This window comes from Myotis yumanensis, unplaced genomic scaffold (assembly GCF_028538775.1).
Source record: "Myotis yumanensis isolate MYYU_CA2020_CCGP unplaced genomic scaffold, mMyoYum1.0.hap1 SCAF_16, whole genome shotgun sequence".
In the NCBI taxonomy this organism is placed as follows: Eukaryota; Metazoa; Chordata; class Mammalia; order Chiroptera; family Vespertilionidae; genus Myotis; species Myotis yumanensis.
The window spans coordinates 2,245,153-2,384,997 of NW_027223767.1; the positions used below are offsets into that span (position 1 = coordinate 2,245,153).

Here is a 139,845-nt window from a genome sequence, read left to right on the forward strand (position 1 = left end):
CAGAACCCAGTGGGGTGGAGGCCCCAGGAGTGCAGGGCGAGGCAGGTGCCATGCAAGTCGCCCATTTGCCTACGGCTCCGCAAAGCCATCGCCCGCAGGGGAGCCAGGCCTTGGGAACCGGTTGATCGATCGATCGCAGTGAGCCCAGGCCCTGCGAACAGGGGGGGCACTGCTGTTTACTTGGGTGCAGATCTCTGAGGCCTTCCTGATGCTGTGCTCAGCAGAGGCCAAGCTACCTGCCATGTGCCAAGGTGCCCAGGCCCGTGCCCTCGAGCCCTGGGCGCTGGCAGCATCTCCCCAGTGACCAGGGCGCATTGGGTCCTGCTCCCAGTCTGGGATGGATGTGGTCTTCATTTCCGGCTTCGGGCCTGACTCTGAGGACTGGGAGGGAGGATGGTGTGTGCGCTCTGGCATCCTAGGCAGTTGCCTGGCTTTCTGGGCCTCGGAGTCCTGATCTGTAAGATGGACACACCACCTACCTTGTCCTCAGTCCCAAGTCCTTGAAGTGGGGGGAGGTCTACCTAAGACCTTAGGAGCTGGACCCTGCTGCTGCTGCTTCCATAGCTGCAGTGGTGCTGGCAGCTGCAGTGGTGGTGGTGCTGGTAGTGGGGGTGCTGGTAGTTATGGTGGTAGTAGTGGTATTATTGATGGTGGTGGTGGTGGTGGTGGTGCTGGTACTAGTGGTGCTGGCAGCTGCAGTGGTGATGGTGCTGGTAGTGGGGGTTCTGGTAGTTATGGTGGTAGTAGTGGTGCTGGTAGCTGTAGTGATAGTGGTGGTGGTGGTAGTGGTGGTGGTAGCTGCAGTGATAGTGGTGGTGGTGGTAGTGGTGGTGGTAGTAGTGGTGTTGGCAGCTGCAGTAGTAGTGGTGGTGCTGGTAGTTATGGTGGTAGTAGTGGTGGTGGTTATGGTGGTAGTAGTGGTATTATTGGTGGTGGTGGTGGTGGTGAAGTAGTAGTGGTGCTGGTAGTTATGGTTGTAGTAGTGCTGGTACTAGTGGTGCTGGTATCTGTAGTGGTAGTGGTGGTGGTAGTAGTGGTGCTCAAGACTGCAGTGGCAGTGGTGGTGGTGGTAGCTGCAGTGGTAGTGGTAGTGGTGGTAGTGGAAGAGTAGCTGCAGTGGCAGTGGTGGTAGTGGTGCTGGCAGCTGCAGTGATAGTGGTGGTGGTGGTAGTGGTGATGGTAACTTCAGTGGTAGTGATGGTGGTAGTGGTGGTACTAGTGATGCTGGTAGCTTCAGTGGTAGTGGTAGTAGTGGTGCTGGAGGCTGCAGTGGCAGTGGTGGTGCTGGTAGTGGTGGTGGTGGTAGTCGTGGTGGTAGTAGTGGTGCTGGCAGCTGCAGTGGTAATGGTGCTGGTGGTAGTGGTGGTGTATTAGTGATGGTCATAGTTGTAGTGGTAGCTGTGGGGTATTGGCGGTGTTGTTGGACAGTGTGGTTAGATATTAGTGGTGATAGTTGTTGTGGTAGCTGTGGTGGTATTGGCGGTGTTGGACAGTGTGGTTAGATATTAGTGGTGATAGTTGTGGAGGTAGCTGTGGTGGTATTGGCGGTGCTGTTGGACAGTGTGGTTAGATATTAGTGGTGATAGTTGTGGAGGTAGCTGTGGTGGTATTGGCGGTGCTGTTGGACAGTGTGGTTAGATATTAGTGGTGATAGTTGTGGAGGTAGCTGTGGTGGTATTGGCGGTGTTGTTGGACAGTGTGGTTAGAATATTAGTGGTGATAGTTGTGGTGGTAGTAATAGCAACAACAGAAGCAGCAGTTGAAGTTGATCCTTTTGTGATTAAATTGTGACTCATGTTGGAAGCTGGGCTTAGCCCTGACTTTCTCTCTGTACTTGGAGCTCTTTACTGAGCCTCTCTGGCTCAGTTTCCTCAAACACACAATGTGAATGTCAGTGCCGTCCAGGCCCCTGGGCTGTTTCAAGGAGCACAGGGATGTGAGTTTCTGGTGCCAACCATCGTGGCCATGTTCCGGGGAGAGCTGGGAACTCGGAGGCGGGGCCTGTGCACGCACCGAGGGGCCAGCAGAGTCTTTCTGCGTGGGACAGTGGAGCGAGGCTGAGAGGCCAGCAGACCTCAGCACGGACAGGACAGGAGGGACGCTTTCCCGCCAGCACCAGCGGGGCTTTAGCGGGGAGCGCATCCCTAAGGAAGGCGTTCGGGGCCTCTGAGGCCAGGCACTGTGCCACGCAGGCCGCCTGTCCCAGCGCAGCCTGGCGGGGGCCCGGGCAGTGTGGGGGTGGGAGTTATGGCCTGCCCCTCCCAGAGGCCATGCCAGCCCCGCTGGGTGCCGCTGGCAGAGAGCTGTGAGCATGTGCAGACACAGCAGGCCTGGGAGAGGAGGGTGCTGAGCCAGGTCCCACAGGGCTGTAGGTGCTCATGGCCCAGAGGCAGGCGGACCAGCGGGGCAGGTACAGCTCTGCAAAGATGCTCTGGTGGTGAGGCAGGTGAGGAGAGCCAGGGGAGGGCCTTCAAGGACGGTTCCTGGAGGAGAGGGCTCTGAGTTAACCCTTTGCATCCATTAGGCCATCTGTTAACAAGTGACAGAAAACCCATTTCAAATGAGCTAAAACACTGAAGGAAATGTAAGGCATCCATCCTGAAAAGTGCAGCAATAGGGAGGCTTCAGGGACAGTGTGATCTGGGAGATGCCCAGCCTAGGGTCCAGCCTGGGTGTAAATTCCGAGTTCACTTGGAACCAGCTCTGCCACAGAGGGGCTCTCGGTGGGTGCACACGAGGTGTCCATGGTGCCAGCAGCCCCAGAGCCCAGCTTCCTCCTCCACCTCTCGGTCCAGGAGCAACCCAGCTGCACTCTGACTACCGCCTCTTAAGCCAGGACTGCCCCTGACCAGTGTGACAGGCACAGGGCCCGGCGCTGGGGATGGGGTGGGACACTCAAGCCAATTGCTGGGAAAAGGGGCCCCTTTGGGAATGGAAAGGAGAATAAGGAGGCAATTGGCAGGGCGCTGTGTCCTTGAAAGATGAGAAGACGTTAGGAAAAGGCAGGGGCTACGGCCAGAGCTGCTCAAGCTGTGGGTGCGCAGGCCACGCTGCTGGACGGAGCCTTCAGACTGCGCTGCTCTCAGTTCCACTGGTCACAGGCAGAGGAAGGAGGAGACACGAGAGGGCTTGGGGCCGGAGAAAAGCAGGAAGGAGCCACATCAAAAGCGCTGGCGAGCAGGCCAGAAAGGTTGGCTTAGTCATGTTGAGTGTGGGCTGGGGGACAATGAAAAGCCAGGAAGACAGAAGCCTACACAGTGACTGGTAGTTTCTGATCCAGCCTTGTAATGTGTATCTAAATACACCTCCTGGGTCCCTTTTTTCAGATTTCTCCTGTTTTCAATTTTATATCTTTTCAATTTCTCTCATCCAGATAGCACCAATGGGGCGTGAAAAAGCCACCGAATCACTGACCCTTATTCAACACTTACCAGGCCCCAGGCGCCAGTGCCAGAGCTACACACATTCACTCATTAACCTCCTCAGAACCCCACGGGGAAGAGCTCCTCTTAGGGCCACAGTTCAGAAGAGGACACGAGGCACGTGGTTACACGAAGTTGCTTGCCCAGGCACTCTGATTTCCGATTTTAAATTCCAAACACATAGAGCCAAAATCTATTCTCCCCTCAAATAAAAGGCAGGCAGGACACTCAAGTGATCATTTGTTGAAATGTATTAGAAATATAAATATTAGAATTAAGGAATCAAGACCAAAGGGCTTTCAGCTTCCAGAGCAGAAATAAGAAAGCCCAGCTTAGCTGCGCACTGAGGCACGATCTGAGGAAGGTCAAAGCTTGACCTTCAGGGCCACAGCAACTCTCCTGAGCGGTTTGACTGGTCAGGGATAAGAAGCCAGGGGGAGCTGGCTCAGTCAGCGCTGGTCAGCTCTGCTCGTGGTCACAGCTCCCGTTATGTCTGTATCCATCCCTACCTGAGGCCCAGAGCTCCCCCTGCCCCCGGGGTGGGGGTGGCGGCTCCAAGGGGTTGGGCAGTGGCCTGGAGTAGGCTGGACAGAACTGAAGCCCGGGGAAGCCGACTGCTGAGCCCAGGGCAGGGGGAGCGGGCTGTGGATGGGGAGCTGGCTGCCTCTGTTCTTTTTTCTTTTAATGGGTAATATTCACGTAACATAAAACTCACCATTTTAACCATTTTTTAGTGTTATAAATTTTTTGTGTTTTTTCTATTAGTATTCAAAATCAAGTAGCAAAATGATTAATAGTTGTATCCATCTCATGGAGCTACAGTCATGGATGGGGACGCGTGTAGGACGTGGGGTTAGGAGCGCAGTGGGAACCTCTCGTGCTGCTTGCTCACCGGCCTCTCACGCCATTGAGCCCATCGTCCTGCCCATCCTGGGAGGGGCCTGCAGGGCACAGTTAAAGCCACATGCAGCCGTTAGTGTCTTCCCAGACCAAGACCCAGCAACACTTTGTTTTTCTTTCTTTTATTTATTCATTTTTTTATTGTTGACAGTATTACAGATTCCCCCCCTTTTCCTCCCTTTGCCCCCTCCCCCCAACCCCTGCCTCACACAGGCCTTCACCGCAGTATTATGTGTCCATGGGCTATGCATATATGCATATATGTTCTTTAAGCTAATCTCCCTCCTCCCCTGTTACTCTCTGAGATCTGTCAGTCTGTTCCATACTTCCATGTCTCTGGACCTATTTTGTTCATTAGATTCCACATGTGAGTGAGATCATGTGATATTTGTCTTTCTCTGACTGGCTTGTTTCACTTACCATGATACTCTCCAGGTCCCTCCATGCTGCTGCAAAGGGTAAAAGATTCTGCTTTTTTCAGCTGCATAGTATCCCATGGTGTAAATGTACCACAGCTTTTATCCACTCATCTACTGATGGGCACTTGGGCTGTTTCCAGATCTTAGCTATTGTAAATTGTGCTGCTATGAACATCGGGGTGCATATAGTCTTTCTAATTGAGTTTTGGGACTCTTAGGATATATTCCCAAAAGGGGGATTGCTGGGTCAAACTGTGGTTGAACTTTTAATTTTGGGGGCAACTCCATACTGTTTTCCACAGTGGCTGCACCAGTCTGCATTCCCACCAGCAGTGCACTAGCGTTACCTTTTCTCCACATCCTCGCCAGCACTTGTTGTTTGTTGATTTGTTGATGGTAGCCATTCTGGTAGGTGTGAGGTGATACCTCATTGCATTTTAATTTGCATCTCTGGGATGATTAGTGACTTTAGAGTATTTTTTCATATGTCTCTTGGCCTCTGTATGTCCTCTTCAGAGAAGTGTCTATTCGGGTCCTTTGCCCATTTTTAATCAGATGATTTGTCTTCCTGGTGTTGATTTGTATGAGTTCTTTGATTATTTTGGAAATTAACCCTTTATCAGATGTATAATAGGTGAACATGTTCTCCCACACAGTGGGTTCCCTTATCATTTTGATGCTGATTTCTTTTGCTGTGAGGAAGATTTTTAGTTTGATGTAGTCCCATTTGTTTATTTTTCCTTTGTTTCTGTTGCCCTAGGAGATGTATTGGTGAAAATTCTGCTACATGAGATATCTGCGATTTTACTCTCTGTTTTCTTCTAGGATATTTATGTTTTTGTGACTTATATTTATGTCTTTTATCCATTTTGAGTTTATTCTTGTGTATGGTGTAAGTTGTAGCCTAGTTTAATTTCTTTTTCACATACCTGTTAATTCTAAGCACCGTTTATTGAAGAGACTGTCTTTGACCATAATGGTGTGGGTCAATTTCTGGGGTCTCTGTTCTGTTCCATTGATCTATATGCCTGTTCTTGTGCCAGGACCAGGTTGTTTTGACAACAATGGCTTTGTAGTATAGATTGATATCTGGTATTGTGATCCGTCCAACTTTGATCTTCTTTATCAAGATTGCTGCAGCTATTCAGAGTCTTTTTTGGTTCCTTATAAATTTTTGGAATATTTGCTCTACATATGTGAAATATGCCAATTATATTTTAACTGGGATTGTATTGAATCTAAAGATTTCTTTGGGTGATATGGACATTTTAATGATGTTAATTCTACCAAACCATGAGCACGGTATATGATTCCACTTGTTTGTATTGTCTTCTATCTCTTTTTTCAATGTCCTGTAGTTTTTCGAGTACATGTCTTTTACCTCCTTGATTAAGTTTATTCCTAGATATCTTAATTTTTTTGGTTGCAATGGTAAATGGGATTTTTTTTTTTAGTTTCTCTTTTTGATAATTCATTATTGGTGTATAGAAATTCCATTGATTTCTGGATGTTAATTTTGTATCCTGATACTTTAACAAATTTATTTATTAAACCTAGTAATATTTTAATGGAGTCTTTAGGGTTTTCTATGTATAATATCATGCCATTTGTGAATAATGAGAGTTTTACTTCCTCTTTTCCAATTTGGGTGCTTTTTTTTTTTTTAAATTAAAACTTTATTGTTCTGATTACATTTGTTCCTCTCTTTTTCCCATAACTCCCCTTCTCCCAGTTCCCGCCCCACCCTCCGCCGTCACTCCCCACCCACTGTCCTCATCCATAGGTGCACGATTTTTGTCCATTCTCTTCCCGCATCTCCCATTCCCCTTCCCCTCCCCCCCCAAGAATAGTCAGTCCATTCCCCTTCTATGTCCCTGATTCATTGTAATCACCAGTTCATTCTGTACATCAGATTATTTATTCACTTGATTCTTAGATTCACTTGTTGATAGATGCATGTTTGTTGTTCACAATTTGTATCTTTACCTTTTTCTTCTTCCTCTTCTTAAAGGATACCTTTCAGCATTTCGTATAATACTGGTTTAGTGGTGATGAACTCCTTTAGCTTTTCCTTATCTGTGAAGCTCTTTATCTGACTTTCAATTCTGAATGATAGCTTTGCTGGATAAAGTAATCTTGGTTGTAGGTTCTTGGTATTCAGTACTTTGAATATTTCTTGCCATTCCCTTCTGGCCTGCAAAGTTTCTGTTGAGAAATCAGCTGACAGTCGTATGGGTATTCCCTTGTAGGTAATTGAGTCTCTTTCTCTTGCTGCTTTTAAGATTCTCTCTTTGTCTTTTGCTCTTGGCATTTTAATGATGATGTGTCTTGGTGTGGTCCTCTTTGGATTCCTTTTGTTTGGGGTTCTCTTCGCTTCTTGGACCTGTAAGTCCATTTCTTTCACCAGGTGGGGGAAGTTTTCTGCCATTATTTCTTCAAATAGGTTTTCAATATCTTGCTGTCTCTCATTTTCTGGCACCCCTATTATTCTGATATTAGTGCGCTTGAAGCTGTCCCAGAGGCTCCTTACACTATCTTCACACTTTCGGATTCTTTTTTCATTTTGCTTTTCCAGTTGGGTGTTTTTTGTCGAATCTTTGGTTTGATTCTTGTGCTCCTCTGGTCTGCTATTTGGTATAATATTCTTTATTTCAGTCTGTGTATGCTTACTTTCTAATTTCTTTATCGTAGCATCGAGGGTCTCATTAGTTTTCGTGAGGCTCTGCTCAAGTTTATAGCAAGCCCTCAAAATTGCGATTCTTAGCTCCATATCCTCCATTTCTGTCATGTTTTTTTGTCTCCGCATCTTTTATGCTTTCTTGGTGCACCCCCTTGTGGTCTTTGTGCGCAGTCTTGTTCTAGCCAAGCCTTAATTGTTGTAGTTAACACTAGAGGGATTTGACCACCAGGCCGACTGGCTGTAGGAATCAGCTGTATGGAAAACGTCTGCCTTCTAGGGAGGCGCTAATCCAGCCTTTGTCTGAGGCGATCGGCAAATGGCTGTGCGCAGGGTTTGGGTGGGGCGGGCTCAACAGGGCGGGCGGAGGGAGCAGTTATGGCCGCTCTCAGTCCCGTTCCCAGAGGCTCTGCTTCTCAGAACCCCGGCAGCCGCTGCAAACCTTGGAGAGAAAGCTGCCCTCAGGTTCCAACTGATGCCGGATAATCCCGCTTCTCCCGTTTGAGTCTGGGTCCCTAGAGACTCGCCCGGATCTGGAGCCCAGAGTCTGAGACTCACTCCCGACAGAAAACGACAACCACGCCCTCAGCCACCAGCCCGCTTTCGCGCGCACCTCGGTACCTTTGTATTTTCCACACTGCGCCTCCTCTGAGCCTCGGTTTGCTGTTCTCTTTTCTTCTAGTTGTAGAGTCTCTCTTCAGCCAGCCTTCCTGTGGTTCTGGGTGATGTCCGTTCCGTCTTTTAGTTGTATTTTTGAAATGGTTGTTTGCGGCAGCGGTCTCCGGTGTTTACCTACACCGCCATCTTGGTCTCCTCAATTTGGGTGCTTTTTACTTGTTCATCCTTTCTGATTACTGGGGTTAGGACTTCCAGTACTATGTTGAATAAGAGTGGTGAAAGTGGACATCCCTGTCTTGTTCCTATTCTTAATGGGAATGCTTTTAGTTTTTGGTCATTGAGTATGATATTGGCTGTGGGTTTGTCATACATGGCTTTTATCATGTTGATCCCTCTATTCCCACTTTGCTGAGAGTTTTTATGAAAAGTGGGTGCTGGATTTTGTCAAATGCTTTTTCTGCATCTATTGATATGATCATGTGATTTTTAAAAAATATGTTTTTACTGATTTCAGAGAAGAAGGGAGAGGGGGAGAGAGATAGAAACATCAATGATGAGAGAGAATCATTGATCAGCTGCCTCCTGCATGCCCTCTGCTGGGGATCGAGCCCACAAACAGGGCATATGCCCTTGACCAGAATTGAACCGAGAACCCTTCGATCCTCAGGCCAACGCTCTATCCACTGAGCAAACCAGCTAGGGCAGTGGTTGGCAAACTCATTAGTCAACAGAGCCAAATATCAACAGTACAACGATTGAAATTTCTTTTGAGAACCAAATTTTTTAAACTTAAACTATATAGGTAGGTACATTGTTATTAACTTAATTAGGGTACTCCTAAGCTGGCCTTTGCTAAAAACGTCCTCAATCTGATTGAGGTACGTTTGCTGAGGTCGACCCCTTCCAACTCTCCCATCCACACTCGTCTTGTATACTTGTTTCAGATAGATGAGTGTGGATGGGAGAGTTGGAAGGGGTCGACCTCAGCGAACGTACCTCAAAACAATGTACCTCCCCCGCACTGCGTATTCTGTCGCCCGACCGACCGACACCCCCACTTCTTCTAATGCCACTTCTTCAAAATAGACTTGCCCAGGCCGAAAAACGACTTCTGCGCATGGGCCACGAAGTTTCAATTGCACTGTACGTGCGGGCCCGCACATGGTATTTTGTGGAAGAGCCACACTCAAGGGGCCAAAGAGCCGCATGTGACTCTCGAGCCGCAGTTTGCCAACCACTGAGCTAGGGTGATTTTTATCCTTCATTTTGTGATTGTGATGCATCACATTTATTGATTTGAGAATATTGTACAAGCGTTGTATCCCCAGAATAAATCCCCTGGTCATGGTCTATGATCTCTTATTTTTTTATTTTTATTTTATTATTTTATTTTTTTTTAAATAATTTTTATTTCTTAAATTATTACAAAGAGTATTACATATGTCTCCTTTTTTCCCCCCCTTGACATTCCCCCGGCCCCTACCCCCCGCCTCCCCCCCCGCCCCGTGTCTTGTGTCCATTGGTTAATCTTATATGCATGCATATAAGTCCTTCGGTTGATCTCTTAATCCCCCCCAACCCCGCCCAAGACTTCCCACTGTAGTTTGACAGTCTGTTCAATGTTGCTCTGCCTCTGTATCTACTCCTGTTCATCAGTCTATACTGGTCCCCTTTGTCTGTCCCAACCTCACTGGAGTAGTCTCAACCTCACCAGGGCCATCTGAGCCTCACCAGGGCCGTTACAGCCTCACCAGGGTCGTCCTGACCTCACCAGGGCTGTTTCAACCTCACTGGGGCCGTCCCGACCTCACAGGGGCCGTCCTGACCTCACAGGGGCCGTTTCAACCTCACCGGGGTCATCCCTACCTCACGGGGGTCGTTGCAACCTCACCGGGGCTGTCCCTACCTCGCGGGGGCCGTTTCAACCTCACCGGGGCCGTCCCGAGCTCACCGGGGCTGTTTCAACCTCACAGGGGCCGTCCCGACCTCACCGGGGCCGTTTCAACCTCACCAGGGCCGTCCCTACCACACCGGGGCAGTGATCTCTTATTTTTTTTTTTTTTTAAATTAAATTGATTGGGGTGACATTGGTCACCATGAACATAGGTGTCAGCTGTGGGTTTCTATGTTACAAGATCTGTATATTGCACTGCGTGCCCACCACCCACAGTCAGGTCTTCTCCTGTCACCTTGTATTAGGATCTCCTTCTCCCCCACCCCTTCCCTCTGGCACCCACCACACTGCTGTTTGTGTTAACGAGTTTCGTTTTTACATCCCACACATGAGTGAGATCATATGGTTCTCAGCTTGTTCTGACTGACTGGTTTCACTCGGCATCATGTTCTCAAGGTCCGTCCATGTGGTTGTAAACGGCGCTGTTCCATCCTTTCTCGTGGCTGAGTATACTCCACTGTGTGCATGGACCATAGCTTCTTTACCCAGTCCTCTATGGGCGGGCACTTTGGTTGTTTCCATGTCTTGGCCACTGTGAATAATGATGCAATAGGGGTGCATGTATCTTTGTGAATACAAGATTTCGAGATCTTGGAGTATATACTCAGGAGAGGGATTTCTGGGTCAAATGGTAGCTCTATTCTTTTTTAAAAAAATTATATTTGTATTGATTTCAGAGAGGAAGGGAGAGGGAAAGAGAGAGAAACATCAATGATGAGAGAATCATTGATCGGCTGCCTCCTGCACACCCCCTACTGGGGATCGAGTCCACAGCCCAGGCATGTGCCCTTGACCAGAATTGAACTTGGGACCCTTCAGTCTGCAGGCTGACGCTCTATCCACTGAGCCAAACCAACTAGGGCAGTAGCTCTATTCTTTACTTTTTGAGGAATCGCCAGACTGCTTTCCATAGTGGTTGTACCATCTTCATTCTCATCAGCAGTGAATGAGGGTTCCCTTTCTTCCACAGCCTCTCCAACACTTGTTATTGCTTGTCTTGTTGAGAATGGGCACTCTAACAGGTGTGAGGTGGTATCTCACTGTAGTTGTGATTTGCATTTCCTAATTGCCAGTGAGGTTGGACATCTTTTCATACATCTGTTGGCTGTTTGTATCTTTATTAAAAAGGCAAAGCAAGTACATTTATACGTTTGACCCATGAGGCACAGACGCTGCCCTACCCCCAGCCTGTTTAAAATGCAGGCTGCTTGGGGCTTTTGTTTGCATTTTGTTTTTAAAATTTCGCTGGTGAAAAATTCTGGTTTTACTTAAGAAATATTTTATTACTTGTTTTGCCCTTTCTTAGAGGCCAAAACCTTCATAACATATAAAATATATGTATATAAGGAGAATATAGTTATTAATTATTATTTGATAAAGCTTTCCATGTGATTTCAAGTATACTAGATCAGTTTAATTTAAAATTATTTCATTTAAGAAGAGAGAACAAACTTTTGAAAACCTTTTAGGGCCCGTGAAATGTCCCAAAGGTGAAATTTCACTTGGAAAGACCATCATATATATATATAATCTAAAGATTTTATATTTTTTATAATTATTTTAAAAGATATCAATTAAATTTAAATTGGTTTTTATATTAAAAATTTAGTTGAGATCACAAAATTAATCCTCTTTTTCAATTAGACCAGTGTTAAAATTTTACTACAATCATATGATTTCTCCCAATTTAATTTGAACCTTAAACTCTTAGAAGTCTTAACTTTTTTTGCTGGTAAAAGTTAAACATTTAGCATTTCTCAGATTAGTAATACCTTTACATTTTTAAGAATACAAGATATAATTAATTCAGTTCTGACCTCTAGATTTTTCATGAGGCAAATTCAGATTAATATTTCAGTATTTTGTAATTTCAAAATACCTAGACATTTAATTTTATTATTTAATTCAGCAAACTTCCAAAGTTTTAAGCAGCCAGAGTTCCACAGCAAGCCGGTAGCCATTCAAATGTAAATTGCTACCTTCTTCCTAAAGAGATTACCATGGGAAGCCAGCCTTCTAAATTAACAAAGGGTGTAGCTAGTCTTTACCTGGGCTACTAGAACCTTTATAATTAATACTAGAGGCCCGGTGTACAAAAATTTGTGCACTTGTCGGGGGGGGGGGGGGCCCTCAGCCCGGCCTATGCCCTCTTGCAGTCTGGGACACCTCAGAGGATGTCCACCTGCTGGCTTAAGCCCGCTCCCTGGGAGATTGGGCCCAAGCTGGCAGTCAGACATCCCTCTGGCAGCCCAGCAGCCCTCAGGGGATGTCCACTTGCCAGCAGGGAGCAGGCCTAAGTTGCAGTTGGACATCCTTAGCACTGCTGAGGAGGCGGGAGAGGCTCCCACCACCACCACTATACTGGCAGCTGTCAGCCTGGCTTGTGGCTGAGCAGAGCTCCCCCTATGGGAGCGAACTGACCACCAAGGGTGGCTCCTGCATTGAGCGTCTGCCCTCTGGTGGTCAGTGTGTGTCATAGTGACCAGTGATTCCAAGTCACTCTGCTGTTAGGGTCAATTTGCATATTGCCCTTTTATTATATAGGATAGAGGCCTGGTGCATGGGTGGGGGCCAGCTGGTTTGCCCTGAAGGGTGTCCCAGATCAGGGTGGGGGTCTTGCTGGAGTGCCTGGCCAGCCTGGATGAGGGGCTGAGGGCCCTTTTCAGACTGGCCACACCCTCTTCAGGGTGGGGGTCCCCGCTGGGGTGCCTGGCCAGCTTGGGTGAGGGGCTGATGACTGTTTGCAGCTGGTCACACCCCCTTCAGGGTGGGGGTCCCCACTGGGGTGCCTGGCCAGCTTGGGTGAGGGGCTGATGGCTGTTTGCAGGCTGGTCAAGTCCCCCCACAGTGGGGACCCTCATCCCATGGAGGTTTGGCCAGCCTGGGTGAGGGGCTGATGGCTGTTTTCAGTCTGGCCACACCCCCTTTACGGTGGGGGTCCCCACTGGGGTGCCTGGCCAGTCTGGGTGAGGGGCTGAGGGCTGTTTTAAGGCTGGCCAAGCCCCCCTGGCAATGGAAGCTCCCAGACTCTCCTTTCTTTCTTTCTTTCTTTCTTTCTTTCTTTTTTTTATTCTGGGATTTATTTACCTTCTATAATTGAAACTTTGTAGCCTTGAGAGGAGCTCAGAGCTGGTCAGGGCGGGTGGGAGGGAAGCCTCCTGCTCGCTCCAGCTCCGTGGCCACGGCTGGCTGAAAGCAGGTATCTGGGGTTTATTTACCTTCTATAATTGAAACTTTGTTGCTTTGAGTGGAGCTCAGAGCCCGCCGCAGCAAGCGGGAAGCTTGGCTTCCTCCATCATTGGGGCAACCAAGTCTCCTGCTTTCTCCAGCTCCATCTTGGTTGGGTTAATTTGCATATAGTCGCTCTGATTGGCTGGTGGGCATGGCTTAAGGCATGGCGAAGGTATGGTCAATTTGCATGTTTGTGTTTTATTAGTGTAGATATTATTTAGCTATGTTTTAACAATTTTGAGATTCTAGAGCCAACTACAATTATCTAAGGCATTTACTTTGGCAAATTCTGTAACAGATAATTTACTAACTTTTTAATTTTTTAACTTTGGAATGCGGTCCCTTATTATTTAAAAACTACCCTTTTATATGGAAATCTTTGGGTCATCTCTGCCATCTTTCTTTTGAGAAAAAACAGTCTTTGGGTTTTAGTCTGTAGCATTGTAAAGAGATTAAGTTTAGCTCAAAACTATCTAACATCCGAAATCGAACCGTGTGCACACATTTTTTAAGCTAACTTCTCTCTTTACACATGCACAGAAACCTCAGACACATTTCTAAATTCTGCAAAACTTTTCATGGCGAGAAGGAGACTTTTCCTAGCACACTCGTGAGGGGGCGTACATGTTACAGGATCACCACGTGTCTCCCTTCCCCCACCTCCTGCTTGCTTTGGGGGAAAATTCAGTAATGGTCTGGTCGTCTACTGTTTGTTTGTTTGTTTGTTTGTTTTTGTTTTTAAATTGACACCGAAACCGGTTTGGCTCAGTGGATAGAGCGTCGGCCTGTGGACTCAAGGGTCCCAGGTTCGATTCCGGTCAAGGGCATGTACCTGGGTTGTGGGCACATCCCCAGTAGGAGATGTGCAGGAGGCAGCTGATCGATGTTTCTCTCTCATCGATGTTTCTAACTCTCTATCTCTCTCCCTTCCTCTCTGTAAAAAATCAATAAAATATATTTAAAAAAAAATAAAATAAATTGAAGGCATGCTTGGAATTAGCTGGCCTTTGTTTAAACTTCCTTGGTTGCAATTTTTACAGATTTTACACTTTTCAAATTAATCTTAAAATCTTAAAATTTTAACACAGCACAATAAAATCATAAATCAGAGAAAAGCAGATAAAATTTACAATACAGACGCATAGGAAGAATTTCACTAGCCTGGTCTGGGAGGGAAAGAAAAAAAAATTTTAAGATAAAGAATTATTGGCAGTTGCCGAGAAATTCCTTTAATCCTTTCTACTTGGTTCAGCCCAGTAGAAGTAGTTTGAGCCACCAGCAAAATGAAATATGAAGTCGCTTTCACTTTCGGCCGAGTGCCTGCATCCAGCTGTAAAGGCTGGGCAACTGTGAGTAAAACCTTTCTTATTGTAAGGTTCGAAGCACAGGAGACAAGGTCAGAGAGCCAGGCAAGTCGAAAAGAAGGAACTTTAATCTGCACTCCCGGGCGAGGTTCACGGGTCCAAGGGTGGGGCCAGTGAAGTCTCGCCAAAAGGGAATGGAGGCACTTTTTTTATACAACTGTTCACTGAGGGCAGGGGAGCATGAACTGTGGGAGTTTTGGCCGCGGGCAAGTCTGTCACGGGTTCCAGGAAGGAACCAGTATCTGCGTCACCATCTACCTGGTGCACTGGACTGTTACGGGTTCCAGGAAGGATCCAGTATCTGCATCACCATCTGCCTTGCGATTGCATGCATCGGCTCCTGGACTTCCCTCCGACCTAACATCCCGGCCTTTTGGTGATAGGGGCACCAAAATCGTCTTGGCTACTTCCTGCTGACCAAGGGAGAAGAGGGAGGGGGGTTTTAAAGGCCAGGGTCAGGCAGAGGCAGGTTGGAGGGCAGCCGAGCAAAGGGGTGGAGCAGGAGCTGATTTACAATCACCCGTGACATCTCCACAATCCAGGAGCGGATGAACTTGAGGAGGCAGGGGGCTAGGAGAAAAAAGACACAGATGAGAATTAGGGGCCCTATCATGGGTAGGACCCAGGTAGCTAAGGGGCTTTGGAACCAGCCAAAAAGAGAGTTGTCCCAAGAGTGTCTTGCACGTAGTTCTTCACTCAGCTTAGTCAGGGTCTGCACGTTCTGCTCCACTACTCCGGACTCATTGATGTAGTAGCAGCATTCTTCCTAAAGGAATATGCAGGTTCCTCCTTTCTCTGCAGTAAGGGGTCTAGGGCCCGTTGGTTCTGCAGGGTTACTTGGGCTACCAATGTTACTTGCCGCTGTAGGGAGGCTAAGGAGGCGGTAGTAGACTCCAGGGCTATCTGGAGCTTGTCAATGAAATCCTGGGCAGAGACTAGGCTGTTCCCGAGGGCCTCCACCGGCGAGGCCTACTGAGGCAGCGACACTCACCCCTAACATGACAGGGAGGAAGGCGGCCCGGCGGGCCCGGGGGTGGGAAGAAGGGAGCAGCCAGGATAGCTCCGACTCTCCATACAAGGTTAGTTGGGGAACTACTGTGACCACGAAGCAAGGCCCAGGGTGAGAGGAATTTATGCAGTTGCTTAAGGTGCCGTTGCACCAAAAGAAGGTACCGGGGCTGGCCTTGGGGGACTGGCTGCGGTGTGGTTTTGGGTACAGTTCCAAGTGACTCGTCCCCCAGTTACCGGATTACTGGTCTGGTAGCATATCCGTAGGGGCAGGGTGGGCTTTGGAGTTTCGGATTCCCAAAGGGGAATGCCAGCCAAGGGAGGCTGACATTCACCTTGCCCCTGGGCTCCTGGAGGAGTTATGAGTGGGACGGCAGCCAGCAAAGGTCTTTGGAGAGAGGCGCATAGAAAGCAGTGTGAGACACTGGGCAGGGTGCGGGTCTCGTTGAGGAATAGTAGAGTGTGTTGAATAAGTTGGAGCCAAGAAGATAGGACTTCTACCCGGGGGGAGTCGGGCAGCTTCCCTCTAAGGGACTGTTCAGCCTGTAGGATGCTGTTGGAGACCTGGATTTTGGCCTCCTGGGCCAAGACATATTCCCAGGAGGTGTAAATGGTCCCTGAAGGGGTCGAGCTCCAACCACTCCCGTATAGTTTTCCCATAACGCCCGTAACCCATTGCTGGTCCCAGGGATCCTGGACCCTGATGTTGAAGGTCCCATCCTTCCAGAAAAAGGGGCCAGTTCTGACCTCATTATAGGCATCATGGGTGACACAGCCTGACCAGCGGCAACCCCCATAGGTGTTGACATCTTGATTACACCTGTCTGGGTTCCGCTGGTCATAAGCAAAACAGGCATAGGGTCGGCCACCGTTGGACACTGACCGGAGGTCGACAGCCATCAGGATCTCCGCCTGGCATCCGACCAGAGGGCAGTCCTGAGATCTTACCTGCCGGGTGACTTGTGTGCTGTCCTGGTAGTAGGTTTCACGGACCTTGGACCTCCACACATAAGCAGGTTGGGGGTGAGTGTAGGTTGCTCAGGGCCGGGAGGAGAAGGAGGAGCAGGAGGGTGACTAAGGCGAACCTTAGTGGAGCCCAACACCTCACATTTATAGAAGTCATGCTGCTCCGGGGTCCTCTTGAGCCTGGAAAGGTGGTGCCACGATGGATCGCCAAGTAGTTTGGCCACGGTGGGGGTTGTAAGGATTACAGTGTGAGGTCCCGTCCACCTAGGCTCCAAGGCTTTCGGATGTAGATTCTTAAGGAGGACAGAGTCACCCGGGTGAAGGGCTGGTCCTCGGGAGCCCTGGTCGGTCGGTTCTGGCTTGGGCAGAAACCTGTCCGCGTGTTCTCGGAGCAGCTGCCTGAGTAAGGACAGATATGGAAGATAAGTTCCCAGGGGAGGAGGATCAGTAGGGATATGGTGGTTGAGCAAGAAGGGTCTCCCATATAGGAGTTCAAAAGGACTTAAGAAGGTGGGGCTCCTTGTAGCCTGGATTCTGGTCAGGGCCATGGGCAGGAGGTCCGGCCAGGAGCTGCATATTTCTAGAGAGAGTTTAGTTAGATGGTCTTTAAGAGGCCATTAATCCTCTCGATCTTACCCAATGATCAGTAGGGTATGTGTAGCTTCCAGGAGATGCCAAGAGAGGTGCTAGCCTGCTGGACGACCCTTGCTATAAAAGCTAGACCGTCGTCTGATTGGATGGAGGTGGGGAGGCCAAACCTTGGGATCATGTGTGTTATTAGGGTCTCAGCCACCACTTCAGCAGTTTCCTTGCGGGTGGAAAGGCTTCCACCCACCCTGTCAGGGTGTCTGCCATGGTCAGCAGGTACCTGGTCTTCTTGTGGGGAGGCATGTGGGTGAAGTCTACCTGCCAGTCCTGCCCTGGGAGGTGTCCCCTCATTTGATGGGTGGAAAGTTGAGGCTCATCCCTCCCTGGGGTGAGACAGCCGCACGCGTGGGGCAGGAGAAGCAGGCACTCTTGACCGCCTCTCGCAGTGCGGGCGAGGTGAAGAGGGGCTCGAGGAACCTCCAAAATGCCAGAGGTCCACTGTGCAAGGACCTGTGGATCTGTTGGGCCATGGCCCCTGCCTGGGCCCGAGGGAGGGCGATTTTGTTATTTATAAAGATCCATCCCTCAGGACCAGGAGAGCCTCCCCGCTGCAGGAGTTTATTTTTCTCTTCTTCTGTATATTTGAGGAGTAATGGAGGGAAGGGAAAGGAACAGGACCGGAGCTGGGGGCCCTTCACCCTGAGGTAAGCCTTTGGCCACCACGTCTGCTCGGGGGTTTCCCCGAGTAACCAGCGAGGAGTCCGTCTGATGGCCTCGGCAGTGCATGATGGCTACCTGGGAGGGAAGCTGTAAGGCATCAAGTAAGCGGGTTATGAGTCTAGCGTTGATAATAGGTGAGCCTTTAGTGGAGAGAAAGCCCCTCTCCCTCCAAATAACCGCGTGCCAATGGGCTATCACCGTGGTCGGCAAACTGCGGCTTGTGAGCCACATGTGGCTCTTTGGCCCCTTGAGTGTGGCTCTTTCTAAGCCTTAGGAGTACCCTAATTAAGTTAATAACAATGTACCTACCTACATAGTTTAAGGGTTTTTTAAAAAAATATTTTATTGACTTTTTACAGAGAAGAAGGGAGAGGGATAGAGAGTTAGAAACATCAATGAGAGAGAAACATCGATCAGCTGCCTCCTGCACACCCCCTACTGGGGATGTACCTGCAACTAAAGTACATGCCCTTGACCGGAATCGAACCTGGGACCCTTCGGTCCGCAGGCCGACACTCTATCCACTGAGCTAAACCGGTTAGGGCTATATAGTTTAAGTTTAAAAAATTTGGCTCTCAAAAGAGATTTCAATCGTTGTACTGTTGATATTTGGCTCTGTTGACTAATGAGTTTGCCGACCTCTGAGCCATCAGAAGGGAATATTTGGAGTCTGTATATATGTTTACCCTCCTCCCTTGGGCCAGGTGTAGGGCGCGGGTCAGCGCGATGAGCTTGGCCTTTTTAGAGGTGGTACCCTCTGGGAGTCGGGCATCCTCCAGAGTCCACTCGGGTGTTACTACCGCACAGGAGGCTTTCCGACGTCCCTGGGGGTCCAGGCACGAGCTTCCATCCACAAACAGAGTTAAGTCAGGATTAGAGACAGGAAAATCGGAGAGTCCTGCCCGAGGTTGAGTGAGGGCCTCGATGACCTCGGGGCAGGAGTGCATTGCCGCAGGTTGGCTGGAGGCAGCGGGAAGGAGAGTGGCCTGGTTCAGGGCTGGGTACTGGGTCAGGGAGATGTCAGGATTCTCGAGGAACAGGAGATGGAGTTCCTGCATGGGAGAGGGGGCAAGGAGAGATTAGGATCGGTGGAACAGGAGATCTTGTAGTCTGTGGGTTGTTGGAGGCAGATTTTTTGGGCCTCCTTGGTGAGGGTGGCAGCTGCAGCCAGAGCCCGGAGGCAGGGCTGCCATCCCCGGACCGTGGGGTCAAGCTGTCTGGACAGGTGCTACGGGAGTGAAGGCCGGCCTTAGGGGCTGAGTGAGGATCCCAATAGCCATTCCCTGTCTTTCATCAGTAAATAGTTGGAAAGGCTTAGAGATGTCGGGGAGAGGGGAGGGGGGGAGATGCCAGAAGGGTATCCCGGAGCTTAGAGAAAGCCTGGTTAATGAGGGAGGGTGAGGGGAGGGGGCCTACTGGCGTTTCTTTAACAGCCTGGTATAGGGGCTTAGCTAGGAGAGCAAAGTTTGGGACCCAATGGCGGAAGAATCCTACCAGTCCCAAAAAGGACAAGATCTGGTCTGCAGAAGTGGGGGGCTGTAGGTCTCCTATTGCCTGTGCTCGGTCAACTGTCAGTCCTCGGGAATTGGGCATCAGACAGATCCCCAAGTAAGCTGACAGTTGCACCTTGGCAGGGGACACACGGTATCCCTTGTCCCCTAGAAAGTTGAGGAGATCAGCTGTATGCTTCTGAGACATGTCCAGGGAGGGGCTGCAGAGAAGGAGGTCATCTACATACTGGAGAAGAGTGCTGGGTTCTAACGAGCATTGTTGGAGGTCTCTGGCTAGGGCCTGGCCAAACAGGTGAGGACTGTCCCTGAACCCCTGGGGCAGGCCCGTCCAGGTGAGTTGGCGGGATACCTGCTCGTCTGGGTCCTCCCAAGGAAATGCAAACAGATGGAAAGAGTCTGGGTCCAGAGGGATGGTAAAGAAGGCGTCCTTGAGGTCGAGGACGGAAAAGTGGGTGGTACAGGACGGGATTCGTGAAAGGAGAGTGTAAGGATTAGGGACCACCCGGGTGGATGGGGACCACCGCTTCATTGATCAGCCGGAGGTCCTGAACCAGCGGTAGGTCCCGTCTGCCTTCCTAACTGGGAGGATGGGGGTGTTGCAGGAAGAATCGATAGGTATGAGGAGACCCTGCCCCAGAAGCCGAGTAATGAGGGGTTTGAGCCCTCGGTGATGAGTTAGGGAGATAGGAAACTGGGGGTGGGAGGGAAATGAGGTGGGGTCCTTAAGTCTAATCTTGACCGGGGCATGGTGTCTAGTAACCACCGGGGTAGAGGTATCCCACACTTTGGGGTCGACAAGGGGATGCAGGTAGTGGGGGATCGGTGTCCCCGTGAAGGGAGGAGGCCAGGAGCAGAAGAAGCAGGGAGATTGAAGGGCTCCGAGTGAGCTGCAGAGTGGCCCCTAGTTTGGTGAGGATATCCCATCCTAAAAGGGGCACGGGGCATGAAGGCATGACTAGGAACGAGTGGGTTATAGGGCTATCATCGAGGAGACAGGGAAGGGGTCCGGTGGCCAGCAGGCAGGTGGATTTGCCGTCAATACCCATGACCGAGATTGTGGAAGGGAAAGGGGCCCTGAAAAGGAGGGCAGGACAGAGAAGGTAGCCCCCGTATCGACCAGGAAGGAGACTGGCTTACCCACTACCTTGAGTGTACCCTGGGCTTGGCGAGAGTGATGGGGGGTCGTTGAGTCCGGGCACCTTCAGTCTTCGGCCAGTCCCAGCATGGCCAGGAGCGGGTCATGACCTGGAAGGGTGGCCCCTCCACGCTGAGACTCAGAAGGCCTGTCACTTTTCCAGGGGCAGTCACTTTTCCAGTGGCCGCTTTGACCACATGCTGGGCAGGGCTTGGTTGAAGCTCGGGGCTGGGGGCACTGCTTTGCCCAGTGGACGTCATTCCCGCACTTGAAACATTCTCCAGGTGGCGTTCGTCCTCTCGTTGCACCCCCACCGTGCACAGCCCCCTTGGGACCATGCGTGGCTGCTGTCGGCCACAGGGCTGCAACCAGGGCTTGGGTTTGCAGGTCTACCTTCTGTCGAAGGCGGGCCTCCTGATCCGACTCTGCCTGCTCCTCACGGCATTAAAAACCTTAAAGGCCATGTTCACTGGATCTCGGACTGGGGTCTGAGGGCCATCCTCAGCCTTTTTTAAACTTTTTCCGAATATCTGGGGCCGACTGCGAGATGAAGTGGGTGGCTAAAACTGTTGCTCCGGCCGGGGACCCAGGGTCCAGATGAGTATACAAAGTCAGAGCCTCAGTCAGCCTGTTAAGGAAGACTGCGGGGTTCTCATCTGGTCCCTGAGTAATTTCTCTCAGTTTGTTATAATTAACTACCTTGTGGGAGACGGCCTGTAGGCCGGCCATCAGGCATTGGAGCATCTGGTCTCGGTGTCAGTGCCCGTTTTGCCCTCCGGGGGTATCTAGTTGGTACTCCCAGCCTGGCTCTTGGCGAGGAACGGCCTGGGCCCCCACCAGCATATTGGCATCTGTAAGGTGGACCTGATCTGTGTGGTCCATTGCTGCCCCCAAGACTCTCTCCCTTTCATCTGACGTTAGGGTGGAAGAAAGAATGACATGGATGTCATGCCAGGTGAGGTCACAGGCCTGAGAGAGGTATCGGAACTCCTTGATGAACACTGTAGGGTTGGCGGAAAAGGACCCCAGCCGCTTCTCAGTCTGGGAGAGATCCAACAGAGAGAAGGGAACATGGACCTGGACAACTCCCTCAGACGCGGACGAGACAGAGGGGAGGAAAGATTTCCGGGGGGTTCAGATAAGGTGGAAAGTGGAGGGGTATCGGTAGGCAGAGTAGGTTTCTCACGAGCCAGGAGAACCTGGGCTGTGGAACAGGAGGGGCAGAGGAGGGGCGGGAGTGCAGATTTAAAAAAGGCCTGGACATATGGGACCTTGAGCCACTTCCCAGTTCACCAGCAGAAATTACTGAGGTCAATAAGGATGTTAAAATCAAAGGTCCCATTTTCGTGCCATTTTGACCCGTTGTCCAATTCATACTGAGGCTATGCCACGTTACAGAAATAAATGAGGTGCTTAGGACGCAGACCTGGGACAGGCCTAGTTTAGCCAGGTTGGTGAGCAGGCACCCTAGAGGTGTGCTCGGATCAGGTTTAGAATTTTGATTACCCATGCTCGATACCTGAGGTCAGTAGCTGGGGCTAAAGGATCAGCGTCCCAATCATTTAGCCGAGGCTATGGATGGGCGGAGGGACCGAGGGACAGCAGGGACGTCTCCCCTACCTCCTGGGGTCTGGAGAACCCTTCCCGGAAGGGTCCAGAGAATAGGGGGCAACCTCTGACGCGGCCACACTTTACAGACAGAGACGTCGGCGGATGACTGCCAGGGATCGGCATGGGCCGGGACTTTCCGCTGATGCTGCCGAGCCGGGGGAGAGGCCAGGGAGTACTGAGCCACAAGAAGGGAGAGGAGGGCACCCCGGACCGTGGGGGGATGGTCAGATGGGGTGCTTGCATCTCCCGGGTTTCGGCACCAAATGTAAGGTTTGCGGTGCAGGAGACAAGTCAGAGAGCCAGGCAAGTCGAAAAGAAGGAACTTTAATCTGCACTCCTGTGCAAGGTTCACGGGTCCAAGGGCGGGGCCAGTGAAGTCGCGCCAAAAGGGAATGGAGGCACTTTTTTTATACAGCTGTTCACTGAGGGCAGGGGAGCATGAACTGTGGGAGTTTCCGCCTTGGGCAGGTCTGTCATGTGTTCCAGGTAGAAACCAGTATCTGCGTCACCATCTACCTGGTGCACTGGTCTGTTATGGGTTCCAGGAAGGATCCAGTATCTGCGTCACCATCTGCCTTGCGGTTGCATGCATCAGCTCCTGGACTTCCCTCCGACCTAACACTTATCATCTAAGTTATCCCATCACAGTGATGCTTCTCCTGCTCTGCCTCAAACTCCAGCTCCTGCTCATAATTACACGGTAAATCTTTATCAGGTGGGCTCTTGACTGCGGTCGCAGGAGCGACAGGCAGAGGCGAAGGAGGCACAGAGCGGGGAAGTGGTAATTTTAGAGATTCGCACCCCTCCACTGTAGGCTGTAAAGCTGTGGCCACATCCTGCTTAGACATTCTTAAACTCTCCTGCGCTGGATCAAGGCAATCATGAATTAAAGACCATAATGTGAATGTAGAAATGGGAATCTTCTCTGGACCTTCTGCTGTGTATCGGTCACACAACTGCTTTCCGACCTTTTCCCACATTTGAAAGTTGATGGTTCCCTCTTCAGAAAACCAAGGGCAAGTTTCATTAACAAAATTTAAGAAATCAAGAATCTGACTCATTAAAATACCAACGGCATATTTCACAGACTTAGAACGAACTCTCCAAAAATTCATCTGGAATAAAAAAATAGCTGCAGCGATCCTGAGAAAGAACAAAGTAGGTGGGATCTCAATGCCAGATATCAAGCTGTATTACAAAGCCACTGTTCTCAAAACTGCCTGGTACTGGCACAAGAACAGACATATAGATCAATGGAATAGAATAGAGACCCCAGAAATCAACCTGAACCAATATGCTCAATTAATATTTGACAAAGGAGGCAAGAACATACAATGGAGTCAAGATAGTCTCTTTAATAAATGGTGTTGGGAAAATTGGACAGATACATGCAAAAAAATGAAACTAGACCACCAACTTACACCATACACAAAAATAAACTCAAAATGGATAAAGAACTTAAATGTACGACGGGAAACCATAAAAATACTAGAAGAATCCAAAGGCAACAAAATCTCAGACATATGCCGAAGCAGTTTCTTCACTGATACAGCTCCTAGGGCATTGGAAACTAAAGAGAAAATAAACAAATGGGACTACATCAAAATAAAAAGCTTCTGCACAGCAAAAGAAACCATCAACAAAACAACAAGAAAACCCACTGCGTGGGAAAACATATTTGCCAATGTCATATCTGATAAGGGCCTAATCTCCAAAATTTATAGGGAACTCATACAACTTAACAAAAGGAAGATAAACAATCCAATCAAAAAATGGGCAAAGGATCTAAATAGACACTTTTCAAAAGAGGACATTCAGAAAGCCAAGAGACATATGAAAACATGCTCAAAGTCACTAATCATTCGAGAGATGCAAATCAAAACAACAATGAGGTACCATCTCACACCTGTCAGACTGGCTATCATCAACAAATCAACAAACGACAAGTGCTGGAGAGGATGTGGAGAAAAAGGAACACTTGTGCACTGCTGGTGGGAATGCAGACTGGTGCAGCCACTAAGGAAGATAGTATGGAGTTTCCTCAAAAAACTAAAAATGGAACTCCCATTTGACCCAGTGATCCCACTTCTAGGAATATATCCCAAGAAACCAGAAACACCAGTCAGAAAGGATATGTGCACCCATATGTTCATAGCAGCACAATTCACCATAGCTAAGATCTGGAAACAGCCTAAGTGCCCATCAGTAGATGAATGGATTAGAACACTGTGGTACATCTACACGATGGAATACTATGCTGCTGTAAAAAAGAAGGAACTCTTACCATTTGCAACGGCATGGATGGAGCTGGAGAGCATTATGCTAAGTGAATAAGCCAGTCAATGAAGGAAAAATACCACATGATCTCACTCATTTATGGATAATAAAGACTATTATAAACTTATGAATAAAAATAGATCCAGAGGCAGAGCAGCCTTGAACAGACTGTCAAACTACAGCGGGAAGGCCGGGGAGGGTTGGGGGGCAGGAGGGGAGGGTAAGAGATCAACCGAAGGACTTGTATGCATGCATATAAGCATAACCAATGGACATAAGACACTGGGGGGCGGGGAGGGGGTAGAGGAGGCCAGGGGATTGTCAAGGAGAAAAAAGAAGGAGACATATGTAATACTCTTTGTAATACTTTAAACAATAAAACAATTTTTAAAAAAAGAATCTGACTACTCTTAACAGAGCATCCTCGAGCTTTGAGCAAAGTTTTAAGCATTTGAGAGTAGAGGTCTTTCCTGAGACCCTGAATTACCCATGTTTTACACCCAGCTAATACAACTTACAACATCCACTCCTTACCTTACTTCTTTAATCTGTTGCACAGCACACTTCTCGGAGCACTCCCTCGCTTGACTTTTGAGAGTTCCCCTGTACTCAAGTTCCTGGACCCGGGCACCAAATGTAAATATTTCTCTCCTTTCTGCATCCAGTGCGGCTAGAGAGTGGATCAGTTCCTGAGTAGGGGCTGCTGGGGATTGAGAAAATGAAAGAAAGAGACAGACACAGAGATAGAAGGAAAAAGCTGGGGCCGGGTGGGACGGCTGTCCTATGATGGAGAGACAGTGACCCAGAGCCAATACAGAGCATTCATTTTATACAGCAAAAACCAGGAAGTTTTACTAAAGGTCAAGACAAAGGAGGTTATGTGCATTCTTGGGTGGCCGGAGTCATATTCATTCCTGGTACTTGGCTGGATTTAGATAACAAAACCCACCCCCTGGTGCCTGGGCTGAAGGTCAAGCTGACAACCCTCCTGCCTCTGTCAAGGTGTGTTTCCAGGACGTGGCTCTGCCAATGCCACTGGACTCAGCTGACGATAATTAAAGAAATGACCATGTGCCTTCCCAGGCGCTCTCTACAGTTTCTGTTGACAAATCAGCTGATAGTTGTATGGGCTCTCCCTTATAGGTAACTAACTGCTTTTCTCTTGCTGCTTTTAAGATTCTCTCTTTGTCTTTTGCCCTTTGCATTTTAATTATGATGTGTCTTGGTGTGGTCCTCTTTGGGTTCCTCTTGTTTGGGGTTCTCTGTGCTTTCTGGACTTGGTAAGTTTTCTATCATTATTTCTTCAAATAGGTTTTCGATATCTTGCTCTCTCTCTTCTTCTGGCACCCCCATAATTCAGATGTTGGTATGCTTGAAGTTGTCCGAGAGGCTCCTTACACTATTTTCATACTTTTGGATTCTTTTTTCTTTTTGCTCTTTTGGTTGGGTGTTTTTTGCTTCCTCATATTTCAAATCATTGATTTGATTCTCAGGATCCTTTAGTCTACTGTTGAATCCCTGTATATTATTCTTTATTTCAGTCAGTGTATGCTTTCTGACTGATCTTGTCCATTTTGTTGACATTCTCACTAAGATCCTTGAAAGTCTCAATAAGTCCCTTGGAGCAGTGGTCGCCAACATTTCAGACCTCATGGACCACCAGTGGTCTGTGGATCAATGGTTGGTGACTGCTGCTCCAAAAGTTTCCTTAAACCAGTGGTTGCAACCTTTTGGACCTCACAGACCACCAGTGGTCCGCGGACCACCGGTTGGCCACCACTGCCTTGGAGATTTCTAGAAGATTCTTGAGTAACCTTATAACTATGGTTTTGAACTCTATATCCAGTAGTTTGCTTTCTTCCATTTCTTTCATTTGTGACATGTTTCATTGTCTCCGCATTTTGGCTGCTTCCCTGTGTTTGTTTCTATGTATTGGGTAGCTGCTAAGTCTCCTGAGTTGATAGAGTGGTCTTGTGTAGTAGGTGTCCTATAGGACCCAGTGGCTCAGCCTCCCCAATCACCTATGGTGGACAATCTAGGTGCACCCCTGTGTGGGCTGTGTGCACAGTCTTCTTGTAGTTGAGCCTTGATTGCTGTTGGTGTCACTGGGAGGAATTGACCTCCAGGCCAATTGGCTGTTGGGACCAGCTGTGACTACAGTGGGACAGCTGCTGTGCAGGAGACACCTCTATGGAGCAGGACTTGCTTCAGTGGGGCTTTGGCGCTCACTGAGTTGCCCCTTGAGCATATCACTTATGGATGTGAAGATTTGTAATCTGGTATGGTCTCACACTGACCACTGGGTACACTGGCTCTTGGGTCTCCAGGGAGTTGCAAAGTCATCCACTTCCTGGGACCATCCAGCAGGAGCTACAGAGAGATCTGCAGATTCCTCCTCTTTGTTTCGGGTTTGGAAGTGCCCAGACAAGGCCCAGCTGTGAAGCAAGGCAGGCTGGTGCTGGTGCCTGGTCTTGGGGCTTTTATTGATAGGTTTGGGGCTCCCTGACTCAGCTGCAGCTTGTTTAACAGGTTTTTAGCCTTTGGAAGGACAGGCCATTCATATGCAAAAGCCACTGCGCACAGCTTGGGTGGGGTTGTAAATTGGGTGGGGCAGAGTCTCAGGGAATCACCAGGGCAGAGAAAACAGAGATGGCTGCCAGTCAAGCCCTGCAACAGGGGAGGTCCCTGCATGAGAACAATGACTGCTGTGAGCACCTCTGTCTGGAAGAAAGCCACCCCCAAGTTCCTGCCCCAGTGCCAGACAGTCCAGTTTCTTCTCATATGTGTCTGGGTCCCCCAGAGCCTCACCCGACACTAGAGCTCAGAGGAAGCGGGAGCTTGTAAATTCAATTTGTGGTGCTAGCCTTTTAAGAGGAGCAGCTGGATCTCAGTAGCCCGTGTGTCACTCAGCCCCAATTTGCACTGGTTTTTACAGCCTGTAGTTCTTACTGCCCGTAGGGACTTCTTTTCCCAGCTCTGGGACCCGGGTTGAGAGTCTGGTGTGGTGCTGGGACCCCTTGCTCCTCTGGGCAGCCTCTGCAGAGGTGATCTCCCTCCTGATTAAAAAAAGCGGCACACCTGGGTGCTGGACCAGCCTGTTTTGCGCCTCCGAACCTCCTACCAGTCTCAGAGTGCTTTCTTCTTTACTTCTCTAGTTGTAGGACTTCCACTCAGCCAGCTTTCCGGCAGTTCTGGATGATGGTTGTTCTGTATTTTAGTTGTAATTTTGATGTGGTTGTGGGAAGCAGTGAGCACAGGCATTTGCCTATGCTGCCATCTTGGGTCTCTCAGTAGTTCACTCTTAATCTCCTTAATTGCATGCTTAATTTCCAGGATTTCTGATTAGTTCTTTTTTAAAGTTTCAATCTCTTTGGTAAAGTACTCGTTTTGTTCATTGATTTGTTTTCTGAGAGCATTGAGTTGCTTGTCTGTATTTTCTCATATTGCATTGAGTATTTTCAGAACTGCAAATCTGTCATTTATGTCATATATTTCCATGTGGTGTAGGTTGCTTCTGGGGGTTTTTCCTTTTCTTTCTCATCATCCTTGTTAACATGGTTATTCATGGTATTTGCTGTTCTCCTTTGCCTAGGCATTTAGATCTGTCTGTATATATATATGGCTGATAGCAGCTTCCTCTGAAGAGATCTTTCTACTATTTTCCAGTAGATGGCACTGAATTGCAAGATTTTGTTTTCCTCCGTGATCTCCCTGTCAACCTCCACAGCTTCTGTAAGAAAGTACGGCTGTGCTGCTTGGGAGTGGGGTTTGTTTTGCCCTCACAGTAATGGCAACCCCTGACCTCCGTGGGGTCCCACCCCAAGCACCCCACCTGGGGATCAGTCAGAGGGAAACAGCAGTTCTACTGCAGCAGCTCTCGGTTTAAAGATAATATGCTCCTCTCTGACTCCAAGGGCAACGGGAGCACGTTTTGGGAGCCCAAGTGGCGGCAGTCCTCTGTGGTTCCATTTCTTTGTCTGAAACTCCACTGCCTGGTCCGACAGTGGAGCTGCACGGCCAGACCCTGTGCTCTGTCAGCCATCTGCTGGCTCGATCACTGTTCGCTCCCTTGCTGCTCACCCCACTGGACTGCTCCTCCCCCCCCCCCCCCCCCCGCCCTTGCATCTCTCTGTTCCTCCGGTGGAAGAAAGCACCTGCTACTGCTGGCTTCCTCCACTCTCTAGGCAGAGCCTCCAGCTCCCGGCTGCAGTGCTGCACCTGCAGGCCATCTGTGCTTTCCTCTCTTCTTGTGTCCTGGTTTATTCTTGGTTGCCCACCTTTAGATGTTTCAGTATGCAGGTCTCTCAGGCATGGGATTTCTTTGTTAAATTATAGTTGGTTAAGTTGTTGAAATTTCTATGATCTCTTTAATGTATTGCTGGATCCTATTTGCCAATATTTCGTTGAGGATTTTAGCATCTATGTTCATCAGGGATATTGGCCTATAATCTCCATTCTTTGTAGTATCCTTAGTTGGTTTTGGAATTAGGATAATGCTGGCCTCACAAAAGGAAGTCTTCCCTCCTCTTGAATTTTCTAGAGTAGTTTGAGGAGACTAGGTGTTAGTTCTTCTTTGAATGTTTAGTAAAACTCGCCTGTGAAGCCATCCAGTACAAGTTTTTTTTTGTTGTTTGTTTGTTTGTTTATTACTGCTTCAAATTCATTATTTGTTATTGGCCCATTCAAGTTTCCTGGTTCTTCCTGATTGAGTTTTGGAAGATTGTATATTTCATGGAATTTGTCCATTTCACCCAGGTTGTTCAGTTTGTTGGCATATAGTTGTTCATAGCATTTTTTTTTTTTTTTTTTTTTTTTTTTACAATTCTCTGTATTTCTGTGGTGTCAATTGTTACTTTGACTCTTTCGTTTCTGGTTTTATTTATTTGACTTCTTTGTTTCTTGATGAAGTCTGGCTAATGGTTCATCAATCTTGTTTATCTTTTCAAAGGACCAGCTCTTGATTTCATTGATCTTTTATGTTGTTTTTTAGTCTCTATGCCATTAATTTCTGCTCTGATATTTATTATTTCATTTCTTCTACTTCTTCTGGGCTTTTCTTGTTGTTCTCTTTCTAATATCTTAGTTGTGGGTTTAGGTAGTTGATGTTTTTCTTGTTTCATGAGGTAGGCCTGTAATGCTATGAACTTCCCTCTCAGAACTGCTTTCACCGTATCCCATAGCTTTAGGGTAATTGCATGTCCCTTTTCATTTGTTTCCAGGAAGTTTTATTTCTTCCTTGATCTCACTGTTAACCCATTCATCCTATCTAATAAAAGAGAAACATGGTAATTAGCCATACCTCCGCTACCCTTCCCATTGGCTAATCAGGGTGATATGCAAATTAACTGCCAGCCAAGATGGCGGCTGGCAGCCAGGCAGCTTGGAAGCTATCAGGAGGCTTGCTTGCTTCAGTGACGGAGGAAGCCAACGTTCCCCGCCTGCAGCTGCCAACCTCTGAGCTTGCAGTTTGAAACATTGTTACAAATATAGAAGCTAAACAAAACCCCAGAAACCTGCTTTCAGCCAGCGGGGATCTCAGAGCTGGAGTTGAAACAGTGTTTTGATTATAGAACCCAAACAAACCAGATACCTGCTTTCAGCAGCTGAGCCCTCAGAGCTGGAGCCAAGCCTCAGAGCTAAAGCTGGCCCAGAATAAAAATAAAAAAATAAAAAAAGGAGCGGTTGGGAGCTTCAGTCACCTGCCAGCCTGAAAACAGCCATCATCCCCTCACCCAGGCTGGCCAGGCACCCAAGTGGGACCCCCACCCTGATCCAGGACACCCTTCAGGGCAAACCAGCCGGCCCCCACCCATGCACCAGGCCTCTATCCTATATAGTAAAAGGGTAATATGCCTCCCAGCACCGGGATCAGCATGACAGGGGAAGGTGCCCCAACCCCCTGATCAGCCCTGCTCTATGCCTGATAGGGGGGAGCTCCCCAACCCCTTGATCACCCTGTGGCTCTGTGTGTGACAGGGTGCGGTGCCCCAACCCCCCAGCCCCATGGGCCCTGCTCTGTGTGTGACGGAGTAGAGCCATAACCTCCCCATCGGCCCTGCCCTGAGTGTGACAGGGTGCAGCGCCCCAACCCCCTGATCCGCCCTGCTCTGTGTGTGACAGGGTGCGGTGCCCCAACCCCCCAGCCCCATGGGCCCTGCTCTGTGTGTGACGGAGTAGAGCCATAACCTCCCCATCGGCCCTGCCCTGAGTGTGACAGGGTGCAGCGCCCCAACCCCCTGATCCGCCCTGCTCTGTGTGTGACAGGGGGCGGTGCCCCAACTCCCCTATTGGCCCTACTCTGTGAGCGACAGGGGGGAGCTCCTCAACCCCCTGATCAGCCCTGCTCTGTGCGTGACAGGGGGGAGCTCCCCAACCCCCTGATGGGCCCTGCTCTGTGCGTGACAGGGTACAGAGCCCCAACCCCCCTGATGGGCCCTGCTCTGTGAGTGACAGGGTGCAGCGCCCCAACCCCCTGATCCGCCCTGCTCTGTGCATGACAGGGGGTGGCACTGCAACCTCCCCATTGACCCTGCCTTGAGTGTGACAGGGCGGTGCCCCAACCCCCCAATTGGCCCTACCCTGAGCATGACTGAGGGTGGCATCGCAACCTGCTGATCTGCCCTGCTTTGTGCATGATAGGGGGCGGTGCCCCAACTCCCCAATCAGCCCTGCTCTGAGCCTGACCAGGGGCTGCACCTAGGGATTGGGCCTGCCCTCTGCCACCCGGGAGCAGGCCTAAGCCAGCGGGTCGTTATCTCCCGAGGGGTCCCAGACTGCGAGAGGGCACAGGCCGGGCTGAGGGATGCCCCCTCCCCCCCGAGTGCACAAATTTTTGTGCACCGGGCCTCTAGTTGTTTAATAACATGCTATGTGGTCTTCATGTGTTTGACTGGTTTTGAGATTTGTTATTATAGTTGATTTCTAGTTTCATGCCATTGTGATATTAGAATCTTATATAATAAGGAGCTAATATGCTAATTAGATGGATGGAGGAACGACCTTCCAGAATGACCAGTGGGCTGGGGTAGGGCCGTAGGGCCGAGAGGCAGCCAGGACCATGAGGCAGCCGGGGCTGCGAGGGTCAAGCCCCTAGCCCAAATTTCGTGCATCGGACCTCTAGTATACTTGATATGATTTCAATCTTCTTGAACTTGTAAAGGCTTATTTTGTGTCCTAACATGTAGTCTATCTTTAAGAATGTTCCATGTGCACTTGATAATAATGTATATTCTGCAGCTTTGGGATGAAATGTTCTATAAGTATCAATTAAATCCGCCTGATCTAGTATATCATTTAAGGTTGCTGCTTCCTTGTTGATTTTTTTTGTGTGTGAAAAATTTCCAGTGATGTCAGTGAAGTCCCCTACTATGATTGTATTGCTGATAATCTCTCCCTTAAAATCCTCCAAGAATTTTTTTAATAATTTTTTTTTATTTGCTGAATCCAGATTGTTTTTTAGTGCCCTGAGTGTACATCAGCCTCTTTTGTACTTTGAGGCTTTTATTTTTATTTATTTATTTTAATATATTTTTTATTGATTTCAGAGGGGAAGGGAGAGGAAGAGAGAGATAGAAACATCCATGATGAGAGGGAATCATTGATCGGCTGCCTCCTGCACATTGGACTGAGCCCGCAACCCAGGCATGTGCCCTTGACTGGAATCAAACCTGGGACCCTTCAGTCCACAGGCCAATGCTCTATCCACTGAGCAAAACCGGTTAGGGCTAGTCCTCCAGGAATTTTTAGATATATATTTACGTGCTCATTTATTGGGCACATATATATTTACCAGGGTTAAATCCTTTTGTTAGATCAATCCCTTTAGTATTATGTAATGACCATCTTTGTCTTTTTTATCACCTTCGTTTTGAAGTCTATTTTCTCAGATATAAGTATTGCTATCCCCATCTTTTTCATTTCCATTTGCATGGGAAATTTTTCCCCATTCCTTCATTTTCATGCTGTGTGACTCTTTTGTTCTGAGGTGGGTCTCTTGAAGAGAGTATATATATGGGCCATTTTTTAAAAATCCACTCAGCTACCCTATGTCATTTGATTGGAGCATTTAAGTTTATTATTGATAGGTACTTACTTATTGCCATTTTTATTCGTTATGCCTGTGCTCCTCTAGTTCTATATTTTTTATTCTTCTTCCAACAGTCCCTTCAGCATTTATGCTATGCTGGTTTAGTTGTAATAAGCTCATTTAGCTGCCCTGCCCCCCCCCCCCCCCATTTTTTTGGTCTGGGAAGCTCTTTATTTTCCCTTCAATTTTTTTTTATTTTTTTATTTTTAAATATATGTATTTCAGAGAGGAAGGGAAAGGGAGATAGAGATAGGAATATCAATGATGGGAGAGGATAATTAATTGGCTGCCTCCTGCATGCCCACACTGGGGATCAAACCTGCAACCTGGGCATATGCCCTGACCGGGAATCAAACACATCTTGATTGGGTCTCTCTCTGCCTCCTGAATTTGTGTGACTTTCCTTCACCAGGTTTGGGAAGTTTTCTGTCATTATTTCTTCAAATAGGTTCTCTACCCCTTGATCACTTTCTTCTCCCTTTGGTACTCCTATGATGCAGATGTTGTTACAGTTCATGGTGTCCCAAAGTTCCCTTAAACTCTTGTCATACTTTTTTTCTTTTTTAAAACATATTTTTATTGCCCTAACCGGTATGGCTCAGTGGATAGAGCGTCGGCCTGCGGACTGAAGGGTCCAGGGTTTGATTCTGGTCAGGGGCATGTACCTGGGTTGCGGGCACATCCCCAGTAGGGGGTGTGCAGGAGGCAGCTGATGGATGTTTCGCTCTCATTGATGTTTCTAACTCTCTATCCTTCTCCCTTCCTCTCTGTAAAAAATCAATAAAATATATTAAAAATATATATATATTTTTTTATTGATTTCTGAGAGGAATAGAGAGTGAGAGAGAATTAAAACATCAATGATGAGAGATAATCATTGATTGGCTGCCTGCTACATGCTCCACACTAGGCATGTTCCCTAACTGGGAATTGAACCATGACCTCCTGATTAACCACTGAGCCATGCCGGTCAGGCTGTCATTATACTTTTTAAATGTTTTTTCTTTCTTTTTTTCTGTTCTAATTGAGTGTTTTTTCTACCTTGTCTTCCAAATCACTAATTTAATCCCCTGCTTCCTCCAGCCTCTTCAAATTCCTTCTAGTGTATTCTTGATGTTAAATATGGTATTCTTCATTTCTGACTCGTTCTTATTCATGGTTTTTCTATGTCCTTTTTAATGCTGATGTCATCCCCACTAAGTTCCGTGTAGTTCCCATTAAGTTCTTTGTAGTTTTCACTAAGTTTCTTGAGCATCCTTATAACCATTAATCTGAACTCTATGTCTGATAAATTGCTTACCTCCATTTCATTTAGCTCTTTTTCTGGAGAGTCCTTCCCCGTCCCCCTCCCCCCCATTTCATTTAGGGGTTGTTTCTTTGTCTCCCTATTTTAGTTGTCGCTTTGTGTTTGTTTCTATGTATTAGATAGAACTGCTATGACTCCCAGTCTTCATGGGGTGGTCTTTTGTAGACACTGTCCTGTGGGACCCAGTGGTACAATCTTCTTGACCTCCTGAACTGGATGCTCTAGGATTGTCTCTTTTGTCGCTTCTTTGGGCTCTCCTGTTGTAATTGGGTCTTTTAAAAAACATATATATTTTTATTGATTTTGGAGGGAGAGAGAGATAGAAACATCAATGATAGAGAATCATTGACTGGCTGTCTCCTGCATGCCCCTCACTGGGGAGTGAACTCACATCTGGGCATATGCCCTGATTGGGAATCAAACCATGACCTCCTGGTTCATAGGTTGACGCTCAACCACTGAGCCACGCGGGCCGGGTATAATTGGGTCTTGATTGTTGTTTTCCCATTCTTCGGTGGGATCCCCTCTCAGGCTGGCTGACTGTGAGGCTCAACCCCGACCATGTCATGTGAGCTGTGGTGCAGGTACAGTTGTTCTAATGCTCCACCCAGAAGTCAGTGTCCCCACTTGTACAATTGGTGTGACTCTGCTGATTGCTGTATTTAAAGGATATAGTCCAGCCCTGGCCAGGTAGTTCGGTTGGTTGGAGCGTGGTCCTGGTTCACCAATGTTGTGGTTTCAATCTCAGTGAGATGAGAAATGAGTAAAGCTGCAGGAGACCATGAGCCAGGAGTCAGAATGCAGAAATCAGAATTGGAGTGAGAACCGAGAGGAAGCTGTGTGTCCTTGGGAAGTTCGTTAATATTTTAAGCGTTAATTTCTCTGTCAGTTAACTTTCTGTGAGGAGAGAAGCTATTGTGATCCATTTTAACCATTTTAAAGTGTACAATTCAGTGGCATTTAGTACATTCACAATGTTGTGCAGTCACCACCCCTATCTAGTTCCAAAATGTTTTCATCACCCCAAAAGGAAACCCCACACTTATTAGCAGTCATTTCCTATTGCCCCCTCTCCCTAGCTCTGCACTGTTGCTTTTTGTTTAAGGATTTACCTATTCTGGACATTTGTATGAACAGTACCACACCACATGTGGTCTTTTGTGCCTGATTTCTTTCACTTAAAAGGATGTTCTCAAGAGTCACCATGTTGTAGCGTGTATTAGTATTTCATTCCTTTATATGGTTGGATACTATTCCATTGTGTGGAGAGACCATATTTTGTTATCTACTCATCAGATGGTGGACATTGGCTGGTTTCCACCTTTTGGCTATTGTGAATACTGCTGCTATGAGCATTCATGTGTATGAGGTTTTGTCTGAACGCCTGTTTTCAGTTCTCATAGCTATGCACCTAGGAGTGGAATTGCTGGACCATAGAGTAATTGTATGTTTAACTCTTTGAGGAATGGCCAGACTATTTTCCATAGCAGTGGCACCCTTGTACATTCCTTCCAGCAATGCACAGGCGTTTCAATTTCTGCTCTGTCCTTTCAGTCCTCCTGTCGAGCCAGCAGGAACACAGTGAGTGGCTACTTCCTCGCGGGCCGGGACATGACATGGTGGCCGGTGAGTGCACCCTGACTCCTCCCACCCCTCCTTCTATTGGGGCCGCATCTGACCTCCAGGTCAGCCAGCATCTGCATCCTTGAGGTCACTGCCCTGTCCAGTTTAAGCAGGTGGTGATGGGGCAGGCTGAGGCTGTCAGGGGGTCCCCAAGCTGGGGGAATAGGAGTTGGGTCCTGGAAATCGTGTGAAGGGCGGGGGCCTTGGAATCTGGGTGGCTCACAGCTGATTCCTTTTCCTCTCTCCCCACCAGATCGGAGCCTCCCTCTTTGCCAGCAGCGAGGGTTCCGGCCTCTTCATTGGACTGGCCGGCTCAGGCGCAGCTGGAGGCCTGGCTGTGGCAGGTTTTGAGTGGAATGTGAGCTCCCAGAGAGTGGGTACAGGGTGTGGGAGAGCACAACCATCCCGCCAGGCGCCTCCCAGCAACTTAGGTCTGCCAGTGTCCAGATGTGTTCTGTGCAGCAGTGCTCCTGGCGGGAGGGGGAGGTCTGGTCTTCAGAATGCCAAAGAGCTGGACAGACCAACAGGAAGGCAGCTGCTAGCCTGGCCCAGGCCATCTGTTTACAGAGGTGCAAGGAGGGGAAGGGGCTGGCCTGAGTTCTCCTGGCAAGTCAGGCCTCCAGACCCCTGGTCCCAGTTTCTCCTGTGGAGCAGGGCTGTGGGGGCTGTGCCCACTGTCCTCACCCTGTCCCTGTCGCCCGCAGGCCACCTACGTGCTGCTGGCCCTAGCGTGGGTTTTTGTGCCTATCTACATCTCCTCGGAGGTAAGTCTGCTCCTGGAACCTCGGGGCAGCCTCCCTTGGGTCTGGGCCTTGGTCCTAATTGGTGGTGGTGATGGGCAGGACCCTCTGGCTTCACCCATAAGTTGGCAAACTCCCCCAGCTGTTTATTATGCAATTAGCATTCCTATCAGCCCAGCAAGGCGGCCCCAGGACGTCAGCCCAGGTACCTTATCTGCTGGTTTGCATCTTGGAGTCCACACCTCAGTGCCAGAGGGGCACCTCCCAGCAACTTAGGTCTGCCAGTGTCCAGATGTGTTCTATGCAGCAGTATTCCTGGGGCACACAAGCCACACACCTGGACAGCACACCTGAATGGCACATCTGGATGGCACACCTGGGTGTTACACCTGAGCTGCACACCAATGCAGCACACCTGGGCTGCAGACCTGGGCAGCACACCTGGGCGGCACACCTGGGCAGCACTGTCCTTGACTCTGCCCACTCCTTTAGCCCCAGCTGAGCAGTCACTAAGTCTAGGGGATTCCATTTCCTGGATGTCCCTGTCTGTCCCCTGCTCTGCCCCTCAGTCACCTTCTCCATTGAGCCTCACAGAACTCATCTGGTTTTGTCCTATCAGCTTTCGAGCCTGTCCCTCTGTCCCCAGCAGCGGCCCCTCCAATCCATTCCTCATGTCAGCCTTGAACAGCCCATGTAAGCCTGCCCGCCACTCCCCTGCCTGGAACCCTTAGGAGATGGTGAAAACCCTTCGCCTGAGTTCAGTGCTCAGCGTGGGCCCGCGCCTGCCCTTGAGCAGCTCCCGGCCCGAGTGCTGGTGTGGTCTCAGGAGAGTGACCCTGTCCGGCCTCCCCAGATCGTCACCATGCCTGAGTACATCCAGAAGCGCTATGGAGGCCAGAGGATGCGCATGTACCTGTCTGTCCTGTCCCTGCTGCTGTCTGTCTTCACCAAGATATCGGTGAGCCTGGGCACATCCCACTCTGGAGGCCGCCCAAACAGACCTGACATCCTCTCACCCTTGTTTAACATCTGGGGAAACTGAGGCCCAAAGAGGAACAATGACTTGCCTAGGGTCACACAGAGAGTTTGTGACAACTGGTCCAGGGCCCCCAGAGTGTAGGCTCAGCAGCCAGCATAGTTGGGGGACGAGTGTAGGTTCTGTGACTCCTGGTTCACCGCAGGTGCTAGATGTGGGGGCCCCCGGGGGTACTCAGTATCAGGGGTTGGTGGTGGACATCCCTGGTCAGCCTCTGGTCTTCCCTGGACCTGAACTGAGGTGAGCAGGACGGCCACGAGGGGGCGCTGAGAGCCTGCCTGGTCTGAGCTGAGGTTCAGAGGCTGCATGGAACCGGTCTTCTGCCTCTCCACTGTGGCTGGTCAGCTCTGTCACCAGCTGGTCCCCAGCAGCACCCCCCACCCCCACCCCCACCCCGCCCCCGGCATTGGGCTGCCACCACAGGCCTCTTTCCCTGGGGCCTGGACCTGGTCCCGCTGGAAGGGCAAGAGCAGAAAGCACACCGGAGTGCCAGGCAGCACTTGCTGGTGGCTTTCCTGTCCAAATCCCTGACTTTACAGGTAGGGAGGCAAGGCCCAGGGAGGGCATGGGCTGGTCTCAGGCCTGCTGGTGACGTCATGGCAATGCCAGGCCTGGCTCTCACTGCCCTGGCGGGGTTCAGGAGAGGGGACCTGGCTGCGTCCTGGGTCAGCCTGCTGTCAGCTGAGTGAGCCTGGACGAGACCCGAGACCCGAGCCTTGGCCCCTGAAGGCGGTGGATGGCCGGCCTGCCTCCCAGGCTCTGTGCAGGGGGGGTGGGGGTGGGGGGGTGGGGGGGTGCAGGGGGGTGGGCTGGCACGTTGGAGGCGGGATGTACTCCGTGAGTCTGGCTTTCTCCTCAGTGGCGCTCACCTCCTGGGCCTTCTTCAGGTCGGCTCTGGGACTGGGAAAACCGACATGCCATGGATTTTGAGGAGGGAGTGGAGGCCTCACTGGTCAGCCAGGACCTGCAGGCAGGGCTCCCTGGAAATGCGGTCCTGGGAGAGTGACTGCTACTCAGCGGCCCTGAGGTGCCCTGGGACTGGCCTGGGACTGGCCTGGGGCGGCCTGGGACTGGCCTGGGACTGGCCTGGGGCGGCCTGGGACTGGCCTGGGATTGGCCTGGGGTGCCCTGGGACTGGCCTGGGGTGCCCTGGGACTGGCCTGGGGTGCCCTGGGACTGGCCTGGGACTGGCCTGGGGCGGCCTGGGGCGGCCTGGGACTGGCCTGGGACTGGCCTGGGGCGGCCTGGGACTGGCCTGGGGCGGCCTGGGACTGGCCTGGGATTGGCCTGGGGTGCCCTGGGACTGGCCTGGGGTGCCCTGGGACTGGCCTGGGACTAGCCTGGGGTGCCCTGGGACTGGCCTGGGACTAGCCTGGGGTGCCCTGGGACTGGCCTGGGGTGCCCTGCGACTGGCCTGGGACTGGCCAGGGGTGCCCTAGGACTGGCCTGGGGTGTCCTGGGACTGGCCTGGGGCAGCCTGGGGTGTCCTGGGACTGGCCTGGGGTGCCCTGGGACTGGCCTGGGGTGCCCTGGGACTGGCCTGGGGTGCCCTGGGACTGGCCTGGGACTGGCCTGGGGCGGCCTGGGGCGGCCTGGGACTGGCCTGGGACTGGCCTGGGGCGGCCTGGGACTGGCCTGGGGCGGCCTGGGACTGGCCTGGGATTGGCCTGGGGTGCCCTGGGACTGGCCTGGGGTGCCCTGGGACTGGCCTGGGACTAGCCTGGGGTGCCCTGGGACTGGCCTGGGGTGCCCTGCGACTGGCCTGGGACTGGCCAGGGGTGCCCTAGGACTGGCCTGGGGTGTCCTGGGACTGGCCTGGGGCAGCCTGGGGTGTCCTGGGACTGGCCTGGGGTGCCCTGGGACTGGCCTGGGGTGCCCTGGGACTTGCCTGGGTGCCCTGGGACTGGCCTGGGACTGGCCTGGGACTGGCCTAGGGTGGCCTGGGGTGCCCTGGGACTGGCCTGGGGTGGTCTGGGACTGGCCTGGGGTGCCCTGGACTGGCCTGGGACTGGCCTGGGGTGCCCTGGGACTGGCCTGGGGTTCCCTAGGACTGGCCTGGGTGCCCTGGACTGGCCTGGGTGCCCTGGGACTGGCATGGGGTGCCCTGGGACTGGCCTGTGACTGGCCAGGGGTGCCCTGGGACTGGCCTGGGGTATCCTGGGACTGGCCTGGGGCAGCCTGGGGTGCCCTGGGACTGGCCTGGGGTGCCCTGGGACTGGCCTGGGGTGCCCTGGGACTTGCCTGGGTGCCCTGGGACTGGCCTGGGACTGGCCTGGGACTGGCCTGGGACTGGCCTGGGGTGGCCTGGGGTGCCCTGGGACTGGCCTGGGGTGGTCTGGGACTGGCCTGGGGTGCCCTGGACTGGCCTGGGACTGGCCTGGGGTGCCCTGGGACTGGCCTGGGTGCCCTGGACTGGCCTGGGTGCCCTGGGACTGGCATGGGGTGCCCTGGGACTGGCCTGTGACTGGCCAGGGGTGCCCTGGGACTGGCCTAGGGTGTCCTGGGACTGGCCTGGGGCAGCCTGGGGTGCCCTGGGACTGGCCTAGGGTGGTTTGGGACTGGCCTGGGGTGCCCTGGACTGGCCTGGGACTGGCCTGGGGTGGCCTGGTGTGCCCTGGGGTGCCCTGGGACTGGCCTGGGTGCCCTGGACTGGCCTGGGTGCCCTGGGACTGGCATGGGGTGCCCTGGGACTGGCTTGGGGTGCCCTGGACTGGCCTGGGACTGGCCTGGGACTGGTCTGGGGGTGGCCTGGGACTGGCCTGGGGTGCCCTGGGACTGGCCTGGGACTGGTCTGGGGGTGGCCTGGGACTGGCCTGGGGTGCCCTGGCACTGGCCTGGGACTGGCCTGGGGGTGGCCTGGGACTGGCCTGGGGCAGCCTGGACCACATGGGCCCTGACTGGGGGTCTGACCTGGCATCTGGCCTGACCCTCCCCCACCTTGGGCATGGGGACAGTGGTCGGCAGCCCTCTGCACACCCTGGGCCTTGTCTGGGCCTGGCCTCTACTGTGCACCCACAGGTCAACTCTGGCGGTCCCAGAGCATCTTGTTCTTGTGCAGGTTTCGGGAGCCGTTAACAAGCAAGCATTGCTCTGCCTTCCGAAAGCGAGGTGCTCTCAGAGTATCCTGAGAGGCTTCTTGCTCAGGGTTTCCCTTTGGAGACGGGAGGGACCTGCTCCACACTGCACTGAAGGTCCAGTTTAGAATTTCCCCCTAATGCGCTTCCTCTCCGCATTCCCCGGCCCCTGTGCCAGCCGCCTCTCCTGGGACCAGAGGCACAGATACAGAGGCCACGCTCCAGTTGGCACCAAACAGACCCGTGTGCCATCTGGCTGGTGGGCTGCCATGTCCGCCCTGGCCTAGAGCGCGACAGTGAGGGGTGAGGCTGGAGGTGCTGATGGTCAGGGGTCCCAGCACCAAGCAGCGCTGGGGGTTCGGCAGGTCGTGGCACAGTCAGGCTGGAGTTAGTGCCTCTGGCCCCTCCCAGAGGACAGGCCAGAGTGGGGGATGCCCGAGGAGGGGAGGCCCCGTGGGTCTGCAGGGCCAAGTCCCGGGCCCGGGGGTTCTTTCTTCCCCCAGTTCAGCCTGGCGGTATCTATGGACAGGGTTCCAGCCTGGTGGCAGTCTATGGACAGGGTTCCAGCCTGGTGGTATCTATGGTCAGGGTTCAGCCTGGTGGTATCTATGGACAGGGTTCCAGCCTGGTGGTATCTATGGACAGGGTTCCAGCCTGGTGGTATCTATGGTCAGGGTTCAGCCTGGTGGTATCTATGGACAGGGTTCCAGCCTGGTGGTATCTATGGACAGGGTTCCAGCCTGGTGGTATCTATGGTCAGGGTTCAGCCTGGTGGTAGTCTATGGACAGGGTTCCAGCCTGGTGGTATCTATGGACAGGGTTCAGCCTGGTGGTATCTATGGTAAGGGTTATAGCCTGGTGGTAGTCTATGGTAAGGGTTACAGCCTGGCGGTATCTATGGACAGGGTTCCAGCCTGGCAGTAGTCTATGGACAGGATTGCAGCCTGGCGGTAGTCTATGGACAGGGTTCCAGCCTGGCGGTAGTCTATGGTCAGGGTTACAGCCTGGCGGTAGTCTATGGACAGGATTCCAGCCTGGCAGTAGTCTATGGACAGGGTTGCAGCCTGGCGGTAGTCTATGGACAGGGTTGCAGCCTGGTGGTAGTCTATGGACAGGGTTCCAGCCTGGTGGTAGTCTATGGATAGGATTACAGCCTGGTGGTATCTATGGTAAGGGTTCAGCCTGGCGGTAGTCTATGGAAAGGGTTATGTCTCACACTCAGAACAACCTGAGATGGGCGGCTTGGGTGGGACTTCCAGAATGAGGAGCGGTTAAGTGGGAGGGCCTCAGAGGCGTTCTTGACCTGCAGCCCCAGTTTACAGATGAGACCACTGAGACCTAGAGAGCGGCTGTACTTGCTGAAGGCCCTGCTGAGTCAGGCAGAGTCAGTTAGAACCCAGGCCTCTGCCTCCCAGGCCCGGCCTCACCCCTGCCTGCTGTGCTAAAGCAGCCACGATGGGATACTTCCAGCTCCACTTGTGATGAGGGTGACTCAGTTTACCCACCTATAAAATGGGGAACCACCCATTGACCTCAAGGCTGGGGCTTCAGCACCGATGCTGGAGTTGCCCAGATGAAGCAGAGAGGGGCTAGAGCCCTGGGCGGAAGCTGTTGGCAGTGCCCAAGCCCCGCTGGCCTCCAGAGGCCCTGGCCTCCCTGGGCTGAGCCCCAGGGATGCCCAGGCACTGCACTCCCAGGACCCATCCCAGATGCAGCCTGTCCAGAAAGAGACCACAGGGCCTGCCTGCTGCCACCCCTCTGGAGGGGACTCTGGTCTGCAGAAAGGGCCTGTGACGTCAGGGTGCAGAGAGCACCACTGACCCTCCGGCGGGTCCGAGGGAGCCAAGGCCCCGCTCCGTCGCCGTGCGACTCGGGGCCTGTCGCTCTCTGGAAAGTGGGGAATCTCGGCACGACCCATCAGGCCGCTTGGAGTCAAGGCCAACCGAGCCTCACAGTCCTTCAAGATGCAGCCCCTGCCACGTCAGGGCCCTCACCGCTCCCTCTCCCTGTCGCACCCGGCATCCAGCCTGGCCCTTGCAATCTCGTGAACATGCCAGGCATGAGCCTGCTTCAGGGCCTTGCACGTGCTATGGTCTCTGCCCGGAACCTCCTTCCCTGGGTATCCACATGGCTCACTCCCTGACTTGTCTCAAGTCTTTCAACTCTCACCTTCACCATGACGGCTAGGCCCGCCCCAGCAGGTCCGGACTCCCTTACCTGCTCCCTCTTTCCCACCCGCGTACTATCCCGCAGTATGCTGCATAGTTTGCTTAGAATGCCTGTTGTCTCCCCCATTTTTTCTCTTTGTTCATTGATGTATCTCCAGTCCCACTTCATGGGAATGAATGAGAGAATATATGCCAGGGATCAGCTATTTTTATTTATTTTTGGTAAAGGGCCAGGAGTAAATATTTGTGGCTTTGCAGGCCACATGCAAACTAGTTGACCCTTCAACAACCTGGGTTTGAACTGCGCAGGTCCACTTCGACGTGACTTTTTTCAGTAAATACACAGTTGGCTCTCCATTTCCTGGGCTTTGCATCCACGATTGGGAGTCCACGGATGTGGAGGGCCAACTGTATGGATTCTTCTTACTCCACTTATAGCAGGGACTTGAGTGTCAGAGGACGTGGTGTCTGTGCGGTCCTGGAGTCAATCCCCCGCAGGTCCCGAGGGACTGGAGTTAAGGCTCAGGGGGTCAAAAGTTATAGGTGGATTTTCAGCTGCACAGGCGTCAGGACCCCTAGCCCCCAAGTTGTTCAAGGGCCATTTGGCGCTGAAGTGGAACGACACCACAGTGGGCGTGGCGGGTTGGTCTGTGGGCTCCGGCGCCATCCCTGACACAGTTCGTGCCCGGCGGTTCCCCAGGCCCCGCTGAGCCTGGGTGATGATCTCTTTTCTGGCTCTCAGGGAGCTTACGTTCCAGACAGATGAGATAAGTAAACAGACCAATGCAATCTCAACAAACAGTGAAAGTGCGACAAAAGAAGCGAAGGCTGGGCTGAAGTCTAGAGAGAGAGGACAGGAGAGGGACCAGGCTCGAGTTGGAGATGAAAACGCGGGGTTTGCAGCAGCTGAAGGGAGCTGGTGGGGCTGGAGGTGCGGAGCTGGGAGAGGGGAGCAGTGAGGCAGGGCTGCCGCGGGTGGCTTTCCCTCTGTACGCAGTGGAGCAGTGGACGTGCAGGCCTCCGGGTTTCCCTGGCGCCAGCCACGCGCAGGAAGGCTGCGACAGGTGGCTGAGGTGGGACGTGGCTGGTGGGTCTGGAGCAGAGTGTGTGGCAAAGGGGAGAAGTTTCTGCAACCCTGAAGGGATGGTTATGGCCTCTGCGAGACGGGCAAGGTGTGGGGGCAGGGGACACCCAGGATAATTTAGGGGGAAGCCACCACACCCGCTTCTCTGCTACCACATGTGCAGGAGGCACGCGCTTGCTCATGGGGAGCCGGGGACCCAGCAGGTCCGCCCAGCAGCGGGAGCTCAGCGGCACAGCCCCTCGCTGCCTGGGCCTCGCTCCCTGCTCCCTCCGTGTCCTAGGCTCTGGGTTTTTTTCAAGCTCCAGGAGATGGTGCCACAATGGGGTCCGCTGGCTCTAGGGACCTGGGAGCTCAGGGTCCCCAGGGCCAGCCCAGCGCGAAGGCTGCAGCCATGGCAGCGTCTCCTGACTGCAGGGCTTCGGGCAGCGTGTTTCCCTCCATAGTGCGCCTCCTCGTGGCGGAGCCCGGTAGGACACCCACCGGGTAGGACAGCCGAGCCTCCGAGACGCTCAGAATAAAGCGCTCGGCGCGTGGCGCAGGGTAGGTGTACCAGGCACCAGCGGGCACTGCCTGGGGGAAGGGGCCTTCCGGAGGGGCAGGCTTTCTGTGAGGTGAGAGGTCCCTGTGGGCAGAAGGCACGGTGTGGGCGCTGCCAGGCCTCACACTTGGGGAAGAAGTAACAGGAAGTGGCAAGGACAGTTGGCGAGGGGAGTTTGGGGTCAGATCACAGAGCAGCCCCCACAGCGGGTCCTGAGGGAGGGTGGGCCAGGGGCTCCTGCCCAGCAGACCTGGCCAGCCTGTGTCCTTGAGGGGCCTTCCTTGAGCCTCCCGTCCTGCTGCTGTCCTTCATCTTCCCAGGGCTTTGCCACCAGGGCAGGTCCCTCTGGCTTCGCCTCTCTCTGTGAACACGGAGTTCAGGGGACGGCGCCTTCCTGGGCCCAGGGAGAGAGGCGCAGCGGGGAGTGGCCCGCAGGGCGTCTAGAGGGGCTGGGGGAGCTCAGTGCTCCTGCGTGTCCCCCCCCCCACCCCCCCCCCGCCCATTTCGTAGATGAGAGCCAGAGGCTCAGGGGGTGAAGCAACCTTTAGCTGGGACAGTTGACCAGGGACACAGACCCAGGTCCCTGCAGCTCTGGGTTTAGGGCTCTGAGCTTCTACCAGGTTGCAGCTTGCCCCGCTCTGCAGAGGAGAGTTCTGGTCGGCTTAGACCCGGAGACGGACCGGGTGTCCCTGAGATTCATCGGGGACTCCTTCGGAGCCTGCAGGCGGCTGCGCCTCTGTGACAGCAGCAAGCCTTCGCTGGACGCTGTGTGCGACCCGGAGCGGAGACAGGGAGTGTCCCTCCTCCACACCTCGGCTGTGCTGCCCTGCGGCCTGTCAGTCCTCGCCCTCTTTGGGGCCTGCTGCCACCAGGGAGGGTGGAACTGGCCCTGAGCGGAGCGGGGGGATCAGGCAGCTGGGGAGTGACTTCCGGAGGATGCGATGCAGAGACTGGGTGCCGAGGCCTGGAGGCAGCAAAGTGCTGGGCGCAGGATGGCGTGGCCAGTGTCACCTGTGCTTAAAGGGACGCGTGGCCGGAAGGGCAGGCACAGACCAGGGCTCCGCTCTGAGGGCAGCTGGGGTTCAGGGAGGGTCTTTCGTGGTGGCTGGACGAGGGCCAGAAGGAGCCTGCTCTCTGGAGCCTCCCGCACCCCCTGCCCTTGTCCTCCCGCCTGGCATCCCACTCTCTGTTTTCCTGGGTCTGACCTGATGAAGTCCTTCCCTCCCTGTGCCTCCGTTTCTCCTCTAGTCTCACGGGAGCTGGAGGTAGATGCCTCAACACACGCGCGCACGCACACACACACACACACACGCACACGCACACACACACGCACACACACGTGCACACACACACAAACAAAGCACACACACGCACACACACACGTGCACACACACACACAAACAAGCGCACACACACAAACACGCACACACAAACAAGCGCACACACAAACACGCACACACAAACACGTGCGCACACACACGGGCACACACACACACAAACACGCACACACAAACACGCGCGCACACACACACACGCACACACACAAACAAGCGCACACACACAAACACGCACACACAAACACGCGCGCGCACACACACGGGCATGCACACACACACGTGTCAGTCTCCACACAGCTGGTGTCCTCCCCAGAAGAAGGGAGGAGGAGCCTGGAGGGAGGCGCAGGAACGCGGGCTCTGTCCTAGGCCCGGAAGCAGGGGGTCTGCAGGCCTCACCCCACGCAGTGCCGGCAGCTCCAAGTTGGACCGGGCGCCGGGGCAGCTCCGGGGGCTGGTGGCCCCTGGCCTTGCAGACTGGCCCACAGCCCGCCCAGCCTTCTCAGGAGCTTGTGGCCCCAAAGACTATTTCGGGTGTCTCCCCTCGTAGCTAGCACGGAATGGCCGGCCTGGCAACGGGCAGGGCCCTGCCCTTCTTTCTGGGCCCCCTGCCCAGGGGGACGGGCACGCTCTGGGGGGCCGGGTCCAGAGCTCACCCTGGAGCTCGGGTTCTTGCCCCAAATGGGTCCTGGGCTGGCAAGGGCTGTGTCGAGCCCAGCCCCTGAGTCCAGCCTCAGCCCGACACACAGTCCTGACTCGTTCCAGTCCCGCCGGGGCATGAAGCAAGACCGCCGTTCCCCCACCCACCCCGGTCTCCTCTCGGAGGCCCCGGCTGACAGGGAGCAGGGAGTGGGGTCCAGACAGGCTCCCCTGGACGGAGGCACGTGCACCTGCTTCCGGAGGCCTCTAGTCTTTGTGGGCCTCCCCCAGGAAGCCTTCCTTGGGTCCTCCTCATCAAGGATCCACTGGGAACCACAGTGCCAGGGCTCTGCCCTTACCCCTCCTCCCCCTCCCAGGGGCCAGGTTCAGTAGCAACGCTGCTCCCCGGTGGGCGTGGCTCACTAGGACTTTCCACCAACACTAGCTTCCCTGCTGCAGTGGCCCGGCCAGGCCCTCCGCCCTCACCCAGCCCCTGGCAGGTGGGGTCCCTCCTCATCCACAGGGCGCTGAGGCCACTAGGGGAGTGAGCAGCAGCGGGGGCTTGCTCACCCTGCGGTCCCCTCGGGCCTCTACACAGATGCCTTTCCCACCCAGATCGATCTGTACGCGGGGGCCCTGTTCGTGCACATCTGCCTGGGCTGGAACTTCTACCTGTCCACCATCCTCATGCTCGCCATCACCGCCCTGTACACCATCGCAGGTACAGCGCCAGGCCCGGTCGGGTGGCAAACTGCAGAGAGGGTCCTGACCGCTGGGCTGGGCACTGGTGCAGCCGGGCGGACATGTGCCCGGATCTGAGAGGCCAGCAGGCCCACGGGCATGAGCAGGAGGCCCCCCCCGCCCAGCCCTGGACAGCTGTAGTCCAGCTGTGCTGGCCCAGCTGCCTGCTCCCACCGCTAACCCACCCGGGAAAGGGCAGGGCCTGGATGTGGAGCAGCAGGCCCACCCGGAGCCCTGGAAGCGCTCCCTGGTCCTGCTCCCTCGGTACCAGGCCCTCCAGCTCCCTCTCCCCCACAGGAGGCCTGGCCGCTGTGATCTACACCGACGCCCTGCAAACGCTCATCATGGTGGTGGGGGCTGTCATTCTGACGGTCAAAGGTGAGGGCTACGGACTGGCAGGGCCGCCCAGCAGCATGCCCTTCGGGGTCTGGGCGTCGGCGTCTGGTGCAGAGCTGGCTCAGGGCTGAGGGTGAGGCGGGGCCCAGGGCGGATGTGCAGACACACAATGCGACCACAAACCTGCCTGGGTGTCTGCTCCGATTGTTAAGAACCACAGACAAGAGCCCAGAAGCGCTGGGCAGGGCGGAGGAGCGCAGGGCGAGGCAGACCTGACCTGGCAGAGGCTGTCCGGGGCTCCGGGGAAAGCCTCGTTCCTGGAAGGTGCCAGCAGAGCCAGGACCCCACAGAGGGGGGCCAGGGGCCTAAGTCTCTTCCAGACTCAGGCGCCAGATCCCGTGGCAACATCTGCCTCTTGTGTAGTGTTTGTACCTTTGCTCTGAGCACTCACCCCGGCCTGGCCTGGGCTCCAGGCGCCAAGGATGCTGGGCCCAGAGTCTGGGCAGCAGACGTCCCGCGTGGGAAAGGCGGGGACTAGGGCCTGGGTTCTCCTGTGTCCAGGCTTCTGGGTATCTGCTTCCTTTCAGACCAGGGGCCTAAGACCCTAGAACCCACTGCAGGCGAGAGGCCCGAGTGGCCAGGCCCGGTCTGGACAGAGGGGAGTGACTGCAGACACAGCCAAAGCCACAGGGGGCCAGGCTGGGCCATGAGGGGCTGACCCTGAGGTAGACAGGAGCAGTGAGGGGGCATGTGGTCTGGGCTTGAGGCCCAGCTGGCTGGCCCTGTGACACCCTCCCTGTCCCCTGGGACTGGTTTCCTTTCTCAGGCCGTCACTGCCCGCCATTCTCCGCCTGCCCCAAATCACGTCCTTCAAAAGCCCCTGGGGCAGGACTTTAACACTAGACTCCTCGGAAGGTCCTTACGTGCTGAGAAAAAGTACTTTTCTTCCCTGAATTGAGAGTTTAAAGCCCGTGCCCATGGCCAACCAGCATCAGAGGCCATAGGACCACGTGCTCATTTAATAGTATTTAAATACATAGAAAACAGTGGGGACTCACCTCTGCAGAGTGCCCCCCCCGCCCCCCACGCTCTCCCCGACGCTGGGAAGGTGGAGTGGGGAGCCCAGCTGGACCCACAGGAAGTTCCCTGTGAGGTGAGGGCAGCGGGGGGCTAGGAGTCAGGCCACCAGTCACCAACCGCCCCGTCCTTGCCCGACCCCACCAGCTTTCGACCAGATTGGTGGGTATGAGCAGCTGGCAGCAGCCTACGCCCAGGCCATCCCATCCAAGACTGTTGCCAACACGACCTGCCACCTGCCGCGTGCGGATGCCATGCACATGTTCCGAGACCCCCACACGGCGGACCTCCCGTGGACCGGGATGACCTTCGGGCTGACCATCATGGCCACCTGGTACTGGTGCACCGACCAGGTGAGTGTCCGCATCGTCGCCTGCGGCCTTCTTGCCTTCCAGGGTGGGCTGCAGATCCGGTGCCCACCTGCCCGTCCGTGGTGCAGCCCCAGGAACACCCCCACAGGCCTGGGCTTCGGTGGAGGCCGGGACGACCAGGCTAGGGGTCCTTGTGGTCCCGAGGGGGCTGCACCCTCCGCCTGGAATCGGAGGCCCACTGGCCGCCGCCCGGCCGGGCCTTGAGGTGCTTCGACTGGGAGAGTTTGGAGTACGGGATCCCCAGGGGACTGGGACGCACGTCGGTGGCCAGCCGCGGGCTCCCGGGGTCGGGCAGGGTGTGGGGCACGAGGCTCCCCTTGGCCTGCCAGTAGTGGGAACCCACTCTCCTGGAAGAGCTCTGGGCGCCCTCGGCAGCGGGGCCGTACGGTGGGGGTCCTGGGGTCCTCAAGGGCCGCGGGAAGCCATCTTTATCCCCCGTCTCCAAGGCAGAGGGTCCACGATGGTGGTCCTGGGGGAGAGAAAAGACAGGTGACATCCGAGGAGCACCCACCTCCCGAGGGCTGCCAGTGGCTGCAGCCGCACGCTCGCAGCTGGTGGCCTGACTGCTGGTTTCCTAACTTGGTGCCTCAGCTCCCAGGTGTCCTGTGGGAATAACTGCCTTTTGTGGCTGGGATACGCCAAGTGCGGTTCCTCGCTGTCCCTGCCCCACCTCCGCCCTGCCTGCCAGAGGTCCTGTGCGCAGGGGCGGCCCTGGGAGCCTGCCTCCAGTCCTCTCTGAGAGGTGACGGGGCCAGGTGACCTCACAGCCTCCGCCCCTCTCTGGGTGGCAGGCCCTGGGCAGCCCCGGCACTGAGCCCGAGGGCCCCGTCCTGGGAGTGAGGCGCCAGGCCCCAGGGCCAGCCCAGCATCTCTGTGGGCCAGTGGGGACACCTCCCCTTGCAGGAGGTTCCGTGAGCCCCATTCCCAGGCTGGACCACTGAGGCCCAGAGGGCAGGACCGGGGCTGCACCCACAGGGAGGGGTTTCCCTGGGGCCAGGGCTGCCGTCCAGCGAGGGGCTGCGAGGGGCTCTCCCCTCCCGGCAGCAGGTGCTCAGTGTGTCTGCTGACAGACCTCCCGGCAGCAGGTGCTCAGTGTGTCTGCTGACAGACCTCCCGGGGCCGTGACAGTGGGAAGTGACCCCTGTGGGCCTCCGAGGAGCACTGCTTTCATGGCAGGTTCCGTCTGGCTCTCCTGGGAGGGCCGAGGGCACGCCGGGGGAGTGAGGGCTGGCCGGTGCCCCTGTACCCCGGGCACCTCTCATTTCCTCCCCACTCAGCACAGGCCTGGCGCGGTGCTGGCACGTCTGGGCGGGGTATCATTCAGGAGATTTCTCATGAAGGCAGGGCTGGCCTCGAGGTCAGGGCTGAATGGGCCCGTCTGGAAAGAGGGCGACATGGGGAGGCTGAGGCGGCATAGGTGGCCCGCAGCCTGGCCTCAGCCTTACCTCCCACCCTCCTCCTGCCTATGCTGGGCCTGCAGGGGGCAGCCAGGCCTTGGTCCAGAGCACCCACAAGGCAGAGACGGGCCCACTGGGTCCCACCTGTCCGGACCTCCGGGGCCTGCTCTGCTGTGACCCACACACGAGCACCTGTGGACTCCCCAGGACACCTGGAGGGCTAACTCCACTCAGTCCAGGCCAGGACGCCCCTTCGAGACGCCCAGTCTGGTCAGCGCCAGGTGGCAGCTCTGTGTGCTGGGACCAAGGGCACTTCTCATTCTCTCCTTTAGACTTTTTTCACTGTCTCCTAACTCAGTGGTCGGCAAACTGCGGCTCGCGAGCCACATGCGGCTCTTTGGCCCCTTGAGTGTGGCTCTTCACAAAATACCGACTTCTGCGCATGGGCCACGAAGTTTCAGTCGCACTGTACGTATGCGCCCGCACATGGTATTTTGTGGAAGAGCCACACTCAAGGGGCCAAAGAGCCGCATGTGGCTCGAGAGCCGCAGTTTGCCGACCACTGTCCCAGTTCATCCACAAGGCACAAGCTGCACTCTTGTAATTAGAAACAAACAGAACCAGTAACACAGGAGGCCTGACGGCCCCCGAGCCTCAGCCTCCACCTGCAGGCAGCCGAGAGCAGTGACATACAGCCCGCCGTGCAGGGCTGGTGTCATCACAGGGCACCAGTGGGCAGGGTCCACAGAGCCTCCTCATTGTCCAGACAGGGAACTGAGGCTCAGCGTGAGGCAAGGAAGTGTCCCCAAGTCACCGGAAGCTGGTGGAGAAGCAGGACTGACATCAGCTTGGCCCGAGTCCCCGCACCCTGTGCCTCGTGCCATCAAGAGCCGTGCACGGAAGGCGCTGCCCGTTCAACTGGCATGTGCTTGCAACAGCTAAAGTCTAGGATAATTCCTGCTTCTCCATTGCTGGTAGGGATTTACAATGCAGACAGCAAAGGGAAAATACTTTATATTTAAAAGTCATAGGTGCACAGTGCTGTGAACATACGAAAAAGCACTGACATGTACACTCTGTGGCTGAACCAGAGGTGAATTTACAGCTGATAAAGCTGTTTTTAGGGAAAGTGGATTTTTTAAAGAAGTAGGCTCGTAATGTCAGAGTTGGGAGGGATCTCAGATGCCATCAGTTCCCATGAGCCTCCCTCCTCCCATTCTGCAGACCTGGAAACTGAGGCTCAGCCAGGATCTGCCCACGGCCACCTGACGATGCCTCAGGCAGACCTAGAACTGGAAGCTTCCCCCAACCACAGGTCTGAGAGCTCCCGACCTCTGCCAGTGACACAAAGCCCGTGTGTGGACATGCCAGCCCCTCCTGTGAGGGTACAGGAGCTGGGGGAGTCCCCTGGTACCATCCTACCAGGGCCCCTCCAGCCCTGCCAACTGCTGGGTGGCAGGCTGGGCAGGATCCACTTTCCCTGCTCAACAGATGGGGAGACTGAGTCCCTGGAATGAGTACCTTGGCCCCCGTCGCTCGGCCAATCAGGATGAGCTCTGCTTCTGGGGGAGCCGTCAGGGATCAGGCTTGGGCGTTGGTTGTCTCAGGCGGGTCTGGCACTCGCGGGACGGCACCCCAGGCCTCTCCCTGGGCTCCCCCGGGTCAGCCCTGCCCCTGGGACTCACTGCCTCCCTGTGCCCCAGGTCATCGTGCAGCGGTCGCTGTCTGCCCGGGACTTGAACCACGCCAAGGCAGGCTCCATCCTGGCCAGCTACCTCAAGATGCTGCCCATGGGCCTGATCATCATGCCAGGCATGATCAGCCGTGCACTGTTCCCAGGTAGGGCCGGGGCTGCAGAGGTACCAGGAAGAGAGGCAAAGGATGAATATGAGCTGTTTCCTGGGTGGGGGTGGGGCAGGGAGGAGAGTGGTCCCCAGGACCACAATCAAAGGGATCCACACGGAGGTGGCTTGACACAAGGCCCCTGGAGGACCACTTGCTGTGTGCTTTGGGGACGTACAGGAAGAGCTCTTTGCCGCTGACTTCCTGTAGCACACGGGTGTGAAACACGGTTGGTTCCATTCAGCGCCAGTGCTGCAGAGGCTGCCTCGAGGGGAGACTGGGGCCAAAGGTCTCTAGCATCGTCATGTGCCTGTGCCTGTGCCTGCGTGCATGGTCCCAGGGGGGTGGGGGGGTGGGGGGGTGCCCACCCACTCCCTACCCCATTCATCAGGGAGCCCAGCGGAGGGCGCTCTGGTGCTCAGGCCCAGGGAAGGGGCTCCCAGACCCGCTGCAGAGACCTGACCCACCTGTGCGTTCTTGTCCACGGAGCGAAAGGCCTGCATCTTCCGCAGAGAGCCCGCTTCCTCTCTCCCCCGACCCTGGGCCCACGGTGAACCACACAGGGGCTCCCCAAAGGTCCCGCGGGTCATGTGGGGGGCGCTCAGCTGTCGGCGAGGGGGCTGGGCCGGCCCATTGGCTTCTTGCTCTGAGTGGCGCCTCCGGAGAGGGGGCGGGTGTCCCCTCACTTCGAAATACTCATCCGACACAGAAGAGGAAGCCACTGAGGGCCGCCGCGGGCCACGGCCAAGGCCAGAGCTGCCCGAGAGGCTGTCCTGGTCACTGAGGGTTATGTAGTCATCGTCGTCTTCCTCGTCCTCCTGGTCCAGGCCGTTGGGGACCCCCCCGCCCTCGCTGCCAGGGTCACCCTGGGCCACAGACAGCTGCCTCCGGGGCGGGGCAGGGCCTGGGGCTGGGGTCCTGGGCAGCCCGTGGTCTGTTCTGTTCTGCAGCACCTCCTCTTCCGGGCTTTCCGGGGCCCAGCCGGCACCGCCGCCATCCTGGGCAAGCACGTCAGCCACAGGGACTGTCCGGGGCTTGGGCACAGGGGGCTCTGGCTTGGGGTCCCCCTGGGGGAGGCCGTTCTTGGCCGGGAGACCGTCTTGGGGTGTGCTGGGCTCCGGAGAGGGGCTGCAGTCCTGGCTCTGCCTCCACAGCTGGGCGCCCCCCTGGGAGGTGTCCCGGATCTTGATGCGGTTGATCTGGCTGGGCTGGGGGTTCCAGATGTTGGGGTCGATGATGTTGATGTAGCCCAGGATGTCGCTGCCCGGCTCCGGGTCCGGCTCCACCCACGTGGGCAGGTATTCAAACATGTTGGCCCGCTCCAGGTGGAGCAGCCCCGGGTGCACGGGCAGGGGCGGCTCCGGGGGGTCCCCCGGCTGCTCGGCCAGCCCTGGGCCGCGCAGCCCTGGGGGCCTCTGGCCCTCCTGCTTCTCCGAGGAGACCTTGGCGATCTCCTCGGCGCTCTTGGCCTTGACCAGCGCGTACTTAGGGTTGACGAGCTTCTTGGCCACGGCGCCGGAGGGCGCCAGGGGGACCACGGCGGGCAGCACGATGGGCTCGGGCTCGGGCTCCTTCTCCATGGGGATGCCCTTGAGGCTGACACCGTGCGAGGTCAGGTACAGCTCCTGGAACTGCCGGTCGAACGTCTCCACCACTTGGCCCGACAGCACGGAGATGACGTTGCGGTCCGTCCGGGCGGCGGACCAGGTGAAGCTGCAACACAGGGACGGCTGCTGGTCAGCACGGGGCCGCTCCCCCAAGGCCCGAGCCCCCACGTGGGCGTCCTCGCCCCCAGGCACCCCACAGGCCAAGGGGCCCTGGGCAGGACTGATAAGTGAGGGGACAGAGGACGGGGCACAGCCTCGGGGTCAGACCTGACCTGGATCCCCACGCAAGTCACTGCCACCAAGCCCTCTCCCACCTGCGCTCCTCTGGGGTTACAGCACCCCAAACACCACTCCCGGTGCCCAGAGCAGCCCTGGACAGTGCCACCCTGCTGCCCCTGCTGGTGGGGCTTGCAGAGCGGGGCCACGGATGTCCCATCTTGGCCACACCCCCCACCTCCAGGCTGGTGACACCTTTAGGCTGGAGCAAGTCTCAGACAAAAGCCCTCCTCTGCCTCTTCTGGAGAGCTGGGTGGTGTGCGGGCGCGCCCCAGCCCAGCTCACACCTCAGCAGTTTGGGGGCCAATGAACCGGAATAACCAAGGTGTCATAAGGCAGGATTAAGGGCAGAAACTAGCCGGGATGCAGAGCCACCTCTTCCCCACCCAGAAAGCCAGAAGTCACCTGTAGGAGCCACAGACGGCCCGGTCTCCATCCACGAACATGAACTTCTGGGCCAGGGCGCCCTTGAACTTGGTAGCTGACCTTGTGAAGAACTCTGTTCCCCCGCTGCTCCGCACCCTGAGATTCTGGGGGGGACAGGAGACAGAATGACATGACCACAGCACTGACCACGCGGAGGGAGGCCCAGCAATCCCTGCCAGGGCTTCAGGGGCTGTGGGGGAGCTGGGACGGGGAGGCTGAGGCGGGGGAAAGGAGCTGGTGTGGGACTGCAGCGTGGAGCCAGGGCGGGAAGAGCTGGGATGTGAGTGGGGCAGGAGGGTGGGGCACGGCCTGAAGGTGTCAGAGAGCACGCCCAGGCAGGACGTGACCTGCAGACCTGCAGCGGGCGTGGGGAATGCTGCTCCGGTGGGGGCGGGGCCAATGCAGGGTCTGGAGAGGAGATGTGGGCACACTTTAGGAAGGTCCCCATGGCAGCGGACGGGGGGGGGGGGGGGGGGGGGGGAGAACCTGCCCTATGGGGTCTGGCTCTGGCGCTCGGCCCGAGCTGTGGCCTCCCCAGGCCAGGCGGCGGGTGCCTCTCCCGGGGCCTCTCACATGCTGTCTCTGTTGCCCTGATGCCCGCTCACCCAGGGCGCACTGCCCGTATCCGGGAGCAGCTCTGCACATGGCTCATCCCACTCCTCACCGGCCGGCTCTGTCTGACTCAGGAGCAAGCCAGAGGCCCTGAGAGGCAGTGGGGGTGGGGGGCAGGGGAGACCCAGACGAACGAGAGGGGTCCCCAGGAGTTACGAGCAGTGCCTCCTGCCCAAGTCCACGACCAGGCCATCCTGCCCATCTCTGGACTCTGGCCATGAAGGCCCCTCCCCGTGGAGTCTGTGGCTCCGCCCACGGCCTCTGGGTGTGTGACTGGCTCAGACCCCTGGGCACTGCACGCCCCCGCGGGCTCCTCTCCTCCCCGCGGAGGCAGCTCTATCTGAGGGGGCAGCTGTGAAAAGCCAGTGGTGGGCCTGGCAGACCCAGGAGGGCAGATGAGCCGGCTGAGAACCAGAGTTGAGGGAAGGGCTGGGGGCGCCTGGAGGGAGACCTGGGCTCCTCTGGGCAAGCACCCCAGGGTGGCGTGTTGGAGACACCAGCCTGGGTCCCCGGAGCGTTGACGCAGGAGGCTGTGGTCAGGCTGGGAATTTCCTAGTTCACACAAGCCCTAGTGAGTCCAACACCCGCCCAGGCAGGTCCTCCTGAGGGGCTCCGTGCCAGCTGCGGGAGCTGGGCTGTCACACCTCCTGCGACTCCTGTCACCCTCACCCCTGCACTGGCCTCAGCTCAGTGACTGCCCACCGTTGGCACTCACCAACCCCCGCCAAGGTCCCAGCTGCCAACAGAACAGACTGTGACGAGGACCCCGCAGGGCAGGGCAGGGCAGGGCAGGGCAGGGCAGAACTCGAGCTGTGAGGGGCTGCAGGCTGGCGTGTGAAGGGCGGGAAGAAGGGCAGGGGCAGGGGCAGGGCTGGCATTCCAGACAGGAGCACGGGCTGGTGACAAGTCTGTTTAAGACACACGAGGACTTCAGGGGCGGTGGTGGGCACTGGAGCCTGCGAGTGGGCTCAGCCGGTGCTGGTGGCAGGCCCTACACGTGCCAAAGCGCCCGACTCCGCCTGCGGGAGTCAAGAAGTTGGAGCTGGCACCCAGCAGAGGCCGCAGGCATGAACAGAGAGCCGGAGGCAGAGGGCAAGGAGGGGCTGTGGGCAGGGGAGGTGGGCCTGCGTCGGGGCAAGGGCAACAGAGAAGGGGTGGGTCTGAGCCTGGAGTTTGCCCTCCGCCCCGCCCACGGCCTCTGGGTGGGACTCGTCTCAGACCCCTCTGCTTGGGTCGAGGGGCATGCCCCGTGGACGCCCACCTGGCCAGGCACGAACAGCCGTCTTGTTGTTGGGCCCAACCCAGAAGGCAGATAAGTCCCGTGCCCAGGGCCTGCTCCCTCTGCCCCAGGCCGCCCGTCGCAGGCAGCCAGCTCAGCCGGAAGCTGGCCGCAGCCCAGGACAATTAGCGCTTGTGACTTTGTACCCAACACAGGGCACGCTCAGGACCAGAAATCGGGAGCAAAGATCCTGGAGGCGGTACAAGGCCTCCCTTGTCACCTGTGCCCAACCACAGCCAGCTCCACGGCTCCTGTGGGCTCCGGGCCCAGCGCTCTGCGCGCCAGGGCCTCACCCCTCCTCCCAGGAAGGCCAGCCACTGCCTGGATGCCCCTCACAGCGTCTGCCCCACCCACCCCACCTTGTGCGGATGGAGGGCTCGGCTCAGCGCCTGCATCTCCGAGCGGCTCGGCTCCGTGCGAGAGGCACCAGATTTGCTGTGTGACTCTAATCAGGTCTCTGGCCCTCTCTGGGCCTTGGTTTCCCTGCCTGCATGCTGGGGACAGGCCTCGCATCTAAGGCCCATTAGCCTGGGGCTCAGTGGCAGGCGGGGCCTCGTGGCAGCGGCCACTCCCCCTACCCCGGCCTCATATCAGCTCCCTGGCCTGCTTCCTGGGCGGGCCCATCCCCATCCCATGGGGCCTGGCCCACATGAGGTAATGTCTCAGGAGTCAGGGCTTGGGGGAGCAGCGGAGGCTCCCACAAAGCTGCATTGTCTCTGAGCCATGACATCCCTGCCGAGGACACAGCAGCCAGGGGGAGGCCAGGGGGCCACTGGGCTGGCCCGAGCGGGTGCCCCGGGCAAGTCCTCGGACTCTGCGGAGCCTGTGTCCTCCGACCCGAAAGGGGGCAGCGATGGGTCCCTGAGGGGATGTCAGGGGAGGGTGGCCGGGCGCACAGCACCTGTCTCCAGGGAGCTCTGCCCCAAGCATGTGTGGGGCAGGGTGGGGTGGGCAAACCCTGCCCCACACCCCGCTGTGACCCCTGTTCTCATACAGAGATGGGACTTGACCGGGTACCAAGTCCACCCGAGACCAGGCCCGGGCTGTGGGAGGCAGAGGGGACCAGCCCAGGCCCCTCAAGCAGGGCGGGTCTGGGGTATTCTTCAGCTCCGGTCAAACAGGGCTCCAGTCCTGGCTCCAACCAGAGTTGGCATCTCCACACCTCAGTCTTCTCATCTGTGAGATGGGCCTCCCCACCCTGATGCTGCAGGGCTGCTGTGAGGCCTGAATGAAGCCACAGGCACGCAGGTGGGCCCGGAGGGGGCCTGGCGCTCCGTGGGAGCCCCGCACGTGCACGGTGCGCCTGCACCTGCCTGGGTGTGACCCTCCCACAGAGTGGAGGGGGCGGGACAGGTGGGGACCAACACCAAGGAGCCGAAAGTATCTGGAACGACATGGACTCGGGCCCGGGGAAGCCAGCACTGTCAGCTGTCCCTGACGGCAGGCGGCTCAGAGGAGGGACTCACCACAGCACCCCAGTGGCAACCACCCTGGACGGAGGACAGCCCCCAGCTGTGCCGTGGGGACTTCCGCCCACAGGGGGAAGGGGCTGCTGGCATCTCCTGGGCCTGAGGACGCGTGGGGAGGCCCATGGGAGCGCAGTGACCAGGCCTGGCCAGTGGCAGCAATTAGGCCAGATGTGTGGAGCAGAGGAGGGTGTGTCCCCATGTGCTGGGTGCCTGGCCAGCATCCACGCTCTTCTTTTTAAAAATTATATGTTATTGACTTTCAGAGAGAGGAAGGGAGAGGCATGGGGAGATAAAAACACCAGCTGCCTCTTGCACGCCCCCTACTGGGGACAGAGACCCAAACCTGGACACGTGCCCTGACCATGACCTCCTGGTTCACGGGCCACGCTCAGCCATGGGCCTCCCTGCGGGCCTCCACTCTCTTCTAAAGGGTCTGTTTCACTCTGCAATGGGGGGGGAGGGGAAGGGGAAGGGCAGGGCACACCCTGGCCTCCCTGGCCGTCTGACCTGGGATGGAGCACCTTTGTGCACCACCGTTGGGGATGGGGAGCAGGCAGTGCCGGGCCAGCCCAGCTCCTCCCCTCGGCCGGCTGCTCAGCTCGGCTGCGGACACTCTGGGCAGGGGATTCTCTGTTGTGGGGCTGTCCTGGCATCGCAGGGCATTGAACAACGCCATGCCTCTACCGCCAGGCACCAGCCGTGCTCCAGTCGTGACCATTAACGATGCCTCCAGGCACTGCCAATGTCCCACGCCAGGCAAACCCCTCTGTCTGAGAAGCACCGAATACGTTACACACCCTGAATCCATCACAGACCCAGGCCAGGGTCCGAGCAGCGAGGCGGGAGGGAGGGAGCGGGCACCAGTGGAACCTGCCCTGCTCATCCGACCGAGCACCTTCCCACAGCCTCCGTGGCTGGGATGTCTTTGTTCATCAGAAATGGGTCCAGCCTTTGCCCGGGCGGTGACTGGTTTTTCCCGTCTGGCTGCGCACAGCCGACAGCTTTCAGATCAGCCAGGCACCTCACAGCCCCCGTCCCCAGCTCTGAGCCTCGAGGCCCAGCCTGGCTCCCACTCGCCCTAGGACACCCCTTGGCACCCAGTCTCACCCCCAAAAGTGGTTTGGCCACATGGCCTGGCCCTGGGAGTGGGGAGGGCTGCGTCTTCTTTGGAAGGCCTGTTGCCCATTTGTAATCTGGGGCGTCATTCCCACACTCTCCACCTGGGGGGCCGTCAGGGGCCAGGGCCGGGGAAGGCTGAGACCCTCATATGTGGGGAGGTGCTAGTGTACATCCTCCTACTGCACCTGGAAACCAGGAGAACAACTGTTTCCAGAATGTGCTGGTGGGGCTCGAAGCTCAGGAGGCAGGTGGGGAGCGCCGGGGAGCGCTGCCTGGAGCAGGCGCGTGAGGTGGTCCCAGCCCACGACGGCTCTGAGGGGAAGGGAGCCCCTCGGCTCTCAGACCTGAGCTGAGTGTCCTGGGAGGCGCGGTGCCTGTCCCCAACCAAAGGCAGACTGCGTGTCCTGCCCACACGGCCTCCTTCCTCTTCACAGCAGGCCTGCCAAGGACACGGCCATATTCCCATTTCTCGGACAATGAGACTGACGTCCAGAGAGATTCAGTGTCTCTGCCCACGGTTTCAGTGCAGGTGGCAGAGCTGGGGCTCAGGCCTGGTTCCCCCAGACGGCACCCGACAGGGCCACGGTCACCAGGATGACCCGCCACGCGCCTCCTGTGCCCTGGGCCTGGAGGATCTGGGGCAGGTCGAAGCGCAGGCGGCCCAGGACGGCGGGCGGCCGAGGGCGAGCCCAGGATTACTGGCAAAGGAAGTGCTCCCAAGACAGGTCCGGGCCCAGCCAGCCCGCGGGCAGGGAGGTGGGCCGTGTGGGCAGGCCCTAGACAAGGTGACACTTGGCCGGGGCTGGGCCCACGGAGCCTCTAGCCGCCCGCCCAGGCTGTAGACGTCGGCTCAGAGGCCAACGTCCCCCATTCCTTCCCATGAAGGCACCCGGCTCTGAGCACAGCACCCTGCAGACCCTGCCACCTTCCCTAGTGCCAGGCGGTGGTGAGGGGGTGGGCAGGCCCAGGACCCAGGGCGAGCTGTCGCTGCTGCGCCCCAGCTGTAGCTTCGTTTTCAAGCCGGGCGGGGGTGGAGGCCTGTGGTTGACGATGTCCTGTGACTGCCAGTCCTGCACAGCGCCCCCCTCCACCCCACTCACAGAGCACTTACAGCCCTGATTTCATCCTCAAACAACGCTATGAGGCGCCATCACAATCGTGAGGCGCTGGGGCTCAGGGAGGTGGAACCATGTCCCAAGGAGGCCGCTCTGGCAGGGACCAAGGGTCTGTGCTCCCTCCTGTCCAGGCTGAGTTCTCACTACTGGCTTTTAGGTTCAGCCCAACTTGCAGGAATACAGGCCTCAGTTTCCCCCATCTGTCCTGTGGGAGCCTAGCATAGACGGCCTCGAGGCCCCTCTGGCTCACGCACTCCAGGCCCCACAAGGCCGTGGGGCTGCAGCGGATCCTAAGGCCCCACTGCACTGGGGAGCGAAGGACGGGACCGGTGGGTGGGAGCTGTGCACCCCGCGGGCGTGTTCTCAGCCCAGCCCCGCTCACCTCCCACGCCCGGGAGCTCAGACACTTCGGACACTCCGAGGAGACCGGAGAGTGGGGTGTCCCTGAGAAGAGGCATGGGGCGAGGCTTCTGGGGCAGCCAGCCCCAGGTCTGGGTCCCCGCTCAGCACAGACAAGTGCTCCGGCCTCATCCACACCTGGGAATGCACGGGCTGGGGGAGGCGGCTGTGTGGAGCACCCACTGCTCGTGGAGGGGCCCGGCGTGGGGGCCTGTCGGGGGAGGGGCTGGGTAGCGAGCCCCGAGGGTCTCTGGTCTGCTGGCCACAGGGCCAGGGCCTCTCCAGCGCCTCTCAGAGACGCCTGTTCCACGCCCTGGACTCGCCAGTGTGAGCTGTCTGCCCCGGACCCGACCCTCAGTGCTAATTACACGGCAGGGAGTGTGGCGAGTGAGCGTGGGGCTTGGGGTCAACCCACTAAAGAGCCCACATGAAAACGTCCCCGCAGCTGGAGCCTCGCCCGGGAGGGCTCACAGCCACTTGAAAAGGCTCATGGGATCGGGGGCAGACCTGACAAAGGCCGACAAATTACAGGACGGGTGCCAGCCCGTGACCCAGCCTGACGCCTCCCCTCCTCCTGGGAGTCTGTTCAGATCTCAGGCCTAAAGCCGGAGGACTCCTGACCCGTCGGAGGCTGTTCTCAGCCGAGGGCTCTGGTGCTGCCCCCTCTTCTCTAACTTTCTAGCCATGAGTGACATCCAGGCAAGCGCCTCCATTTCCTCATCTGTAAAATGGGATCAACGGGCTGATCTGTACTCTCTGGGGAGTGTGCTGCACACAGTAGGTGCCACGTGGTGTCAGGGTGGGAGGAGGGCAGAGTACCAAATGCCAGGTGTCCGTGTGGAAGTCCAGCCACACTGGCCACACCCGCCTCCGTCGGGCCAGTGCGATCCTGGGCCCCGCGGGGAGGTAACGAGCTCACGGACACACAACAAGCCGCGCTCAGAACCCAGGCCCACCACGACCCCTCTTCTCTGCCCGACGGCGTCCCCCTCTCAGGCCCTTTCGACGCTGCTCTCCTTCCTCAAGTCCACTCTAACTCTGCAGCTACGGAGGCCTTCCCTGACCTCGCCCGGGAGCCTCCTGTCAGAGCCAGATCCCAAAGCCCGTGGTGGACGTGACAGAGCCAGCGCGTGTCACACTCAGGAAGCCTCTGGGAGTCAGATCTCAGATGAGGCGTGAGCTGCTGGGGTCGGGGTCTGAGCACGCGTCACCGGAGGCGTGTAAGCAGACAGGTCACCAGCGTGGCACGGGCTACTAAGAAAAACCACGAGGGGTGGCCCTTGTGTGGCTCTGGCACCTGGCCAGCGGGCCCGTCGTCAATGTCTGCGGATCTCTGCCTGTTGGAGGTAGTTAGCGCCCTGCCCCTCGGCCTACAGCAGAGGCCAGGCGACCCGGCAGGAGGCTCAGTGCCGGCACAGCCCCATCCACAGAAAGCAGGTGCAGTGTCTGCTGAGTGACGAGTCGGTCATTCGTGACCAGCCAGCTCACCTTGAGGTGGCCCAGGTGCATGTGGGCCCGCTCGCACATGTGCAGGAAGTACTTGACGTTGCTCTCGTCCAGGATGATGTACACGGCCACCTTCCTTTTGAAGCCGGCGTCCAGCAGGTCCTTAAAGATGTCCACGTCGGTGAACATGTCCATGACCACGGCCACCACCTGGGACAGGAGAGACGGCTGTCAGGCAGGACGACAGTGCGGACGGGTGCCTCGCAAGACAAACAACCCGCCCATGCCTGCCACCTCTCTGGGCGCCACTCCAGCTCTGCTCCCCACACCTCAGGACTGGGACTGGGACGTGACGAGCTGGCCCCGAAATTCTAGGCTCAGTATCTCAATCGGTGGCACAGACTGGACTCTGAGACTGCAGGGAGGAGAGGAGACGTCCACTCAACATGCCTGCTGCCTCCCTACGTGGACCCGAGCTCAGTAACCAGCGGGGGTGGGAGGTGAGGGAGGCGTGCGCTGCACAAGGAGTGGGAGGGGGCAGCTCCCAGAGGCCTTGCAGTCAGAAAGGAGCTGCGTCCTGAGGCCTCCTTCCTTGCGGTTGCCAGGGTTCCCCGGGCCTGTTTCAATCCGAGGTTGCGGGTCACACCACTGCCCTCCACCTGCCACCCCAGGTGCTGAGATGAACCCCAGGCGTCAACAGCCAGGAGGCAGGGCAGCAGCTGGCACAGGCTCACCGAGGTCGCCCCGCAGCCCAGCGGGGGTTGAGGTCTGGCAGGCTCCCTCGCCGCCCACACCAGCACGGGGCTCTTCCTGTCCTCTGACGACCTCTGCCCACACAGCTGACCTCCACCTCCTGGCCCTGACTCAGGGTAGAGCCCCAGAGGTCAAGGTGCACCTCCCCCACCCCAGCCCAGCCATAGTCCAACGTGGTCAGTGACACGCCCAAGGCCTGAGGAGAGAGAGGCGCAGGGAAAGGCCAGGGCGATGTGGACAAGCCACTGCCTCAGGGTGGCTGCCAGCCTGGTGGGCACAGTGCCGCTTGCTGAGTCAGCCCCTGGGCTCTCTGGCAGCCTGAGTCCTGCACATGGGAAAGCTGGGGCAAGAGACTCAGCTAGCACCCAGGGCCCCCCAGGGTCCTTCTCCCCGAGGGAGCACAGCTACCTCCAGACCCTGTGCCAAGGGCTGACAGTGCCCCTGTTCAGTCCCAGCCTCGGCTGTGGCTGCAGCAATTCCTATCTTACAGATGAGGAAACTGAGGCACAAAGGGGTGCATCCCTTGCCTGGTTCTCTATCTGGGAGGCCCAGACTGCCTGCGACAGTGTGAGCTCATCGAGGGCAGAGCCCCTGGCTGGGCCCAGCTTGGGGCGTGGACTAGGGCCCTCCGGGAGCTATTGTCAACTGAGAATGGGAGCTCATGGCTTGGGTTGCAGGAATGAGGGTAGCCAGGGACAAGCCCAGCCCCTCCCGAGCCCTGTCTGCCATCCACCAGTGGGGTGTGGGCCTGGCTCTCGGTCTCTCCAGCTCACACACCAAGGCTTGAGCACAAAGCTGCTGGTCCTGCCTCGAGGGGAACGCCGGCCGCTCCTGTAGCCCCAGCCCCAGCCCCACGAGGCCCTGGGCGAGGCCAGGCCAAAGCCTCCAAGACAGAGGGGAGGTGGAGTCTGGAGACGCCACTGCCTGCGGTCTGTCAGGAGACCGCGCAGCGCGAGGGGCAGGCGCCTGTGAACTGGCTGTGTCCCGTGAGCACTGGACCAGCTGCCTGGTTGGGGGGGCGGGGGGAGGCGGGCGGGCAGGCACATGTGTGTTCCATACTCGAGGCGCCGTGGACACCCTGCAAACTGCACAGGCCAATGCCGGAGGGAGGGAGGGAGCCCGGGGTCCCCGGGTCTTCCTGACAGGAAAGACGCAGCCACAGAGCAGGGAGGGGCCCAACACCACGAAGACCATTGGTTCCCAGCCCCAGAGCGCAGCAGGGTGGGGGCTGATGTCTTGTTGGGGGGGGATGGCTGTGCCAGGACTGGAGTGGAGGGGCACATGGGCAGGGACTGGATCAGTGCTGGGCTTGAGTGCGTCTTGTACCCAAATCCCTCCCCACGTCTGGGGGGGCTGCATTGTGGGCAAGCCCCCAAAGTGTGCTCCTCCGGCAGCTCCACGCCTCCCTTTCCCCTGCCGCATCCAACAGAGCTGCCTCCTGCCTCCTGCCTCCTGCCTCCCGGGTCCGAATCCCCCACCACTTTCCACGTGGCTGGGACTGCTCCCTGGTCTCCTCTAATGACCCCATCAATCTGCTGTTGGTTTCAGAGTCCCCGAAATGCCCTTGGGGTGGGTGACCATCCACCTCCACTAGAGACATGGTGACACTGTGGCCAGAGGGGAGGGGACCTCCAGGCCCACCTCAAGCCAGTAGGGGGTGGACATGGTACCTGGCCCAGGCCCTGGTGCCCACCACAGGCACCTCCATCACCCAGGTGGTTACTGGGACCCTCCCCCTGAGGCCACCGCCCCAATAGCCAAGGCCTAGGGTATGTGACACCTGTGCTGGCCCTGATGGACTGATGGCATGGCACAGGGCACTGGAGTGCGCCCCCTCCTCCCGGGCCCCTACTAGCAGTCTGAGCGCCCGGGCAAGGGCAGGGCAGGACCAGGGCTGGAGCTCCGGGCTTGGCCCTGGTATGGCATTGGGTGCGTCGTGTCCCTCTCTGGTCTGTCTCCTCATCTATAAAATGGGGAAGGTTGATGTGCCACCCAAGGCCATCCCTGCCAGGGCATTCCCGACTCCCTCTGCCCTTCCTGGGCAGCAGCATGGGCTCTAGACTGTCCTTCTGGGAAGATACGCAACCTCAGGCAAGTACCTTGGTTCCCGCATAAGGTGAGGACAAGGCCACCCTCCGTGGCGGCCGGAGGTGCAGTGAACGGTGCCAGTGCACAGCCGCTTCCTGCCTCCTCCTCGTCACAGCAACCTGAGACTATTCCTCCAGACCCACGGCCCTCCAGGTGGCCCGGCGGGAACCGTCCCCTGCTGATTCACACGGACCAGGGACCGTTCGCGTCCCCTCAGCCAGGGTGCAGACCCCTAACACGCAGGGTCTGCAGGGCAGTCCCCAAAGGGTCCTGCTGCCTGAGGAGTGGGCACGGGAGCCCTAGAGCCTCTGTAAAGGCCAGACAGCAAATATTTCAGCCTCTACCGTCACGTGGTCTCTGACACAACCACTCAGCTCTGCTGGTACCACAGGAAGCGGCCGAGGGCCTCACGGAGCAAATGTGTCTGTCTGTGCTCCCGTATTTACAAAATCAGGTGGGAGGCCAGGCTTGATCCAACTCCTACCCTGGACTAACCCTGCTGGTTCCACCCAGGACAGCTTAGCAGCCAGCCTCAAAAGCACTGAACTGTCTCCAAGCAACTTCACTGCATCCCAGAACAAAGCTCCAAGATACTTAAAGCAAAAAAATCAAACTTCAGCCCCCCACAGCAAAAAATTGCTATCCAATAAGAAATTACCAGACACACAAATAAACAGGAAAATAATGATCCTTGTGAGGAAAAAAAAATCTATCAAAACTACCCCAGAATGGATACAGATGTTAGAACTGGCAGCTACGGACATGAAAACACTGATAACAAACAGTATTCTATATGTTAAAAAGTTACTTACAGACAGGGAAGATAGTTTAAAAACACCAAGTTGAACCTCAAGAGATGAAACAGTTCAATATTTAAGATGAAAAATACATAGGATGGGATTAAGAGCAGATTAGACACTATAGAGAAAAGACAGTGAACTTGAAGACATGTCAATAAAACTATCCAAAATGACACACAGAGAAGGAGATGGAAAAACGGGGTCAGGGCTTCAGTGAGCTGTGGGCGTAACTGAAGTCACAGAGGTGCCCAGGCAGAGGGTGGGGTGGGGGGCGAGACAGAAAGACATTGAAAAATAATGGCCATAACTTTCCACATTGATGAGAACTACGCATTCACGCCTTTAGGAAGTTCAGTGAATTCCAAGCAGAAGAGGCATATCAAGGCATATCATAACCACATCACTTAAAGCCAGCGACAAGGAGACAATCTTAAAAACAGCCGAGGGGGCAGGACCATTACACAACAGGAACAAGGCAAGCAGGTTTCTCCCAGAGCCGACGCAAGCAGAGGACACCGAGCAGCGCCTCCAAGGTCCCAAACGGGAAACTGTTAGCCTGGATGCCACGCCCGGTAAAAACAGCTTCCAAACCGAAGGCGAAGCGAGGGCCTTTCTCCTCTCCGCAGGTCAGATCTGCACAGTGTACAGACGGAGGGGCCCACTCGCACGGGATCTGAGACAGACAGGAGCTGCTGCTGTCCTGCCCGACTGACCGCCTCCAGCAGGGGGCGGGGGCAGACCCGGGCGTGACCTGCTCTCCTCCCCGGTGCCTGCGGGATAAAGGAGACGCTGCCTGAAAGGCCAGGAAGGTTCTCCAAGCGCAGAGGATGCTTTCTGGGAGCCCCTGGCCCCCTGTGGGCAGCCCCCACGCCTGGTGCTCCCCAAACCAGTCTGCACATCCTCTGGCTCTAAAGGTCTGGCACTGAGTTTAGTCCTATCCCCCCGCAGGCAGGGAGCACGCCTGTGATTGTAGTAACATGCTGAGCCAGGCCAGGCCGCCTCTGACACTGGTACCCGACAGAGGGGCAGGGGAGTCGCTGCCAGCCTCTCTAGGGGCGTCCTGTGTGGATTCCAGTTGTGACGCCACCCACCGCCTCCCAGAGCCACCTTGGGTCCCGAAATAAACCCCTGACCTTGAGCCGCCCAGAGGGCAATGCCTCGGGGCCTCTCCCCTCCAACATTCACCAGCTCTGGCACCTCCCCGTTTCTGGAAGATGAAGACAGAAGCCTCACTAGGAACAATTAAAGAAGGCCCGGGCCTCCTGAGCACCAAAGGGCCGAAGCAGGATGAGGTCAAGAAGCCATACTGGTCCCGCCCAGAGCCCTCTGACCAGGAGGCCTGCCCTGGGGCTCCAGCCTTCCCCACAGACACACCAGCTCCTCACCGGGCTCAGGACTGCGCTGGCAGAGCCTGGGGAAGGCCATCGGGGGGCCAGGCTGTGCCCTGTGGACCGGACAGGAGGACAGGCGGCTCCCGCTTCCACCAGCTCCAGGTGCCCACATCCTCCAAGCTTCCCGGCCTGCGGGTGCAGGACCCAGCCCAACAGACCGCCCACAGTTGTCAGTGACTGGCATAAATGGAGGGTTTTCAAACTGGGAAATCTCAGTCATAAATCCAAAAGCCTTTAAAGCCTTAGCTTCTCCCAAGTCCCAGCGAGCATCCTAAGCCCCCAGAAGACTGGCCTATTAGAGACTTGCCAAGGCTGCCGGCGAGTCACACCTTCTGCTGCGCCCCCCCAAGCCCCGGCCTGAACCCCTGCAGGATGGGGAGCTCACCACTTCTCCCAGAGAGGGGCTGTCAGGAGAGGGGTGAGGAGAAAGGCAGAGGGCAGGCGGGAGGAGGATGCGGGAGGATGCCAGCTCCATGCCAGATACCACACCAAGCGTTTTACATCCCTTTTCCATTCAATCCCGCCACAACTCTGAGGCGGGCGCCGCCATTGCCATGGCACCGAAGGGGCAGGAGTGGCAGCAGCCAAGACACTGCTGCTCCCGGCAGAGGGGCTGTCTCGGGCACGGCTAACAGCTGCGCTGGGCTCGCGCCGGGTCTGCGGGGCAGCGGGCCTTCCCACTGCTCACGCGGCATCTAACCTGGGAAGGTGCCTGAGCCTGGGGTCACCGGGACCCCACACAGGAGGTTGGCACACCCACCCAGGCCAGGCCTGCTGGCTGTGCCCTGCACTCGGCAGCCTGTGGGCACTCACGGCTGTCACTGCCTCAGGACAAGTGCCCGATTCCCACTGTACGAGCTGAAGAAACTGAGGCCCCAGGTCATGTAGCCAGGACGTGGCTGAGCTGGGCAGGTGAGCCAGGGAACTCTGAGAAGACCAGCCCCTCTCTGCTGGCCCAGGGGCGGAGCCTCGGCTTCAGGGTGAGCCTGTCAAACCAGGGCAAGCGGGGTTCTGTGGAGCCCAGAGCAGGCTGGCCACGCCAAGGAGGCTGGTGCGAGGGCGGCAGGCCCTGGCCTGCTCGCAGCCTCCGATCCTCATCTGCCACAGGACGATGACGACAGGCCCCACCCCCCAGGGTCGAGGGAGGGCAGGGCCTGCAGGTCTGAGGCTGCCTGCCCGCAGGAGCCAGGTGTGCACCGAGGGGCCGCCCTCCTTCCTGGCAGAGCCCTCCTGGCTCTCCCCAAACTCTCAAGATGCAAAGGCCACTGGGACTGTGTTATCAGCTGGCTCCCCGCCTGCAGGGGAGGGCCGTGGGCCCGGGGCTGGGGATTGCCAGGAGGCAGCTCCCTGGACCTGCTGTGCCCTGGGGATTGCTGCTGGCCCTGGGGCCTCTGGGGCGCTGCCCAGCTCAGGGACAGGGAGAGCTCTCCCTCTGGTCCGCAGGGACCCGCCTTGGCTCCCGGTCACCCTGTCCTCGCCAGCCCCTCTCGGAGAGCCGTGTGTGGGACCTGTGGGGACAGGGAGCCCGAGGCAGTACTTTTCCGGTCCCGAGTGTGCTGGGGAGCCGCAAGGCTGCACTGCTCCCAGGGCTGGCTCAGCAGGGACAGCCAAGACGCTGCTGCTCCCGGGAAAGGGTCCGAGCCTGCGACCTGGGTTCTGCACCCAGCCCCTCGGTGTCAGCTCTGTGACCTCCGACAAGCTATGGAGAGGTCAAACCTACCAGGCCTGCTTCCTCATCTGCACCCCTAGTTTATGGAGTTGCTGGGAGGATGATAGCACCTGGCATACACCTGGTGTTTAATAAATGCCTCATTAAAGTGCTTTCATTCTCCTGGAGGCAACCACCAGTCAGAACTCCAGTGTGTGTCAGCGGGGCCGGAGAGAAAACACAGTGGGCTTGGTCAGGCATCTCGAGACCTGGTTCCTGCCCCTTCCTGCTGGTGGCACTCGGCAAGAAACAACTTCTCTGGGTCTCTGTTCCCGCGCCCTGCCTGGCTGGCGTGAAATCGAATGTAGGCTCGCCCTGGCCACTCATTCTCCCTCAGTTTCCTCAGGGTGTATGACTCACCCTGCCCCTGGGGTCTCCCCCCAGGCTGCCAGGCTGGTGAAGGGGCCCTACTAGGGGCTCTGGTCCCATATGGGGGGGGAGGGGAGCACGCTACCTTCCCGCCACCCAGCCTCTCCCCTTCTCTCTGAGGCTGTAGCCGGCCCCTGGCATGCAGCTGAACCCCAGAGCAGTTTCTCCAGACAAATCACTGGCCCCTGGGGGCGGGGGGGCGGGCTGATGACCTCCCACCTTGGAAAGCTGGAGCCCAGTGGGGCCGGAAGATGCCAGAGAGCAAGCGGTCAGAGCCACAGCCAGAGCCAGTGGTCCTCTGAGGCCCAGGACCACCCATCCCGCCCAGCCTGGCCCCAGGCTCCCCAGAGGAGCGTAGAATCACTGGGCAGCAGGTGTCAGTGCTGAAGGGGTAGCCCTGGTGGGAACAGGCTCCCAGGCTGCCCACGGTCTGCCTGACATGCTGACGACAGCCCAGGCGGAGGAGGTGGCGGGCTGGGTTTCCCTGACTCAGTGCCAGCAGCCCCAGCCCAGTGCCCAGTGGGAAGGGGTCCAGTGTTCCAGCCATGCGGCTGGACAGTGGGATCCCCATTCTTGGCCTGGGAAGGGGGGTGTTCTCCCTGCACTGGTACCAGGGATGAGAGAATTCAGGGAGAGGGGAAAAGAAGTGACTCATGGGAAGAGAGACGGCAGGAAGAGCTCCCAGGCGGGCGGCCAGGTAAGGGCTCGCTCAGCATTTGTCAGCATCCGTCAGTGTCACGGCCCAGCCCCTGGGAGCTGGGAAGCAGCCAGAGCAGGGGAAATTGGGAGGCGCTCTGAGCTCTCCGCCCTGCCCCGCCAGGGCCAGGCAGGACGGCAGGGGACCGACCGGTCCTCGGGTCTGAAGACAACACAGGCCTGGTCCCCACCCTCCATCCAAGAACTAGCTAGGTGACCTTGGAGGGACTAGCCAGCCAGGCCTCAGTTTCTACATCTGAGAAATGGGGCAGATTCACTACCTGAGATCATGAAGTGCCTCGCGCTCGATAAACAGCAGCTGTTGTTTTTACAGATGGTTGCGCACACATCACACTGGCCTCGGGGGCCAGGACGGACGTGACAGGGAAGCAGACGGGCTGGACAGCAGCTTGGTGTGCCCGGTGCTGTGGGTGCGAACCAGCCCCGTCTTCTCTGCGCCCGTGCCCCTCTGCAGGGCAAGGAGCTTGGCCTCTATTGCCTCTGAGATCCCTCTTGTTGGCTCGAGAGGCTCCCTGCTCCCTGAGAGGGTGGCAGGCTCAGCAGGGAGCCCCATTTTTAGGGCAATGCCTACCTGTCGGGGGCTGCAGGAGAGCATGACTGTGGTGCCAACAGATCAGGGTTTCAACCCGAGATGAACTTCTTCCTGGTTATGTCACCTGAGACAGGTGACACCCGTCACCTCGTGGGGCTTTTGCCGGGAACAAATGAAGTTATGGGAGGACCCACGGGACTAAATGGAGTGGCTGGGTCTCAGCCCTAGCCATCGAGACATGGGGAGGCCACCCTGAGTGCCCAGCCTCGCCCCAGGCGCCCCTATCTGGCCCCATCGCTGAGCCAGGCCGCCTGTCTTTCTGTCTGGGGGAGATTAGATGCTGGCTGTTCCCAGGCCAAGCTGGATCCGGTGTCTGCCTCCTTCCCACTCCCGGTGGGGAGGAGGGGATAAGAGGAGGGAGAACCCTGACAGAGCAGGTTGTTTTCCTGGCCTCAGTTTCCCCAATTGTATAAAGGGGGTGGAGGCTAGGTAATGGGTCCCAACAGGCCCTCCAGGGAACTGGGTTTCATGACCTCAAGTCAGGCAGCCACATTGGCAGCACCTTCTTATCCCACAGCAGGTGTGGGGCAGGTTATTTGGGCTGAAAACTATGAGGGCCCCTTCCTCCTCCCCCTTCTCCTCCTCTTCCTTCAACTCTTCCTCACGCCCATCACCCAATCCTATCCTCACAACAGCCAGAGACGCGGCTTTTATCCTCGCCACCTCCATTTACAGACCAGAGACCCGAAGCCCCGGCGCTGCCTGGACAGGCTGAGAGCCGGCCCCTGGCATAGGCCATCGGCCCCAGCCAGCGCCCCCGGAGACAGACGCTCCGCTTCTGGAAGCCGAAGCCGCGGCTACTCCTCAACTCCTGACCCACTCTGGTTTCTTTGCGGAAGAGCTCCCCAGGCCTGTCTGGCAGCCGGAATGGCCTCCACAGCCAAGGTTCAGGTCTTGTGCCATTTGCTGCCCCCTCTGGGCCTGGAACCTCGAAGGGGTGAGATTCCACTATAAATACCTACAACCCAGTCACTCACTGCTCTCTGCCGAGCCAGGGCCTGGCCTCAGGATCCTCCTCACACAGCTGGCAGGCAGGCTGTGCCAATCATGTCAGGATGTGCTTTGGAACCATGCAAAAGGCACTTCCACCCGCAGGGAGAGCATCCGCTCAAGGTCATGCTCAAGGACAGCAATAGCCTGGCTGTCTCTGCAAGTGGTAAGCTCCTCTTCTCAGAATATGCGTCAGTGTGTCAACTGAGTCTGGCCACCCACTGCGCAGCTCGGCAGGGTCTGCAAGGGGAGGCCCCCAATGAGGTCCCTTCCAGTGGAGAAATTCAACCCGGTGGACAAGCCTCAGCTGCACTCACTGCTCCCACCCGAAGACCAGGCCATCCCGCCTCTCACACCCTCGCCTGAAGGGTTCTGCCATTGCAAGGCTCATGGAGAAGCTCAGAGCGGTGGAGCGAGGGCTCTGTGGCCCAGCACACCCAGGAAACAGGCACATTTGAACTCAGACCTCCAGGCCAGCCTCAGATGGGCTCAGGCAACTTCTTGGTCTCCAGGACGATTCCTTCCCCCACCCGACAAAAGCAGCATCAGAGAGTCAGGGTGTGTGTGAGAGCTGCACCTCTCAGGGCTGAGTCAGAGCCATCCCCAGGGACAGGGGAGAAAGCACATACTTCCTCCCCCCACCCCACGGCAGCACCTTCTGGGAGACCCGCTCACCAGGCCTCTGGAAGACAGAACGACCCCCAACAACGCACAGCGGCCCATGACGTGCGGCAGCCCACTGCTGCCACCTGCCAGGGCACACAGGCGCCCGGTCTCTCGGCCTAGAACCCGAAACCCCATGGAAGCCGGCAGCCAGGGGACCCGCGGGACCATGGCCTCTCCACGCGGAGAGTGGTCACCGGTGGGAGGTGCCGGTCCCCCCGGGGCGGCTCACCTTCTGGGCCTGGCTGATCATCTTGCGCACCACCTCTTTGATGTGGGCCTGCCCGTCCAGGGGCGGCTGCATGTAGACGCTCGCCCGGGTCACGCCGCGGTAGGCGATGGTGTCCGGCCAGCCCAGGTCCAGCTGGGGGATGGAGCGGTCTGACTTCTGGGGCCAGTACTCCAGGGAGGGCGGGGGCTCCGCCTCCGTGAGGGCCCCACTGGCCTCCTCCCGGTCCCGCGCTCCATGGTCCTCAGACCCCGGGAGGCAGCCCGAGTCCCGCGGGTCCTGCGAGCCCGGGTCGTACACCTCGATGGTCTCCAGGATGCGCCGCAGCTCCAGCTCCGAGAGGAAGTCGCGGATGTTCTCCCGGCTCAGCACCTCGTAGAAGGCCTCGGGGCCGCGGGCCACCAGCGCCTCCAGCGCCAGGCGCTGCTCCTCGCTGTAGAAGAACTCGGGCTTGGACTCGCTGGAGCGCCAGTTGACGTGGCTGTTGTCCAGACATTGCACCTGGGAGAAGGCCATGGCGCCCTGTGCAGGCTGCGGCCGCGGGAGGCGGGGCGCTCAGCGCGGCGGGACCCTAAGTCGGGGCGGCGGGGACAGCGCGGGGCCTCGGGGCGGTCTGCTCCTCTGCCCATAGGCGCCTGCGGAGAGAGCAGGGAGCGCCGGTCAGCGGGGCGGGCGGCACCGGGGGGCAGGGCGGGCTGAGGGCGGGGCGCGCAGGGCCGGTCCCGAATCTGCCGGGACGGGGCTCCCGTTCCCGGTTTCTGGCGCCGCCTGAAGTCCTCGGCTACTTCGGGGGAACTTCCCCAAAGTCTCCCGAGGGGGGACAGGAGCCTGAAACCCGACGGCGCCGGCTCAGGTCGGAGCCGCCGCGCTCGCAGGGCTTCCGGGAAGGCAGGGGTCTCAGAACCCCGCGCGCCGCACGGGCAACCCGAGGGGCCTGCCCGGAGGAGGCCGGGGGCGGCGCGGCCGGCAGGCTGGGCGTCCGCTCGGGAGGAAGGGGCCGGGACCCGGGGTGCGGGCCGGACCGCGCTTACCGGGAGACCTCGGGCGCGTCGCGCAGCCGGCGAGGAAGCCGGGAGGGCGGAGCGGAGCGGTGCGCACCGGCGGCGGCAGGCGGGTGACTAAGTGCCACCCCGCCCACCCCGCCACCACCTGAGGTCACGTGCGGCCCGGGGGCGGGCCCGGAACTCGTTCACACCGCCGACAGCACAGACCCGCCCCCTCCGCTGCCCAGGCGTGGGCTCCCGAATTGGGAAAAGCTCAGGGAGCAAGTCCAAGAGTTCCAGGAACATTGCATGCGGCCCAGAGAGGGACAGTGTTCTTCCTGCGGTCACACAGCAAGTGAACAGCCTGGGCAGCCCCGCCCGCAGGCCTGTGGGTATCCCTGGTCCAGCCCCACCTCTGCTGCTGCCCAGGTGGGAGGGGAAGTGCATGGCGGGCCAGCTGTCCAGCTGTGGGAAGTAGAGTTGGGTACTAGGCTGGGAATCCCCAAGGCACCAACCTTAGGAGCCTTCCCAGAGCTTGGTGAGGACAAGCAGCTGAGGAACCCTGCTCCCCGCGGGGAGGGGGCCCTGCCCCAGGACTGGTCCTGCGTGATGAGCAGGCCCCACCGCAGGCGGGGAGCTGGAAAGGGCTGCTGTGGGCTGGGGTCAGCCCAGCAATGCACCGCGTCCCTGGGGCTTGGGACCCTGGTTATGGGAGGTGCGGGGACCACATCTGAAAGCAGGCTGCCAGGGCAAGGACAACAAGCCCATTAAACCTGGCTCAACGGCCCACGCCCCATTTTTGTGCCAGGCCAGTCAGCCAGGCACCTGGCCCAGCCTTCCCTCCTGTCCCCCAGCCCCCACCGCCTGCCCTGGCTGGGCTGCTCTGGCTCCGGTTGGGAACCGGAGGGCACTGCTCTGGTGGCTGAGGACTGGCACCTGCTCCCCGAGACCCTCACCACCCTCCTCGCCTGTCAGGCTCCCCCTCAGCCCACTGCCCTGAGCATGACTGCTTTCTCCCGTGGTCCCCATCACTCCTCCCTGGCCTGGGGCGGCGGGGGCGGGGGTCGAGGATCACATTGTCTGAACACAGTAGCCCCGGACCAGGTCCCTGCCTCCCTGAGCACAGTCCACAGGTGCCCCTGCTCCTCCCAGGTACGGAGCACACACCTGCACCTCCTCCCCAGGAGCCCGTGGACACGCTGCCCTGGGGGTTCTGACGCCTGGGCCGAGCCTCTGCCACTGGGGACCAAGAACATGACTCTCTCTGGGCCCCAGTCCCTCCTTTGTTCGTAGCCCAGCACAAAGGCCCTGGGCTCACAGGGAGTCCTAGCTGTCAGGGTGGAAAGGCCGCTAGCCTCCAACTTCTGCAGTTACCTGCCCATAGTGACATTCACAGGAAGCTGTTTAAAAAACAAACAGCGTGGCTCAGTGGTTGAACCAGGAGATCACGGTTTGATTCCGGGTCAGGACACATGCTGGCTTGATCCCCAGCTGATCCATGATGTTTCTATCTCTCTTTCCCTCTCCCCTCTTCTCTGAAATCAATAAAAACATATTTTAAAAATAAAATAAAAAAACAAACAAAAAACCCAGAGAGCTTGCATGGTAGCCTTCCCCGTTCCCCAGTGGTGCCGTCCTGCACAGCTATCTACAATGACATCACAGCAGGGAAGGTGATGATGCGATGTGCTCGTGTGTATGTGCGTGTGTGCGCATGTGTGCGTGCATGCACGTGTGCACGTGCACACACACATGCACACACACAGATGTGTGCAAGCTCATGTGCAGATCTGTGTAACCACTGTCACAATCAAGATGCAGAACTGTCTGTAGCCACCAGACTCTCCCTCTATTCAGCCACAGCCCCCCCAGCCCTGGCCCCCGGCAGCCACTGACCTGTCTCCCGCTGGAAGTGGCTGGTAGCCTACTCCTTCTGTGACTGATTGGTAGTCCGTGGAGTGGCTGGACCAGTGATTTAACCATTTCATCTGTCGAAGGACAGTTGGGTTTCCAGTTGGGGCCATTATGAGTACAGCTGCTTTGAACATTCATATGCATAGTAACTTATGTATGTTTTCCATTCCCCCCAACAATGTATGAGTGATTCAACTTCACGGCCTTGCCCTTGTGACATGTTATGTTGCCACAATCATTTGCTTTTAGCCCTTCCGATAGACGTGTAACAGTCTCTTCCTGTGGTGTTAACGTGCATTTCCTTAATCATTAAGGCTTAATGACTCATGACATTGAACACATGTTCATGTGCTTATTTGTCATCTGTATGTATTCTTCAGTGACATGTTTGTTCATGTGTTTTACCCATTTCCTAATTGGATGGTTTGGTTTCACTGTTGAGTTGAGAGCGCTTTATATAGTCCCATACCAGGCCTTTGTCGGGTGTGTGGTCTGCAGCTCTCCCCCTTTACGTATAGAATACAGTTGACTCGAACAATGTGGGGATCAGGGACACTGAATCCCCCCCCGCTCTGTGGAGTAAAAAATCTGTGTATAAATTTTGATTCCTCCAAAACTTAACTACTAATAGCCTACTGTTGACCAGAAGCCTTACTGATAACAAATAATCGATTAACACATATTTTGTATGTTATATGGATTATATGTGTTATTCTTTAAATATTTTTTTATTGATTTTTAGAAAGAGAGGAAGGGAGAGGGATAGAGAGATAGAAACATCAATGAGACAGGAACATCATCAATCGGCTGCCTCATACACACCCCACACTAGGGATCGAGCCACAACCCGGGCACATGCCCTGACAGGGAATCGAACCAGAGACCTCTTGGTTCCTGGATTGACGTTCAACTGCTGAGCCACACTAGCCGGGCATGCATTATTCTTAAATAAGTAAGCTAGAGAAAAGAAAAGGTTGTTAAGAACATCATAAGGAAGAGAAAAAGACATTTAAAGTATTTATTGAAAAATTCATCTGTAATTTCAAATCCATGTTCAAATCCATATTGGCCAAGGGTCAACTGTAAAATATTATCTATACTAATAATAGCCTAGGTGGTCATCATGCTCTCACGCATCACGCCCTAACATCATAACAAGATGGCCATCACAAGATGGTCACGCACACAGTGGAAGCGGGGCCTGGCGGAGGAGGTGGGTTGTGGCAGGGGAGGGCAGTTAGGCGTCAATCAGGCCGGCAGGGGAGCGGTTAGGGAGCAATCAGGCAGGCGAGTGGTTAGGAGCCAGCGGTCCCGGATTGCGCAGGGATCGGGCCTAAACCAGCAGCCGGACATCCCCTGAGGGGTCCCAGATTGGAGAGGGTGCAGGCCAGGCTGAGGGACACCCCCACCCCCATGTATGAGTTTCGTGTACCAGGCCTCTAGCTAACTATAATCACTATGGTGTACATTAGACCCCTAGAGCTCATTCATTTTATAACTGGAAGTTTATACCCTGTGACTAACATCTCCCCTCTCCCCTGACTCCCTAGCCCAGCGATGGCGAACCTATGACACACATGTCAGAGGTGACACGCGAACTCATTTTTTTGGTTGATTTTTCTTTGTTAAATGGCATTTAAATATATAAAATAAATATCAAAAATATAAATCTTTGTTTTACTAAGGTTGCAAATATCAAAAAATTTCTATATGTGACACGGCACCAGAGTTAAGTTAAGGTTTTTCAAAATGCTGACACACCAAGCTCAAAAGGTTCGCCATCACTGCCCTAGCCCCTGGTAACCACATTCTGATCTCTGTTTCTACAAATTTGGCATTTTAAATTCCGAATATAAGTGGTATCATACAGTATTTGCCTTTCTCTGACTTATTTCACTTAGCCTAACACCTTCTAGGTCCATCCTTGTTGTTGCAAATGGCAGGATGGCTGGCTTTCTCATGGCTGAATAATACTCTGCTATATATGTATATGTAAATTATATATATATATATATATATAATCTTTACCCATTTATCTGTTGATGGGCAGTTATGTTGTCTCCATATCTTGGCTACTGTGAATAATGAACATGGGGAATGCAGATATCTCTTAGAGGGAGTGACTTCATTTCCTAAAGATGTATAAACTAGCCCTAGCTGGTTTGCTTCAGTGGGTAGAGTGTCAGCCGGCAGACTGAAGGGTCCCAGTTCAATTCCAGTAAAGGGCACATGCCCGGGTTGTGGGCTCAATCCCCAGTGGGGGGCATGCAGGAGGCAGCCGATCAATGATTCTCTCTCATCATTGATGTTTCTCTTTCCCTCTCCTTCCCTCTCTGAAATCAATAAAAATATGTTTTAAAAAAAAGATGTATAAACTAGAAGTGGGATTGCTGGATTACTTATAACTAGAGGCCCGATGTATGAAGATTCTTGCAAGAATGGGTCTTCCTTCCCCTGGCTGCTGGCACCACCTTTGCTCCAGCCAGAACCGCCTTTCCACCTTCCCACACTGCCCAGAGCCCGGAGAGGCTGGGGCGGTGTGGAATGCCTGTGTCCCACCCCGCCCCCGGCCACTCGGTGCCTGTGCATGCAAATTAACCTGCCATCTTTATTGGGTTAATTTGCATACTCACTCCTGATTGGCTGGTGGGCGTCGTGAAGGTACAGTCAATTTGCATCTTTCTCTTTTATTAGTGTAGATAGTCCTATTTATAATCTTTTTAGGAACCTCCCTGATTTTCATAGTGGCTGCGCCAATTTACATTCTCACCAGCAGTGCACATGGGTTCCCTTTTGTCCACGTCCTTGCCAAGGCATGTTATCTCGTGTCTTTTGATGATAACTGTCCTCAGAGGTACAGGTGGTAGCTTTTGGTGGTTCTGATTTGCATTTCCCTGATGATGAGGGAATTGAGCACTTTTTCGTGCACCTGTTGGCCACTTGTACTTTTCCTTTGGAAAAATGTCTACTCGGTTCCTCTGCTCATTTTTAAATCAGATTTTTTGGTGGTTTGTTGGGTTTTTTGCTGTTGAGTTATATGAGTTCTTTATGTAATTTTGGATATTAACCCTTTATCAGATATTTGGTTTGCAAATGTTTTTTCCCAATCCATAGGTTGCCATTTCATTTTGTTGATGGTTTCCTTTGCTGTGCAGAAGCTTTTTAATTTGATGTAGTCCCATTTGTTGTTTACTGTTTTTGTTTTTGTTTTACCTTTGCTTTTGGTGTCAAATAAAAAAAATTATTGCCAAAACTGATCTAAAGGAGCTTAACTCCATGTTTTCTCATTGGAGTTTATGGTTTCAGGTCTTATGTTCAAATCTTTAATCTATTTTGAGTTGATGGATGTTTGCATATGGTGTAAGATATGGCTCTAGTTTCATTCTTTTGCATGTGTTATCCAGTTTTCCCAACACCATTTATTAAAGAGACTGTCCTTGCCCTACTGTACAGTATATTCTTGGTTTCTCTGTTGTAAAGTAATAGAGTGTATATGCATGAGTTTATTTCTGGGCTCTCTGTTCTATTCCATTTATTTGTGTATCTGCTTTTGTGCCAGTACTGTACTGTTTTGATTACTATAGCTTTGTAATACAGTTGTTTTGTTTTGTTTTTGTTAATCCTCACCTGAGGATAGTTTTACCATTGATTTTTAGAGAGAGTGGAAGGGAAGGAAGGGGGGGAGAGTTAGAGAAACACTGATGTGAGAGAGACACATTGATTGACTGCCTCCCGCATATACCCCTTCCAGGGCCAGGAATCAAACCTGCAACCCAGGTATGTGCCCTTGACTGGGAATTGAACCCGTAACCCTTCCATGCACTGGCTGACGCTCTAACCACTGGGAACACTGGCCAGGGCTGTGATACAGTTTGAAATCAGGAAGTGTGATGCCTCCATTTTTGCTTATCTTTCTTAAGATCGCTATTTGAAGTATTTTATGGTCTGATACAAACATTAAAAAAATTTTTTTCTATTTTTGTGAAAAATACCACTGGAATTTTTATAGGGATTGCATTGAATCTTAGATTGCTTTAGGTTGTGTTACATGTTAACAATATGAATTCTTCTAACCCTGAGCACAGTAAAGTTCCCACATATTTGTGTCTTCCTCGGTGTCTTTTAGCAGTGGCTTGTAAGCTTTCAGCACACAGGTGTTTCACTTCCTTGCTTAAATATATTCCCAGGTATTTTATTCTTTTTATACAATTGTAAATGGGATTGTTTTCTTCGTTTCTCTTTCTGACAGTTCGTTGTTAGTGTACAGACACAGGGTTTTGTGTATTGATCTTGTACTGGGAAGCTTTACTAAAGTCATTTCTGCAGCTTTCTTTCCTCCCTTTCAAGGCGTCTCACAGAGCAAGGCTTTGGTTTTGATGAGGTCTAACTACCACTTTTCCTCCGGCGGATCATGCGTTTAGTGTCAAGTCTAAAAATCCTTCACCTTGCCCTAGGTCGCAAGGCGTTTTCCTGTCTTTTTTCTCCTAAACGTTTGAAGTTTTACATTTAAATCGGTGACCTATTTGAGTTAATTTTTGTGTAAGGGGTGAAGTTGAGGTTGAAGGTGAGTTTTTGGCCATGGATGTCCCCAGAAAGGCTTCTCAGAGGAGAAAGCCCGGGAGACTGAGCTCACCCAGGGCCACAGAGGCAGGGTCGGAGAGCCGGACTCCGGCCCTTCTGCCCTCAACTGCGACACCACGTCCGGACGGCTCCCAGGGGAGCCAGGCCGGGCGGGGAGGGGATCTGGCTTAGCCCTCAGGGGTACTTCAGTGGCCAGCTGGGGAAGGGGTCATCCAACACCAGCGGAGCGGCCGTGCATTTGCTGTGCCGGGCACTGCTGGGCCCAGGCTTCCCCGGCCCAGCCCACAGCGAGGCAGGACAGACGCTGGTCACAGAGTTATTGGTTTCATGGAGGGTGTTGCCCTGAGATTCAGGAGCCCAGACACCCACAGAGTTGAGAGGAGTGAGTCTGTGCTCCCTGGCTCAGGAAGGAGGGAGGGGTGTTCCGGGGAGAGGGAACAGCAAACACAGAGGCTCGGAGTGTGGGTGGAACTGGTGGAGTGAGGGCAGCGAGTGGGCAGAGGCTGTGAATGGCACGTTAGAGTGTGACTGGCCCCACTGCGGGATGGAGAGGCACAGACAGTGTGAGCAAGGAGGAGAGGGCCGTGGGGGTGTTGGAAGTTCCCTGTGCTGTTCCCTCAGAGACCGTGCTGCGACGGTGCTGCGTTTCCCTGGTCACTAAGCCCAGTGCTGCCCTGGGCACTGGCTGCGGGGGGAGGACTTGGGGGACAGGGGAGGGGCAACTCCGGGCTTCTGTGTGGGCCCTGGGCTGGATGCGGATGCTGGTGGCATTGTGGAGGCCCGGTCGGGGGTCGGGGGGGGTCCTGGGTCCACAGAAGCTGGTGCTCCGGCGCACCCCGAGGCCCGCCCGCGCCCTGGCCCTCACTGTTCGGGAAGGTGCACTCCTGAGTCGGCACATTCAGGGGACTTTGTTTAAGTGGCGACACCTCTGCTGCTGTCATAAAGGAGGGGTTGTTCTTTCTTGAAGTTCAGCACAAACACTGGCGAGGTGAGCCGAGCCAGCCGGCGGGCGGTGCCGGCCGGGCCTGCAGCTGGCTGCACAGCTCAGCAGAACCTCCTGACGCAGGCTTTCAGGGCTATTATGTGGCTGTGACTCCTCATCTGTCCCTCCCAGGAGGCCTGGTCCTCAGGCACCAGGGCAGCCAGGCCTCCCAGAACTTGTCAGGAGGGGCCATCACCTCCCCTCTGATGCTGGACCCGAGAGGCCCAGAGTCCTGCCAGGCCCTGGCTCTGTCCTGGGTCTGATTGTGTGTCCCGGGCAAGCCCCTTTCGGTCCTGAGCACTGGGCTTAGTGACAGCTGGTGGGGTGGAGGTGGTAGGGTAGGGAGCTGGGTCAGATGGTGCCTGAGCTCCTCCATGGAGCTTCCTGGGTCCTTTCTCCTCTTTCTTTCCTCCTGGGCCTTTCCTCCTTCCTCACTCGCTTGCTCACTCCTTCATTCACAAATGTTCAAAGACCGTCTCTTAGGGGCCCAGCCCTGAACCTGGGACTGGGAAATGATTCAGACCCATTGTGCACCCTCGGGGAGCTCCCAGGCTGGTGGGAAGTAAAAATGCAAGCAGACAATTGTGGTTCAACCCTTGGCCTAGGAGCCCTTAGGCCTCCTCTGCCCCGGGGAGAGTGGGAGGAAGTCTCAGAGGACAGGCTGTGTGCAATGGGCCCTGGAGCAGGCGGTAAACAAGGGTAGGGATGGGGCACCCGAGAGGAGAGTCAGCACAAGCTTGGAGGAGCCGAAATGCTGGGTGTGTGTGAAAATGCAAACAGGTCAGGGAGGGCCTGGGACCAGGCTCAAATGCTGTGCAAAGGGCTTTCCCCAGGAAGCCAGGCTTAGCGCTGGGGTGGGGAGGCGTCGGAAGAAGTGAGTGGGAAGCGCAGAGCTGAGACTCTGAAAGGATGGAGAGACTGGGAGGGAGGCAGTGAGGAGCTGGTGGTGGAGAGCAGGCTCATGGCAGGAGAAGCCATGGGGTTAGGGCTGGGGGGAGGGGAGGGGGCAGAGGGAGGGAGGACCATCCCTGGGACAAGGAGGCGGAGGGACAAATCTGATTAGACACTGAGTGGTCGGGCCTGGGAGATGACAGGGAGCAGGTGTCCTGGACCTGGGGCTCCGGCGGCGGCTGGACTGGGCTGGGGTGTAGGGTAGTGGGGGGACAAGTGCCTCAGCCCTCAGACTGAGAGGAAGGGAGCTGAGGCCTCGCCCTGCCCCTGCAGTTGGGCATCTAAGGAGGGACTTTTCAGAAGGGGCATGTGGAGGGGGCAGTGCTTAACCTTCCAGTGCGGAGTCTGCGTGGAAACATCGACAATGCTGCTGTTGGGGACTTAATCACGCCGGCTCCCCACCGCAGAGGCCTCCGTGGCCCCGCAGCTCCCTCCCACCTTCTGGTCGCCTTGTGGCTTCTGTTCTAACTTTCCTGTCATCGGCTCCTCTGCTCCGCACTCCACGGCCTCTGCTGAGAACCCCAGGGGAGTGGAGCCAAAGGTGTTTTAAAACGTGTTTTCGCCTGGCTGGCGTGGCTCAGTGGCTGGTTGTCGACGCATGAACCAGGAGGTCACTGGTTTGATTCCTGGTCAGGGTACATGTCCGGATTGCAGTAGGCTTGGGGCAGACAGAGCCAGTAGGGGGCATGCAGGAGGCAGCCGATTGATGATGTTTCTCTCTCATTGATGTTTCTATCCTCTATCCCTCTCCCTTCCTCTCTCTCTAAAACAATCAATAAAACATACTTTAAAAAAGCATTTCCTGGAGGAACAAGTGAGCACGAGGGTGCTACTTGTCACCTACACTGTGAGCCCCGCTGCTGTGGGCGGGGAGGAGCAGAGGCCCTTGGGAACCGCATCAGAGCCAGAGCCAGGCTCCCAGGGCCTCCTGCAGGCGCCCGCAGTGCTGAGGTTCCTGCCCCAGGCGGTTCTGCTCCGCGGCTTGCTAGGGAGGCCTGGATTTAGGGTTTGGTCCAGGTCTGGGCTGAGGCCGGGACATTCACTGATTCCTCCTTCACTCACCAGGGGAGCTGTGTGCCTGTCCCAGCTGCCGAGGGGGCTGCCACAGCAGGTCCAGGTCCCCAGCATCACCAGACCCCCCACCGTGGGGATGAGGCGAGACACAAACATGCCCCAGTCAGTCATCAGGAAGGAAAAGAGACGTGGGAGAGGAGAGGGGCAGGAGAGCAGAGAGGTTTATTTCAGGTGCAGGCGCCCATCCTCTGGGAAGGCCCGGGAGAGCCACTTCAGCCCGAGGGCCCAAGAGGCCACAGCTGAGAGGGAGGCTGGTGGAGAAGGGGCGGGAAGGCCAGCTGCTGGCACCTGGTCAGAGGGGTGCAAGGAAGGAGAGGAGCCCTGAGGGCCGAGGGCCAGGAGTCCAGATGAGCCACCAGAGATGTCTGGGGAGGGGTGACGGGTGCGCCTGGTATAGTAAGAGTCCTCGGGAGCTCCTGGAGGCAGCTCACCCGGTGCTCCTGTCTGTCTGAAGGGGCAGTGGGGACAGTGTGGAACTCTGGGCATCTCTCACACAGATGACGTGGCCTGTGTGATGCCGTCCGAGTGCCTGCGGGCCTGCGGGGCCGAGATTGGCTGCTCCAACATCGCCTACCCCAAGCTGGTCATGGAACTGATGCCCATCGGTGAGGTTCTGGTGGGTCTGGGGGGCGGGCAATGAGGGAGCTGTGGGGGCCATTCTGGATCCAATGTGATGGTGTGTGACATCCGGGTAGGACGCTCTGCTCATCGGGGAAGAGGGGAAAGTAATAGAAACACTCACATGCCACGTGAGTGACCTGCCTCTTCATCTCAGGGACCGTGTTTTTATCACACCCATTTTAGAGATGGGCACACTGAGACCCAGAGAGGGTAAGTGACTTGGCCAAGGTCACGTGGCAGGTGAGCTGCAAAGCGGGGTCTGAACCTGGATAACAGCTTGTCCTGTCACTTGAGAAATGGGGCCACTTTCTCTTTCAGGCCCACTGGGTGCCAAACGCTTTTGCAAAGTGCTTCTCTCCTTAAAGGCTGTGAGGCAGAGCTATTAGCTGCGTGACAGATATGGAAACCGAGGCACGGGGTTGGAGGAGTGCTCGGCCAAGGCCACAGGGTGGCTGAGACACAGACCCCGGTCTGCCTGCCCAAGCCCGCTGCTGGCTCTGCCGGGATCTTGTGATCAAGGCCCCGTGAACCTTCACCTCTGCCTCCCCCGAGACCCTTGGGCCAACGGGTAAACCTAGGGGACAGGCTTAGGCCTTTTGCGCATTTCTCGTGGCAGCAGAGGTCCAGCCAGCGGGACCTGGGTGATGAGGTCCCCGTCGCAGGAAGGGTGCAGCCGGGCCCCTGCAGGTGGGGGCTCCGCCTTAGCAAAAAGGAGACCCTTTCTGAGACCCTCTGCCGCCCGGTCCTCAGACCTCTAGTCTGCACCTCCCTCCCTCGCCTCCCCTGCGGAGGCGGCCTGGCCTGGCCTGCCCTCCCCTCCTCCTGGGAGCCCCGGCCCAGGGAGGTTAGTGCTCGGAGCGGGATCAGATCTTGGCTCCGCCACGGTTGGCTGCGATATGTGGGACATGTCACATCCCCGCTCCGAGCTTCCGTGTCCTCGTTTGTAAATTGGAGATGATGACACCTACCCACCCTGAGTGTTGCCGCTGGGATTAAACCGTAACGCAGGGGACTGCCTGGTGCCTGTCCCGGCTGCGTGGGTTCCCCTCCGGGCCTTGCCTCCTCCTGTTCCGGGGCTTCTGTTACTGGGCCACACCTCTCTAGGCCTTGAGCTCCCTGTCTGAAATGGGTGGGGAGTCAGCCCTGAGTTCATCCACCTCTCTGAGCAAGAAAAGGAGGGCAGAGAAGTGTTTTGGGGAAAACACTTTTTTGAACTCACTTTCCTTTCGGCCTCATCCCAGTCAGACTGACACAGGAACAGCAAAGACCATGGCTGCCCGGAGTCACTCCTGGGCCAGGCAGCAAATGGCACCTGTGCGGCCGAGCCCTCCGGTTATCCTAGAGCCGGGTGCCGGGCAGACAGGGGCCTGTGGGAGTGGTGGGGGCGATGCTTAGGCACTTGAAGGAGAAGCATAAAAGCCTGGGAGACAGACGTGCACCAAGAGCCAGCGAGGAGGTGGCCCCTCAGCCCCCTCCAGCCCAGACTCCTGGGAGGCTTTGCACACAGTGCCTGGCCCACCTCCAGGCCCTCGCTCATTTCAGCCGATCAGCAGGTGGATTTTTCTGTTCCCATGGGAACCACATCTCTTCCACAGAGCCAACAAGGAAGGGCCTCCCCTGGGCCTGCCGGGGCCTGCCACACATAGGAGGCCAGGGCTGAGCCACTGCCCCTGCCCACCCAGACCTCCCTCACTCCCCCACCCCACCCCCACCCCACCCCGAGTTTTGCGCCTGGCCTGCGGTGGGCCCTGGGCTCCTGTCTTCCCTCTCTGAACTTTCACGGTCTCATCTGTCAGATGGGTTACTAAGCCTCCGTCACGGGAACTCCCCGTGGCCTTCGCCGGCTGCGAGGCTCTGTAGACCCGAGGGCCGCTGACTGCCCCAGGAGGAGCGGTGCAGCGCGTTCATTCCTCGTGTTTGTCCGCCTCCAGCCTCCTCCTCGGGCTTCTCCCACCACCTCCAGCACGTGGCCCGCTGGCGGGGCCTGAGGAGGGCCTCACACCGAGGCCACGGCGGGAGGGGCCACGGCGGGCGAGGCAGGCAGGCAGGCCAGCAGCGTCTCTGACCACAGGTCTGCGGGGCCTGATGATCGCAGTGATGATGGCCGCGCTCATGTCGTCGCTGACCTCCATCTTCAACAGCAGCAGCACGCTCTTCACCATGGACATCTGGAGGCGGCTGCGGCCGCGGGCTGGCGAGCGGGAGCTGCTGCTGGTGGGACGGTACGGCGGGTGCTGGCACCGGGCGGGCGGAGAAGTGGGCTGCCCCAGCCAGCGCCCAGCCCGTGAGGCCGGCCAGAGTGGGCTTTACGGGGTGAATAGGAGCTTGTCCGTTGGAAAAAGGAGGCTGCCAGGAAGGAGAGGCCAGGAAATCCTGTCCACCGCACCTCCCACTGTCTCCTGCCCCTTCACAGCCCCAGCCTCCTCCAGGGCCCACCCCTGCCCTCGGCGACATCTCTGAGGGGTGCCCTCCCCCAGTCAGCCCAGAGATCCTTCTGTTGCCCCAAATCTGAGCGTCTAGCCTGCTGCTGACCCCGCTGCTCCAAAGAGAACCCCAGTCGGGCTCAGGAACGACCACGCTCAGGCGGCAGCTGCCCCTCCGCCCCTGTGGCCCGGCCCCACCGCACTCTGCCCATTCCTCCAAGCCTGCTGTCCATTACCGCAGTGACTCACCCCAAGAGTCCCCTCCTCAGCCCTCCCTGGTACCCTGACCAGGAACGGGCCCCTCTCCCCTCAACGCCTCCCACAAGGGACCTGCCAGGCTGTGTCACAGCCCGTCTGTCACACCCCCACCCCGAGGCGGGCAGGGCTGTTCCCGGGTGAAGTCAGCCATGCATGAGCACTTGGCCTCCGGGTGCGCGTATCCGACTGTTTCGCCCTCTCCCAGGCCCCTCCTCTCTCCCACTGAGCCACATGGCTCCTGCCTGCTGGGGGAGGGCCCAGCCTTCCGGTGCTTAGCGTGGCCAACCCTGCACCCTCTGCCGTGGCGCCCCTCGGCAGGGTGGGGCCCCCAGGGCTGCAGGCAGCGGCCCCGGTGATGCCAAACAGCCGGCTCCTGTGGGAAGGGCCCTGCTGGGACACGCCGGGCAGCAGGCAGGCGTGAGCTCATCTGCAGGCACAGAGCCTCCAAACAAGGAGCCTCGCCCTCCTGCTCCAAATGCTGCTGTCAGCGCTCCTGCTCTCCACCCTCTCCCCTCGCCCCTCCCTGCCCTCCTTGGGCCGGGCTGTCGGGCAGGTCGCGCCCTCTCCAGGTCTCAGCTCTCAGTGGCCAGTTTGGTGGCGTGGAAAGGCTCAGGGCCAGGCTCAGCTCTGCCCACACCTCCAGCCTCCTCTTGCCTCAAGCGACACGTTCAAGCTGTGCCCTACCTTGTGGGGTCTGGGATCTGCGGCGCCTCAATTCCAGGAGGAATGGGAATCCTACAGGGAAGGCCCGCACTCAGGCCGAGCTGTCCCTCCGGCCCCTGAGCACTCCCAGGAGCCTGGGGAGGAGGCCACACGGGCCGGGCGGCAGGGGCATGCTGGTGGCCAGTGGAGGTGTCCCAGGCCAGGAGCTGTGACAGCTCTCCCTCTGGGACCTGACCTTCGCCAGCCCCAGGCCTAGCCCACTCCCCAGCCTTCGCTCCTGTGTCTCCCTCCCCCGCTCTCCCTTGTCTTCCCTTCTCTGTTAATTGCAGATGGTGCAGAAGCCTCCCTTGTACGCTGCCTGGATCTGGGCAGTCTAGGGATCCTGGGAGATCCAGAGCTCCCCCTCCCCCCAGACCTGAGGGGCTCCCCTAGACTACGCTGCAGCCCAGGCGCACACAGGGGGTCATCTTGTCAGCAGTGTGCGTGTGTGTGTGTGAAGGGGGGGGGGAAGGCTTCCTGGAGGAGGAACGCCTTGAGCTGGGCCTTGGAAGATGGGGTATTCCAGGCAGAAGGAAAGACTCTGGCCTTGGGGTCCCCCAGGCAGCTGGGTGGCGGCTGAATCAGAAGAAACCCTAGCCCTGGCCAGTGTGGCTCAGCTGGTTGAGCGTCATCCTATGCGCCTAAAGGGGTGGGTTGATGCTCCCCCCACACACACTGCTGACAGGATGACTGCCCCTGCGTGCGCCTGGGCTGCAGCGTAGTTTAGGGGAGCCCCTCAGGTCTGGGGGGAGGGGGAGCTCTGGATCTCCCAGGATCCCTAGACTGCCCAGACCCAGGCAGCGTACAAGGGAGGCCTTGGCACTATCTGCAAATAACAGAGAAGGAAGACAAGGGGCAGCAGGGCGCACACCCAGGCTGTGCTCAATCCCCAATGTCTGTCTGTCTGTCTGTCTGTCTCCCTTCCGCTCAATAAAAAACAGTAATAATAATAATAATAAGAAACCCCAGAGGCAGCAAGAAGGCAGGGCCCCTCCAGGCTGAGCTGGGCAGGTGCTGAGGCTGCTGTTGGGCTTCCGGAGCCTGTGTGTGTGTGTGGGGGGGGGGGGGGGGGAAGGGGGGTGTCCCTGGTGCCTGCCTGCAACTTGAAGAGGGCAGGGCCCGTGCCTGCCAGGCTGAGGGTTAATTAGCCTTCATCGAGGGGGCACCTCCTTCCTCCCCCTCCCCATCCCCCTGAGGCCCAGGAAGGAAAAGGGAGGCGGGCAGGCAGGCGGACCCACCCCAGCACACACAGAACCACGGTCACGCCTGCTGTGCAGGCTCCAGGAGGTCTCATCCTCCCCCCTCCCCCACCTCCCCCGGTTAGGGGTGAGGGGCACTCAGCTGACACGGTGGTCAGCCAGGGAGGAGTAGATGGAACAACCTGTCCCTTTAGCTGAGCTGCACGCCCTTCAGGCTCCAGGCTCCTCCTCCTGGAAGCCCTCCTAGATTGATGCTTCCTCTGGGCTCCCTGAGCCCAGCCATTAGCACAGGTGACAGGGTGACAGGCTCATCTGCTTTTTGCTCAATTCTGATCAGGGCAGTGACCAGGGCCCGCTCATTATAGAGTCTGGGTTCCTAGCACAGCGCCCCCTCACTCGGGGGGGGGGGGGGGGCTCCTAGCACAGTGTCCCTGTGCTCCGGGGAGCTCTTGTTGAGGAGCTTGTGGAATGAACAGGTGAAGCGTGGCTGCGTGGAGGGGCCTCGCGTGGATGGGAGCTGGTGCGGGTGGCGGGGAGGGCTCCTCGGCTGGGGCAGGTTTGGGAGGGTTTGGAGTGGGCAGCCGGGGGGGCGGGGGGCGCGAGGAAGGGCTCCTGATGATGCCGCTGCCGCCGCAGGCTGGTCATCGTGGTGTTGATCGGCGTGAGCGTGGCCTGGATCCCGGTCCTGCAGGGTGCCAACAGCGGGCAGCTCTTCATCTACATGCAGTCGGTGACCAGCTCCCTGGCCCCGCCGGTGACCGCTGTCTTCATCCTGGGCGTCTTCTGGCAGCGAGCCAACGAGCAGGTGGGTGCGGAGGAGAGCTGGGTGGGGACAGGCCTGGGCCGGCTCCTCCGTCCCCTCTGGATGGGCTGCCACTGGCTCGAATCGTCCCCTGGGCCTTTGTCCAGCAGCCCAGCTGTCCTGCCTCCCCCAGGGGGCCTTCTGGGGCCTGATGGTGGGGCTGGCGGTGGGCGCCACAAGGCTGGTCCTGGAGTTCCTGCACCCCGCCCTGCCCTGCGGCGCCGTGGACACTCGGCCTGCCGTCCTGGGCAGCATCCACTACCTGCACTTCGCCATTGCCCTCTTCGCACTCAGCGGGGCCGTGGTGGTGGCCGGAAGCCTGCTGACGCCCCCACCCCCAGGGGCTCAGGTAAGCCTGCCCTGACCCCGGGCTCTGACCCTTACCAACTTCTGACTCAGGTCCTAATTCTCTGACTCAAGAGTTTTCTAGCTCTTGACCTAGCCCTGGCCCCTGGCCCTTTTTGAACTCAGCTGCCCTCTTTCATCACTGACCCCTGATCCTGTCTGGGTCCACCTCCCAGCCCGCACCCCTCCCCGTCCTGCCACCCTACCCCTCCCATTCCCTGCAGATCCAGAACCTTACCTGGTGGACTCTAGGGAGGGACCTGCCCCCAGGAGCCAAAACAGGTACGCACGTGACCCTGGGCATCCCTCTCACACCGTCCCCGGGGCTGGGCCACGGAGCACAGGGCCCTGGGGGTGGCCCTGAGGTCCTCAGCGTCCCTCTCTTCCCACCCAGCTGGCAGCCGGAAACAGGCTTTCTGGGCCCGGGTCTGTGGCCTCAACGCCATCCTCCTCATGTGCGTCAACATCTTCTTCTACGCCTACTTCGCCTGATGTGGCCCGGCCCTGAGGCCGCCCCTGTCCCTCATGAGGACACCAGCCCTCGAGGCTGCCCGGCCAGCAAGGCGGGAGCCTGAAAAATTAGGGAGGGAATGGGCGAAAAGAATGTGACACTTCAAAAGTGGCATCATGATGGGCAATAAAAGGCGATTTCAGAGGACTGAAAATAAAGACGCTGTTACTGTCTTTATTTTGCATATGTGGGTCCAGGGCAGGAGCAGCGCAGTCGCCAGAGCTCAGGGCCCGGAGGCCCCAGACCCTCCTGGGCGGAGGGAGAGCCCCCCACTGTCCCATTTGCTCCCAGTGCCATAGGCCCCCCTTTCTCACTGCCCCCCGCCCAGCCTGGCATTCCAGCTGCTTCCGAGTTCCCCTCTCTTCCTGCTCCCAAAGGTGCCCAGACTCGGGGCAGGCGCTGCCTACTGACCCCCTGCTGGGAGTGCGTTCCATTCTCAAACTGGGGCCCCCCCCAGACTGCCCCCCATGCTGCTGGGCTTCAGAGTCCAGCCCAGGCCCAGCTCCCCTGGCCCGCAGGTCCTCCCGGCTCCCGGGGCCTGGGCAGAGCCGGGGCCTGAACCGAGCCTCCTCGGCGGCTGTGTCCAGGGCTCGGCCCCCAGGCCTTGTCCATTTTGAGGAGCAGCTGCCCCTTGCCTTCTCCACGGCGCCCTCAGGGCCCGGCCGCCCGGTGTCAGGGGCCCAGGTGGGCGCTGGAGAAGCTGATCTCCACCTGGATCTGTCCAGTGAGCCCAGGCCATCAGGTGGGCAGTGCCCTCGCCTTCCCTTCCCTCGAAGCCACCTCCCCAATAGCCAGATACCTCAGGGTCCTTTTGAGGAAGAGGCGGGCGAGCCCAGTGGGTGGGGCCACTGACGGTGGAGTGGGCTGAGCCTCTGTCAGCCCACCCTAGGGTGTCACAATGCTGGTGACCAGTGGGAAGAGGCTGCGGGAACCCCGGGAGCGCCCCTTGCCCGGTGGGCACTGCACTTGGTGTTGGCTGTGGGCACAGGGCAGCCCCGGTTCATGTGGAGCAGAGGGCTGGGCTGGGCCATCAGAGGCCGTGTCCCTACCGAGGCCTGGGCCGAGCCCCGGGGGCCCGGAGGGGCGTCCATGGTGTCTCTCTGGACTTCAGCGTCCTGTGGACAGATGGTCTGCTGGCTCGGCCCCCAGCCTCGCTCCGGTCAGAGGTGCACGGGCTGGACGTAGCTCCGGGGGAAGAAACCCACCTGCCCGCAGAACCGGCCTCGCCACCAGTGCGGGTTCAGGTGCTCCAGGACCTCGATGATGTCACCGCGGCGGAAGCTGAGCTGGGAGGGGTCCTGGGCCGAGAAGTCAAACTGGGCCTGGGCGAAGCCGGTCCGCGGCGGCTGCAAGCGAAGCGGGTGTTAGTGGGGCCTCGGAGGCCGGACAAGAGGGGATTTGCCGCCGGTTGGGAAGGGCAATGTTTTCGAGGCAGAACTGAGGTCAAGGTGATGGCCACCCACCCGCATGGGCCTCCTGCAACCCCCCTCCCACCCCCCACCTCCACGGCCGCCACACAGACACTGCCTCTCCTGAGAGCCCGCGCTGTCCTGGGCTCTGCTGGGACCGGGTCCTGGCCTCAGTGAGGGGCTGTGGCTCAGGCCCTGCCTGTTCGGGGCCTCAGTTCCCTGGCTGTGCCACGGCCGTGATAACTGGACTCCAGGCCCCGAGACCACCAGGGCTGACACAGACCGTGGCGTGACGTGTGGCCACAGTCCACTGCTGTCGCCCTTGGCCAGGCTCTGGAGCGAAGGTGACACTTGGAGCTGCCCCAGCTCTCGGGCCTGGCTTCCAGTCCTAGCTGTGCCCCAAAGTGACCTTGGTTAAGTCCCTGCCCTTGTGGACTCAGTTTCCCCACCTTCGGATGGTGCTGGACTAGAGCTCTCAGCCCAACACCAGGACACCTCCTCCCAGCACCGGCTCTGCTGAGCAGGAGATAGGATCGGGCACCGGCTGTAATTAGCAGTTCTCTGCCCAGGAAGGAGGAGGCGGCCTGGGTCCCGAGAGACCGAGCCAGCTCTGGAATCTCCCCACAGGGTAGGCGATCCCAGGGCTGGGCCCAGGGAAGTGGTGGGTGTGGGGGAGCTCACAATGAGCCCCCAGTTCCATGCTGGCTCCCTCACACTCTTCAGGGTCAGAGCTGGCCCAGGCAGCGAGGGGGAGGGATGAAGGTCTGGGGTACAGAGGCCCAGAGGAAGCTCACGGTTGATCTGACCCAGGTCAGGCTGCGGAGGCGGAGCCTCCCGGTGGGACAGGGAGGCCCGAGGGGGTGTAGGGGGGGCGTGTCCAAGGCACTGCTGACACCCTGGAATATCAGATCCCAGGGCACATCCTATGGGACAGAGGGCACACTGAGGCCCAGGGGAGGGATAACCTGGCCCTGAAGTCGTGCTGGACGAGGCAGCTGGGGCCCAGGGAGAGGCTGGACGGGCTTCCCTCAGCCTCCTCCCTCTGCAGAGCCCGGGCTGTCTCGGGGTCCTGCCTGGCCGACCCCCCTTCCAAGGAAAAGAGCACATCGGGAATAATAACCGCATTAGCAGGTGTCATCATCCTAATGAGAGCTGGCCCTCGAGCCCTGATGAAAGGCTGGCTGGCAAATTGCTGTTCTTGCGAGGACACGGGGTGGCCAACCTCCCCCACACACACCGTGTCTGGCCAGGACCTCGCCCACGCTGCCCACACCCCACCCAAGGCCAGCGCCTCTGGGGCAGGAAGCAGGACTGAGCTACCGGCTGGTGGGTTGGGGTGAGTCACATCACTCTCCTTCCTCAGCTGCCTCCCCTGCACGACGGGGACAGCGAAGCCCCCGTGCAGAGCCCAGTCCAGTACGTGGCACTCAGAAGGCTCAGTGGGTGTCAGTGCCTTCAGCCATTCAACATTTATTGAGCACCTACTGTGTGCCATGCACTACTGACAACAAGCCCGACCGTTTGCCCCAGGGAATAGCCGGTTGGTTCCTTCCTTTTCTCCCCCTCTCCTTCCCAGCCTTGCTTATTTCCCTGCAGCGACACCAGCATCGACCCTCACAACATGGCCGGACCCCCTCCCATGCGGGGAGCTGGCGGGCCTGGCCCCAGCAGGTGTCGTGGCCCCTGCACACAGCAGGGCGCCCGCCCGGCCCTGCCCACCTACCTGGAGTGGGGGCGCCTCATCCCGCAGGAAGACCTGGCGCTTCTTGGCGATGGTGGCGGTGCGGTAGAAGTCGACCAGCTCGTTGAGGGAGTTGAACTTCTCCTCCCACAGGAAGTACTTGCCCGAGGCCTCACGCAGCACCTTGAAGTGCTGCACCTGGTCCCCGTAGCTGGAGGGGAGGGCCCATGGTCACTGGGACGGGCCCACGGCCAGGGACCACTCCAGCCCAGCCCTGGCCTCCCCTTCTCGCCCTGGGACCGGCCTTTCTCTTTCCGGGTGAGACCTGGGCTCGGAAGGGCAGGAGGGAGGACAGGCCGGGCCTCCCGCCCAGGCTCCATGTGAGACCTCGTGAGCACCCCTGGCCGCTAAGGGGTGGGCCCTGGGCCAGGCACTTCCTTGCGGTGTGACTTTAGGCAAATCACTTCTCTGAACCTCAGTTTCCTCACAATGCCTCCTCCCTCTGTTCAGTGCTCAGAAATGCTGACTGGCTCATGGCAACACGAAATAGGTTTCTCTGAGTGCATTTTCTCTCTGTTTGTTAATCCTCACCTCAGGATAGTTTTTCTGTGGATTTTAAGAGAGAGTAGGAGGGAGGCTAGAGACAGAAACATCGATGTGAAAGACACATCGATTGGTTGCCTCCAGAATGCACCCCGACCTGGGCTGGAGATTGAGCATGCAACCGAGGTACATGCTCTTGACTGGAATCAAACCCGTGCTCCGGCGCTCTACCCACTGCGCCCCTCGGGTCGCTAGGGCCATTTCCTCTCTTTAACACCCACTCAGCCTTCCTTCTCCTCCCGCTGCGTCCCCTCCCGGCTCTTGCAGTCACTTGAGGAGCAAATCCTCAGGCCGCCCCGACTCAGGCCTATGCCTGTGGGTGGGAGGGGAGCCTAGGCACGTTGGATGCTTCTGTCCTTCCCACCCACACCCACCTCGAGGACCTTCTATGGAATATACGAGTATGCGGACAGCAGATTTGACTTTGGGTGGTGGGCACACGGTGCAATATACAGATCTTTGTAACATAGAAACCTGCCCCTAAAACCTATATGTTCATGTTGACTAATGTCGCCCCAATCAGTCCTATATAACAAAAGCATAACATGCAGATCGACCGGACAGCCGAACAGCGGAACGACCATCCAGACAACCATCCGGGACCACGCTATGACACCCACTGGCACCAGGCCAGCCAAGGAGAGTGCGATGTGATTGGTTGAGGGCCCAGCCATCGCCCATGATCACCCCGCAGAGGGAGGCTCGGGCCACTGGCCAGCGGGGCGATCAATCGGGGGGCTCAATGATCACCCCAAAGAGGGAGGCCCAGGCCACCCACCGGTGGGCTGCCATGGGTGGCGGGTGGGCAGAGCCTCCCTCTGCGAGGGAAGCCTGCGTCCCGGGTGCCAGAGGGAAGCCGGTGCCGGCAGCCAGGGGAAGGAAGGCCTACTCTTGCACAACTTTCATGCATTGGGCCTCTAGTCTATATATATAAAAGGCTAAGCGACCCTCCGACCGCCAGACCGGTAGCTATGATGCACAATGACCACCAGGGGGCAGACACTAAACGCAGGAGCTGCCGAGAACCTGAGAACCACCCTCTCGCTATCCAGGACCCCTCGGGGGATGTTGGAGAGCCAGTTTCAGCCCAATCCCCGCAGGTTAGGACGAGGGATCCCACCGGTGCACAAATCCATGCACCAGGCCTCTAGTTTAATAATTAAAAGAAAGAACCTCCCATGGCTCCCCATTGCCCTTGGGACAAACTCTTAACACCAGAGACTCAATACTAGGCTCTAACTGCATGTCTGGCCTCTTTCCTTCTATAATCTCTGATGCAATCAGCTGCCCTTTCTCACCCCCCTGCCCTTGCCCAGCCCCCCAGCCCAAGCCCAGCCACCCCATCCTCTCACACGCCTTCTCGCTCAGTGAGGAGACCGCCTGCCTCTCCCAACCGGCCAGAGGGGAGGAGCCTGCTCCGCCTGGCCTGACCCGAGGGACCTGTCCAGGGCCTTCCCACTCGCTGCATATTCAGGCCAGGACAGGACATGCCGGTGGAGGCCAGGGGAGATGCCAGGTGGGTCAGGATGGTGGGGAGCGAGCCACCGCGCTTCTCCTCCCTGCTGCAGGTGGCCAGGCTCGCACGGTGGGGAGGAGCAAATAGGGCCCTTTTTACTGTGGGGAAACCAAGGCCCTGAGTGCAGCCAGCACCTGGCCAGAGCCGGGCCCCATCTGCGCTCCTACATGTCACTGTGAAGGGCTCCCGACTGGTCATCACTGTACAACAGCAGCAATAATGCTGGTCCCACTTGTGGTAATCATGTCCCAGATCTTGTCATTCACTCCTCCACATCGTACCTGGGCTATGGCCCCAGGAGGCGCGCCCTCTGTCCTCTCTGCCTGGCCAGGTGGGGCCCCCTCCCTCCTCCACACCCAGCTCCACTGGCTTACACCCAGCTCACTGCTCTGGGCCTCGGGTCCTCCCCTGCAACATGGAGGGAGCGCTGAGGCACCCCCCACAGTGCACGGGGGACCTGGGACTCCTGGCTGTGCAGGTGCCACCCCCAGGGCGGCCCCGAGGGACTTCTGGGCATGGCCAGGTGTGTGCACCGGGCAGGGGTGGCCCCTGGGAGGGAGATAGGTTATCATTTTGTTTGCGACTACATGAGAACTAAATACCGGTCTGGAAACTCGATAATAAAAAGAAAAAAACACCTCGGGTTCTAAATTTCAATTTTGTTAAACGATTTTGGACACAGCGCACTGACAAGCCGGGTGGCCCTCGGCCTGGGTCTGTCCAGGCGGCCCACACGCCGGTGTCTCAGGCCGAACGGGAGCGCATGTCAGTCCCGCGCTGCCAGCCTGCTCTCTGCCCACCCTGCCTGCTGCTCGCCTCCCCGGCACCCTGTTGGCTGCTGTGTTAGGTTTGAGATTTAAGATGAAGAGTTGTTTAAGGTGAATACCCCGTGGTGTGGGGGGCAGAGGGCAGAGTGGGATCCCTGACCTGCCCAAGTCAAGGGTCCAAACTACGCAGCACCTCTCTCTCCACCTGGACACACACCTCCAGGCCTCTGCACATTCTATCTAGTCCCTCCACATTCTTCTGCAGCCAAACTTCTACTCCTTCGTCAAGGCCCAGGTGAACGGGCCCACCCTCTGGGAGCTGCTCAGCCTCCGTCGGAGGCAGGCTTTGTGGGCTCCGTGGCCCCTGCACAGCCTTGCAACCAACTGCTTCTAGGCGCCCCACTAGCCACCTAGACAGCCCAAGGGGGTCAGTCCCCGAGGGTCAGCCCCGCTGAGAGCTGCTGGACTCAGGCAATGGCCTGTCAGCCCCAGGCTGGAGCCCCAGGGTGCTCTGAGCTGTGGCTCCAGGCGCCCAGCCCCTGACGCAGGCCCAGCCCCCAGGCTTGTGTACAGCCCAGAGCGAGTCCGTCCCACCACAGAACTGAGGCCAAAATGCGGAGTCTCTGACCACGGTGAGCAATGGCCCTGAACCCAAGACAAGGCCACCTGTGGGCCATCGGCAAGCACTGCTCCAGGTGCCGAGGCCGCTCACGTGTGGGCTGCAGGCACACCTGTTGGCGTCCCTGGCATGGGAGGGGGCTCGTGGACAGGGCTCCTGCCTATCTGACCTGCAGCTGCTGAGGCCACACCTGCCCTGGAGCAGCAGCCAAGGTGACTTCCCGGCGTCCTGCCCCTCTCGGTGATGGTTCCGGCCCTGGGCTTGGCTAAGGTGCACGGAGCAGAGTCAGCCAAGCAGCAGAGTGAGGACGCCAGCGCCAGGCGGCGAGGAGCCGGGGAAGAGGCCTGGGCTCAGGCCTGAGGCACTGGCAGAGGCAGAGCCACGGAGCTGCGTGCCGGAGGCGCCGGGCGCAGGGGTCCTCCCCTCCGGGTGAGGGCAGACGAGGGTGTGGTGGGTGGAAAAGATCTCAACCCTTAATGGCCACAACTTTGAACATTTTGGTGTTTGAAGGTTATCCTGTTACCTGGAAAGTTACTCAAAACAAAGCATTCTTGCCCTGGCCGGTGTGGCTCAGAAAGGTTGTGGCTAGATTCCCGGTCAGGGCACAGGCCAGGGTCGCAGGTGCAATCCACGGTAGGGTGGGTGCAGGAGGCAGCCAATTGATGCTTCTCTCTCATCATTGATGTTTCCTCTCTCTCTCCTTCTCTCTCCCTCTCACTTCCTCTTTCTCTCTCTGAAGAAAAAAATCAATAAAAATATTTTAAAAACAACAACAAAAAACATTCTCTGAGCATATAGGAGGGTCAGGGAGTGGAGAACAGGAGATGAGATGTGGGAAAAGGGCAAGAGACCCAGGAATTCTAGAACCTTCCAACCTGAAAATTCAAGAATCCTCAATGCGTGGTGCTCAGTGAAGGGCAGGTCTCGTCCTTTCTCCCACCCGTCCCAGAGTCCTGTCCCTGTGAGGAGAGCAGGCCAGAGGGGGCCTGCCTGGAGCCAGGGGCCCCTGCTGGGCCAGTCCAGGCCTGACCAGTGACCACACCGACTGAGGCCCGGCCAGGCCACGTCCATCTGCTGACCCAAGGACTCCGCACCTGGGCGTCTCCCGCCCAGCCCGCCTGTCCCCCGGGCTCCCAGGCCTCACCTCGGACTCTCGCCAGGAACCCTTTCTCCTCTTTTCTGCCTGGCCTTGGCCTTAGCCATCCTTCAAGGCTCCTGAGAAGCCGTCACTGGGGGCTGCCCTCTGTGGGCTCGCCAGAGCTCCCTCCCCGCCCCCCCCGCCCCCCGCCCCCCGGCCCAGGGAGCTGTGGGTATGCAGAGGACCGACATGCAAGAGGACCGACCGCCTCTGGGAACCAGGACCCTGGACTGGAGGGGGCTGAGCGCAGAAGCCCTGCCGGCTGAGCCCTCCCGAGCAGCAGGGAAGGGCAGCCCGAGGGGCTCTGAGCCTGGCGCAGAGCTGGTCCATGACGGTGGGCAGTGCCTGGGGCGCGTGTGCACGTGTCCTAGCCCGCGGGTGCCAGGCGTCTGTCCGTTGTGCACATCACTCTCTGAGCAGCTGTGGCTGCATTTGTCTCTGTGTGTGACCCCCACACCCACCTACCCAGCGGGGGCAGTTGGGAAAGCCACAAGGAGCAGGTCAGGCCTGATGCGAGCAGCCAGGCCTGCCCGGCGGGTTTTTCTGGCTTGGTGGCGGCGGCAGCAGAGGTGACAGTGGCAGCCCGGAGGATGAAACAGGCTGGGTAGGGTCACAGGACAGCCCTGGCAGGGACCCGGTGCTGACTGCCCCCAGGTGGTCGCCATTAGGCCTGGCCCTTCTGCAGCTTCAGTTTTCCCATCCGCGAACAGGGAGGGGCTACCTGCACCGCCGCAGACGCGAAGTGGCATCACCCCGGCCTGGGCTGGGCTGCGGGTCGGGGAAGGGGTGGCCGGGGAGGCCGAATCTGCCGGGCACAGGGCCAATGGGCACCAGCTCGGCTACTCGCTCTGTGCTCTTGGGCAGCTCCTGCACCGCTCTGAGCTTCAGGGGTTTTTGGTTTATTGGTTTGTTGGCTTGTTTTACCTGTAAACTGTTTCTAGGATCAATTCCTCCCGGTCTTTGCACATATAAAACCATGCCCCCACATTCCTGCTTCATTTTCTCATCGGTCTTTATCGCCCTCCTGGATTCTGTGTAATTTGCTAACCATTTATCGTCCCTTTTATCCCAGTGGGACGAGAGCCCAAAGAACGGGAGCTTTGTTCTGTGGTTTGTGTCTGAAACCGAGCGCAGGCCAGGCCTGTGCACGAGGGTGCTCAGGGACCCGAGGGCGGAGCAGGCCGTGCATTGAGTCCAGGGCACCTCTTGCCTAAGAGGAAGCAAACCCCTCGCTTGGGAACAAATTCTCGTTTACGACAGAGGAGACCACGGCAGCCGGAGGGAAGTGTGCCAGTCACACAGCGCAGGCCGGGCGCCCAGCCAGCTCGGACGCACTTCTGCAGGGGGAGGGCCCAGCCCTTTGTAAACTCGTGAGGCCCATAAACCCACTCTGACAGCTTTACGGGCTCAGCAGGAGCAAACAGGAGGTAGCATGCAGGGGGTGAGAGGCCCCGAGAGCCAAGCCAGCGAGGGAGGAAATGCTCTCGCCCATGAGCCTGCAGCCATCACCTTCTGGATGGCCTTCGGTCATTGTCTCCTCGCTATAGATGAGGGCATCACAGGAGAGAGAGCGGGATCTGCTGGTACCCAGCAGGTCCAGAGCGAAGCCAGGCAAGCGCCGGGCCCCCGCCTCGCGCCACCACCCTCTCTAGCCGCCCCGGGGCCGGGGGCAGGGCCAGGAAGCGCTCCTGTGATGACAATTGCTGTAACTGGCATTTATGAAGCACTGACTATGTGCTAGGCGTCACACTCTACGCAGATGTTCAGTTTACAGAGGCGGAGACAGGCCCACAGGGCAACGCGCCTGGGGTTATGCAGCCGTCTGTATCAGAGCTGAGGTTCTTGCCCCGAAGCCCACACTCCTAGCCACATCGGTTCTGAGTCTGCTTCCTTCTCTGACGGCTGCCCGCTGTCCACCAGGGACCAATGAAAGGCTCCGTGAGAGACGATGGGCCGCGAGTGGGAGGACCTGGGAGCCCTGGCCCAGCTGGACGAAAGCAAGGGTGGAGGCACCACGGGTGGTGGGTGCGCAAATGGCCAGCAGGGCGGCAGCTCCTGTGGCTCTAACCGTGGGGGTCTCGGCCAGATGCCTGGGGGAGGTGCTGGGGGCATATGCCAGGATTTCTCTTGGGGGCACTCCCAGGCCCTTTCCCTACAACATTGGTGCTGGCTCCCTAGGGCAGCCATGTCTCCTGGTCCAACTTGCTCTCCGGGCCCACGCCTCCCGGGCCACCTTCGGGCCTTTGCACATACTCTCCTCCTCCACCATGAGGAATGTGCCTGTGATTGAAACATCCCCCCCACCACCTCCGTTCATTCATCACGAACACCCTGGGCCAGGCGGTGCCACCGCCCCCCCTCCCCCTTGGGTTTGACTCCTCCCTGACCTGCCCTTCCTTGGTGGACACACACACACACACACACTAAGCAGGTTGAGATGTGGGTGTGAACCTCGGCCCGCACCAGCTTGGCTGCATTTACAGAGAGAAGCCAGAGGAGGGCAGTGCAGGAGGCACAAAGGGAAGCTTGGCACCTGATTTGTTAGCGGAGGAGGGAGAGTGGAGAGGAGTCAGGGTTGGGAGGGCCACCACCTCCTGCTGCTCAGGTGACTTCCCTGTGACCCTGCTTTGCTGGGTGACCTTGAGCTTTGGAGCTAATCCAGGAGCCATTCGAAGGCCTGGGCGGCACCATGCACAGGAGACCACCTGGGCGGGCCAGCACGGGCACTACCATTTCTGCTCCCGCTGAGTGGGAGGAAGCCGGGGGGGGGGGGGGGTGTTGGGGTGGCTAGGGAGTGGGAGGTGAGACCGTCCCCCAGCGGCCCGCAGCCATCCTGAGGGGGAGTCGGCCAAGCATTCACAGTCCCCCCACTTACAGCGCCGTTTCTAACACGGGGACATGGAGGCCCAGAGAGGGTGAGAGCCATTCCTGTCCTCAGGGTGGCCAGCCTGTCCCGGGCAGGGGAGTGAGGAAAGCGGGCTGCGTGCCATGGAGGGGACCCGGCTGAGCGCCCAGCTCTCCACAGCAGCGCCCCCCCCGCAGAGCTCGAGGGCGCCCGGAGGGTCCGCGGGTCCCTTTCTGCGAGCAGGAGCCCTCGGGGGCACTTGTTTGGAGCTGCCAGGGCGCTGCGAACCCACCCTGTCCAAGGCTGCCTTTCTCTGCTTCCGTGGGATCCCGTGGCCCCGGCACCCTCACCCCGTGGCTCCGTCAACCATCAGAGCAGATCATGTCCGTTTATCCTGTGGAAAATCATGGTGCCACTGGCATGAGCCTCACAGCAGCCTGAGCAGCCCCAAGGCCGCCCTGCTCGAAGGCAAGGCTGGCACGGCAGTGCCTCCTCCAGGTGGACTCTGTGTCCTCAACACTCCTGGCGGCTGCTCCTGCTGGTGGTTCCCACCCCACAGACCTGTCCCTCAGCCCCCCTCAGCCCCCCTCAGCCCGGGGCACAGCTCCCGCTCCTCACTCGCCCTGTTCTCCGCTTCTCTCACAGCAGCCGAGGAGCTAGTATCTCCTCCTGCCCACACCTCCCCAGGCTCCCTATCGGGGGACCAACCCGGCCTCCTAGGCAGGCTCCGAGGGCCATCTCTCTGGCTGCCCCTGCCCCCTGGCTCCCTCTCTCATCACGCCACCTCCTGGGGGCTCCCCGCGTCCAAGCCCTTTGCACCCCAGGGCCCCTGCGCGGCCGCTCCCTCTGCCCCACAGCCTCCTCCCAGGTCGTCCTGCCTGGGGCCTGTGCAGCCTCCACTTCCGGTTCAGATTTTTGCTCAGATGCCGCCTCTCAGAGAGGCTGCCCGTGTCCACCTGCTTCTGTTCTGTCTCCCCGACTGAGACGGCAGCCCCAGGCCCAGGGCAGCTGGCTCTGCCTGTGGCTCAGCCACTAGCCCCCGAGCTTCTGCATCGAGACCTCCCGGCCCAGGGGGAGGGAGCCGAGGCTGCCACCTCAAATGTGCCCCTCTGGGATGTCGAGTGTTATTTTTAAGAAACAGAAGACTCGGGGACCTCTGACGTTCCCTTTGCCGAAAAGCTGAGAGAGAGGCCGCTCCAGGCAGCGGGATCGCTAGGGAACTGGTGTCACGTGAGGGAGCTGTGGCCACGGAGGGACTCAGGGAGGCCTGTGACAGCGCCTCCCGGGCCATTGGCAGCCACGGCCCAGCGGCCATCTCCTCCCCAGCGTTTGGGTTCCATCTCCCCGTGAACTGCCTCCCTCCCTGTGAAGCCCCACCCTCAGCCTTCCTTTCTCTTTAGCCCAAGATGGCAGCAAGCCTGAGGTGCCATCTTCTTACCGAGCCCCCGTCTGTACACATGTGGCTAAATTTGATTATTTTCTCCAGTTAGTCTGTCTCGTGCCATTTTAATTGTTTGACCAGCCGGGCGGACTAAAGGGGGAAAGCGGGGGGAGGGGGGGACTCCCCTTCTCACACAGACACTGGAAATAGGGAGGACAGAGACCCACCAGGGCCTGACCCCACCACCCCGCTCCTGCGCCTGCTCCCAACTTCCAGCCTGGATCCCTGTCTCCCCATGTGGCCTTGGGACTGGCTGCCACCCCGGCCTGAGGAGCCGCTTGGCGCGAAGCCAGACCCTCCTCTGCAGCCATCTCGTCCATGCCAGGCACCATTCTAATGGCTCTCACTATACTGACTTAGTTCATCCTGCAATAACTCACTGTACGTGCGAGGAACCAAGCACAGAGAGGGTGAGTGACTTGTCCAAGGTTACACAGCCAGGAAGTGGCAGAGCCAGAATCTGCACCCCAGCAGCCTGGCTCCAGAGTCCGTCCGCTCAACTATGTCCCCATATAGTTAAAAGGCAGGATAGTAAGACGCTAGAAAAATCCCTTGGCGAGCGAATTGAGGAAAATGAGACCGAGAGCTGAGCACACGGGCCCAGCACTTTACAGCAGACGCAGAAGTCTCCTCCCTAGAGATCACAGCGAGGCCTCCGTGTATTTCAGCTCCAGGCCCAGAAAGCAGCAAATCCAGGTGGGCGGCACCAGGACCAGCTGCAATGACCAACGCCCCCCTGCCCTGGTGCCCACCAATCAGTGGAGCCCCCGACCCTGAAGGGACACCCCTGGAAAGCTGATGAGTATTCTATTGAGACTTCCCCTGGGACCTCCCCTAAATGCCCAGCCTTTAAACCCCCCAGGAGGGACCCAGCCTGCACTCTCCTCCCAGGAGCGCGCCCATGCCTTTCCCTTCCCCTCTACCCACCCCCGCAGGTGGGCACCTCCTACACTCCACGGGGTCCCCACCAGGGGAGCAATGGGCAGCCGCAGCTCATGCCGGGCTCACCCTCCAATCTGATCCTGTCTCCAGGGCCCCCTTTCTCTGACTTCTTAGTGAACCAGAGCACCCCACCCAGGCTCTCCTGCTGCTTCTACCCCAGCCCCCTCCTTGTTGCACTGCCCCAGCTTTAATAAACATCCTCTCAAAGTCACCTGGACTCGTGGTGTGATGTCTTTCCTGCACCAGGTCAAGAACCACGCACTCCGGCCGGCCCTAGGTGGATCTGCTCCGGGTCAGGTCCCCCCAGGAGCAGCAGGACCTGTCACTGTACGTCCTGAAGGCCTGCCCCGGTGCCTGGGTGTCTCCTGTCCCTAGTCGCTCTTACCACACAAGCCACCGGCACCTTCTTCCTCCCTGGTGACGAATCTTTGGCCCTTACTAGTCGTAGAATAATGTCCAGACCCCCAGGCTGACACTGGAGGCCTGAGCCTGCTCTTCAAGCACATCCTTATTGCCCTGGCCACTCCCTGGAGGGGGTGTCCTCCCCTAACCCCACCTGGTCACTGCTTGCAGGCATTTGCTGTGGCTGCTCCGCTTCAGGGACCGACATTCCTGCCACCTCCGTCTGTGAGCCTGGTCGGTGCTTGGACACAGCTCAGGTGCTGCCTCCCGGCCCACCCGCCCTGCCCCCTTGCAGGTCACGACTCACTTCACAGAAATGGAGAACTCCCCTGGGGAGCTCTCGCTCTCCCGGATCAAGAAGGCTCCCAGGTAGTTCCGCTTCATCAGAATCTCTTCTGCCAGCTGCCGGGAAATCCTGCCCGAGTACCACCTGCAGAGAGAGGGGATGGTGAAGGCAGTGGGGGGGGGGGGGGGGGGCAGGACAGCTGCCTTCTCTGCGCCCAGTGCTCGACATCGCTCATCCGCACAGCAGTCCCAAAATGCAGGAGATCTCATTGCACCCATTTTACAGATGAGGAACCTGAGGCACAGAGAGACGAAGCAACGAGCCCAAGATTTCTTGCTGTGGCAGGCAGGAGCTGGGAACACATCCCAGCCTTGGCTCCCGGGCCCAATCCCTTCCCACCAGGCCAGGAACACACATACCATCAGGAAAACAGAAATATCAAACTTCGGTGACATCAAACCCAGCTAACTCCAGCTGAGCTTTTCCGTTTTAGATGGTAGATTCTTTTTTATATATGTACTAGAGGCCCGGTGCATGAAATTCATTCACTGGGGGTGGGGTCCCTCAGCCCAGCTTGCACCCTCTCCAATCTGGGACCCCTTGGGGGATGTCCGACTGCTGGTTTAGGCCCGATCCCACTGTCCTAAACCAGCAATCAGACATCCCTCTCACAATCCGGGACTGCTGGCTCCCAACCACTCGCCTGCCTGCCTTCCTGATTGCCCCCAACTGCCCTCCCCTGCTGGCCATCTTGTGGTTGTTGGTGCTGCCATCTTTGAGGGTGGGGCAATCGATTAGCATATTCCCTCTTTATTAGATAAGATATATCTTTTTATTGATTTTAGAGAGGAAAGGAGAGGGAGAGAAAGAAAGAAACATCAATGATGAGAGAGCATCATTGGTCGGCTGCCTTCTGAATGCCCCACACTGGGATTGAGCCCACAACCTGGGTATGTGCCCCTGACCGGGAATCAAACCTGAGATCCTTCAGTCCACAGGCCAACGCTCTATCCACTGAGCCAAACTGGCCAGGGCTGGATAATAGATTCTTAAAAGTGAAAAAAATAAAATAAAAACGATGACAAAAAACAATAGCAGCTTTGATCTGATGAGGAAGGATCTCACCCTATACCCATTTCACAGATGCCCAGACTGTGGCCACCTGGACTTTTTCTCACCGGTACAAGTCCCTTTGCCTGCTAACCAAACAGAACTGGGTATACAGAAGGTGCCTGATCAATGCTTAGAATCTTGCAAGGCCCCCACCGGCCCCAGGGTCTGGGAGTAAAAGGCTGGGATCCAGCTTCTCGTTCAGTCCTGTCCGTCTGCCTCAGGGCGCCAGGCAGCTCCTGTCCCCACCCCACCCCCTGCCTGCCTGGCTCCCACCCTCGGAGAGTCCAGGTTTCAGCCCCTCGTTGTTCGGGGAGGGGTGGGAACGAAGGCCGGAGCAGCCAGTCTCCTGGTGGGGACCATGGCCACCAAGGTCGGCGGCAGGTGCAGCGGCAGGGGTGGAACATCCTGCCCATCTCCCCACTTGCCACTCGTGTCCCATGTGCCCGACGCTTGCAAACACTGAGGTTCTGCCCGAGGGCTTTCCCCGGTGCCTGGCACACTCAGCCCGTGTGCTGAGCCCTGGAACACTCAGCGGTGACTGCTGACAGGGCACAGGTGGACCCATAGCCAGCCCCGGCCCTTCCTGCCGCCCTGGGCGCCTGAGCCTCTCCCGCTGCCCTGGTCCCAGGGCGTGTGCAGCCCGCACTCACGCACCCTGCCGGCTCCTGCCCACCCACTTCCCACTCCAAAGCCAAGCCCTGGCCTCAGCCAAGTCTCAGGCCCTGCCTCCGCCAGAGCCCACACCTCAGACGTGAGGTGCCAACCAAGTGCTGCCCCAGACAGTGGGCGTCCCGGGGGCAGAGGCAGGAAGTGGTCGTTGCATGTGGAGGGCCTGGGTCCCTGGAGTTGGGGAGTCCTGGACAAAGCTCCCACCAGAGGCTGAGCTGACCATGGAAGCCAGCTCAGGGCCAGGCAGGGAGCCCCTCTCCCAGAAGCCTCGGCGGGACCCAGGTGCAGGGCCCCCGCAGGGCTCCACGTGGGCGTTTCCTGAGGGCCCGGTGTCTTCAAAGAACCCACAAAACCCCACAGGAGGTGTCAGCATGTGGGCGGCTGTCGCCCTCAAAGGGTGTTGCAAACCGCACCTTTCAAGGGGGCCAGCCTGTCCCACCAGGGGAGCGGCTGGTCCTGGGCCTCCCTGGGGCCGCAGAAGCGGGCACTTCTCGCTGCCCAGAGCCTGTTCTCCTCCACCGCCCGCTCCTGCACTCGGGGCACCCAGCCTGGTCCCCCTTCTCACTGACATGGAAACAGCCCAGAGCAGGTCACGGGCTCCCTGAGAGGTTACAGAGCAGGTCCCTGGCCTTGGGCTCTCCCTCAACCCCAGTTGCTCTTCAGGGCTCCCCCACCCGCTTCCTGGGGAGCACAGCCCGGACCACCGCAACCGGCTGCAAATCCCACTCTGCCTCTTGCCAGCCGAGTAACCTGAACAGCCACTGGACCCCTCTGCACCCGTCTGTGCTGCACACGTGGCTTTTCCTGCAGCTGCTGCTGCCATGGGCCGGCTCCAGCCCTCGCCCTGAGCCTCCCTCCTCCCCTGTGCATCTCTCGGGTAGGTCTGCCTGCTGCCCTCCCTGGCAAACTTCTGCTCTGACTTCGAGGCCCCACAGGGCATGCCCTTCCTGTGGGCAGTCCTCCTTGGGAACCCTGGGCGGGTGTGTGGGGGGGGCGGCGGTGACGCTGGGTGCTCAGGGAACGAGTGGGCCTGGTGGAGGCACAGGGCTTTAGGGGAACCCGGCCCCCCTCCGCACCGCCCTCCACGCACCCTGGGCCTGATGGGCTGGGTCAGGCCCTGAGCTGGAGTTTCCCCACCGCTGTTTGGGGCCAGGGCAAGGCTGTGGTTAGCCAAGGACAAAACTGGGCATGGCCTTGGTTGGGTCGCGGGGGGGTGGGGGGAGGGGGCTGAACCCCTTTCCTGCTCTGTCCCAGACACAAGTGCCAGAGCTGAGCCCAGGGTCACTGCGTGGAACACTCCACGCCCCCAACAGCCGGTGCATTCTTGCCTCAACCACCAGCATTGCCCGACAGGCCTGGCCCCAGGCCACACCTTTGCCACCCGCCCCCCCCCTCCCCCCCCCCCCCCCCCCCCCCCCCCCCCCCCGCTCCCAGGGCTCCTCAGCAGCTGTGGCCTTCGGGTCGGCTCTGCCCGGTCCTGCTGCCACCGGGAGACCTCCCCAGCCCACAGCCACGCTCCTGCCTGTCCTCCGCTGGCCCGCGGATGCCTGGGCAGCTTGCTCTTGGCCCCGTGCTGGGGTCTCCCCGTCTCTCCCCCCAGGCTCTCCCTTTACTGACAGGAAGATTGACAGCCCTGGACCCCGGCCCTGGGGTCAGCCGGGGGCTGCAGCTGGAAGGGTTGGCCCCAGCGCGTGAAGCTGGAGGCCCCATCGGCTTGGGAAATAACTCAGAGACAGAGGAAGAGGAAACACTCTCGGCCCCACCCTGGCCCTGCAGCCCTCCCCTCCCACCCACCGGCCTGGCCGAGCCACTGGCCTCCACGGCTGACTGAGTCCCTCCCCTGCGCAGGCCTCCGGGCGCCCCCAGCCAGTCATTGCGGCCCCCCCCCCCCCGCTCCCCCCCACGGGCTCGCCCCCATAGTTCCCCACTCCTCCCTCCAGAACGTCTTTCTCTGTTTCCACTCAGCTGACTCCCCGTCCCTGGTCCCTGGAAGCCTCACTCACTGCACCTCTTCCGAGACGCCTCCTCGGTTGGCTGCTCAGCGCTGCCTGCCGCCCTGTGCTTTCTGTCCTGTTCTGTCTCCACGGGGCGGGCTGCTCGGCCCCAGCAGCTCAGCATGTCTCCACGCCGTCTAGGCGAGGCCCTGGGCCGCCGCTAGTACTGGGCGAAGGGCTGAGTGAGCAGCTGGACTTCCCAGAGAGTCTCAGCCACTGAGGCCTGTTCTGGGCTGGGCCCTGCTCCCGCCATGCTCAGGCCATGGCTTTGGATGGCGCCTGCTGGGAGCCTGACCAGGAGCTCCCTGGGCCAGCAGGTCCCAGGTCCTGGGGTACCTGGGCCCCACATAAGCCCCCCTTCGGCCCTGATCCAGGTTCTGCTTGGCCAATGTCCACTCTCTCTCCCGTGTGCCCCAAACGGGCACGCCCACCGCCCTCCCTCCCACCTCGCAGGGCTGGGCCTGGGGGGACATTCGGCTGCAGGGGGTGGGGGGTGCCTTGAAGCTGCAGGGCTGGGGCGATGGCCACTCACGGGTGGGGCTTGACTCGGATGTAGTTCTTGGGAATGAACCCCTCGGCGCCCCGGAGCTCAGCCTTGTACCAGTTCTGGTCGTCCTCCATGTTCAGGATCTGCAGGAGGAGAGACACTCAGCCACCCGCCAGCGAGGCCCCCGCTCAGCGCCTGGCGTCACCCGTTAGCCCTGGGTATTCCACAGGGGGCTGCCACTCGGGGTCAGGCCTGACTCCTCAGTCCTGTGCCCCCAGTCCCGGCCAGCCTGTCCCCAGGAGGGTACCGCGTCCCTGGCGGGGCTGCAACTGGACTCAGGCGCTGGCACCCAGACCCTGGCAGCCTGGCTCCTGGGCTGGGCCTGAGCGCAGGGTCCCAGAGCATTCACGCCCAGCACTAAGCCCAGGGGCAGGTCAGAGCCCCCAGGGAGGTCAGGGAGCCCCAGCCCGGGCTCAGCGCCTGGTGGCCCCTCAAGTCTGCACTTGCACCGCCCTCACAGTCTGCTTCGGGGGTGACCACTCAGCAGGAGGCGGTGGCATTCAGGCCCTGGGAGCAGGTAAAGGAGACCTCTGGGCTGGGCGAGGCTGCGGCCTGGCCGGCTCTGGTCAGGGGCTCCTCGCCCACAGCAGGAGGCCCCTGCACCCGCAGGTGGCTGAGGGGAACCGAAACAGCCGAGTCGGTGGGATCGCTGCGGGTGAGCAGTCAGGCGGCTGTGGGACCCGCAGGCCAGGCCTGCAGAGCCCCGCATGAAGCTTGGGGCTCCTCCTCCCTTCTCTGGGCAAGCTTTCCGTGCATCACCCTGATTTTCATACACCCCTCTGAGGTCAGCATCTCCAAAGGCTACTACACTGCACAGATGGGGAAACAGCCCCAAGAGGGGAGTGAGCCAGGCCGCAGCGGGGCGAGGGTGAGGGGCGAGGGTGAGGGGCGAGGCAGGGCCCACGGCGGCAGGACTCTGGGCCTGGGGTCCGGCTCAGCTGGTTTAAGGGAGACCCTGCTCACCAGGTTTTACTCTCTCTACCTCCCACTTTGTCTCGGACCCGAGCCTGGGAGGCGTCTCTCCTGTTAGTCCTGCCGCAGGCCCCACGTTGCTGGGTCCAGTGGGGACATAGCTGAGAGGAAATACTGGGTAGAGAGCAGTAGGGGCGCTGCCAGAGCAGAGGCTGGGCAGGCTGCCTGAGGCAGCAACTCAGACAAGCCTTTTCCAGGAGAAGCTGAGATGGCCTTCCCGGCCCGGGCCCGAGCCTGACCCAGCAGGCAGGCACCCTCGCCTGCCCAGGCGCTGTGAGTCCTTCCTTCCTGCCCTGTAGCCGGGGCAGGGGCAGCAGCCCAGGGACAGACGGAAGCAGGTGGCTGACTCAGGAAAACTTTTGCTGAAAACAAAACAAAACAAAACAATTCTTCCAATTTATTAGAAAATTAAAGCCAGATTCCAGGAAGATGCCCCGGAGCCCGGGGCTCCGGCCCGTGGCCTGACCGCCTCTCCCCCGCCGCCCGTTCCATCACCTGGGGCGGGGGATGGCTGCGGCCTGCACTGAGCCTGGCCGTGTCTTGTGAACTCAAAGTCCCGCAGCCGTGTGAATGTAATATGTTTAACCAGTCGCTATCTTGTTTTACTTTCCTATTATCTTCATTCTGAGGACCCAGAAATGTTCTCGTTGTTTACAGTAGCTGAATCCTTCCTGTTAATGTGGTTCAAAAGCCCTAGACCTCAGAGACGTGGGGATTCCTGCCTGGTGAGCTGGCCTTCCCCTGAGCCTCCGCAGGGCCCTCCCCCAGGGTGCGGGCCACTCCTGTGCCTGGGGCACCTGCTCCCTGCCTGGGCTGGGTTCTCACCATCTCGCTCCCCTCCTGCTCTCCCTTTACTGACAGAGAGACTGCTATCTGCTCATCTGCTATTTACTGAGCACCTACTGTGTGCCAGGCGCCCTGCTAAGCTCTAGCAACACAGCAGGGAACAAGGAGCTTGCGTTCTGGTGGGTAAAGGTAACAATAAGAAAGGAAGGCGAGCGTGGGTGAGGGTGGGGAGGTGGAGGAGGTTGAGGGCCTATAAATCGTGGTGGACCGGTGCCTCCCGCACTCACCCTGTACTGGTGAACACACAGCACAGTGTGCAGATGATGTGCTGTGGAGCTGTGACCTGAAACTTGCGTAATTTGGTTAAACGGTGCCACCCCAGTAAAGTCAATAAAAAGGAAAAAATGTTTAAAAAGGAAGGAAACAAGTCAACGAGGTAAGAATGTAGCAGTGGGTGGTCTGGGAACAGCAGGATGCCATAGCTGGAGGGGTCAGATGGCGTGGCCGAGGAACACCTCCCTGAGACCCAGATTACAGGAACCGGACACGGAAAGATGTGGGCGACAGGGTGCAGGGCAGAGGGAGCAGCCGGTGCAAAGGCCCTGCCTGAGGTGGGTGGATATTCGGTGAATAGGGAGCAACTGAGACAGTTCTGAGGGTTTGGGCCTGTGGCTGCGGGGAATGGCTGTGGGCAGCAGGCAGGGTTGCCTGTATTGGGTCCCAGGTGCCCTGGCCTTTCCCGTGGAAATGCCAAGGAGCCCTAGGCTCCTCGAGTCTGGGCCTCGGAGACCAGGTTATCCTTGGAGATAGGGGGGTGCAGCCACACCCACGCCCTCCTCCAGCCAGGAGCAGCAGGCACCGTGCCCCCAGAAATGCCCGCCCCTCAAGGAGGGTCTTCGCTCCGGGAGAGTGTTTGAGGCCCTTTGTCCCAGCGGGGCAGCCTGCCACCGAGTTTTTCTCCAAGACCAGGGCTCAGATTTGCTCACTGGCTCCCTCCCGGCGGCTGGGGGCGGGATGGTGGGCACTGCTGTGCAGGCCTGGTCCACGCCGCGCTCCGGAAGCCAGTGGGATGGGTGAAAGGGCCAGGTCCCGGGGCCAGCGCCCGCCCAGCTCCGCTCGCTGCTCAGAAAGGGCCACCAGGCTCACCCCCTGGGCTGCACAGCTTAAGCAACCACAACCTTATATGCCAATTATATCTCAACTAGAGGCCCGGTGCACGAAATTCGTGCACTGGGTGGGGGGGGGGGTTCCCCCCAGCCTGGCCTGCACCCTCTTGCAGTCCGGGACCCCTCGCTCCTTACTGCCCACCTGCTCACTGCACCTTAGTGTTGCCAGGGAGGCAGGAGAGGCTCCCGCCACCACCGCTGTGCTCACCAGCCTTGAGCCCAGCTTCGGGCTGAGCAGCGCTCCCCCTGTGGGAGCGCACTGACCACCAGGGGGCAGCTCCTGTGTTGAGCATCTGCCCCCTGGTGGTCAGTGTGCATCATAGTGACTGGTCGTTCTGGTCGTTCCGCCGTAAGGGTCGCTTAGGCTTTTATTATATAGATAAAACCAGGACAAAATAGCTCAACAAGTGTTTGTTGAGTGAATGAAGGGAAAGGTGGCCCCTGCCTTCATTCCTTCGCCATTTACCATTTTTTGAGCTTGAAAGGCCTCTTTCTCAGCATTCATCCATGGGGGCGGCGGGGGGGGGGGGGCAAGTCCCACTGGAAGGCACCCCAGTGTCTACTTAGTCCTTCTTCCCTCCCTCCCTTCCGTCCATCCTTCCTTCTGTCCCTCCCTTCCATCCATCCTCCTTCCTTCCTTCCTTCGACATTTCCCTTATCTTATTGAAAGCCTGCTGTGTGTGTGCCAGGCACTGTTCTATGCCCTGATCCTGCCCTCATGAGCTCACTCCGTCCTCAGCAGCCAGTCCCTCTAAGAGAAGCAAATACACCAGGTATTGGCTAACATTTTAGCAAAGGTTAGTGGGAAATGACTAATCTTGGGGTAGGAAAGGTGGGCACAGGAACCTGGGGGGCGGGGCAGTGAAGTCACAGTCTTTACAGTGGCCTTGGGGACCCCTGCTCCACCCTCTCCACTGCTGGCCTTTCACCCTGAGCCCCATTCCTCCTTCCTCACATCTAGGTTTAGGGGGGCAAGCCTGCCTTCATCCTCATCGGGCCACATGCCCTGGGCGCCGGTGTACCGAGGAACCCGCATCCTGGCATAGGGAGGGGTTGTGGGTCCTCACGGGACGTGGTTCCTTCTGCGAAGCATCAACCTCCCACCAGTCCTTGAGCCTCAGGGACGGACAGTTTCTAGAGTCAAAGGACACACGTTCAAATTGGACCTCATTCTGAGCAAGTCATGTCACCACCCTGTGCCTCAGCTCAGTCAGCGGGGAGGGGGGCGCCCAGTCTCCCATCTGAGCAGCTGAGGTGGGACACGGGCCCACTGCTGAGCGGGGACTGGTGACAGCAGGGTGGCGGCAGGGTGGCCCAGGGTGCGCTTGAAGCTCTGGGCCAAGAGTAGGCCCAGGGCTCAGAGGGCGGGACATCTAGTCAAATGCCACTGCTGGGGGGTCGGGGGAGCGGGGGCGCTCAGGCCGGGAGGGGCGTGGCTTCCTCAGCTCCTGGCCACTCGGTGCCTGACTCCTGGCACGGCCATTCCTGAGCCCAGCCCCTGAGCAGTCTGAGGAGCCAAGACATTTCCAGAGAGAGAGATCCCACAGACCCCCCCTGCCGGGCTGCCCTGGAAGGCGGCCGTTCCTTACAGAGGCCCAGACCAGAAGCAATGGCAGTGGTAGGACTCCCCCCTTTCTCCTGGCTGCTGGGAGCTGGTCTTAACACTGAAATCACAGCTCTTCACCCCACAGGCCAGCGCGCACTCATTACTCTCCTAGGACTTCCTCCGCTTCCCCTTCACTCCCTTCCCCACCCCACACCCTCTCTTAGGCAACTGTCTTCTCAAATTCTTCCCTGGGAAACCCCTGCAGACACCATGCGAATGTCTCCTTGGACCCTCACCGTGGCCCCACAGGAGGGGTCATCACAACCTCCCACTTCCTAGATGGCTTGTCCCGGCAACTGGAGAAGCTGGGCCCGGCCTCCAAAGACTGGATGGACTCTTTTTTTTGGGGGGGGGGGGGGGCGCGGGGGGACTGTCCTGGGACCTTGGTTCTTAGCCTCCCTGTCCCATGTGGGGCCCATTCGGCCCGTTCTGACAACCCTACCTTGAGCGTGTCCCCCTTGTTGAAGGCCAGTTCATCGCTCTCTGTGGCCTGGAAACTGTACAGGGCCACGGACTCCATCCTGCTGCCCCTGGTCCCAGCAGCTGGGCTGCGAGCGAGCGAGCAGCGGCGGCTTCCTGCTTCCTCGCAGTCAGGACTGTCTTCCTTTGTTTTGAGGGCGGGTTTGTTCTTTTGAAGCTGAGGCTGAAACTCCCCTGACAGGGAGAAACAGGAAGCAGAGCTGTGTCACCCAGGAGGGGTGGGACCCCAGGCACAGGCACGGCCCTGGGGGAGTCTCTGGGCGGCCCTGGGGGCGGGTCTCTCTCCTTGTACCCAGGTCACAGAGGATAAAACTGAGGTCTCCAGCGGAGAATGCTGCACGCCACCCCGCCAGCTCAGGCATGTGTCTTGTGGTGCCAACCACTCCCCGACTTCGCCAACCTGTCTGCCGCGTTTCCTAAACGCCAGTGCCTGCATGATTCTCCCGTGCCCACTGCGTCCACCCAGGCTCGCTTCCTGGCTTTCGAGGCCCTTCCAGACCCCTCCGCACCCCACGGCCACCTCACACCTCTCCACACTGTTACTCACCTTCCCTCTATTTTTAAATATATATATATATATTATTGATTTCAAAGAGAGGAAGGGAGAGGGAAAGACAGACACATCAATGATGGGTCAAGCCCGCAACCGCAGGCACTGCCCTGCCCTGACCCGGAATTGAACTGTGACCTCCAGGTCGATGCTCAACCACCGAGCACACCGGCCAGGCACTTTGAATAACGATAAAGGCAGTGTTTTCTAAAATACATTGCATTTTCAAAATTGAGCTACCAGCTGCTAAAGTGTGTATACATTTTTGGAGGATACCCTGTATAATAGACAGAATGAGTTTATCTATAAAATGAGTATATTTATATTAATTGAGCGGACACCTGTATATATAATGCGTGTGTGTTAATTGAGTGGACACCTGTATACATGTGAGTGTGTGTGTATGTATATTCTCCCCCTCACCCTCCGCCCCTCTGGCTTTGTCTGCAGAGAGGGTCTGGAAGCAATGGCACCTCCACAGTAAGAAGCGCGCCCGCACCGGCTCCATCCTGGTTTCTAAACACCGTCCTCCACTAAGAAGACCACCCTCCATCTCTTTGGCGAGATGGCTGGTTCCAGGGCTGGGGCAGGAGGGTCCTGGATGAGCCTGGAAGTTAGGAAGTGCTCAGGGGACAATGGGAAGTTGTCAAAATGACAAGGAGGCAGCTTGAAGGGAGTTCCGTGGCCATAACTGGGACACTGAGATGGCCAGGCAGGTGGAGCTGCCCAGGAGGGGAGTGCCAGGCCTTGGCTCGGCCCATGCTGGAGCCGCTGCGCGCCTCTCCTCCCAGCCCCTCCCTGTCTTCCGCCCGCCCCAGACCCCAGAGTGACAGGATGTGATAATGGGGCTCTTTCCGGCTCAGTGTCAGCTGAGGTTTCAAAGCCTCAGAATGGTACAGTTAGGGGAGGGGTTGGGATCCACTCTCCTCCAAATCTGAAGTGCCTGGGGGCAAAAGTGGGGCAGGCTCCCTTTCCGAGGGTGAGCACCTGTCCTCCGGGGCTTGTGGACCAGGTGGCCGGTTTATTCTGTTTGTCAAAGTGCTTATTCTGGGCCAAGCCATGCATGAATGGGTGAGTAGCTCTCTCAAGGGCCTATGACTGGTGAGTGGCAGGACTGGAATTCAAATCCAGGCTGATCTGAGCCCAGGCCTCTGCCTAGCCCCTGTGCCCCATGGCCTCAGCCTGGGCTGCTTTTTGCCACGTGGGTCAAGAGAGCTGTGTGGGGGTCCTGACCCATGTGGTTCAGTGGTTAGAGTGTCAGCCCAGGCACGAAGGGCTTGGGTTCAAATCCCAGTGAAGGGCACATACCTGGGCTGCATGTTCAATCCCCGACCCCAGTCAGGATACGTGTGGGAGGCAATCAATCGATGTTTCTCTCTCTCCGTCCCCTCCCTCCCTCCCTTCTCTAAAAATCAATGGAGCCCAGCTGGTGTGGCTCAGTGGTTGAGAGTCGACCTATGAACCAGGAGGTCACAGTTCGATTCCTGGTCAGGGCACATGGCCTGGCTGTGGACTCGATCTCCAGTGTGGGGCGTGCAGGAGGCAGCCGATCAATGATTCTCTCTCATCGTTGATGTTTCTATTTCTCTCTGCCTCTCCCTTCCTCTCTGAAATCAATAAAAATATATTTAAAATAATAAAATAAAAATCAATGGAAAAAAATATCCTCAGGTGCGGATTAACAAAAACAGCCGTGGGGGGAGGGGGGTGTGAGCAGCAAATCTTTGTTGGAGGGCAATCAGCCCAATTCTGAGACAAAGCAGGGCCCTGCAAATAGGACCCTGGAGGGGTTCAGGCACCAAAACTGAGGCTGGATGCTGGCGCCGAGAATGAGGGGGCAGCAGGGCTGGCAGCTGGGAGCATATCAAGCCTCCGCCTGGACCTGCAGCCGGCGTCCCCATGGGAGACCCGCCAAAGCTGCCACAGGAGAGTCGGCGCTGGGCACAGCAGAACCAGCTGCCGAGACTGGCTCCGTCCTCAGGAGGCAGGACGCTGAGAAGCTAGGCAAGTTCCTTGGCAAGTGGGCTGGGGAAACTGAGGCAGAGAGCTGAACAAACTGGCCAGCAACGCACAGCAGATACAGACGGTCACCAGGCGGGAAGCTCCGGGTGCCTGGGGGCAAAGCTGGCGTGGCACCTCACCCCCGGCTGGCCTTCCTCCCCGGCGTATCGCTGGTCACGCGGTTTGGACCCCTGACCTTTCCTCCCCGGGGATAACATCGAGGCCTCGGTTGTGTTTCAGCTCGAGGCCCAGAAAAGCAGCAAACCCAGGAAGGCAATGCCAGGACCAGCCGGGATGGCTGACGACCCCCCTGCCCTGGTGCTGTCCAACCAGGGGAGACCCCGACCCTGCAAAGACACACCTGGAATTGAGACCCTCCCCTGAGACGCCCCTAGACCCACAGCCTTTAAAACGCTCAAGACAAAGGCCCAATGGAGCAGCCCGCGCCTCTCCCTCCCCTCTCGCTCCCCCTAAACTCTCAGGGGCCCCATGAGACTTGCAACCGGGGAAGCAATGGGCAGCAGCAGCCTGTCCCGGGCTCACCCCTGAACCTGTCCCCAAGGCCCCTTTTCTCTGACTCTCCAGAAAGCTCACAGCAGCCCCCTCCTGGCTCACTTCTTTCCCATAATGTTTCTACAGCCAGAGCAGCCGCCTCGGCTCTCCTGCTGCTCCTTTTAAACTAGGCCCTTGCTTGTCTCACTGTCCCAGCTTTAATAAAAGTGACTCTTTCCTGCACAAAACCAAAAACCCACACACTGCAGGCCGGCCCGAGGCAGGCTGCTCCGGCCCAGTCCCTTTCCAGCAACACTTAGACCAGTGGTTCTCAGCCTTCCTAATGCCGAGACCCTTTAATACAGTTCCTCATGTGGTGACCCCCCAATTTCATTGTTACAAATTGAACATAATTAAAGCATAGTGATTAATCACAAAAACAATATGTAATTATATATGTGTTTTCCGATGGTCTTAGGCGACCCCTGTGAAAGGGTCGTTCGACCCCCAAAGGGGTCTCGACCCACAGGTTGAGAACCACTGACTTAGACCCTAAGCTGCATGATGGGCTCATTAACGGCCCAAAGACATTGGAGTCTTAACCCCCTGAACCCAAAAACATCCCCTTAGGTGATGTGGAGTGTAGGAGATCGGCCTCTGTGATCCATCTTCAGCAAAGTCAACTTTTAATGGAAACCGTTACTGAATTTTCCCAGAGCAAACAGAACGTAGGGAGGAGGGGTGCGGGTATAAGAACAAAGAACTGTACATGACCAGCAGCACATTTTCAGGAAGATGCGCCTACACAGAGGGAGGTGGAGACAACTAGAAAAGGCCTCCGCCCATTGTTTCAAATGACCCAATAGGAGACAACAAGACACAGGCGACATATGAGGAAAGCTATTAACCAACCCCACAGCACTTAGCCAATGGGGAGCCGGAGGAGGGACTCTCGCACCCCGGGGATAAACAGCCTGTGGTGGCCGCTCCGTGCGCCTGCTCAACTGGACACCGCTCTTGCAAGGCCATATTAAAAGTCTCATTTTTGCCATATTTCACATCTCTGAATCTGTTATTTGAATTTGGACAGGTGAGCATTTCTCACAATTTGGGGACACATCTAGGATTTCTGTGCCCATGCAGAGCGGGGCCCCTCACCTGCTTTTGAGGGGGAAACCTCACCTGCTTTTGAAGGGCCTAATCTGCCAGAGACCCCGTCTCTTCTCAGAGGCCAGAGACAAGCCCAAGACTGTTTTTCAGAAGACGGCAAATCCGACACAGGGGGCAAAAGACGGGCACCTGCGGCAAGCAGGCAACCGCATGCCTGGGCCAAGGTAGGGAAACGTGGAGTATAGTCCGCCCTGCGTTGGCCGTTGGGTACCCTTGGAGGTTGGGTGTGTGGCTGAGCAGTGTCCTGGACACGAAGTGAGAGCAGAGTCCTAATCTGTGGTTCCGTTCTCCTGCGAGGGAAACGGCCAGAGATGGACGAAGCGGGTCTGGGGTGTGCAAGAAATCTCCAATAAAGGCGGTGTTTGAGCACATAGAATAGTCACAGGGACTTCCTGAGGATGGCAAACAAGAATTCTCGGCCTAGGGAAACTCAGAAAGTGGAGCCAAGAAGGCTCCCTTAGACATTCCCCTGGATAGTCCGCTGGGGAGAACGCCGAGGTTCGGCGGGGGAGGGGGGGATCCCTGAACCAGGGACAAAGAGAAACAAAAAGTGATCAAATATCGTTGTTTTATAAGGCCTAAAGACCCAATTTGTAGACCTTCAGTCTTTTGGCCCAACTTTGATTTAGATGAAGACTGGGTGAGCCTGGTCAGCTCCGGGTGGCAAGGGACACCCAGCTCCTTGGCCTCGTCTCTGAGCCCTTAGTTGGACCTGCTCTGGGACAAGAGACATTGCTCTGCTTCGGTGGTTTCTTTTTATGCAGGGCATTCTGTGGTGTCTGGCTGGACAGACGAAGAGCATGATGTGGGTTGTGGGTGCCTGTAAATATTGTATGTAGGAGTGTCTCTGTTGATGTTTTGTGTTTAAAGACGGGGCACATCTTGCTTTGAGGGGCCCAGCTGCTTGTGGCAGGCTGAACCCCTGGCAGGGATTACAGAAACTTCCCAGCAGCTGCCAAGAGTTCTTAATCTTGGGGACCCTCCCTGCTCTCCCTCTCAAGGCATCAGCCACTGGAAACTCTTAGCTAGCGAAAGTTCGTGTCTGCAATGTAACTTGGTTATTGATGTTCTTTGCTTGCTTTCTTATCTTTGGGAGACTTAGTTTGCTCTTCGCAGGTTTATGAACACTAGAGGCTCAGTGCACGAATTCGTGCATGGGTGGGGTCTGGCCGGCTTGGACCTGATCGGGGCAGATTGGGGAGGAGGAGACGATGGGAGGTTGGCCGGGAGGTTGGCCGGCTGGCCCAACCTGATCAGGGCGATCAGGGCTGGGCCGGCCGGGGGGGAGGGGCTGTGGGCAATTGGCCAGCGGGCCCCGCCCCTGATTGGGGTGGGGGCCAATTGGGGGAAGGGCCAGCAATGGGGAGAGGCTGTGGGCAGTGGGCTGGCCGGAGGGCGGGGCCATGGGTGGTAGCCACTGGCTTTGCCCCTGATCAGAGTGGGGGACCAATTGTGGGTGGAGCTGGCTGTGGGGAGGAGCTGTGGGCTGATAGGGGTGGTGGGGTCTGATTGGGGTGAGGGGCTATGGGTGGTTGGCCAGCCAGCCTTGCCCCTGATCAGGGTCAGGGGGGCTAATCTGGGGTGGGACTGGGTAGGGGGAGGGGCTGCAGGAGGTTGGCCAGCTGACCCCACCCCTTATTGGGGTAGGGGGGGCGATCGGGGGCAGGGCTGACTGGGGGGAGGGGCTGTGGGCCGATTGGGGTGGGGCAAGCCGATTGGGGGAGAGGCCAACGCGGGGGAGGGGCCGTGGGAAGTTGGCTGGCTGGCCGCACCCCGATCGGGCTGGTTCACTGGCCTCAGTGGTGTCATAGCGACCGGCTGTTCTGGTCATTATGGTGTTCCAGTCACTGGCTTTTTATATATATAGAATAGGGAGTCCTCTGTCTCTGCTGTTTGGGCTTTGTGCCACTCAGAACCAAAGCCCATTTGCTGTGCTGGGTTACTGTAGGGGTTTTTGTTTCTGTTTTTGAGATCTCTTCTTATATGCAAGATTTCATATTGTTAGTCTACTCAAAAAGAAAAAAATCTCTCTATAGAAAAGGCTAATATGCAAAGTGTCCCCTCGGGAGTTCGATCTCTCGTTATGACATGAGCTGACCACCAGGGGCCGGCTCGGAACATGGTGGGTGACCAGCGGCAGTGGTGGGGTGCTGAGGGAGCAAGGGAAGGAGGAGGTGGGGAGGCGGGGAGGCAGGGGAGGCAAGGGGGGGGGGACTGCATGGTGGTAGCGCACGGGCAGCAAGGGAAGGAGGAGGCAGGGAGGCGGGGAACCTGATCGGCCCTGATCACCGGCCAGGCCTAGGGACCCTACCTGTGCTCGAATTTCGTGCACCGGGCCTCTAGTACGGGAAATAAAACCTTCTAAACCCCCCAAATCTTTTCCTAGGAGGACCCGATCTGCAGAAGTGCCCTCCAGCAGGCTGCAGAAATAGCAGTGGGGGCCACTCCCATTTTGGAAAGAAAAATGAAATAAAATCATACTTCCACATTAAAGCCACTGGAAGCTGGTGTATTATCCCTGTTACAAAATTTGCCAAAAAAATTCCTTGGGTATAATAATTGGCTTTAAAATCTCAAAGTTGTTAAGGCAAAATGGATATAACAAAAATGAAGGGTATATGGTAAAGCTTTTTCAGTGATAGTTATATATGCCTAAACATAGTTTTCCCAAATCTTTGGTAACAAAACTTTGGTTTGTTGGGTTAAATAGTAAAAATTACTAAATATCTAGGTATTTTGAAATAACAGGATATTGAAATATTAATTTGAATTTGCCTTGTATGGAGAATCTAGAGTAGTGGTTCTCAACCTTGGCTGCACATTAGAATCACCTGGGAATCTTTTAAAAATCCTGATTTCTGGGCCTCATGCTCCAAAAATTCTGTTTCTTTGTGCCTAATGTTGTGGCCCCACCCCATAACAAAGAAACAGAATTTCCGGAGGATGAGGCCCAGAAATCAGGATTTTAAAAAGATTCCCAGGTGATTCTCATGTGCAGCCAAGGTTGAGAACCACTGCTCTAGAGGATGGATTTAAATCTGTTAATAAATGTCTTGTATTTTATTTGAAATATATCTTAAAAATGTGAACGTATTGCTAATTTTAGGAATGTTAATTACTTACATTTCATCTAAAAGTAAGGTTTCTAAGTATTAAAAATGCTAACTAATAGAAAAGGAATTATGGTTTTGGTGTAATAAAAAGTTTGTGAAAGTTGTAAAATTTTTGTAAAGAAAAATGTCAAAAGGAAATTATATAAATGACACAGGCCAGTAAGCCAGAAATAGGGAAACAGAGATGGTTAAACAGCAGTTTGGAGCCATCTAATAAATCCTATCTTCCCTAAACCAAGGACACTTAAGAATAAATGATTTGCATTTTGACAGAGGGTAAATAGCTTATATCAGCCTACTCAGGGAGACAGAGAGCAGAAATGTAATTAATGCCACCCGAGGCTCACAGCACAAAGGACAAATAAATAGGGGGTGCACCACACAAGCTGACCCCTCAGCACTGTGGGCGCCATGACCCACCCCACCCCGAGGACAAGAAAACCAAAGTAAGAACCCACGGCTGCACGGACTGCTCTCTGGCTCCGCTGCGATCAGACAGAGGACCAGGTGGCTGGACACAAGGGGGTGGGTCTTCAAATGAGACATGGGAGCAGGAGCTCCGGACTTCTGTCCTGGGCTGGGGACCTTCCCACCCCACGTGGTCTACGCCCCCCCCCCCCCGCCCCGCCCCCCAAGCAGGGCCTGGGGAAGTCTACTGAGCTGCACCCAAGGCTGGAGGGTGCAGGATTAGGTTAAACCTCCTACTTCTGAAACGCATGTAAGCGGCCGCTGTACAGGTTAAGCAAAATAAGAAGGAAAGAGGAAAACTGAAGTAAAACTATGTGCTTGAAAAAGGTCGGTGTGGGCGCTGCACCACAGGTCACTGCTCACTGCTGCTTGCACTCAGAGGGCTGATGGGCTCCTGGAAACGCATGAATGACTATCAGACAAAAATTACTCCTGGAGGCTCAGGCCAGCATCAGCCTCTTCTTCCTCCTCCTCTCCTTCTGACTCCTCCTCTTCCTCACCACCCTCTATGGCCTCCCCTGTGAAGTGCAGCACGGCCCCCGGGACTAGCCGCTCACGGAAGAAGTGTCCTTGCTCATATCTGTCTAACTGCCTACCACATCCCCCCAAGGATCTTGCCTCTGAATTCTTTCAGGGAAAAGGGTGTAGAATCATTTCTGAAACTACTTCATGCTGAGGAGGGACGAAGGTTTTCTTTTAGAAACAGGAGATCTTTGCTCTCTGTCAGAGGGACAATGAGGCCTGGGCTCAGAAGGAGGTGTTCAGAGGTGGTATTTCCTGAGTATGAGTAGGGATTGTTACCTGGTGGAGACAAACTGTGTTATAAAATTTCAAAAGTTAGAACAGTAAGAATTACGACAAATTGTCTGGTGGAAGAAAAAAAACACACATTTCAGTTCTAATAATTCCCTATCCTATATAATAAAAGGCTAATATGCAAATAGACCGAACGGTGGAACAACTGTTCGCTATGACTGGTAGGAGGGGCGGAGGCGCAAAGGGGCTGGCTGGGCACCCACAGACAGCAACTGAAGTTCTGAAGAGATATCTCAGCTGTGAGGAGGTGCCACTGAGAACTCTGGGATCTAATCCCAAAGCTGGGCTCCCCAGCAGAGAGACCAAACTGAGGAGTGTACCCACATAACATCTAGCTATGAAAAGCAGTGGGGTGCTGTCTGCCAGGGAGCGGCAGCTGAAAATTCAGGCACCCTCTTAAAGGGCCAATGCACAAAAATTCCCTGTGGAGCCACCCACCTTGTGCTCCAGGAGAGGGAGGGTGAAGTGGACTGGAGCTGTGAGAGAAGAAGCCAGGACTGGGGACTTGGGGGATAGAACTCAGAAGGCAGACACCCCAAGTTTCCTGGGCTGAGTCATTCCCTTACACAGCAGGGTACATCTTTCCCACATAGACACCTGCCTTGCCTGGGGGGAAGACAGTTGGCACACCCCATTGGAAAACACCTTGCCCTGAGGCCACTTAAGAGATTAAAAGTAACAATTAGCCTCCAGGCAGAAGCAACTGCCCCACCCTGATGAAAAACACTCTCGCCACACCTGAGGACAATTGCCTGGGGGCAATTCAAGTCAGAATCTTAATAATCTGTAGACAGAGGTGGTCTCTGGAGGCTTTTAGTCTTTGCCTGATCCAATTAGTCAGAAACAGCCTTTAACACTGTCCTGCACTAGAGATTGAGAGGTATAGAGAATCTACCTAATACATGGTCACAAACCCATACAACCAAAATGAGGAAACAAAGAAACAACCCCCAAATAAAAGAACTAGGAAATTCTCCAGAAGAAGAGATAAAGGAAGCAGAGATAAGAAATTTATCTGAAACAGAGTTCAGAGTAATGATGTTAAAAATGCTCAACAGTATGAGAAAAGATATAGTAACTATGAAAAAGAACAGTCTGAGATAAAGAATGACATAACACAAATAAAGGATACATTGGAAGGAATACACAGCAGATTAGGGGAAGCTGAGGTTCAAGTCAGTGAATTAGAAGACAGAGTTGAAAATATCACTCAATTAGAGAACCAAAAAGAAAACGCAATTAAAAAACAGGAGGACAGCTTAAGGGAGCTCTGGGACAATGTGAAATGTAACAATATTAGAATAGTAGGTGTGCCAGAAGAGGCAGAAAGGGAGAAAGGCATAGAGAAGGTGTTTGAAGAAATAATGGTAGAAAACTTCCCTAACCTGGTAAAGGAAAAAGTCACACAAGTTCAAGAGGCACAGAGAACCCCAAACAAGAACTCAAACAGACCCATGCTCAGACACATCATAATTAAAATGCCAAAAATTGAAAACAAAGAGAGAATCTTAAAGGAAGCAAGAGAAAAGAAAACTGTTACCTACAATGGAACTCCCATAAGGCTGACACCTGATTTCTCATCAGAAAGTCTACAAGCCAGAAGGGAATAGAAAGCAAGAATCTGAGACCAAGATTACTATATCCAGCAAGGTTATCATTCAAAATAGACAGTCAAATAAAGAGCTTCCCAGGCAAAAAAAAGGCTAAAGGAGTTCATCACCACCAAGCCAGCATTACAAGAAATGCTAAAAGGATTGCTGTAGGGATTGCTGAGGAGAAGAAACAGAGAGAGAAACCTAGCCATGCAGAATTAAAATGGCAATAAATAAGTACCTCTCAATAATAACCCTAAATGTAAATGGATTAAATGCTCCAATCAAAAGGTGTAGGGTAGCTGAAGGGATACAAAAACATGACCCAACTATATGCTGTCTACAAGAGACCCACCTCAGAACAAAAGACACACACAGGATGAAAGTGAAGAGTTGGAAAAAAATTTTCCAAGCAAATAGAAAAGAAAAAAAAGCTGGAGTAGCAATACTCATATCCGACAAAATAGACTTTAAAAGCATTATGCTACGTGAAATAAGCCAGTCGGAGAAAGATAAATATCATACGATCTCACTCATTTGTGGAATATAATGAACAACATAAACTGATGAACAAAAATAGAGCCAGAGAGAAAAAAAATATACTACAATATAATAGAAGTAACCTGTTATTTGCAGATTTTAAAAAATATATTTCTTTATTGATTTCAGAGAGGAAGGGAGAAGGAGAGAGAGATAGAAACATCAATGATGAGAGAAAAATCATTGATTGGCTGCTTCCTGCACACCCCCTACTGGGGGAATAAGCCCACAACCCAGGCCTGTGCCCTTGGCCAGAATCAAACCTGGGACCCTTCAGTTCGCAGGCTGACACTCTATCCACTGAGCCAAGCCGGCTAGGGCTGTTTGCAGATATTTAATATTTCCTATAACTTTTGTGATATCATACTATGTTAGTACAGTTTTGGTAATATTATTATACTGAAAATCCTTTTATTCTTGAAATATTAATATTTATTGCATGTAATGTTATTATATGTGAGATCATTATTCTTGAATAATTGGTGTTTATTGCATGTAACATTATCATATTTAAAATCGTTTTTCTTAAGATATTAATGTTTATTTCATGTAACATTATTATATTTAAGATCATTTTTCTTGAAATATTAAGGTTTATTGCATGTAACATTATTATATTTAAAATCGTTTTTCTTGAAATAAAATTTTAAAAAGCTGAAAAAAAGAGTGAATGGTTTATACTTTTCCCCAACCAGAGAGTAAATAGCTAGAGAGGAACCAGCAATTGTTCCCAACTTTATCCGGGATCCTGATCGGTTCACAAAGAAATTTAACTGTTAGAACATGTAATCCTGGCTATTCTGACCTGTTCCAATTAATACACCCACTGGTTTCTGAGAGCCAGGCAACAGAATTACTCAAGAAGGCCTGCTGTGAAACTGTAGAGTCTGTTTTTGCTTGAAAAAGCCAGGTCACCCTAAGAAAGAGTGAATGTAGAAAACGGGATTTACAAAGAGGAAACAAAGGAAGCGAGCGTAGGGGTGCTCCAAGGACTGAGAGAGGGTATCTCCCCTTCTCCTCACTCACACTTTCAGAGAAACTGAAATTATGATAAAAGGGGAAGTTACCAAGGCCCTTGCAGATACTGGGACTACTTTATCTGTTCTTATCCCGACCCAACTAAGTTTTCCTCTCCCTCGGAGCATTCTGTACAAATGGCAGGGCATCTAAGCAACCAATGGCTGTTTTAAAATTAGAGCCTGTCCCCTTTCACTAAGGCAGCATGTATCTTACTGGTCAAATCGGCCCCAATTCACCTGATCTGGAGAGATTTTTTCTTACATCAGTGATGCCCACATATGTGTATGTGTGTGTTTCAGAAGGGTAATACGTATCTAGAACTAAATGAACCAGATACTGAGCCAAAAGGGAAAAATGATGATTTTTAAAACGAAACCTCCCAAGAGGAAACTAACCTTGAGGCTGACTGAACGTTTGCTAACCATCTTTTCTTCATTATTAACTTCCACGCAAGCCTGAGAGAAGGCTTAACAGGGTACCCCTCCCACTCAGAGGGGCCCAAACAGCTCAGAGTCGTGCAGAGATGCCTAACTCTCAACTTGCTACACATGTCTCTGTAGATGGGGAACCAGGCCGCAGTGCCTTGAGAGTCCCTTTTTTTGGGGTACATACTCCCCAATCAGGAGAAATTTAATTCTGGGTCCCTTAAGAAAAAGGTTAATCTTTTGCAGCATAGCCTGGCCCCACTCTAAGTGGACCATGGAGAGGTTTGGTCAGTTATTGGCACCATTGAGTTTAATGCTACCCTGCAACTAGCCCTGTTTTCCCATCCCCAGGGAAGTGAACGGAGAATGAGGCCTTCTGAGGTCAGTATGTCTTTTCCGTACATGCAAGCCCTCAGGACTCCCAGAAGCGACTCTCAGCTCTATGCTACCTGTAAACTAGATCTCTCTGTAATTGCCACAGAGCCTCAGGGAAAAACGTACTCAGGTGGAAAAACTTTTCAAAAATGGTTAAATGAATTTGTTAGTCCTTTGCCAACATTTGCAAATCCTTGAGGAATTAAAAAAGAAATACTGTCCTTGTTTTACAATGCAGTCTTTTTAAAAATATATTTTTATTGATTTCAGAGAGGAAGAAGGAGGGAACGAAGTATGGAAACATCAATGATGAGAGTCATTTATTGGCTTAAGATATTAATGTTTATTATCCCTCCTGCCCCCTACTGGGAATCGAGCCCGCAACCTGGGCATGTGCCCTAGACCAGAATCAAACCCAGCACCCTTCCGTCCACAGGCCGATGCTCTATTCACTGAGTCAAACCAGCCAGGGCTACAATGCAGTCTTTACAGTCAGAGATGTGTGGCTCCAGAGTACCAAAGCCCACTACGGCTTTTTACCTTCCCCAAACCTCCCTTGTTCAGCTCAATCAAGACAAAAGCAGTGAATTAAGACTTACCGGCAACCAATGTTTCAGGTATTTCATGTTATTTCAAAATATCTATAAATTCTATCACTTTAATTAAAATTTACTAATGTAGACAGGAATAGTTGTTAGTAAATTTTAATTAAAGTTATAGAATTTATAGATATTTTGAAATAACATGAAATACTGAAACATTGGTTGCTGGTAAGTCTTAATTCACCTGCTTTTGTCTTGATTGCAGAAAGTCTGTAAAGTAGGTTGGAGCTGTTGATGTAATTAATGTCTTGTGCTTTGTTGAAGGTGTGTTTCTTGAAAGTGAGGTACCCAATGTGTTTAAAATGTGTTCATAAACGTCAATCTAAGAGAAGCTGGTCATTTTACTTTATTATTTATTTATTTATTTATTTATTTGGTTATTATTGAAAATTGAGGCTTCTAAGAGTTAAAAGTTCAAGTTAAGTTGGGAGGAATTATATGGTTGTGATCATAGAAGGCATAAGTATGGAGATTCATTTTTGAAGGAAAAGGAAGAAAGTAACTTGTGCTAAGGATAATTATTTCTGAATGGGTAAGAAAGTTTGAAAATTGTAGAAAGGTTTATAAAATTGTGAAGGTTATAAAAGTTTGTGAAAGCTTAAGTTTATTAAAAAATGTTTGTTTTCTTTGCAAAAAATTAATGTTTCAAATTATGTTGTGGTCTTTATGAATATGGTCTTTATGTGATACTAGTGGCCCGGTGCACGAAATTCGTGCATGGAGGAGGGGGGTGTCCTTTAGCCCGGCCTGAACCCTCTCCAATCTGGGACCCCTTGGGGGATGTCCGACTGCCGGTTTAGGCCCGATCCCTAAGCTGGCAGTTAGACATCCCTCTCACAATCTCAGACCACTGGCTCCTAACCACTCACCTGCCTGCCTGCCCGATTGCCCCTAACCACTCTGCCTGCTGGCCTGCTCGCCCCCAACTGCCCTCTCCTGCCAGCCTCATGGCCCCCAAATGCCCTCCCTGGCCAGCCTCATGGCCCTCAACTGTCCTCCTCAGCTGACTTCATGGCCCCCAACTGAGAGATGACTGAGTCATTCCAATGGGTCCTGGAATACCTAAAGGATTTTTTCTCTGTTATTAAAGAAATGTCCTTAAACTAAATTAGGCCTATTTATTATACTTGAAATTACATGGGAAGCTTTGTCAAATAAAAATTAATAATAGTTATGTTCTATTTGTGTGTATATATATATATTAAATCTTTATTGTTGGGAGTATTACAGATGTCCCCCTTTTTTCCCCCCATTGCCCTCCCTCCACCTGGTTCCCACCCCATCCCAGGCCTTCACTACCCTACTGTCTGTGTCCATAAGTAAGATCTTGGTTAATCTCTTCCCTCTGAGATTTGTCAGTCTGGTCCATGATTCCATGCCTCTGATTCTATTTTATTCACCAGTTTATTTTGTCCATTAGATTTCTTGGTCATTTATTTTGATTTTTAGATTCAATTGTTGATAGATATGTATTTGCTGCCATTTTATTCTTCATATTTTTTATTTCTTCTTCTTCTTCTACGTCTTCCTCTTCTTCCTCTTCATTTCATGTTTTACTGGTTTGGTGGTGATGAACTTCTTTAGCTTTTTCTTGTTTGTGAAGCTCTTTATCTGATCCTCAATTCTAAACAAGAACTTTGCTGGGTAGAGTAATCTTGGTTGTAGGTCCTTGCTATTCATCACTTTGAATATTTCTTGCCACTTCCTACTGGCCTGCAAAGTTTCTATTGAGAAATCAGCAGTTGTATGGCTTCTTTTTTCTTGCTGCTTTTAAGATTTTCTCTTTGGCTTTAATTATTTTAATTATGATGTGTCTTGGTGTGGGCCTCTTTGGGTTCCTCTTGTCTGGGACTCTCTGTGCTTCCTGGACATATAAGTCTATTTCTTTCACCAGGCAGCGAAAGTTTTCTGTCATTATTTCTTCAAAAAGGTTTTCAACATCTTGCTCTTTCTCTTCTCCTTCTGGCACCCCCATAATGTGACTGTTGGTATGCTTGAGGTTGTCCCAGAGGCTCCTTACACTATCTTCATATTTTATTTAATTAATTTAATTTTTGCTTCTTCATATTCCAAATAATTGATTTGATTCTCACAATCCTCCACTCTACTGTTGAATCCCTGTAAATGATTCTTTCTTTCAGTTAGTGTATGCTTAATTACTGACTGGTCCTTTTTCATGTCTTTGACATTCTCACTAAGATCCTTGAAAATCTCATGAAGATCCTTGAGTAACCTTACAACCATGGTTTTTAACTCTGTATCAATAGTTTGCTTGCTTCCATTTCTTTCATTTGTGACATGTTTGTCTCCACATTTTGGCTGCTTCCCTGTGTTTGTTTCTATATATTAGGTAGAGCTGCTATGTCTCCTGCAATTGGTAGAGTGGCCTTGTGTTGTAGGTGTCCTGTAGGGCCCAGTGGCTCAGCCTCCCCAGTCACCTGAGCTGGGCACTCTCGGTGTGCCCCTGTGTGGGCTGTGTGCACAGTCTTGTAGTTGAGCCTTGATTTCTGTTGGCATCACTGGGAGGAATTAACCGCCAGGCCAGTTGCCTATGAGAACCAGCTGCAATTACAATGGGAGAGCTGTTGTGCAGGAGACACCCTTATGGAGCAGGACTTGCTTCAATGGGGCTTTAGTGCTCACTGAATCTGCCCCTTGGGTGTGTCACTTGTGGGTGTGTAGAGTTGTAATCTGCTATGGTCTGAAGCTGTCTACTGGGTGCACTGGCTCTGGGGCCTCTACAGAGGTGCAAAGTCAGCCACTGCCTGGGGCCACCCAGCAGGAGCTACAGAGAGATCTGCAGATGGCTGCTACATGTATTGGGCTTGGAGGTGCCCAGGCAAGGCCAGCTGTGAAGCAAGGCAGGCTGATGTTAGTGCCGGGTCTTGGGCCTTTTATTGATAGGTTTGAAGTATACTGTCACCATCTGCAGCTTGTTTGACAGATTTTAGCAAAGTCTGAAGCCTAAGCCAGGAAAGGCCATTCATATGGAAAAGCTGCTGCAAACAGCTTGGGTGGGACTGCAAATTGGATGGGATAGGGTTTCAGGGAATCTCCAGGGCAGAGCAAACAGTGCACTCCAAACTGATGGAGATTCAGATATGGCTGCCCCTCAGCTCTGTGACAGGGAAGGTCCCAGCACCGGAACAATGACCCCGGCGAGCACCCTTATCTGGGAGAAAGTTGCCCCAAATTCCTGCCCCCGATGCCAGACAATCCAGTTCCTCCACATATGTGTCTGGGTCCCCCAAAGCCACCTAGTGCTGGGAGTCTGAGTAAGTTCATGCACTGGCCCTTTAAATGGAACACCTGGGTCTCCCATAGCCTCCGTGTCACTGAGCCACAATCCCTGCTGGTTTTTACAGCCCATAGTTGTGGGGACTTCTCTTCCCAGCTCTGGGACCCTGGGCTGGGATCTGGTGTGGGGCTCAGACCCCTTGCTCCTCACGGCGGCTTCTGGAGAGATGATCTCCCTTCCAATTAAAAAACGGCACATGGGGGTGTCCGACCAGCCCGTTCCACACCTCCCTCCCTCCTACAGTCTCAGTGTGCCTTCTTCTTTGCTTCTCTAGTTGTAGGACTTCCACTCAGCGAGCTTTCAGGCAGTTCTGAATGATGGTTGTTCTGTATTTTAGTTGTAATTTTGATGTGGTTGTTAGAGGCGGAGAGTAAAGTGGGGTTACCTCCACCGCCATCTTGGTTCTTTTTATACATATAATTTATTGAAATAGATGTTCTAGAAATTTCAGTCTACTCCTGAAAGGCACTTACAAAGATTCAGAGCCCAGTTCAGACAGGAAGCTCCCAGGGGTAGCAAGTGTCCGATCAGGGACACCAGGCAAGCCGAGAGCTATGGTTCCCTGTGGGGCATCTGGCAGTGATACTCCAGATGTTTGTGTTCCATACATTGGGCGTTTATGCATTATTTTCAATGCTCAATATAGCCTTCCAATAAGCCATGTGCCACATTTTAAAATCTTACATATTATTTGTTCTTTATATGCTGAAATTATGTATTGAATCTAAATATATAGAGACTTTATATTATTCTCTATGTCATTTTACAGTAATTATTATTTACCAAGAAACTGTTATCTCAGAATGTTATAACTTATAGAAAAAAGCAAAGTTTTTTATCAATTGCATTATAATCAAATCTATGACCATGTCACTTTAAGCTTTGTCATTCATAGCTAGTCATTGTTTTACTCTGCATTTGCAGATATGTTACATCTTTAGAAAAATCCATGAAAAGGACTCTGACTTCATCTAAATTGAAGGCTTCTAAGCAGGTCATATCTTTTTTATTTTTTAATTGATTCCAGAGAGGAAGGGAGAAAGAGAGAGAGAGAAACATCAATGATCAGAGTGAATCATTGATCAGCAGCCTCCTGCACGCCGCCTACTGGGGATTGAGCCCGAAACCTCGGCATGTGCCCTTGACCAGAATCGACCCCGGGACCCTTCAGTCCACAGGCAGACGCTCTATCCACTGAGCCAAACCAGCTAGGGCTAAGCAAGTCATATCTTTGAACTGGATGAAGATTTAAGATAGAACTTTAGAGAATAACTAAATTCATAAAAAATACTGGCAAATAATCAGAATAAACAAAAATAGGTATGGGACTAAATGAATTTAGACTAATTATTATTCTTATGACTGTTTAAATATTGCTGATCTTTAAATCTTTTGTGTCCTAAATATAAAGAAAACTAAAAAGTAAACATTCTGCATCCTGGGAACTAATAAGTTAGTAACATTCATTTCACACTAGGAAACCATAGCACCTACAGGTTTACTCACACACTCCGAGGCCACCGTGCCCTGGGCCCTGGGGACCTAGTCCTCCAGCAGGCAGGAAGTTTCCCGGCATCAGAACCCCGGGAAAAGGAGGGCGAGGGGGGAACCCCTTCACCGCACTTGCACGCTGAAACCAAATGCTGCCGCAGAACCCCAGGCATGCGCAGCTGAAGCCAAAATGATGGCCCCACGGCCCGGGAAGACCTGGGAGAAGAGCCAGGCCAGAGAGGCAGTGCAGAACCCCGGCAGGTTCCGAAAACTGACCAGCCGGGGCGGGAGGCCCCACCCAGGCCCCACCCAGGCCCCACCCAGGCCCCGGGAGAAGCAGGAAGCAGGCCAGGGGCCTGAATGGTAGCCCACTCGCGACCGAGAACTAAGAAATCACACAGACGGCCTAGCCGGTTTGGCCCAGTGGATAGAGCGTCCGCCTGCGAACTGAAGGGTCCCAGGTTTGATTCCAGTCAAGGGCACATGCCCGGGGTGTGCAGGAGGCAGCCAGTCAATGATTCTCATCATTGATGTTTTTATCTCTCTCTCCCTCTCCCTTCCTCTCTGAAATCAATAAAAATATACCAGTATTTTAAAAAAAGAAAGAAAGAAAACACACAGAGGATCACCTGCCCTCCACATCTCCAGGGCACATCACCTCCCCGTCGCCTGATAAAAGCCCTCCACCGTATCCAAACCTCTTCCCTGTGTGCCTCCCCCCCCCAACCCCCCGCCCATCAACACAAGGAATGTATGTGGCCAATGGCTCCCCTCTGCCCGAGATGAGTTTCTCTGGTTTCCTATTGTGTGATTTACCTGTGCTTCTCCTAGGAGCTTCTAATGTGCAATTCAGACAAATTAGTTTAGTTATCTCAACCCTTATCTAGAGCCTCGGTCTCTCTGCCCTTAACCTTTAGCTCCACCTTGAGGCTTTTTAAAAAACAACTCAAAGAAAGTCCATCTGAATTCACACTCAGACACAAGAAAGGAAAGGGAAGACGAGGGCCCCCTCTCACCAGCACTATCACCTGGCAGAGAAGGGACGCGGGGCAGAGCCTGTGTGCTTTCACAGCCGCCTGCGTTCCCGGACAGTCTTGCAGTCGGTGCCGGGTACCGACTCCTCTGGCCCATGACTGACCTATCCTGTCACGGAGTCTTCAAGTGGCGAGCACCCTAGCGGCTCTTAAATGCTCATCCTGCGCGTGGAGCGGCAGTGCAGAGAGAGGGGGACAACCCCGTGGACGACAGAAAGATGCAAGAAGGAAGAAAACACAGCCAAGTCCTTCAAGCCACGGTGGTGAGGACGCAATCCAATCCTCACACCATCATGTTGGCACAGACGTTAGCCAGAGGGGTCAGACCGCACCTCGGTTCAGCCACCTGGGTAGCTGAGTTCCGGCTGGAAAAGAATCCAGAGCCAGGCAAAGGTGACACCCTGCGGGAGAGGCGGGGGGGGTGGGGAGAAAGGGCAAAGCACAAGATGCTCCAGGGTTGCCAGCTGGAGGCCCCAGAAAATGTTACCAAAAAGGGAGCCTGAGCCAGCTGTGTGGCTCAGTGGTTGAGCGTGGTCCCATGGACCAAGAGGTCGGGTTCGATTCCCACCTGGTGCCGCCCACCTGGATTCGCTGCTTTTCTGGGCCTGGAGCCAAAATACACGGAGGCCTCGCTGTGACCTCTAGGGAGGAGACTTCTGCGTCTGCTGTAAAGTGCTGGGCCCGTGTGCTCAGCTCTCGGTCTCATTTTCCTCTTCCACGTCACCCTGTGAGAAGTTTGCCATGGTCCTCACACCCAGCTCAGAGCCCTGGCTCAGAAATTTTGCCTGGGATAGCATGGGGGTGCAGAACCAGTCACCTCAAGATGTGCTCCTGCATGTGCAGATGGTTTTGAGCTACGTTAGCTGCAGGCTCTAGAGACACTTCTGTGCCCCTCCCCCCAACTCCCCAGCTACCTAGAAGAACTTGAATTAGGGGCCTTGCCCATAAAAGAGATTGTCAGAGATGACTTTTTAAAACTATCTACAGGGCAGGGCAAACTTCTATTTACTTAACATCTACTCTACTTATTTTCAATGCTTTTAAAAAATATTTTATTCCTCAGCTGGTTTGCTCAGTTGTTGAGTGTTTCCTTCCACGTCCTGTGTGGATCAGGGTTCGGGATATGAAAAGAGGAGCCGCACACAAATGAGAGAAAAATGACACGAGATAATTTTGAAATATTGGGGGACCAGGCGGGCAAGTCCAGAAGGACTTCCACTGATGCTCAGGCCGCTCCAATCTTTTATTGATCTGGAGTAGCCCTTAGGGTAAGGAGGTTTCAATGACACACGGATTAGCTTATCAGCAGACAATTTCCAGAAATAGGCAGAATACCAGATCAACAATAATCAACAAGGATCTACACAAGTATCTAAGGAATTAAGTGAACTAAAGTGGGGATGATGCTTCAGCTACCATTATCCAGATTAACTGGGTGGTGTCTAAATTAACTGAGTGGTTCACAGCCCTGACCTTTGTTAGGGCTTCAAAGGTTACTAACTTTTGGGGGTCTCTGTCTATACTCAGCTAGTGAAGACAATAAATGGATTCCGGCACTCAGTGGATAGAGCCTGTGGACTGAATGGTCCCAGGGTCGATTCTGGTCAAGGGCACATGCCCGAGTTGTGGGCTCGATTCCCAGTAGGGGGCGTGTAGGAAGCAGCTGTCAATGATTCTCTCTCATCATTGATGTTTCTATCTCTCTCTCCTTCTCCCTTCCTCTCTGACATCAATAAAAATATATATTTTAAAAGATTTAACTTTTTTTTAAATTTTCATCTACTCTTCTTATTATCCTGCAATTGTGGGGGCAGCAGGAATGGCCCCAGGTGTTAGGCCAGTGGGTTCACACCAGACCTGCATTCAGCAACCTCGGTACTTGAATTCAGAGCCAAGACTCAAACTATAAGAGAACATTTATTTATAAAATCATGGAGGTAGAAGTAATTCATATAAGAAATGGGATCCCGGTGGTGCTGTCCTCTGGGGTCCGGCAGCTGGGCTGGTCCGGTCCGGGTGCAGGGGGCTGGCGTTCCTCACCCGAGAGCTTGGTCACATCTCAATCGGGAGGTACTAGCTGTTCTTCTGTCGCCTGGCAGAGAGAGGAGCGTGGAGCGGCGTCCCTTGCCACACTGACAAAAGGACATGCCTTTGTGGCTGTCTCGACAGGCGAGCACCGTTGGCTGGTCAGGACCCATTTTTAAAGCCTGTTCGCACCCGCAGCAGTTCAGGTGGCTATCAATGAATTACGTCAATGCACACATGTTCATCTCAAACAGGGCGAAGGGCTATGTGGTTATCTAGGGAGAGTACAACACTTACAGAAATGGTTATCTTAGCAAGTCACTCTGAGTCAGTAACTGAAGTTCAGATCCTTATCTATGGGGCACACACGCTTCAGGGCAGTGGGGAATGTGTCCTTAATATCACACTTCAAGTTTCAAGAAAGTTAACTCAAACATTTTAAAACCTTTTTAACATTTTTAGATATTTTAAAAACATTTTTAAACATTTCTATATTTTACTACAACAATGCCCTTGACTGGAATCAAACCCAAGACCCTCCAGTCCTCTGGCCGAAACTCTAACCACTGAGACCCAGCTAGGGCCTAGGGATTTTAAGGGTGGAGATTTTAGGGGATGATCACAATAGAATATTCATCAGTTCCCAGGTGTGTCCTTCCAGGGTCGGGGTCCCTACTGATTGACTGATTGGCACCATGGCAGGGGGTCGTTATCCAAGGCAGTTGGGTGTGAGGTCAGCATGGGGCTGCTTATCTGGTTTTGCTGCTTTTCTGGGCCTGGAACTGAATATAATTGAGACCTAGGTGTTATCTCTGGGGAGGAAAGGTCAGGGGTCCAAACCTCATGCCCAACGATATGCTGGGGAGGAAAGGTCACCTGGGAGCGAGGTCCCTCCCTCCAGTTGATTGTCCTTTGCTAGGCACCTGGGCTGCCACCCTGGTGACCTGTTCCTGGCCCTCGTCCTTGCTCTGCTCATATCTGTCTAACTGCCCACCACACAATGACTCTTTGAAGCCCCAAGTTCAGAAGGACTTACTTACCTACTCATCCCTAATCCAGAAGGGCTTACATACCTACTCATTCCTAGTCCAGAAGGGCTTACATACCCATGCTCCCTTTCTGTCTCTGAATCTCTCATGCATGTCTGCAGGATTCCCAAACATATGTATGTGCTAAATTTGGTTATTTTTGCTGGTCAACTGTCTCATGTCTATTTGATTATGAGATCAGCCAAAAGAACACTGAGGGTAGAAGAAAGTTTTTCCACACCTCAAAAAAAACTAGCCATAAAACAGAGAGCCCTACTCGCTTGCCGAAGAAACTGACCTCATTGGAAACAGAGATTGAAGATGTTCGAGCCTCCAGGTGTTCTCAAGGACAGCAGAGGTTCTGGAGAAAGGCAAACCAGAGATTCAAGAGTCAGGATGAACTGCAGGCTGGCCCGCGTGAAGAACAAGGAAATAATACAAGTAGGTGGAGCCCTCCTGGGATCAGAACAAAAATCAAATATGGACCCCGCACACTATCCCTTCAAAGGAGCTGGGAGTTGATCGGATTAGTTTGTAGAGCAGTTTATGCCCCAGGGCATAGTTGAAAAAAAACGGTAGAGATATCAGAGGAAAATAGAGCTTCCATGGGTGTGGCCGGGGAAAGAAGGAGAAGCCTACCCAACCACCCCACCCCAGGGTGAGTGGGCGCTTACCCAGTGCCGGGTCTCCCTGGGAAACACAACAGAGGCTGAACACTGTGGGGAGGACAGCGGCTTTCCTAAAAACCCTAAACAAATAAACAAGAAAATAAAAATAACACACCCCAGAGTAGGGAAACTCATACCCAGAGTTGCTACAATATATTATCTGAAATGTCCAATTTCTCACCCATCAGTATATGTATATGACATGCAGACACACACACAAAATAAACGGGAAACATGACCCATGTACTGGGGGGAAAGGGCGGGGAGGGGGGTCAGGCAACCGAGACTGCCTGTGAGAGAGACCAGATGTCAGAAAAAGACTTTTATAAAAAGAAAGTATTGACAGATTTGAGAGAGAGAGAGAGAGAGAGAGAGAGAGAAACACTGATTTGCTGTTCCACTTATTCATGCACTCGTTGGTTGTTTCTAGTATGTGCCCTGACTGGGTATTGTACCCACAACCTTGGAGTATTGGGACAAGGCCCCAACCAACTGAGCTACCTGGCCAGGGCCATAAAAGGACTTGAATGTGCTGCAGTCATTTAAAACATGTTCACAGAACTAACTAAAACCACGATTAAATAAGTAAAGGAGGTTATGATGACATGGCTCACCAAATAGAGAATACCATAGAGGGATATATGGTGTGAAAAATAGCCAAATGAAAGTTAGGAGGTTGAAAGTATAATAAAAATTAACAGTTATATTCTATTTGTGTGTGTGTGCTCGTGTGTAATCTTTATGTTGAGAGTCTTACAGATACCCCCCGTTTTTCCCCCTTTTGCCCTTCTACCAGTTGATGTGTCTCTCTCACGTCTATCTTTCTCTCTCTGTCTCTCCCCCTCACGTCGGGTGAGGATTAATAACAACAACAACAAAGAAATATTGGCCTTAAATGAAACACTAGACCAAATGGACATAATTGACATTGACAGAACCTTTCATCCCAGAACATCAAACTATATATCCTTCTCCAGTGCACATGGAACATTCTCAAGGATAGACCATACATGAGGTCACAGAACTAGCATCGAAAAATACAAGATGCTTTCCCAGGCGGCTGCCGAGGATGGCGGAGGGCAGGGCCTGGTGCTTGATGGCCGAGGCCATCTCCTGGGCCGCCTGGCGGCCATCGTGGCCAAGCAGGTACTGCTGGGCCGCAAGGTGGTGGTTGTGCTCTGTGAGGGCATCACATTTCTGGCAATTTCTACAGAAACAAGTTGAAGTTCCTGGCCTTCCTCTGCAAACAGATAAACACCAACCCATCCCGTGGCCCTTAGCACTCCCGAGCCCGCAGCCGCATCTTCTGGCGGCTGAGCGAGGCTGCCCCACAAGACCAGGGGCCAGGCCGCCTTGGACCGCCTCCAGGTGTCTGACAGGATCCCACCGCCCTATGACAAGGAAAAGCGAACGGGGTTCCCGCCGCCCTCAAGGTTGTGCGTCTGCAGCCTGCCCGGGAGTCTGCCTGCCTGGGGCGCCTGGCTACCAGGGTGGCTGGAATGCCAGGCCGGCACAGCCCCTCTGGAGGAGAAGAGGAAGGAGAAGGCCAAGGTCCATCACCGCAAGAGAAAGCAGCTCATGAGGCTATGGAAACAGGCCGAAAAGAACGTGGAGAAGAAAATCAACAAATTCACAGCGGTCCTCAAGACCCATGGACTCCTGGTCTGAGCCCAATAACACTGACTGTTATTCCTCATGCTTGGCCTGCCCTTCCTCCATCGCCCCCTAGGATGGGGGGACGCCCAGGGGCTGTTCCGGGGCCACAGGCACCTTGCCTTGGGCCTTAGAAGGCTGGGGACACGGAAGGGGCCTTAGTCACTGCTGTTTAAAGAAAGGCCTTTCAATAGCTTTACATGGCCCTGTCAGTTGGGCATGATTTGCCTGTGACCCAGAGTTTTAGGAAATGAGCACCTGGAACAGCTAGTTCCCTTTCAGCATTTACAAGCTGGAAAACTCTTTAAACTTCCCACACGATACTAGACACAGCTGTTAGGATGCAGCAACTGCTGGGGGCAGGAGGGACCTGGTATTGCACAGAGGGATTTACAGATGCACAGACAGGACGGCAGCCACAGCGTCTCAGGCATCGCACTTGCACGGTCCTGTACCTTGTGATCGGAAAATGAATAAATTATTTTTAAAGAAAAAAAATTCAAGAAGACTGAAGTTATACCAAGCATATTCTCTGGCCACGATGCCTTGAAATTAGAAATAACTGCAAAACAGAAGTAAGGAAACCCACAAATACGTGGAGATTAAACAACATATTACTAAAAAATGACTGGGTCAAAGAAGAAATAAAAGATGAGATCAAAAGATATAAAGAGACAAATGAGAATGACAATATCAAAACCTCTGGGATGCAGGGAAAGCAGTAATAAGAGGGAAGTTGGCCCTAACCGGTTTCACTCAGTGGATAGAGCATCGGCCTGCGGACTACAAGGTCCCAGGTTCGATTCCGGTCCAGGGCATGTACCTTGGTTGTGGGCACCTCCCCAGTAGGAGGTGTGCAGGAGGCAGCTGATCGATGTTTCTCTTCCATCGATGTTTCTAACTCTCTATCCCTCTCCCTTCCTCTCTGTAAAAAAATCAATAGAATATATTTTTTAAAATAATAATAAGAGGGAAGTTTACTAGTATATCATTACAGGCCCATTTCAAGAAACAAGAGAAATCCCAAGTAAACAACATAACATCATGTCTTAAAGAGCTAGAAAAAGAACAAAAGCAATCCAAAGTCAGCAGAATAAAGAAAATAATAAAAATTAGAACAGAATTGAATGAAATAGAGAACAAAAAGACTGTACAAAAAATTAATAAAACAGAGTTGCTTCTTTGAAAAGATTAATAAAATTGATAAACCCCTGGCTAGACTCACTAAGTAAAAAAGGAGAAAGATCGATATAAACAAAATCGGAAGTGAGAGAAGAGAAGTCATCACAGACATCACAGATACACAAGGATCACACTAGAACAGAGGTCCTCAAACTTTTTAAACAGGGGGCCAGTTCACTGTCCCTCAGACCGTTGGAGGGCCGGACTATAGTTTTAAAAAAAACTATGAACAAATTCCTATGCACACTGCACATATCTTATTTTGAAGTAAAAAAACAAAACAGGAACAAATACAATATTTGTATTTGCATGTGGCCTGCAGGCCGTAGTTTGAGGACCCCTGCACTAGAATATTATAAAAGACTACAGCCACCGAATTCAATAACCTAAAAGAAATGGGTAAGTTCCTAGACTAAATCATGAAGAACTGGAAAATCTAAATAGACCGATCAGCAATGAGGAAATTGAAACAACCATCAAAAACCTCCAAAATTAAAAGTCCAGGACCAGATGGCTTTGCCAGTGAATTCTACCAAACATTCAAAGAAGGTTTAAAACCTATCCTTCTCAAACTCATCAAAAAATTGAAGAGGAGGTAATACTTCCTAACACATTCTACGAGGCCAATATAGCCCTGAAACCAAAACCTGGCAAAGATGATAAAAAAAGAAAACTATAGATCAATATCTCTGATGAATACAGATGCAAAAATCCTAAACCAAACACTAGGAAATCAAATACAACAGTACATCCACAATTTTATACATCATGACCAAGGGGTTCATTCCAGGGGCACAAGGATGGTTCAATATTTACAAATCAACCAATGTAATACACCACATTAACCAAAGAATGGATAAAAATCATGTGATCTTATCAAGAGATGCAGAAAAAGCATTTGATAAGATGCAACATCCATTTATGATTAAAACACTCAATAAAATAGAAATAGAAGGAAAGTACCTCAACATAATAAAGGCCATCTATAATAATAAAAGCTTAATATGCTAATTAGACCAGACATCCTTCCGGATGACCTTCCAGATGAAGCCGGGGCTGCAATCACGGGATCGAGGCAGCTTCTGTGGCTGCGAGGGAGGGATCCAGGCAGCCACAGTGGCTGCAAAGGCCTACTTTTGCACGAATTTTGTGCATCGGGCCACTAGTATATGATAAACCCTCAGCTAATATCATACTCAATGGTGAAAAACTGAAAGCTTTTCCTCTAAGATCAGGAACAAGACAAGGATGTCCACTCTCACCACTCTTATTCAGCAAAGTGCTGGAAGTCCTAGGCAGAGCAATGAGGCAAAAGAAAGAAGTGAAAGGCATCCAAATAGGGAAGGAAGAAGCCAAACTGTCACTTTTTGTGGATGACATGATTCTGCATATAGAAAACCCTAAAGACTCCACCAAAGAACTATTAGAAACAATAAACATACAGTCAAGTTGCAGGATACAAAAATCAATGTGCAAAATTCCATTGCCTTCCTGTATATTAAGAACAAAACTTCTGAAAAAGAAATTTTAAAGAATCCTTTTGCAATTGCAACCAAAAGAATAAAATACCTAGGAATAAGTTTAACAAAGAGTGTGAAAGAAAATTATAAAACATTATTAAAAGAGATTGAAAAAACCACAATAAAATGGAAAAATATCCCATGTTCATGGATTGGAAGAATCAACAGAGTTAAAATGGTCCTATTACCCAACGCAATATACTGATTTGATGCAATCCCCATCAAAATCCCAATGTGACTTTTTGAAGAAATAAACAAGAAATCATCAGATTTGTATGGAACCACAAAAAATACCCAAAGCAATCCTGAGAAAAAAGAACCAAGCAGAAGGTATTGTGCTACCTGACTTTAAATTATACAACAGAGTTACGATAACCAAAACAGCATGGTATTGGCAGAGAAACAGACACGCAGATCAATGAAATAGAATAGAGAGCCCTAACTGGTTTGGCTCAGTGGATAGAGCATCGGCCTGTGGACTCAAGGGTCCCGGGTTCGATTCCGGTCAAGGGCATGTACCTTGGTTGCAGGCTTGATCCAGGCCCTGGTTGGGGCTCTGTGGAAGGCAACCAATTGATGTGTGTCTCTCATGTCGATGTTTCTCTCTCTCTGT

At 55.6% G+C, this 139,845-nt stretch overlaps 3 protein-coding genes and 1 pseudogene across 4 annotated transcripts; 2 read left to right on the top strand and 2 right to left on the bottom strand.

Moving 5' to 3' along the window:
- Positions 1-14,516: 14,516 nt before the first annotated feature.
- Positions 14,517-89,326, top strand: SLC5A10 (solute carrier family 5 member 10). The gene is made up of 15 exons (XM_070393373.1): positions 14,517-14,570; positions 35,348-35,419; positions 35,670-35,774; positions 36,121-36,180; positions 37,010-37,114; positions 46,645-46,750; positions 47,068-47,148; positions 48,331-48,536; positions 51,655-51,790; positions 82,824-82,931; positions 85,019-85,169; positions 88,166-88,334; positions 88,465-88,680; positions 88,901-88,958; positions 89,071-89,326. Exons 2-15 carry the CDS (start codon positions 35,405-35,407, stop codon positions 89,166-89,168), a joined length of 1,614 nt encoding a protein of 537 aa, XP_070249474.1. The 5' UTR covers positions 14,517-14,570; positions 35,348-35,404; the 3' UTR covers positions 89,169-89,326.
- Positions 48,061-72,894, bottom strand: FAM83G (family with sequence similarity 83 member G). Its single transcript, XM_070393372.1, has 6 exons — positions 72,873-72,894; positions 71,845-72,476; positions 61,584-61,751; positions 54,082-54,206; positions 52,261-53,506; positions 48,061-49,023 (listed from the first exon to the last, which is right to left on the bottom strand). Exons 2-6 carry the CDS (start codon positions 72,355-72,357, stop codon positions 48,676-48,678), a joined length of 2,400 nt encoding a protein of 799 aa, XP_070249473.1. The 5' UTR covers positions 72,358-72,476; positions 72,873-72,894; the 3' UTR covers positions 48,061-48,675.
- Positions 89,327-89,508: 182 nt separating the features above from the next.
- Positions 89,509-112,282, bottom strand: GRAP (GRB2 related adaptor protein). 2 transcript variants are annotated; one of them, XM_070393226.1, is made up of 5 exons: positions 112,132-112,282; positions 107,145-107,242; positions 102,858-102,980; positions 92,320-92,488; positions 89,509-90,533 (listed from the first exon to the last, which is right to left on the bottom strand). In XM_070393226.1, the coding sequence occupies exons 1-5, from the start codon at positions 112,207-112,209 to the stop codon at positions 90,348-90,350; spliced, it is 654 nt and encodes a 217-aa protein (XP_070249327.1). In that variant the 5' UTR covers positions 112,210-112,282; the 3' UTR covers positions 89,509-90,347. The 2 variants fall into 2 exon arrangements, with proteins under 2 accessions (XP_070249327.1, XP_070249328.1); XM_070393227.1 differs by lacking the exon at positions 102,858-102,980.
- Positions 112,283-135,921: 23,639 nt separating this feature from the next.
- Positions 135,922-136,573, top strand: LOC138994555 (large ribosomal subunit protein uL13-like; annotated as a pseudogene).
- The last annotated feature ends 3,272 nt before the right edge of the window (positions 136,574-139,845 follow it).

Coding starts and splice junctions, on each gene's coding strand:
- FAM83G (XM_070393372.1), bottom strand. CDS start 72,357: ATGGCCTTCTCCCAGGTGCAATGTCTGGACAACAGCCACGTCAACTGG. Junction 53,507..54,081: donor GCCGTCTGTGGCTCCTACAG/GTGACTTCTGGC, acceptor CCTGTGTTGCAG/CTTCACCTGGTCCGCCGCCC. Junction 49,024..52,260: donor CCGTGGACAAGAACGCACAG/GTGGGTCAGGTC, acceptor TCTCTCCCCCAG/GACCACCATCGTGGACCCTC.
- SLC5A10 (XM_070393373.1), top strand. Junction 46,751..47,067: donor CGCCCTGTACACCATCGCAG/GTACAGCGCCAG, acceptor TCTCCCCCACAG/GAGGCCTGGCCGCTGTGATC. Junction 85,170..88,165: donor GAGCTGCTGCTGGTGGGACG/GTACGGCGGGTG, acceptor CTGCCGCCGCAG/GCTGGTCATCGTGGTGTTGA.
- GRAP (XM_070393226.1), bottom strand. CDS start 112,209: ATGGAGTCCGTGGCCCTGTACAGTTTCCAGGCCACAGAGAGCGATGAA. Junction 107,243..112,131: donor ACAAGGGGGACACGCTCAAG/GTAGGGTTGTCA, acceptor CTCCTCCTGCAG/ATCCTGAACATGGAGGACGA. Junction 102,981..107,144: donor ATCCGAGTCAAGCCCCACCC/GTGAGTGGCCAT, acceptor CTCTCTCTGCAG/GTGGTACTCGGGCAGGATTT.